Source organism: Lemur catta, chromosome 5, assembly GCF_020740605.2.
Source record: "Lemur catta isolate mLemCat1 chromosome 5, mLemCat1.pri, whole genome shotgun sequence".
NCBI classification, from domain to species: Eukaryota; Metazoa; Chordata; class Mammalia; order Primates; family Lemuridae; genus Lemur; species Lemur catta.
The window spans coordinates 1,029,466-1,139,424 of record NC_059132.1 but is presented as its reverse complement, the minus strand read 5'-3'; the positions used below and the strand labels follow the sequence as shown (position 1 = coordinate 1,139,424).

At 41.4% G+C, this 109,959-nt stretch overlaps 2 protein-coding genes across 4 annotated transcripts; one reads left to right on the top strand and one right to left on the bottom strand.

The window, feature by feature from the left end:
• Window positions 1–13,050: 13,050 nt before the first annotated feature.
• RAD50 (RAD50 double strand break repair protein) lies at window positions 13,051–85,216 on the bottom strand. 3 transcript variants are annotated; one of them, XM_045550743.1, is made up of 25 exons: window positions 84,814–85,192; window positions 81,499–81,582; window positions 70,089–70,240; window positions 66,600–66,785; window positions 66,074–66,278; window positions 58,745–58,873; window positions 58,352–58,517; window positions 57,032–57,225; window positions 56,004–56,210; window positions 54,601–54,783; window positions 53,983–54,140; window positions 51,723–51,898; window positions 50,961–51,198; window positions 42,645–42,834; window positions 41,821–41,947; window positions 41,212–41,405; window positions 39,140–39,250; window positions 38,652–38,744; window positions 38,464–38,577; window positions 32,936–33,063; window positions 30,840–31,064; window positions 18,093–18,178; window positions 17,440–17,582; window positions 15,093–15,226; window positions 13,051–13,601 (listed from the first exon to the last, which is right to left on the bottom strand). In XM_045550743.1, the coding sequence occupies exons 1-25, from the start codon at window positions 84,940–84,942 to the stop codon at window positions 13,415–13,417; spliced, it is 3,939 nt and encodes a 1,312-aa protein (XP_045406699.1). In that variant the 5' UTR covers window positions 84,943–85,192; the 3' UTR covers window positions 13,051–13,414. The 3 variants fall into 3 exon arrangements, with proteins under 3 accessions (XP_045406699.1, XP_045406700.1, XP_045406701.1); XM_045550744.1 differs by lacking the exons at window positions 81,499–81,582; window positions 84,814–85,192 and adding an exon at window positions 72,885–72,908; XM_045550745.1 differs by lacking the exons at window positions 13,051–13,601; window positions 15,093–15,226; window positions 17,440–17,582; window positions 18,093–18,178 and adding an exon at window positions 26,372–26,702 and having other exon boundaries at window positions 84,814–85,216.
• An 11,682-nt stretch (window positions 85,217–96,898) lies between these two features.
• Window positions 96,899–98,647, top strand: IL5 (interleukin 5). Its single transcript, XM_045550755.1, has 4 exons — window positions 96,899–97,042; window positions 97,253–97,285; window positions 98,318–98,446; window positions 98,549–98,647. Exons 1-4 carry the CDS (start codon window positions 96,899–96,901, stop codon window positions 98,645–98,647), a joined length of 405 nt encoding a protein of 134 aa, XP_045406711.1.
• Window positions 98,648–109,959: the final 11,312 nt, after the last annotated feature.

Sequence of the window (109,959 nt, the reverse complement as noted above, 5' to 3'; positions counted from 1 at the left end):
CGCGTCTGGTCTCCGCGAAGTTTCGGGAAAGCCGCGGTCGCTGTCCCGCGTCTCCTGGTCCGGGTCGCGGTCGGGAGGAGCCAGGCCCGGGCGGGCGCTAGTGAGTGGCACCGTGGGACCGCCCGGGTTTCATTCTCAGGGGAGCTGCTGTGCAGGTAATTGCAACGTTAGTCGAAGGAGGTCGGTTGGGACGAGCGGCGGCGCCGGGGACCGGCTCGGCCCGGCTCTGGCGAGCGAGGCTGCAGCCCCAGCGTGTGCCCGGTGCCCCCCGGCCCCTCCGCACCTCCCGTGAAAACTGGGGTTCAGGGACCAAAGCGCTGACACTGCTGCCACCGCGGTGCGTGACGCACCTTTGCCTCCGACCCGAATCCGGCATCCCCGAAACTTTAGCTTGTGAGCGGGTAAAACCCCTGCTCCTCGGCCGACTCGGCCTCTGTGTCCTCCTTGGCCGCTGCCCGGGGGAACCTCTGTCTTAACGATTTCTTTTGGCGTTTACCTCCCCCCTGCTTCTGAGTTAAACCTGGGTTGCTGTTTCCTGATTCTCAGGTGCACGCGTTACCTGCCGTCTCGATGCACGTTTAATTCTCTTTCCTCCCTCACTGCAACCTCCCTCTTTCCATCCCACCAGTGCAGGTAGATCGTCTCTTGGGTCAGTCAAAAGCCGTGTTTGCTATTTACACAATTATACTAATATAGTCACAGCTGAAACGTGGTTAACTGTGATTACTTTTATTTTGCCTCAAAACTTTCTTCCTCTGGAGTTAATTGTTTTTCCCTTTGCTTAGTTTTTTCTGTTCTTCTCAGTAATTGAACCCTAAAATCTAGGCTGCTTATGTAAATCCCCTCTCAAGAGATTCGGGTAAGTCAGTTATTTGCACAATTTCATCTTCCCGAGAGAGTCCCCGCCCCCCACCCGGGGCCCAGGGACCTGCTCCGATGTGCAGCTGCCCTCTGACCCTGCTGCGCAGCTGGGGGCCTGCGGTCTTCTGTCACCGTCGCCCTGGTGGCCCTTCTAGTCTTTGGTCTTTCCTGTTTCTTGGGGTAACGCATCCTCTGATGGCTTCTAATAAAGGGTGTGTAGGAGGTGAGTTTTTGGGAACTTGCCTGTCTAAATCTGTCTGTATCCTCAGGCTTAGTTTGACAGTTTGGCCAAGTATAGAATTTTAGGAAATAATTTTCTTTTAGAATTTGAAAGGCCTGTGCAGTCTCCGCTCTGTCAGAAGTTCCGAAGTCCAAAACCATTTTGAATCCAGATCTTTTCCCATCCTCTTTCTGGAAATTTGTAGGAAAATTTCTAGGTCCCCATGCTCCAGATTTCACAGTGATGTCCTTGTTGTAGTCCTGTTTTCATCTCCTGTGCCAGACACACAGTGGGCCCTTCCAAACTGGAAACATGTCTTTAAGTTCTGCTACATTGTCCTTCTTTAAAAAAAATTAAAATCTCTTATTTTATTTTCACTTATTTTTAAATAGGTATCCCATTCACATGGCCAGAAATCAAAACCATAGGGGTTAGGGGCACTGACCCCTTGCACACTTGAAAATCTGCTTATAACTTTTGACTGTCCAAAAACTTAACTACTAATAGCCTCCTGTTGACCAGAAGCCTTAATAACATAAACAGTCGATTAACACCTATTTTGTATATTGTATGTATTATACACTGTATTCTTACAGTAAAGCAAGATAGAGAAAAGAAACTGTTATTAAGAAAATCACAGGGAAGAGAAAATGTATTTACTATTCATTAAGTGGAAGTGGATCATTATAGGGGTCTCGGTGCCGAGTAGGCTGAGGGGGAGGAGGGGTTGGTCTTCCTGTCTCTGGGGTGTTGGAGGCAGATGACCGTCTGCGGGTAAGTGGGCCTGGGTGACTCAAACCCATGTAGTTCAAGGGTCAGCTGTACATGTAAAAAATTCACTGGAATGTCTCCACTTTGGTCACAAATAACTATTATTTTTTTTGTGTGTATCTTCTCAAAGTTTATGTACATACAAGCAACCATGAATATGTGGTCTCATTTTTGCCTGTCCCTACATAGGAAGTGGCATCATACACACCTCTTGCACCTTCTTTTTCTCACTTACAAAGAGAGATTTCTGTAACCACACTTAGCGAGCTCGGGACGTTCTATAACTTTGCCTTCTCCATTCTCTTCTCTCTTACTGGGACTGCTGGTTTCTGACTGTATACCTCTTGGACTGGCCCTTGAATTTTCTTTTCTTTCCTCTCCTATTATCCACTTAAAAAATTTCTCTCCTCTAGGATATTTCCATAGCTTTATCTTTCTTCCCAAGGACGTTTTATTCCTCCCTGAATGTGTGCGTGTGTTCCAGAAGCCCTGTGTTCTTGTTTCATCGAGATATCTTCTCTTAGCAATCTGAGGATTTTACTGAGAGTTGGTATATGTTTTTAAAGTTTCCTTCTGGATGGATAGGCTTTATTTTCTCCAAGTTTTAAAAAAAATTTTGATTTTTTTTGTTTCATGTTACGAGGTTTCCTTGGCTGTCCGGTGACCCTGGACCCTGCCCTGCGGGAGCAGGTGGGAGCCCTGCTGTAATTGGGTAGGGGGTTCACCGAGGCCAGTGGCTGACTGTTCCACTGGGGGACCCCCTTGCCGCTTTTTTAAAGTCACATTTTGGAAGGCAGGTCAGCCTGCCCAGAAAAGATTCTCCCTGTGTCCAGCCTGGTGCCAGCATTCTGGCATCCAAGGGTGGGGAGCGGGTGGGTGGGCGGGGGGTCTCAGCCCCTGCTGATGGTTCACTTACGTGCCTGATTTCCCGGTAGTTCGGCTGCCCTCAGCTGTGCCTGGTGTTTCTTGGTGCAGATGCCCAAGTCTCATCTGCTGGAGGGGCTGTCACTCGACTTTGGGGACTAGAAACAGGGATCTAACTGCTGCTTAAACCAGGTTCCAACTAATTTACCTTATTGTCACCCCTGTCCTTGCAGAGGCATCTGGGTTTCTGCCACATCCCTGAGCATGTTGGGGATTCTGTAAATGAGAGTTGGTCTCAGCTCCTGCGGCTGGTTTAGGATTCAGTTTTCTTGGTGGGCCCGATGGTCTGCCCGCGGCCGTCCCTCCCACCTTGCAGAGCTGTTGCCGTTGCCCTTTCTCCCGTTTTGGGGGTTAAAAACGTTAAAAAATTTGGTTACTGTCATTTTAGTGTGTTATGAGGTGGGAGTTTGTGTTCCTTCCATTGTTTCTACTTGGAATTTATGTTTTTAATGTAGAGAATTTATAAAAGATGCAGTAAGAGGCAAACACTCATCTTGCATCCCTTTGACCTGGTACTAGTGTTACCGCAGCAGCTGTTCCTAGTCCCTTTGCTGTGTACATTTATATTTTGTTACAAAAATGGGATAACATAGCATATAATTTTTACTTTTTTCACTTAAAATATATTAAGAACATTCTCCATTGTCAATTTTGTATTTTGAAAAAAGATTACACAGAAATGTTAGTGTGTAAAGTGCAGATATGCAAAGAAATGAGCTCCCATAATGCCCAGCACCCAGAGAGGGTGATCCCCGTGGTATTCTGGTATCTGTCATTCTAGTAGGTGGATGTGTACAGGATAAATAATTCATTCCTAAAATAAAAATGAAGTCTCTGCTTTTATAAATGTTCAGCTTGGCACGGGAATGATTGAACAAATAATTACTACCGATTCCCACAATTACGAGTTCATTCGTTCATTGAGTCGATGTTGATTGAGTGCTCACTGTGCGCGGAACAGCGCAGTTCTTGCCCTCCTGGAGGTCCGTTCCAGTGGGTGGGGACAGGCGGGTAACACGCAGCCTGTCAGACGGTGAGGGGCACCGTGGGGAGGGGAGCGGCAGGGGATGGGGAGGACGGCGAGGTCAGGCCTCGCTGAGAAGGGGCTGTGCGATCCGGACGGACGGGAGGAGGCGACCACGCACGTGTCTGGGGGAAGGAGCGCCAAGCTGAAGGCCCTTGTCTTAGTTTGTGTCGCTGCTGTCACAGAATACCTGAGACTAGGCCGTGCCTTACAAATAATAGAACTTTGTTTCTCCCAGCTCTCGAGGCCGCAAGTCCCAGGTGCAGGTGCCAGCAGGACAGGTGTCTGTGGCTTCTTGCTGTGTCCTCACGTGGGGAGGGGCCAAAGGGACGAACTCTGTCCCTCAAGCCCGTTTATAAGGCACGAATTCTGTCCCCTCAGTGGCCTAATCACCTTCTAAAGGCCCCACTTCTTACCGCCGTCCCCTTGGGGGTTAAAGTCCAGCATATACTGAGGGGACATGTGCCCTCAGACCATGGTGGCCCTGAGGCAGGGAGGCGGCACGGTGGGGGCGGCGGGGGAAGCGTGACGGGAACAGTGTCCGAGTCGTGAGCGGCTGTGGGCACCAGGGCTCCCACGGCCACTGGAGTCGGCAGCCACTGCAGTGCTGAGCGGAGGACGCTATGACGCGATTTACCTTTTTCTTTTAAAAAAACTTTTAGTTTTAATTAATTTTAGATTTATATGAAAGGTGCAACCGTAGTCCGGAGAGCTTCCGTATCCTGCCTTAGCCGGCGTCTCCCGAGGGTGGCACTGTGCACAATCAGTGCGGGGTCCCCGCTGCTGAGTAAGTGAGGGACTCTGGTCGCAGCCGGGTCTACACTGACGTCTTTTCTGTGTCAAGATCCCACGCGGATCTCACGGGCATTCAGCTGCTGGTTCCCCCGGTCCCCTCCAGTCTGTGATGGCTGCTCAGTTTCTTCGTGTCGTTCGCGACCCGCACACTTTCCAAGAATACGGAACACTTACGCTGTCGGACGTTGCTCAGTTTGGATCTGCCTGGTGTTTTGTCATAACGGGACTGAGGTGACACATTTTTGGCAAGACTATCATGGAAACGAAGTTGTGTCCCCCTCGGTGTGTGATGTCACAGGGTTCACAGTGTCAACATGTCTCATTATTGGTGGTTTTGACCCTGACCACTGGGTTAAGATGGTTTCTGTCAGGTTTCTCCACTTCAGAGTTACTATCTTTCCCTTTTCAGGTAATAACTATATAAAGAAGAGCTGTCCTTGTCCCTCACTTATTCATTAAGTACTTGTATCCATATGAGCTCATGAATATTTATTTTACTCTATGGGTTATAATTTAATACTGTCTTAATTTTGTTTCCCAAATTGTTCCATCTTTGTTCATTAGGCGTTATTAATAATTCAGGTCAGCTCCTGTATTCTTGAACAAACCCCATCTTTTTTGAATATTTTCTCTTAATTTCTGGCACCACAGAAATTCCAGGCTCATTGTATTTTCCCTGTCTCAGCCCTGAAATCAACCGTCTCTCCAAGGATCCAGAGTTCCTGTTATCGAAGAGGATGTTTTGAAATCAGGACCTGAGGTATCCTCATATTACCGGGGTGTTGCTGCGCTTCGGCCCTCTCAGGGGACAGAACTAGACTGTGTGTGTGCACACCGGCCCGTGCATGTGTACATAGCTCTATGTCTGTCTGTGTCTGTGTATACAAAATACATATTTAGCCTTTGAAAGTTTTTAATTGTGGTAAAATACACATAAGATTTACCATCTTAACCATTTGTAAGTGCACAGCTCAGGACTGTTAAGCACATTCACATTGTTGTGCAACAAATCTCCAGAATCTTCTCATCCTGCAACACAGAAACTCTGTGCCCAGCAAACAAGTCCCCGTCCCTCCCTGCCCTTCCCCCTGGCGACCACCTTTCTGCTTTTGGTCTCTATGAATTTGACTATTTCAGATACCACATGTAGGTGGAATCATACAGTATTTGTCCTTTTGTGACGGGCTTATTTCACTGAGAATGTCCTCAAGGTTCGTGCATGTCATAGCGTTGTGTTAGAATTTCCTTCCTTTTTTCATATTGATAAATGTTGCATCGTGTGAACATACTACGTTTTGTTGATCCATCCATCGTCAGTGGACATCTGGGTGCTTCCATCTCTGGGCTGTTGTAACTGATGCTCGGAATGTGGGTGCCCAGGTGTCTCGCCGGGGCCCTGCTTTGCCTCTCCTGATATGTGGCCAGCAGGGGCTTGCTGGATTGTGTCGTAATCCTATTCCAAAGATTTCTAAACTTAAACATTTTTTGAGGAACCGCTACAGTGGCTGCAGCATTTTACATTCCCACTAACAGTGCACAGGGGTTCTGGTTCTCCACATCCTCACTGACATTTCTCTTCCTCTTCCTCCTCTCTTCTTTCTTCTTCTTCAATAGTAGTCATCCTGATGGGTGTGTGGTGATATTTTATTGTGGTTTTGATTTGAGTTTTCCTAATGCTTAATGACGTTGAACATCTTTTCATGTACTTACTGGCCATTTTTATATCTTCTTTAATGAAATGTCTATTCAAGTCCTTTGCCCATTTTTAAATCAGATTTTTAAAAATTGTTGGAAAACTTCTTTATTCTGGATATTAAACCCTTATCAGACATATGATTTGCAAATATTCCCCCTGTGCCGCAGGCTGCCTTTCTACGCTGTTGTGTCCTTCAATGCACAGAATTTTAAATTCTGATGTAATCCAGTTTACCTGTGTTTTCTGTTGTTGCCTGTGCTTTCAGTATATAGTACTTTTTTATACATTGCTGGATTCACTTGCTAGTATTTTGTTGAGAATTTTAGCATCTGTTTTCGTAAGGAACCTGCTGTGTCGTTTCCTTTCCTGTGATATCTTTGGTTTTGTTATCAGGGTAATCTTGACCTTGTAGAGTGAACTGAATTGTTTCCTCCTTTTGTATTTTTGGAAGAGTTTGAAAAACTTTAGCATCATTCTTTAAATGTTTGACATAAATCACCAGGGAAGCCACTGGGCCTGAACTTTTCTTTGTAGGAAGTTTTTATTTTTTAATTACTAATTTAATATCTTTTCTTATTATAGGTCTATTCAGATTTTCTCTTCTTGAGCCAGTTTTAGTAGCTTGTATCTTTCTAGGAATTTGTTAATTTCATCTGGGTTGTCTCGTTGTTGGCGTACTGTTGCTCATAGCATCGTGTTTTCTAACCCTCTGTGAGGCTGGTAGTAACGTGCCCTCTCTGGCCCCATGATTTCCATCCATCACTGCAGGTGGGTGCCGGAGTCTCCCCGCTTGGCCGTCACTGGTGAATCGCCATTTCTTCCTTCAGTCCTGTCGGTTTGTGCTTCGTGTGTTTGTGTTCGTGCGTACATCTGTCGTTAGGTACGTGCATCTTCATAGCTGTTTTGTATTTGTGATGGATTCACCTTTTCATCATTATAAAATGTCCTTTTCTGTCTTTAGTAACAATTTTTGTCTTAAAATCTATTTGACTGACAGAGTGTAGACACAGCACAGCCACTCCAGCGTCTCGATGGATGCTGTTTCCACGCTTTCATTGTCAACTTATTCGTGTGTTTGAATTTACAGTGTGTCTCTTGCACACATACATATCTATGTCCATATAACACAGTTGGATGATGTTTGTTTTTTTTTAGAGACAGGGTCTCACTTTGTTGCCCAGGCTGGAGTGCAGTGGTGCAATCACAGCTCACTGCAACTTCAGACTCTTGGGCCCAAGCGATCCTCCTGCCTCAGACTCCTGAGTAATCAGGACTACAGGTGCACACCACCATGCCCTGCTGATTTTTAAATTTTTTGTAGAGATGGGGTCTCACTATGTTACCCACTCAGGTCTCAAACTCCTGGCTGCAAACAGTCCTCCCACCTTAGCCTCCCAAAGTGCTGGGATCTGACCAGCCACTGCACCTGGTCAGATGATGTTTTTTAATCCAATTTGCTGGTCTCTGCTTTTTGGTTAGCATGTTTAGTTCATTTACATTTAGTGAAATTACTGCTCATATAGGATTGATGTCTGCCATTTTGCCTCTTGTTTTCTGTCTTAGGCTTTTTTTTCCCGTCTTAGTCCCCCATTATGGCTTTCTTTTGTGTTAGATATTTTCTAGTATCCCATTTTAATCCCCTTATTTCTTTTACTGTAGGTTTTTTGAGTTATTTGCATAGTGGTTGCCCTAGGGATTACAAATTAACATCTTAGATGAATATCAATTTAATTTCTATTTCAAAAGCTCATACGTAGCTCTGTTCCCCTTCCCTTTATAGTATTGCCATATTACAACTTTATATACTGTAAGTCCATCAGCAATGTTAAAATTATTTCCTAATGCAGTTGTCCTTTATATCATATACGAAAAGAGTTACAAACCAAAATATGTATATCGTTTTGTATTATCTATGCATTTACCTTTACTGGTGCTCTGCGTTTCTTCATGTATATTTGAGTCTAGTTTCCTTCCATTTCATTCTAAAGGATTCTCCTTTTATATTTTTTGTAGGGCAAGTCTGCTGGAGACAAATTATCTCAATTTTGGTTTATTTGGTTTATAAAACAGAAACTGCCATAGTTTCTTATTTTTGAAGGATAGTTTTGCTGGACATAGGATTCTTGGTTGAGTCTTTCCCCTTCTGCACTTTTAATACATCATCTCACTGCCTTCGGGCCTTCACTGCTGCTTACGAGAAGTCAGCTCGTAGTTTTGTGGAGGGTCCTTTGCTGCTTTATGTTTTTCCTTTGAAGGTATCTGTTTTTCAACAATTTGACTCTGATGTATCTAAGTGTGAATCTCTTTGAGTTTATCCTACTTGGAGTTCATTTCCTTTTTTAGATATGAAGATTAATGTTTTAATATCATGTGGGAAATATATATGAAACGAATATATATATAGGCCAGGCATGGTGGCTCATGCCTGTAATCCTAGCACTCTGGGAGGCCGAGGCGGGAGGATCGCTGGAGGTCAGGAGTTCGAGACCAGCCTGAGCAAGAGTGAGACCCCGTCTCTACTAAAAAAAATACAAAGAAATTATCGGGCCAACTAAAAAATATATATAGAAAAAATTAGCCGGGCATGGTGGCACATGCCTGTAGTCCCAGCTACTCGGGAGGCTGAGGCAGGAGGATCGACTGAGCCCAGGAGTTTGAGGTTGCTGTGAGCTAGGCTGACGCCATGGCACTCACTCTAGCCCGGGTAACAGAGCGAGACTCTGTCTCTAAAAAAACCACAAAGAATCAAGGGCAATGCCATGGTTGTTGCCCAAGCAACTGAAAGAGAGCAGCTGCCATTAACTGAAAGCCTGTAGGAGATGCAGGTTCAGGAGCAAGATTGGTTTTGGTCATTTTACGTGTACGACATCTGCTAGATGTCTCAGTGCAGATCGGTGTGACTTGTCCACAGGCAGCTGGATGTCAGCTGCAGTTGAGAGGAGATCTGGACTGGAGACAAATCCCTGGGAGCCATCAGCATCGAGATGGTTGTTACAAGAGCCGTCAGTGCCCTGCCTGTATCCTAGGAACTGCGACGCGCTCCTGCATCTCTGCCGGACGGCTGCTGGTGCCACGGCAAACCGGTAACTAACATGTGCTGAACAGCCCTCAGATGGGAGCGCTGGGACGTTGGTGTGTAGATGCCCCATGTCTTTTACCCCTCAAGTGGGTAATTGTGAGGCTGCAGTTTGCCACATTCCCCAGAGTGTCCCAGCAGGACTAAGCTCCAGTTGCCCACGGTGGCAGCTGGCTTAACAGTAAACCCTTCACTGGCCGCCTTCTCCTTCCTACACAACGCCCCCGATTTCCGACCGATTACTTTCACTTGAAGCATTATTTCAGGTTCTGCTTCTGGGAGAACCCAAACTCAGACAGTGATCTGAGAGCTGAGAATCCGGATGAGATCATGTGATGAGTGAGGGTGGAGGAGGCGGTGCGGACTCAGGACTCGGTCTGAGCACTGGGCCCTGCGACACACTCAGTTCACAGTGAGGACGAAGCAGCCAGGAAGTGGCAGCTGCGGGGGACGCAGCGTCGCACTGGGCCGGGTTGGAGCTGCAGGGCAGTCTGGGGACAGAGAGGGCCGTGCAGTCCAGGGTGACACAGCCACGGGCATGGAATTTAAGCTGCATAAGGGGAGAAGCACAGGCACGAGGGAAACTGGTAGCATCCGTGGACTGAAACCTTGGTGAAGGTCACGGTATTGCTGGGGTTGACGACCCCAGGCGTGACCTGTAAAGATGCCAGGGGGTTGTTGGAGAGTGAGATGCTTAAGACCCAGAGTCTGCAGGGTTGCAGCTACTGTCATTGACGCGACTGGGCTCTAGAGTAGGACCGTGGGGCCAGCGTCTCCTCACTGGAGGAAAGAGCACGGAGCCCAGCGGCCAGGGAGTCGCATCAGACGGTCGCTTGCTACTGGAGTCACCAATGATTATGAAATCAGTGCTGAGTGACACTGAACAGGGAGCTGAGAGTTTCAACAAGTCAGGGCAGAGTGACCAGGCTGGGGGCAAAGAAACTCCCGGGAGAAAGAGTGAACTGAAGATAGGAATGTTCTGGAATGGACACATAGTCCTGACTTTGTACCCAGCAGTTCTAAGCAGTCTGTAAACAGTAAGCCATTTGATTTTCATAACAAACCCTACAAGCTTGATACCATTTTACCCACTTCTACAGAAAAGAAACAGAAGCAAAACAGGTTAAATATTAATAACTAACTTGCTCAGGGTCCCATAGCTAGTGAGCGGTGGTGTTGGGATTAAAGCCCAGGCAGTCCGGCTCATTCTGAACCTCCACACCGTGAGGTCCCCTCATCCCGAGTGGGGGGAGAAGGGAAGTCTAATGCAGGGTGACCTAGAAGCAGCACTGAGAGGGGAGACGGGCACCTCGCCCACCTCTGAGCCCACTGACCTCTCGGGGGTGAAAGCAGCCGCTCTCACCAGGGCTGCGAGGGAAGGCACATGCTTGGGGAAACCAGATTTAAAATCAGGAAGTCTGTTTTAACTTGTAAATGATAATTTTGTTCCACTGCCTGTATATTATCTTGTACTGGCTTGTTATTTGTTGCAATGACCAACACCTTTCAGAAACATGTTGATAGAAAGTGACTGGTTTTAATATTTAGTTTTATCTTTTCCTATTAAGATGACTGTTTCATTCTGATTTGATGACAGATAACATTAAGAAAGTATTCTTTGCAAAATTATGAGTTTGCTAAAGTTAGGAGATGTTGAATTTTATCCAGTGTAGTTGCTAGGTGTCTATCAGAATTTTTTCCCCTTTGGCTTTATGGTAGTGATTTAGGAACAGATCATTTTCTGAAACATTCTCACATTTTGGGGATAAAAATACCTTGGTTATTGTGTATGACTAGAATTGATTTGGTCTTAATTTAGGAATTCCTGATCTGTAACCTGAGACTGGTCTGCTGTTTTCTCTCTTGACACTTTTGTCAGGATTATGCTAATTTAGAAACTAGGTAATTTTAGTTTATCAAAGCTAAAAGGATGACTGATGCTTAAAACCTAATTACAGACGCCTGAACCCTGCTGTGAGGAGGGCCCTTGGCGTGGACGGGAACCAGGCGGCTGGACTGGTGTCTCCGCTGCTCGGCTCTGTCACACAGGGCACAGTGAGTCTTTCAGGACCAGGTTTCACGTGAGCCACAGAACACAGAGAAGGATTTAAGTAATCTTCTCAATTCTATCAAGAATAGCATGTAACTGGCATCATTTCAGATGCATGGAAATTGATTAGATACAAAGGATAGTGTATTCATTTCCTACTGCTGCTGTGATAAATTACCTCTAACTCAGCAGCTTACACCACCACGTATTTTTGGCCAGAGTCCAAAATCATTTTCAATGAACTGAAGCCAAGGTGTCAGCAGGGCTGGTTCTGCCTGGAGGCTGAGGGGAGAATCTGTTCCGTTGCCTTTTTCAGGTTTGAGAGGCTGCCTGTTCCCCTTGGCTTACGGCCCCCTCCTCCATCGTCCAAGCGCGTCATGCTCACTGGCACCCAGCTGCACGTGCTGCTGTCCCGCAGTCCAGCCTCCGTCTCCCTTGTGCTGTGATGACACTTGTGATGACATTCAGGACTCGCCAGGATGATCTCCCTGTCATCTCAAGATCCCTAGTTTTGATCACATCTACAAAGTCCCCTTTGCCATATAAGGTAACATTCATTCACAGGTTCCAGGAATTAGGACCTGGATGTTTTTGGGGCCGCTGTTTAGCCTAGTACAGATACCTGAGGGTCTCAGGGTTTAATTCTCTTCTGAGCCTTGGGTGAGGAAGGCTGTCTGGACAGTGTGCTCATCAGATCTGCAGATGGCACAAAAGTGTGCCACATGACTGAGTCTGGACTCAGTCTGATCCTGACTGAATGACAAAACTCACACGCGTGAGTTTGTTGCATCCCGTGTGGAATGCTTGCAGAAGGATTTGAGAGATCAGCTAGCGATTCCAGGAAAGAGTGTGATTGGACTTTTACTGGAAATGGCATCTGAGGTGAAATGACAGGCCTGTTCCTCCAGGTCTGGCTGGAGCCCCTGGGAGCAGGAATGTTCTTGAACATTCCTGAAGATAGGAATGTTCTTGAACAGGCACATAGTCCTGACTTTGTACCCAGCAGTTCTAAGCAGTCTGTAAACAGTAAGTCATTTGATTTTCATAACAAACCCTACAAGCTTGGTACCATTTTACCCACTTCTACAGAAAAGAAACAGAAGCAAAACAGGATAAATATTAATAACTAACTTGCTCAGGGTCTGAGCAAGCCTGGCGTGCACAGCTGGGAGCCACCAGGGCCGACGGGGAGGCCAGGATGGTGCCCAGGATGGACACAGAGGAGAGGTAGGTACAGACTTCTTCCTAATGGGCAGCTCAGGCCTCAACTGAAGAGAGGCCTTGTTCTTGGTCAGGGCTTTCCAAACGGGGATGGGGATGTGAACAGTGGGGAATTGCCTCTCGGTTGCGAGAGCCCCGATCTGAATGACTAACTGGCAGGGCTGTGCTGGGAGGCAGGACGGTGGGTACTGAATTACATGATTTATGGTTCTTGAGACCCCCGTCAACTACTTCAAATTTTAGTTGAGGAACCCAAAGCTCAGAGAGGTCATTTGCATGGATTTATAAAGTTAAGAGCAGAGTCAAATATTAAAACCTCATCATTTCTGGTCATCTTCAGATATTAGTACTCACTGAAAACTCAGTTTTTTTGAAGCACATGCAAGGAAATAAATTCAGAGGTAACATTTAATACTGATGTATTTTTTTAATACCCAAACCATAAATTTTCAAGGCTCTGAGGATCTCTTTCTCAACAGTGCTTTTCTAAGAAGGAATTTCATGTGTATGAGGGAAGGAAGCAGAGAAGTTGAGTCCAGCTGTGCTGCTGTTGAGCCCACAGGCCTGTCGGAGGCTGCAATTCAGGGACTCAGAAACAGCAACTCAGTCCAAATTTCATGTGAAACAATTTTCATGATTTCAGAGCCTCTCAAACATTCAAAATCCTAGACACAAAGTTACTTTTAAAGACTGTATTTTCTTACTGACTCAGTTGATAGCAGAAACAAGCACTTGTCTGAGGACCTGTTTCTGTGGCATTTAAATCTTGAAAATTTTTAGTGAACATAAGATCCCAGGGAGCTAACACTGCATTTCACAATCTCTGAGCACTGATCGATGTTCTTCTTAATCCTGTAGAATTTCTCCACATACTCAGAACGTCCTAAAAGCTCCACAAAATCTTCATCATGTGTGATTACCAGAAGCTGGAAGTTACGCTGCTGTGAGCGACTTTTTATTATCCTGAAACAATATATTTAGAACATTTATTACTAAAGAGCATAATGCCCCCCCCCCTTTTTTCTTTTGAGACAGAGTCCTGCGGCATCATCATAGCTCACAGCAACCTCAAACTCCTGGGCTCAAGGGATTCTTCTGCCTCAGCCTCCCGAGTAGCTGAGACTACAGGCATGCACCACCGTGCCCAGCTAATTTATATATATATTTTTAGCTATCCATATAATTTTTATTTTTAGTGGAGACGGGGGTCTTGCTCTTGCTCAGGTGGTCTCGAACTCCTGAGCTCAAACAATCCGCGTGTCTCAGCCTCCCAGAGTGCTAGGATTATAGGCGTGAGCCACCACACCTGGCCCCTAAAGAGCATAACCCTTTCTTTTATTTGGAAAAAAACCACTGTGAACCTTGTTAGACACATGAACTTACGCTGTGACAAGGAGGCTTTTCCTGTGCCAGGGCCTCCTGCAGCAGCGGGGGAGGGGTGGGGCAGCCCCAGGCCAGCCACGTGGGAGCCCCATCCCCTTGCGAGACAGTGGGGTTACAGGGCCTCCTTCCTCACCTAGGTCTGGCTCAGGGACTGCTAAGAATACAAGAACTAGTTTCTTTTAGATCAGAAGTTCTTACTAAAGCAGGTAGAAATGTTTTATGGAGTTTTCCTTAATACCTAAACTGCTCAGGGTTAGGAGTCTAACATTCCTTTGCCTGAATTCTGTTAAAATTTTCTTCAGGAGAAAACTGGTAAGAGCAATAGAGACCGACTACAGCTAAGGGGAATAACGCTGCCTTCTTAAGAGCTGGGTCTACTGAGAATTCTGCCACCACCAGTCACTAGATGTATCACTACTGTGACACTCGGGGCCTGAGTGGGTGTACTGGGAGCATTCTTGCTCATTATTTACATGCTGAGGTAACCAGCTATGAGACTGAGACCTGAAAGACTTTTTCTCTATCCCTTGCCTAGAGCTGGATGCACGACAGAGATGGCTGGAGCCAGGAGTGCCCGAAGCACCTCCTCCTCCCTCAGAGAAGGTGCCTTCCCTGTCAGCACAGTCCTTCAGCAAGGCCTGGCTCACCCGGAGTCTGCACCCACCACGGGGGACGTGGTAAGGAGGTGTGTGCACTGTTACCCTCCCTGGATCCTAATCACTCACGTGCTTTCTGAGTGAGAGCTCTGTCCCTCCTCACAGTGTCTGACACATGCGAAAAGCCGGGGAGACAGCACTGAACTCAGCCCCGCCGACGCCTGTGCACGGCATGTGGTTCCTCTGATGGTTTACAGGAAAACCAGACCCAGCCAGGAACCCTCACGGTGACTGTCCCTGTGAACACACTGGGGAGATGCAAGTGTGTCCGGGGCTGCTGGTCCCCACCTGGCTCCTTTTCAAGGGCTCTGAAAGGTAAAGCCTAGGGCCTGGCGCCAGCCGGCTTCTCCGAGGACACAGCTAGAGAGCCTATCACCAAACTAGCAGAACCTGTCCTCAAGCCTGAGACACTTACTCAACCAGAGCGTGTGCAAGAGATTCGATGTTTTCTCGGTCAAGGTTGGTTGTGGGTTCATCCAAGGCAAGGATGCCACAGTTGAGGCAGAAGGTCTCAGCCAGGGCCAGGCGAATGATGAGTGAGGCCAATACCTGGAGAAAAGCCCCTCGGTGAGACGCACAGCACAGCCCACCTTCTCAGCCCACTGCAGGCAGGTGAGCAGACCTGGCCTGAGCTCTTGAGAAGAGAAAGGTGGGGACATGTCACAGGATCACATGTTTGGTAAATCCCTGCTCTTTGGGAGAGCCTGGTGCTATGACCAAACCCTCAAGCCCGGCCAGAAGCTGAGCCACTGGGTGCGTTTTCCCAGCTCACCATTTCCAATGAAATAAAAAGCCCAAAACCACACTGATTCCCCACACACACAAATTCACATCAGCTGTAAAAAACTTGAAATCAACACATATTACCATTTATCTGACTAAAGGTATAAGGTTAACGACCTTAATTGTTGACCTGGCTATTTTATTTTCCTGATAATGAGATTTGTTAAAAGACTGACACATTTTCCAGAGCCTTACATCGACCTTTTCTCTCTTAGAGTCATCTGTAAATCTCCAAGTGTGGGTGTATAATTTTAAGGGGGTGGGGGGGGAGAAAAAAATCATGGGTCAAAGAATCGGGAGTACAGACGTGTGGTTTTAAGCTTACCTGTGGGAGATCAAGTCCCTGGAACTCTCGGGCACTTTCATAGTTACTAGAAACCTAATACTAAAACCCTCAGACACAACTGAAGCCATTTGAGGGGACGAGGAACATAGAATTAAGAGTGTAGGACTATTCTGGGAAGTAGAAACTCCGTATGAGCTGTAAATCCCTCTCCCTGAGTTTGCGAGTGGGAGGCATCAAGGAGTGAGCTGTTGATTTCAGAATCGTCCACACCTTCTCTCTGATGCCCAGGGCAGGCCAGCAGAATGTAGAAGCCCAAGCTACAGCCTGGCCCTTTGAGGGACATGCACTTCCTTCCTGTCTCTGCATCCCCGCTGCTGTCGGCCCCACCCCGCCCACTCGCAGGCGGCCTTCTAGGGCCTCAGCAGATGCCGGGGTGAGGCAGGGTGGAGGCCCACCTCCACCAAACCATTTATTTGTCCTACACCAAGGAAGCAATTATTGCTAATTAATTTTCATAAATTAGATTAGCTATAGGAAATCTACTTTTGCTCAGAAAGTATTTTTAATCCAAAGAGACCATGTTTCAATCTTTATATTTTCTCATTTCTAACTCCCATGAAAAATCACCAAAGTAGGGATACTGATTATACATGACAAGTTTGTCACTTTTGTAGACTAAGATTTAGATAGTAATCTGCAGAGCCTTAAAATTGGTATCAGCTGTTTTGAGCTGACAACATGCACATACAGGCATTTTGTGTGTTTAAGCAAAAATTGGAAACTATGAAAACAGATGATGTGGGTGTCCATTTTTAAGATTTTACAATGTTATTAAGAAAACCAGGGCTCCATAGGTGCTATCAAATGTAATAATCATCTGCTTTAGTCTGCAACGAGAAAGCTCTAGACTCTGCGTTCCCTTTGGCACAGACCTGTGCACTTGCTCCTCACAGATGCGGGGCCCACTTCCTGACTTTAACACTTGATTCCTCTCTCTGACTTGGCTCCATGCTTCACACCCAAGGCAGGTGTTGCCCCACAGCCTCACCGGGACCAGCTGGCCTGACCTGGCCGCTGAGTCCTTGTGAGAGGGTGGTGACGGGGACAGAGGCGCTGGGGGTGTCGAGGCCACTGGTTGCGGCAGACCCTTCCTGCAGCTGGGCTACAGGCCAGAGACCAGGCTAGGGTGGTGGTGGGGACTCTGCCCTCTGAGAGGGCTACTTTCTCAGTGAGATTCTCCTGGCGCAAGCTAGGCTTTGGCCTGCTAATGTTCTCACGTCACTCATTCTGAAACATATCCCTCCACCCCCATTTTTGACTTCTCTGAAATCAGAACGCATTTTTTCATTCCTCGTGGCACATAAAATAGTGGTGTGTTTTGTAACTGATGATACAGTGACCTTATTCTGATAAGGAGCACCATGAAACAACAAAGGGTCTTCAGCTCCTTATTCTGCATTTAGCCTGTGCTGTGAGAATGCTCCAGGCCCTCCTCTTTTGCAGGAAAGGGTGGTCAGCAGGAGAGTGGAATGGCAGTAGCTGAGCCTAATTCACTTTCCACGGCAACAGGACGCTTCCCACCCTTCAAGGGTGAGGAAAGCGACGGGAGAAGGGGCAGCCGTGGTGCCTCCACCGCACCCCTTGTCCTCTCCTCCAATTGTGTGTGAGTCACCCCCAGGCTCGAGGTACTTGCCTTCTGCCCCGCGCTGCACCGTCCTCGCATGTCCAAGGCTGTGTCTCCCTTCAGCATCACCACGCGGTAGTTATAATTCCTCCTTTTATCAGAAGCTGATACATTTTCATCGGCATCAGACCGAATTTCTATGTATTCAATATCTGACACAGAAAGAGTACATTTCAGAGGAACCTACACTCTGCACCCTTTTGTCATTTGCAAACACTGTCGAGTCAGCCTAGACACTACATGTGAGGCTGACACCACCAGGGGGACAATGGCGGGTTTGGAACCTGTCTCTCTGGCTGGGAAGATTCAGGAGCCCGCTGGTCTGGCCAGAAGCAACCCAGACGCCCCAACCCTGTCTTGGTTCCTCTATTAAGAGTTTCCTAAAAATGGTTTTCTTCTTACCACATTTCGGTTTATCCCTATCTGCACTTCAACAGAACCCGTTAAGTCATCAGCTAAACATAACGTCTACTGCAGCCAAATATGTAAGTCCTGTCAGGCTCTGGAATAGGAAATTTTATATTGTCTTCTTGCTACAAGATGTTGTCAAGATAAGAATTCTTAGAAATCTCAAAGATGTTCAGAAAGGGGTCCAGAGAGGTAATACTGGCAATGACGACAGGGATTTGGAAAGGGCGTTTGGGATACACCAGGTTAATTACCTTGTCCGCGATAGGTGCTTCGCCAAAGGTCACGAATAATTTTATTGATTTCTTCCATTTTCATACTGTGAAATTTCATTATTGCTCTGGAAGAGAAAACCATTGGTACTTTACATATATGTGAAACATACATATATTAAAATATACAACATATAAATAACATAATATCATAAAATAATGTCCCCAAATTGTCAATGATAAAAGTAGAATACAGTAAAAGCTGTAAAAAAATAAGCGGGACCAAAACGCTGCTGCGTAGCCAGTACTGAAACTGACAAGTGTGTTTTCTGTGCCCAGGGCCTTACCCTTCTCCATTTTCACTATGATACAAAAAATACCCATTTAAGTAAATACTTAAAAGCTGTGAGAACTTCAGAAAATGTAATTTTTTAGTAGACTTTTTCCTTAGCCCATGATAACTTACTAGAGGGGCTGCCTCGTCCGCTGCTCCTCACTGGTCACGGAGACTCGCGGAGTGGACGAGGGGGAGTTGGAGGGCAGGAGGGGCCCTCAGTCTATAGGGAGTAAGTGAATCTCTGGGATTGCCGCTGTGCCCCTTTTCTGTTGCTATTATGGTTTTACCAAAAGCCAGTCTCTCATGCTGCTTTTATTCCCAGATATGTGAGATTTTTTACCAGCCATAAGCTTGGGTTCAGAGAGGGTGATTAGGAGGCTTAAGCTGAGCTGCAGTTTCATTTTGCCTTCCTGGTCACAGATTCCAAGTATGTGCATTAACTTCCATTTGGGCCTGGCACGCCCCTGCCCACAACTCTCTTTTACAGTAGCATTTTCTAAACACTAAAAAGAAGAAATGTTTGTAAAAACAAAAGTAGCCTATCAAAATCTAACATTTTTCTACTACAGTCACCTTTCACCATAAAGTTCTTTCTTAGGTTCATTGGAAGCGAGTTTATGAACTAATAAATGTTGCACCAGAGATAAAAAGGCAACATCACTGCCATCACCAAACAAAGGATGTGAGGTGACTTAACTTCCATTTGCAAGCCTCTTATCTGATATGTACAAAAAAAGAAACTGAACGTAATGCGACTGCCTCTGTAGAATCATTTCATGATCTTCTGGTTCACCAGCAAAAGAGAAAGAAATGACTCAACATAAATACATTTTAAATATCAGATGAATGATTGTGAAGTAGCGAAGACTGGAAAAAACCATATTCTGCTAGTTGATGAGAATGCAACAAGTCTCCATTTTCCACTTTATACTTTTAAAGTATAAGCCCAACATTTTATGCTCCTTTCAAAAAGAGACAAGAACATCTAAGTATTTCATTTAAAAAACCCGAAAAAACAAAAAACCAAACCTCACAGAATGTTCTTGGGCCAATCATGTAAAGACTGCTATTCCATAGCTTTATATATTATGATCCTGATTTTTCAATGACTTTTTAGAAAAGCTATCTTTCCACTTAAGTTAAAAACCTCAATCAGTAACATAAACAAGCATTCCCACTGTGGAGAACAAGCTCCAGGTAGGACAGGGCTGTCCAAGGCGTGTGCACAGTCTCTGTCTCGGTTCCCTCGTATGAGAGGGGGCACATCCTGGCCCGTGGGAAGGTCTGCTGAGATGAGACACAACTACGCTAAATAATCTCATTTAATCCTCATGACAATACTGGGAGTTAGATTTTGTTATCTCCATTTACCATTAACAAAACAGATTTGATGAAATTAGTAATGATCAAGATCAGAGAAAAGTGGCTAGGATATTAACTTGAATGTGACTGTTAAAACTGAAAGGCAGTCAAGCCACCAGACTCGGATGTTACCAAATCTTCAAGGTACACCTAGCTCCCAAGTACAGGAGTATTACATAGCAAGGAGAAACAAAAAGATAAAAAGAAGTACACGCTATTTTGATTATGAATATAAACATTCTAGGTAAAAAACAAATTTAGTAAGAATATATCAAACCAAATAGTATTTATCCCAAGAAAGTAAGAATAGCAAAAGAGGAAGAAAAAAAAAAAAATCAAGATAATTTATTGCATTCATAAATCAAAAGAAAAAAATTATCTCAACAGACATCACAAAAGCATTTAATAAAAAATAATACTGAATTTTGATAAAAATCTTCAGTAAGTGAAAAAGATAATTTTTTTTCTTTTGAGACAGGGTCTTGCTCTGTTGCCTGGGCTAGAGTGTAACGGTGTGATCATTACTCACTGTTACCTTGAACTCCCGGGCACAAGCGATCCTTCTGCCTCAACCTCCCCAGTATCATGTGCCACTATACCTGGATAATTTTTAAAATTGTTTTGTAGAGACAAGTTCTCGCTGTGTTGACCATGCTGGTATCAAACTCCTGGCCTCAAGCAATCCTGCTGCCTTGGCCTTTTAAAAGTCCTGGCATTGCAGGTGTGAGCCACTGTGCCTGGCCTAGAAATTTTCTTAATCAGACAAAAATGGCTCTCTCAGACAACCACAGCGTCGAATTTAATTTAAAATATGTAAAGCTAAGAACAAAAGAAAGATGCCTCCTATTATGGTTACTCTAAAATAATGTCCTGGAAATTCCTAATTCAGTAGGGCAATAAAAAAAAAAAAAAAGAGAAAGAAAAATTTGTCATTGATTTTGTACAAAAATATAATTGTACACTTAGAAAATCTAAGAAAATCAGCTGAAAAATTGAGACTAATAAGGGGGTCAGAAATAAATATATAAAAATAGTTTTATTATCTAATAGCCAATCCCAGTAAGAAAGACAGTAGAAGAAAGGATCCTATTCACACAAGTGGCAGTAAAAATTATAAAATGTCTAAGAAGAAATCTAACAAAAAGGTACAGGATCTAGAGGAAAAAGCTACCAAACTTTATAATAGGAGAAAAAGAAATGATTAAATAGACACATTCTAAAAGGTCCAAAATGGTAGATTCACTATACTAAGATGTCCATTCTCCCCAAATAATCCATAAATCCAAATAAAAATCCCAACAGGATTTAAAAACATTTTTTAACGGAACCCACAAGCTGATTCTAAAGTTCATATAGAAGAGGTAATGCAAAATAATAAAATCATGGTACTGGGAAAAATAAATAAAAGAAAATTGGTATAAGAGGAAAATCCAGAAATAAATGTAAATACATATAGAACTTTAATTTATAATCATGGCATTTCAAATAAATTGGAAAAGTTTCAACAGAGTTGGAAAGGAGAAAAAAGTAAAATGGTATCGCTATCCTTTATCAAACTCCAAAATAAAATCTAAATGAATGAAAGGATTAAAAGTTAAAGTAAAATAAAACTATCAGAAGAAAACAGTTTTATAATTGTAAAATTGGGAAGGCCTTTCTAATTAAGGCACAGAATGCAGAAGCCATAAATAAAATGAAGATTTGCCTACTTAGAAATTGAGTCACAAATGATACTATAAAGAAAGTTAAAGGAAGAGTGATGAACTATGAATAGGGACTTGCAATGTACGTGAAAGGATTACTATCTAGACTCTATAAAAAAGTGATGTAAATCAAGAAAAAGACAACCTAGGAGAAAAATTGGCAAAAAGATATGAATAAGCAATTCTCAGTGAAGAGCTACAAATAGCCAACATATGAAAAGACACTGAACCTCACTGGTAAACGGAAATGGCAAAGTGAGAGCATTTTTGTGCAACTGATGGGCAGAACTTAAAATGGTCAGTAACTAAATGCAGACATGGAAATGGGTTGTTTCATATGCTATCAGTGGAAACATAATTTTATAAATGTTTTTGGAAGGCAACGTGGCACTAACAAGTTAAAAATGTACACAACCTCTGACACCTAGTAACTCGATTTCTAAGAGGCTATCTTCCGGATGTATCTGCATTAGTGTGCAAAGACATGTGGAAGCATTTGAAAGCTTCCTAACATATTCATCAGTAGTTAAATAAAGGAGGTAACATCCATTTTATAGAACATTATGGAGCCATTAAAAATAATGAGGTGCTTGCATATAGGAACGTAAAAAGATTTGCATCAAGTGAAAAAAAAAAAAAAAAAAAAACAACCAGAAAAACACCTACCTGTGATACCATTCACATAAAAATAAAGCTGCATTTATGTCCATTACGTGTAATGGCATTGTGAGGGAAATTAAAATACATCGTCAATGTAATAATTCTTAAGTGCTGAATAAGGAACTAAACCTAAGTCTACCTTGAAGTTTGTTCTGTGATTTGCATAGTCATGGAATATGGTGAAGCCCAAATATCTGTAATAAAAGGCTGAATGTGATTAGTTATATAAGTGTTACAAAATATTATGGAGTACAAAGGAAACAAAAATCACATCTGTTTGGGAAGGGCTTCATCAAGGTAACATTCCAGGGAGGAGAAATAGCACAGGAAAATATAAGTGTCTTAAAGGAATAAAATGGTTCCACTTGGTTAGAACATAGTATAATAAAAGAAGAAATGGGAGTTGGGCGCAGAGGCTCACGCCTGTAATCCAAGCACTTTTGTGGGAGGCTGAAGTGGGAGGATCGCTTGAGGCCAGGAGTTCAAGACCGGCCTGAGCAACATAGCAAGACTTGTCTCTACAAAAAAGAAAAATTAGCCAGGCATAGTGGCACCCACCTGTAGTCCCAGCTACTGGGGAGAGGTTGAGGCACAAGGATCGCTGAAGCCCAGGAGTTTGAGGTTGCAATAAGCTATGATGATGCCATTGCACTCTACCTGGACAACAGAGCAAGACCCTATCTCAAAAAAAAAAAAAAAAAGGCAATGAAATGGGAAGGCCAGATATGGAAATATTTCCTAAAACCAGAAGGGAAGAGACCACTATCTTTAGGAAGATTAACCTGGCGGAAGTATAATAGAGGTGGGGGGATGCGGAGTGGATGGGACAGTGACAGGTAAGTGGGGAAGCCACAACACTCACAGGTTGAGAGTTACCTGGGCTGGGGCCATGGAAGGAAACAGCACTGTGCAGGAACCCTGTGGCAGCTGCTGACTGACATATAGTGGCCCAATTAACATACCTTTAGCACTTGGACTTCAGAAGTATTTAACATTAAATGCCTTCAAGAATGACCCTGAAGGTCCATGACCTCCCACTGAGGGAAAGATTTAAAATTTCATGGGCTGGAAACTGTCGTGAGCAAGTGATCATCTCATTGGCGCCTCAGCCCCACCAGCTGCCTGGAGTGTACGTGTCTCTCAGCTGAAAGTGTTTACTGACTCATGCAAGGTGGTGTGCCTTTTTTGTGAAAAAATGGTTCCTAAAAGAAAGTCAGAAGCTCTAAGAAAATAATGGTTTATAAATTGCTTTTATCTTATATTTAAATACTCATTACGAGTCTGAAAGTTTTCCTTAAAAATTTCAGTGACAATCTGTTGTATTTTATGAGGACAAATGATGGCTTTAGTGGCATTTGTTTTTCTGGTGATCCATGGAAGTCTTAGGATGTGATCCTTAGTGAAACTTATTTCCTGCCTGAAGGGAGGCATCATAAGGCCGGAATGACACCAGACATGTGCCAGTGAAACTATTCTGTCTGATACTACAGTGGTAGACACATGTCATTAAACATTTGTGAAAACCCATAGAATGTACAACACCAAGAGTGAACTCCAATGCAAACTATGGGCTTTGGGGTGATGATTATGCCCGTGAAGGTTCATTTATTTTTCACACGTGTACTACTCTGCTAAAGGATGCTGACGGAGGGGGAGGCTGTGCATGTGTGGGGGCAAACGGTATATGGGAACCCCACGTATTTTCTACTCAATTTTACCACGAACCTAAAACTGCTCTAAAAATTAAACTGGGAAAAAAAAAAAAAAAAAAAAAGCCATGTGCCAGTGCAGTGCGTGGCGCTGCTTCTATCCATGTTCCTTCCTCTGCCTTCCTCACCTGGACACGTCCTCTAAACGCCAGGCTGACTGAACTGTCCTTCAGCACCTCCTCGCACCACAGCTTCTACCCAGCCATTAGATGACTTTCCTTTTGGTTCAAAGCAATCCAACTGCCTCCCGCACTTGGGCCTTTAATAAAAAGCTTCTGTAAGCCTCTGACTTACCTTCTTCCTGAGCACACACAGGTTCCAGCTTGATGCCACAAACGTGATAGCACCAGAACAGGAGTGCAGGATTCTTGCTGCTCTGAGGGCCATTTTTCTAACCTTTTCAGTCCTTAGTCACTAGCACAGAACTGAATGCCTACAACAGTCATCAGAGAGCGGGCCGAAGGCTGTAGTCCCCAACCCCCTGGCTGCAGACCGGTACCAGTCCATGACCTGTTAGGAGCCAGGCTGAGGAGCTCCACCGCCCTGCCCCCACCATCCGCAGAAAAAGAAAAATTAAAGGGCAGGGGGTGGGGGGTGAAGGTGGGGGGTGGCCGCACAGCAGCAGATGAGCAGTGGGAGAGGGAGCAAAGCTTCCTCTATATTCACAGCCGCTGCCCATCGCTGCCTCCCACCCCACCCTGACCCCATGGAAAAATTGTCTTCCATGAATCCGGTCCCTAATGCCAACAAGGTTGAGGACAAATGATCTAAGGGGTTGGAAAAATAACACCTAAATAAAGCAAAACCTCACCTTCTGGGAGAAGACCTTTCCAGCTCTTGCTTTTTTCCTCCTGTTTAAACCATCTCCAAGACTCAAGCTACTGAGGACGATTAGCTACCACTGCGTAAAATTTGAACTGATTCTCGAAATTAGAAAGAAGTGCACATAAAATGACAAATCTTGAACCGGTTTCCCCCATAGTCTCAAGCTATTTCGTTGAATAAAACATCAGCTGGAAGGGCCAAATACATATGTGCTTCCCTACTCCCCCATCCTGTGTGTTTTTTTTTTTTAAATAATACTTCCTAGTTCAGAAGTATGATAAAAACTATTCAAGTTAATGAAAACTAAGTTGGAAAAATGCAGTAAAGATAATATTAATACACACAAAAGACACCTGCTAACACTACAGTATCCCCACCCTTACATTAAGTTGTACTAAACTTCGAGATACACAGATTGCTGAACAACTGGCTGTGACCATTGCTGTCCATCATCACATGGCTACTCTTCCCCGCTGCCCTGGTGTAATACCACTGTGGGAACTTCCTGTCTCCCTTCCTTACGTCTGGGTTAGCAGAAGCCCTTTTGCGTAAGGAAAATTGTGTATTCCACTGAGTATCATTTTTCAAAGTAACAATGACTTTTAGTATGTAGCAAACCTCAAAATACCTAATTTGCCAAACTTACGTTGTACATTTAAAAGTGACCTCTTTTTCTAGATAAGACCCTTAAAACTATTAAACAAATTTCCTAAAATCCTTAAACATATTAAACTAATTTTCTTTAGCTAGACTCCCTAACATCAGCTTTTAAAATTCAGGCAATGGTTCAACCCCTACAGCAAGATAAACCTTTGGTTAAAGAAACCTGCAGTAGATGTAACGAGCCACTGGCTGTATTTTGGTTTTGTTATCTACCGTCTTGACGATACGGAAACTACTGATGTGAACTGTGCTGTGTCCGTGGTCAGGACGAGGACGCTGGCTGAAGAGGAGCCCTGCATGAAGCCCTCATCCAAAGTGCCCCTTGAATGCAGGGACCCCGCTCTGAACAGCCTCGCAGCAAGCTGGCTGCCTCAACCTGTTTCCACTGAGTCTCAGAAGCAGCATGACCTAATATGTAACATTTCACGTCTGGGAAAAAATGAGAGTAGAACATTTTGGGCATAGGATAGAACATTATACCTTGAGTGACATATTCCAAAATAATTTAATTTAAATTGATGTATTCTACCAGTATGGGGTAATATATTCTAAATGATGGATGTTTTCCCCCTTTTTCATCTGGTATGTCTCTGACCACTGCCAATGCTCTTACTTAGTGATGTTTGAGATGATTACTAATAACAGATGGTAATCAGCTTTTCTTGAAAATACACTGTTAATTTCCTGTGTTACCTTAAATAGACAGCTGAATGTAACAATTACACTGACTGCATGCTTTATTCTAAGAGGTGAAACAGTGAGGGAAATTTTGGACCTTACTTTGTTCTGGGTGAGAAGGCAAATTAAGGGCTCACAGTATACACCTTGAAAAGGCTACTGTTTGCAAGTATCAGCCCACAGAGACCCAATTTTGGGGAAATTTGTACCACTTCTTTTCTTCTCATTAAGAAGAATCCATCTGATTACCAGGTAACAGAACTCAGTAAACAGCCTGGCTTTGTTCCTTACTCGAGTCTAAATTGCTGGAAAGCACCCCTGCCCCTCCCCACCCCCACCCAGCCCTGGCTGGCTCCATCAGGCCTCCACTAGGTCCCTACCCCGCTCAGTGTGACGCCTCTGTGACTGAGGCACTTTCTCTGCTGAAATGCTCTTCCTTCCTTACTCAAGGCCCAGGCCCAATAAAGACTATGGAGCCAAGGCCCCCCCATCAGACCGCCACCAGTTTGGAAGAGGGACAGGGGCAATAATACTGTTTTCCCAGAGCCCGCCAAGAGAGGGACAAGGCAGCGATCACTGAATGAACATGTTCCTTACTGTGGGAGTTTCTCCTGTTCCTGTCGTCACTGGCTCCCAGGCTACGCAGGGGGGCTGGGAGGCTCCTCGTGTGGTTTTCGGTTAACACGTATGAAACCCCAGGTCTGCAGATCGAGCACTATAAGAGGAAGAGCCGACCTTGCAGCAGAATACTCGCAACTAAAATTTAAAACAAAACCAACCTACCTGCCTAACTTGGGCCCTTGGTCCCTTCTAGCTCTGACCCCATTTTTTGTTCCCCTTCACAGCAGAAGTTTTTGTAAGAATTGTCTACACCCGCTGTCTCCATTTCTTACCACCTATTCTCTCCTCACCCAACTTCAAGCAGGCGTCAGTGCCAAGTGTGCCACTAATTGCTCCTCAAAGTCATTAAAAACTTCTATTTTGTCAAATTCAAGGGTCACTTCTTAGTCCTCATTTTATTTGACCTCCCAATAGCATAAGATTTTTGAAATATTTTCTTCACTTCATTTTCAAGATACCACATCTTTTACATTTCTCACCCCATCAGCTGCCAGTTTACTGGATTTGTGAATGGGGTGAGTGCTGGGGGCCTTCCCTTCTCTGTCTACAGTCATCCCATACATAATCTCATCGCATGGTTTTAAATGCCACGTATACGCTGATGACTCCCAAATGTGTACTTCTCCCCTGAACGCTAGACTCTAGATTATACATCCAGCTGCCTGGCTGACATCTCTACTTACAAGTCTACAGGGACTTCAAACTTAAAGTGCCCCAAACAGAACTATCGATGTTCCCTCCCCAGTCCTGCCTCCTGCCCATTTCAAGGAACGGAAACTTCTTCCCTCAATATTCTGTTGCTCAAGTCAAAATATGTACGAGTAATCTTTGATTCCTTCTTTCCTTTTCCTCCCTACACTCAATTCAGAAGCAAGGCCTGTCAACTTTATCTCCAGGACAAATCCCAAGTCATCGGCTTCTCTCCATTTCCACTGCTACCACCCTAGGCCACTTCACCCCCAGCTCCTGGGTGACTACAACAGTCTCCTCACTGATTCCTTGCCGCCTCTCCTGCCCTTTACAGGCCATTCTCCACACAGCAGCCAGTGCAATTTCTCCAAACTGTAACTCAGATTATATTACTTCCCCACTTCAAAACCTCCACTGACTGCCCACTGCAGTTAGAATAGAAGCAAACTGTTGACCAAGGCTACAGGGCATGACATACTCTGGGAGCCATCTATCTGTGTTCCAGCCACGCATGCCTTCCGCCTGTTCCCCGAACACCTGTTCATGCTGGCCTTGGGGCTGCTGCGTGAACTCTCTCCCCAGCCAAGTGCCTGCACCCCTGGTTTTTGCGTATCTTGCTCCCTTTCACCAATCAGACGTCAGCTTACATGTCACATGCTCAGGAAAAGTCTTGCCTTCAGGTATTCACACTTAATTTTCACTGTAGTAGCTACCATTACTTGCTATTTTCTTACTTTTTTTTTTTTTTTTTTGAGACAGAGTCTCACTCTGTTGCCTGGGCTAGAATGAGTGCTGTGGCATCAGCCTAGCTCACAGCAACCTCAAACTCCTGGGCTCAAGTGATCCTCTTGCTTTAGCCTCCCGAGTAGCTGGGACTACAGGCATGCACCACCATGCCTGGCTAATTTTTTTAATATATATTTTTAGCTGTCCATATAATTTCTTTCTATTTTTTTAGTAGAGACGGGGTCTTGCTCTTGCTCAGGCTGGTCTCGAACTCCTGAGCTCAATCTGCCCGCCTTGGCCTCCCAGAGTGCTAGGATTACAGGTGTGAGCCACCGCGCCTGGCCTATTTTCTTACTTTTAATTTATTTCTAAATTTTCTGTTTCTTCATCCTTGTATGCTTACTATCTAGAACAGTATCAAGCACATAAGCACTCAAATCTTCACTGAACAAAATCCTAACATATCTGACAATATATATTATGTACACACACACATATATGACCTTTAAAAACCTTTAGTTTTTTAAAGGTTAAAAAAAGGGCCACTATAGTAGCAGCATGTCACAGTGGGAAAAGAAAGGCCTTTTGGTTCTGAGATCTATAATCATTTTATCTCTACCGTTTAACTGGGTAATCGTGGGCAGGCTGCTTAATCTCTAATAGAAATACTTGCCGTTTACAGCAGTGGTCCCCAGTCTTTGGCACCAGGGACCAGTTTCATGGAAGACAATTTTTCCACAGAAGGGGGGGTGGGGAGGAAGAGCAGGGGCAGGGGCAGGGGAGGCAGTACCTGCCATGCAGCCTGGTTTCTAAGTTTCATGGAAGACGGGTTTTCCACAGACAGGGCAAGGGGAAGAGGCAGAGCTCGGTGGCTGGTTCCTAACAGGTGCAGACCAGCGGCGGCCGGCAGCCTGGGGCTTGGGGACCACAGCTTTCCAGGGTTAGATGCAAGAATTACATTAGATTATGGCCACCTCATAGTAAGTATTCAATTAACATTAGTGTCTCCTCTGCACAGCCCCAAGCTTGGGAAATTTAATCTCTAAATTTAAATGAGAACAACAGAAGCCTATATTTTCTTAATAAAGTTAGTTCCTTAGTGCTATTAAAAAATAGCAAGGTTAAGAACTTACACTGAAGAAGAGAAATGACAAAGTTGAACTAAATCACTTGGGTTTTCCTTATAACTGGACTCTATATTGGATACAAATATGGGTTTTTTAAAATTCCATTTTATAGATGAGGAAACTGAAGCTCGGGGTATTTAAATAATTCGCTAAATATTATCAGTTAAGATTTAAATTGGGCAGTTTCCAAAGACCATAATTTTAACTACATATTATGGATTTCTGAGGCCTTTTTAAAAAGGTAAAATGTATCAACTTTTACACAAAGTCCAATGTCCTGCTTTGTAATACCTATTTTTATTTTTTCATCACAACCAACTTATCTTATTCCATATTGTAGGCTTTTGTTGATAAAAATCTGTTTTGATTCAGGTCTCTTCAAATAAACCTGTAACGAATGTCCTTGTCTCCAAATACAAGGATATATACAAAGATACACTTACTTTTTTTTTTTTTTTTTTTCAAGACAGGGTCTTGCTCTGTTGCCCTGGCTAAAGTGTAGTGAGGTCGTCATAGCACACAGCAACCTCAAGCTCCTGGGCTCAAGCAATCCTCTTGCCTCAGTCTTCCAAGTAGCTGGGACTACAGACGTGTACTACCACGCCCAGCTAATTTTTTGATTTTTTATAGAGATGGGGTCTTGATCTTTCTCTGGCTGTCTCGCCTCTACCGATCTTCTTGCCTCAGCCTCCCAAAGTGCTAGAATTATAGGGATGAGCCACCATCCTTTTAAATTCTCTGGGTTTTGATTTGTTGCTTTTTCTATTTTCTTGGGATAAAAATTAAGGAAGCTAAGCATTTAATATTTTCAGTCCCCATATAAAATGCATATAAAGTTAAAAGTTTGTATCTAAATTCTGATTTAGCTATGTCCCACAAATTTTTGATAGTTACTATTTTGTCATTTATTTTCCTCAAGTATTTTCTTTTCTTTTTTTTTTTTTGAGACAGAGTGTCACTTTGTTGCCCTGGCTAGAGTGAGTGCCGTGGCATCAGCCTAGCTCACAGCAACTTCAAACTCCTGGGCTCAAGTGATCCTCCTGCCTCAGCCTCCCGAGTAGCTAGGACTACAGGCATGCGCTACCATGCCTGGCTAATTTTTTCTATATATATTTTAGTTGGCCAGATAATTTCTTTCTATTTTTAGTAGAGACGGGGTCTCGCTCTTGCTCAGGCTGGTCTTGAACTCCTGACCTCGAGCGATCCACCCGCCTCGGCCTCCCAGAGTGCTAGGATTACAGGCATGAGCCACCGCGCCCGGCCTCCCCAAGTATTTTCTTAATTTCCTTTATAGTTTCCTCTTTAACCCAGAGAGTTAGTAATATGTCATTTAGTTTATTTAGAATTTTAAGCTAGTCTTTTGTTATTAATGTTAATTTTATTTCATTATGGCCAAAGAATATTGTCTATTATGATACTGAGCATTTGGAATTTATTATAATCATATATGGTCTATTTTCATAAATGTTTCATGTTTTCTCTAAAAAATAGTGGATATCATTTGTTTCATAACTTAAGTTAGTGTGTGTGTGTGTGTGTGTGTGTGTATGTGTATATATACACACATATTTTTCCAGTCTATGGTATATATGAAATATCACATTTAAAAAGAAAAACCAGGGGAAAAGATGACTTAAATATGCTAGTTGATATTGCAATGGGAACAAAATCCCCTATTTAGTACTTACTGGTCAAGGGTCTTATAATAAATGTCCAGATCCTTGTTCACAAGCTCTGTTGTTCTCATAACAATCATCATTTCTCTATACTTTTCCTCAGCATCACGAAATTGAGGTTCTCGAAGTTCTCTCTTAAAATGAATAATTTCTTCCTCATAACCTTTCTGTCGCCCTAATGCCAAACTGAGATTTCTTTTTATATTTTCTATGTTCTCTTCCAACTTCTCATGTTCACTGTAAAAGGGAAAAATGACAAATGAGGACCATTTTTTAACTTTTAGCAACTGAAGTGGAAAAATCATACATCTCTTTAGATAGGTGTCATTCTCTGCAGCAATCAGTATATGAGAACAGAGTCTCTTCTTGCTTTTTATTTAAGGCTTCAGTACTAAAGAAAATTCTCCTCCTTCTGAATCTCTGCAGCACATAGGTTTTTGAACAGCTAATTTTTATGGGCTAAATAGGAAAACTTCACAACATGTGAGCACTGAGAAAGTACCTGATTTTTAGACACTGACTAAGCTTTGCACAATTATCAACCCTGAGAAGTTATTGGATAAGAGGCTTCATATTTTGCTTATAATATGTCAAAGACACAATACAATTTTATCCAAATTAAATTATTAATTTTCTGCAGTAAAACTTACTAAAAATTTTGACTCCTCTATGAAAACAAAATTTCTATTCCACAAATATAAAAACCATAATACTGACCAAAAAGAACTACAATACCTAAACTTTTCTGGTACTTTGGCAGAGTACACCAATTTCAACGTATGCTCTAAAATTTTTCATTTATTTAACCATCACTTATTAACCACCCTCTTTATATGCAAACCCTGCTCTCAAGTTTACGGACATCCTTGCAGAGTTGGTCTGATATTTCTGTTGTGTCCTGGCTGACGAAAGGTTTGAAAAAAGATCAGTTGTACTTAGTAATCTGAATTAATGTAAAAAGCATTGTTATGTACCTATCACAGAAGGAATTTTAAAAATATCTGGTTTGGTCCTTAGTAGCAAAGAATAAATTATTTCATTGAAAAGCTTCTTCTAAAAGCTTTACTTTTCCAGCCTGTCACAGAATGCACTAACACTGCACAGTGTTAAAGAACTGAGGATTGGGAGCTAAGGTAGTAGGGTCACATCTCCGGCTTTCATCGTCATTCCCTCCGGAATTTCTCTGTGCCTCAGCACCCTGATGCATGAAAATGAAGAGGCTGAAGATGACGAGCTTTTCCAGTTACAAAGTCTGGTCTCCTTGATACATGAGAGAGATTTTAAATAGCTAAACCAAAAGTGCTCACAATAACACAGGATTAACCATTTGTTAGGTTTTACCAATTAACTTAAAACTTCACCTTACTACGTCCTTTAGAAAAACCTAAGCATTCTTTGATTCAGATTTCTGTGTAAATTCAAGATGACAAATGAAAAATCTACAAGGAAGAGTTCAATGAATGAGAAGCCTAGATTTTACCAGCTGCAGTGATTCAAAATCTAAGTGTTTGGCTAGTACAACCTTTTATGCCAGACTAGTCCCTTAGCATCAACCAGGTTCTTACAAAATTCCTAACCCCAAGGCCGACAGGGCAGAACAAAATCTCTTCTGCTGTACGAGAAAGGCAGCACTACAGTAAATACCGGTAAGACCAGATAAAGGAAGCATCGGGTTCATTTAAAAAAAAAAGTGCTCTGGTGGGCACGTAATTACAACTGGGAGAATCTAGGATGCGTTTCCACTGACAGATCATGCTGGCAGTGACTCCACTGGCAACAGGACACACTGCACAGGCTCCGACCCGGGCAGGGTCTGTGACCACTATTCTGTGCAGCGGGCAAGCAACACGTCTGGGGACTTCGCATGTTTAATACTGAAGAACTACTGCCCATCACCATGGTGATTATCAATTCTACATCACTTCTTCAGTAATTCAACTCTTAAGGCCATGAAATATATTTCTATCAAAACCTTGTTCATCTTCCTATAAGTCTCAAGGGATGCTAGACTGAGGCTTAAATTCTTTTTAAAAACAGGTATTTAATATTCTTCACATTTCAATAATAAAAACTTTTAGTTAAACTAAAGACTATTTTTTAAAACATACTTTTTCATTTGTAAAACCTGCATTTGACCCATTTCCTTCAAATGTTGTTTCCTTTCTTCTTCAACTTCTTTTAGTTCCTCATTTCTTTTTCTTAAAGTAAGGTTATCCTGTAGCCACCTTTCCTGTATCTAAATGTAAATATTAAATCAGTTAACAAAAACAACCAAGTTACTACATGAGATCCATAACAGGCAACTGCTGATAGGCAGTGCTAACTGTGCCTCATTCAGAATCATATCAAGTTCAACAAAGGAGAACAAGCCACTGAGAAATCCCCAGGTCTGGACGAACCTGAACGCTCCCCACCCCCATTCACAGTCACAAGTGTGACATCTCTTGTGGAGTAGCTTTTGCTGCTCTTTACTGACCACGATCTAGAAAACAGGTCTCACGCCTGATGGGGAGTCCCGTAATAAATGATTGGAGCATATACCTTAGTATACTTATTTACTTATAAAGTATTAAAATACCTAGTAAAAATGCTATTAAATAGTATTCATTATAAAACATACAAAATAGAAATTTAAGATGAAATAAAAAATATGACTAGACATTTTAATATTTAATACTGACACCATCTTGCATAGGAACCCCATAATGGAGCCTACTGATCTAAAAGATCACAAGAGGTTAATACTATCAAAGTCTCCCCCAAATTTTTCTTCCATTTGTCTCCTAACAGGTATCAAGACTGTTAGATACCGTATGTCAGATACAACCTCTACCTTCGGGTTGACAATGATCACAAAAGGCAGTAAAAAGTGCCACAAAAGTAGTATTTATCTATGAACTTCTTCATACTTTCTTGGCTACTGAACTGAAATATTAAAAAATTAGCTGTTTTTGTTGAGTGGCTTTGTCCTTGAAAAGAGACCCCATCACTTAGCAGTACCATAATTATTTCAGTGGTTTTCCTGGTGACTATCATGGACTGTGTTGTCAAGAGACAAACATTAGAAAACAATTTATAAGTTGACTTTTTGGAATTTAGAAAAAAACCTTATTCTGCAGAAACAATGGTGGTCTGGCCCACAAAAGCCTGTATGTAGAAAACGTATCTGTCCCAAGTTCAGAGTCAGGACTTCCCAAAGATGGAGCTGGAACCCTCATGCAATAGCCCTTGCAGCCAAGATAAACTTGGCAGTGTGGAAAGTGGGCAGAGGGCAGATCTCTGGCAATATCTTGCCGCCAACAGTAAAGGCCAGGGGGTAGTTGGGAGTGAGAAGGGAAGTCAAGAACTTCTCTCACATGCTTAATGTTCACATCCAATCTTGCCCATGTATGAATCACTATTTTTAGAGTTGGTTTTTTTTAATAGTCAGAAAGTAAGGCTACTTTCATTTTCCCTGGAAGTAATAACATAAATGTACAGTCAGCCCTCCACATCCACAGGGCCACAACCACAGATTCAACCAACTATGGATTGAAAATATTTGGGGGAAAAAAATAATGAAATAATGCAAATTTTAAAAATACAGTATAAAATCTACATAGCATTATGTTGTATTAGGTATCATAAGTAATCTAGAGATGATTTAAAGCATATGAGAGGATATGGGTATGTTATACGCAAATATTATATATGCTATTTTATATAAGGGACTTGTGCATCCCAGATTTTGGTATCTGTGGGGGTCCTGGAGCTAATCCCTTCAGATACCAAGGGAGGACTGTATTTATCTAGTAAAGGCATTATTATAAGCAGTTAAAGGTGACTAAAATGACATGATTGTAAGTGTCCTTTATTGCTAAGACGATCTAACATACCAGTGTTGCTGCTATGACTCTCCAAAGTTTTTCCATAGGGGACTGTGCTTGTACTTTTTCCTCATTAGGAACACGGGAATGTGTCATTGCTTGCTTTCATCTGATACTAGGTAACACCTGAATCTGCTTTCATGAATACATGAAAGGACTCTATCACATTTTTAGGCGAGACTGATTTTTGGCATGAAATATTGTTCCTGGTCTGTTTGCCTGCATGATTACCAGAAAGCTAGGCATTTCTTTCGTTTGGGTCAGCTTCTATTATTCTTACTTTAGTTTTGAAGGACAGTATATAGCACAGTAGTTAAAGCGCATAGTCTTTGAAGTTAGACACATCTAACTTCAGTGCTATAATTTTTAAACTAGAAAACAGGCAAATTAATTTAAATTCTGTGAGCCTCAGTTCGCCAGTAACATGGTGATAACAATACCCCCCATCATAAAGAGCTATTGTGAAAATTAAATAAATTACTGTATATAATCAGTAGAGTGTCTGGTTCCATAATTGCTAATAAAATGCCTTTTGGGTCAAATTTGTGCTTTGTACTTTAAGTAGTGAGAGTTCCAATTATAGTCCACAAAATCTAAAGTTATCAGAGAAAGGAAGGAAAGAAAACCAGATGCAGTTATAGTACACTAGAACCATTTTTCCACTTTACTAGAAATTTAACAATGTAGAGTCAAGTTACTACTTTTGTGACCTTGGGCAAGTCAAGTCACCTTCAGTTCCCTTCATATCCTTCATCTGAAAAATGAGGGACTCAGATTATTAAATTCCCAAATTATTTTATACTGTGGACTAAGTTAAATAGGGCTGCAGCATGTGAACAAGCTCCCTGGCTCTTAAATATTAACCCCAATTACCAGCTCAGATGACAGTGAATGCATGCAGGTGGCCACCTAATGGAAACATAAAAACTGGTTGTGTTCTAGATATCTGTGATGGAGTGGCATACTGAACAGATGACAGTCCAAACTCCATGAAAAGTCTGGTTGGAATAATGCCATTTATAGAAGATTGCCTGGAAACTGCAGTCCATCTAGTACTCTGGCTCTGTGGTTGATAGTTGGAGGGGATACATGAGAACCCCTAGGGAACTTCAACAAAGCATACCTGCCTCTGACCAAACGGCAGAGATTCTCATTTATTGGTCTGGACTGGAGAAACAGACGTGTGTTTTTAATAACCTAAGTGATTTTTTAGAAGTTGAGCTATAATTCATAAACCACGAACCTCACCATTTAAAAGTGTGCAATTCAGTGGTTTTAGTTTATTTACAAAATTGTACAACCATTATCACTATTCAATTCCAGAGCATTTGATCACGGCAAAAGGAAATCCCATATTCCTTTGCAGATTAACAGTCACTTTCTATTCCGTCCTCACTGCTTCCCCCCAGTCTCTGAAAACATGTCTGCTTTCTGTCTCTGGGTTTGCCTATTCTGTACATTTCACATACATGGAATCATACAATATACGGTCTTTTGTGACTGGCATCTTTTGCTTAGCATGTTTTCAAGGTTCATCCATGTTGTAGAATGTATCGATATTTCATTCCTTTTTATGGCTGAAGAATTTCGCATCATACAAATATGCTACATTTGGTTTATCTACTCATCAGTTGATAGCCATTTGGGAGTTTCCATGTGTTGACTATTATGAATAATGCTGCTATGAACATTCTTTTACAAGTTGTTTTGTGAACATGTGTTTTCAATTTTCTTAGTTCTATACCTAGGAATGAAAAAACCAGAGGATTTTGATGGGTGTCCCTAGCTAAGAACCTTTGCTCTCTAAACACTCTAACATTTATTTTAGGCTTCAATCTCATCACCTTCTACAGAACCTCATCAAGGGATAATTATGCTGAGATACATTGTAACAACAACAAAAAAAAGGCCTATGAAGTTTGTTGAAGACTACAGGGAGTCCTCCCTTCTGTGAATAGAAACATTTTTCTCTGGTCTCAGTACAGGGAACTGATTTCCTTTTAGTTTTCACACAATGTGAATCTCAACTAACTTCCTTTCTTCGTTTGACTACTAGAGCCTTTAAGAAGCACGTCAGAGTTCATGGCACTCCTTTTATACACTTACTTTTCTCCTGGTTTCATTACCTTCTTGCCCTTATTTCTACACTGCCTTGTTTTCCCATTATTTAAAATGTATTTACTGTTGCTCTATTGTATGTAATTTAGCAAATTTCTGGAATACAGTAGATTACAAAATAAACTAGTACCATCAACTCCACTAAGTTTAGAATATCACCTTGAAAGGGGTCAGAAATTGGTAAATCTTAACAATCTTTGTATATGTATATAGAGAGCTACTACTGATTTATAGATTGTGATTTTATGGGCAAACCACATATAAGCTAGTGATAAGTACTTTGTTATATATGCATCATAAATTTACACAGTTATTCAGCATTTATTAAGTCAGGCAAATATTTGATTTACCTCTGACTGATATTTTATATATTTGAAATTCCTGGTGCTACAGACAGACCCAACAGAAAGTGATCTAGCTAATCTTCAAACCACTACTTATAACCAAGTGATAATAGCATCCAGATAGCAAATTTTGTTTAAAACAGCAAGAACAGAACAGAAAAATGGTATAGTTTTTTAATCTGTTAACTACAATGCTTGTATAAGGCATGTTGGAGATAACTTCTCAATGTGATTTGAATTATGCTGTGGAAATTAAGTTCTTTAATAGAGAAAATAAATGATATAAAAATCAACTGGAAAATGCCTTAACATACTTTCCTTATAGGTAACTTTTAAGAATTAGACCTCAATCCCTCTTTTGTGAATTTATCCTATATAAAGACATAAGAAAAAATACAGAAATATGGAGGATATTCATTGCCACACACTTTCCAACAAGGAAAAAAAAATAACCTACATTATGGCATACACAAAATGGACTATTTTATAATCATTAAAAAGAATGTGACATATCTGTGAGTTGATATGTAAGATTGAGTTACATTAAGTAAAAAAAGGTACAGAATAATATATGGTATTGGTATGATGCCATCTGTAAAAGTAAATTTAAATACACACACACACACACATTTTTTTTTTCTTGAGACAGAGTCTCACTCTGCTGCCCAGGCTAGAGTGCTGTGGCGTCAGCCTAGCTCACAGCAACCTTAAACTCCTGGGCTCAAGTGATCCTCTTGCCTCAGCCTCCCAAGTAGCTGGGACTACAGACATGTGCCACCATGCCCGGCTAATTTTTTCTACATATATTTTTAGTTGTCCATATAATTTCTATTTTTAGTAGAGACAGGGTCTCGCTCTTGCTCAGGCTGGTCTCAAACTCCTGAGCTCAAATGATGCCCCCGCCTTGGCCTCCCAGAGTGCTAGGATTACAGGAGTGAGCCACCGTGCCTGGCCCACAAATACTCTTAAATCAATCATCAACCTATCTATATCTGATGGCATATAAATAAAAAACTTTAAGAACAAACAAGAAACTGTAACAGTAAAGACATTTAGGAGTGCGACTGGAAATTAGGAGCAGGGGAAGGAACACTTTTAATATTTTATGCCTTTATGTTTAAAATTTTATCATGAGTCTTTTATTGAAAATTAAAATGAAAAATGAAGAAATAAGAAAAGAATGTGTTACTGAAATTGCTTTTTTCTACTGTTTGCATTTCTATTTAATGGATCTTCTATTGAAAAGAAAACTAAATACAGAAAAGAATGTTATAGGCATAAGTAATACCATAAACAAGAAAGACCTACCTTCTGAGTATCAATATCTTGTCTCATGATTCCCATTTCTTTATTTATCTTTTCTTTGTGTTTCTCGCATTCACTTAGTTGAGCTATTACTTTATTAAGTTCAGTTTCTTTTTGCTACAAAAAAGAAAATTCTTTAAGCACGTGAAATAAAAATATAACCAAATACTTAATTTTAAGTTTTAAATTACCTGCTTATAGTCGTCTTTCCCATCTTGAATATAATTCTCAATGTCTTTCACATAACTATGAATATTTTTAACCTTCTCTTTAATATCGTTCAGCTGTAGAAAAATATTAAATTTACATTGGTTGGGACCAGGGCACTTAATAGAAGAGCATAATACAACATTGGTTTGGAAGTTATGAACCTTGGGTTCCAGTTTCCACCACTACCAAACTGTATGATCTCAGACAAGCCCCTTTATCACCTATGAGAATGGATTAAACAGTATCAATCTTCATTTCTATTTTTAGCTCAAGAAGCAAAATAATTTAAATCCTTAATCTTAAAAAAAATCCTTATTCTTATAAAAATTTCTAATGTCAAAATTATGTCACGAATCTGAAAATACTATTTATTTTAAGCTATTAATTTCATGTGAAATAAAAGTGTCCAACACAGTGCTGTAAGTGTAAGTTTAATATAGATATTGGTAAGTTATAAATGAAATCTTACTTTATCCTGTGCTATTTTATTGCTTGTATTTTTTTTGTTGATTAATTCTTCTTTTTCCTGCTGGAACTTTTCCAATGTTGTTTCCAAAGGGCTCACCTGCTCTTTAGCATCCTAAAAATATTAAGAACATGAAGTCTTATGTAATATTCCATTACCTTTTTTTAGGTGTCAGACTTTACAGTCTTAATAAAAGCATTTTTATGTGCCAGGTTTTTAAAATCAACTCATTTGCTCCTTTCAATGACCCTGCAAGGAAGGCACATTTATTTTCATCCCCACATTTCCAACGAACAAACAGGCAAAGGGAATGAATTATCTAGGGTCACAATAGCCAGTAAATGAAGCACCTAGGACTCTAACCCAGTGCAGCTCGAGTTCACTCTCCTAACCATGATGCATGCGCTACTGCCTCAGTCACGGACTTGACTCTTAATCTAAGCCATGTGCTTCCAATTATATTAGCACATGTCTTCAGGCATGAGTCTTCATGATTTTATAGGGGCCCATGTCAGCTCTGTGTGATCAAAGAATAGGAAAGCTCACTTAGTCCAGGCATCTCTTTTACAGACAGGCGTATGATGATAAAAGCACTTCTGTCCTTAAACTTAGTCTGCTAAGACTAAGCAGGTATTTGATGGTAACAAAAGCAGACTGTTACACTGATGTTGGTGTGTCCACACCTATTCTGGAAGGAAGGGGACTTTTAAGGAATAAACTATCTTACGAATCAGAAGTCCCCGCTATTTAGCCTTTATAGCATCTCTACAACATAATTATGTGATAACCACTGTTGAAAACAGTGATCCTCAAGCACTTTAACATCCTGAAATATCGACTGAATCTATAAAGGTAGATATAATTATTTAGTATTACTTCAACGGAGGTAAGTGGTGTGGTGTGGTAGGAAGTCAAATGTCTTTAGTGTCAGAAGATTTATCTGAAAATCAACCCTGCCTATTAGCTGCATGAACTTAGGCAACTCATCGTACATCTGTAAATCTCAATTTCTTTTTCTATAAAAATGAGATTTAGTCATCTATCTCAACAGGGTTGCTGAGACACTAAATAGTTTAATGTCAAAGTGCTTTTTTTTTTCTGAGACAGAGTCTCACCCTGTTGCCCTGGGTAGAGTGCAGTGGCATCATCGTAGCTCACTGCAACCTCAAACTCCAGGGCTCAAGCGATCCTCCTGCCTCAGCCTCCCGAGTAGCTGGGAGTACAGGCACGCACCACAAAGCCTGGCTAAGTTTTCTACTTTTAAGTAGGGACAAGGTTTTGCTCTTGGTTAGGCTGGTCTCAAACTCCTGAGCTTAAGCAATCATTCCACCTTGGCTTCCCAGAGTCCTAGGATCACAGGTATGATCCACCATGCCCAGCTCAAAGTGCTTCATAAACAGTAAAAAAATTATACAAATGCAAGGTAGTATTATTTTACATCATATTCTAAGCCTATGATATTTTATAATCCAAAATTATTTAAGAAATCAAGAAACATTTGTAGTAACGATTAATAGATTCAGTAATATATTTAGTGCTTAATGAATGTGTGTAATTATGGAAATCTAGGTAAGACTATTGTTTCTAAAACTGTTCATAAACTTAATTAGTTGAGTCTTAGATTTGATTTATCTAGACAAGGGATGGCAAATACATTCTAGTGGCAACTCAGTGCCTGCTCACTGTATCGGTAAGAATGCCAAGACTACATCTAGAATCCAATGGACAGAGTGCTATGACTCAGTGTCTGCCATGGATATAGGACTTTTAGATAAAACAAACCTCCCATACAAACAGGAATCCCTATCTGGAGTTACACAACCACCACCTGACCACCTCCAATAACATAAAGTTGACTACTTAACCAGGCAGGCAGTTCTTCCCTATCACGGCCAAACTCCTTCTTGCAGAAATCTTTACTTATTAGTAAAGTTCTGACATTCAAGAACCACATAAAGAATTGTTATACCATTTTCATTTGATCCTCACAATAGTCATAGTTCTAGCCTCTACACCAATAAAAAGTATTTTGTATGTATGAACTAATTTAAAAACCAATGTATAAATGTTCTTACCTTTATCTCTCTGTATAAAGACTGAACTTCAGTGGATAATTCCACAGTCTGCTCCTCCAGCTGCTGACGACGTTGCAAATTAGTGGATATCTGAAGTTTCTCTGATTTTAGTTCATTTGCAGTACTTTTGAGGTGTTGAATCTGTTCCTGCTGGTCCTGTATAAGCTTACGATTTAATTCAATCTTACTGGAAACTGTAAGAAAACATATTGACACGGTGATCAACGTAAGGGGACAGAAAACACTATTAGTATCATCCTCCTCGTCTATGGAACCCACCAAGGCTGAGTTTCTGCAGGCCCCACCCAGGCAACAGAAGTGTAACAAGGACCCCGCCACCCCCCAAGGTGCCTGATGTCCCCTCCTGGTAAAGCTCACAGGGCAGGTATGACTGAGAAAGCACAACTCACCTGATACTATGCTGCCATTCAAAATCTATTGTGCAAAGCAAGGAAACAAAGAGAAGTGGTGCTTTTGAGAAAAGCGTGAACATACTGTGAGTTGGAAAGAAGTTCCTTGTCCATGTCATAGGTATAATATTTACCATAAAAAGCACGTGCTGGTAATATCAAAGTCTTTATGGGTACATGAGGAAACAGACTGTATTACCTGTATCTAATTTGTGTTGTTTTTCTTGTTTTTCCTGGTTTACTTGTTGAACAGTTCGATCCAAGTCTATTCCTTGTAGCTTAGCTGCTTGTTGTGCAATTTTTCTTTCAACATCTTTAAGTTCCATCTGAAAAACAGAACAAAATTATTTCCTTTAAGAAACTCACTACATTATCATTATTCAAAATCTTTAAGAATTAATTGCTATTATCAATTATTTTTTAAAATCTAAACTTATAGGCCAGGCACGGTAATCCCAGCACCTTGGGAGGCCAAGGCAGGAGGATCACTTGAGGTCAGGAGTTTGAGACCAGCCTGAGCAACATAGCGAGACCCTGTCTCCAGAAAAATTAGCTGGGTGTGGTGGCACACCCCTACAGTCCCAACTACAGAGGAGGCTGAGGCAGGAGGATCACTTGAGCCCACCCAGGAATTTGAGGTTGCAGTGAGCTGTGATGATACCACTGCTCTCATGCCTGGGCAAGACCCTGTCTCAAAACAAACAAAACTGAACTTGTAAACCACTTACAGATATGATTTTAGCAAAGTTTAATAGGATAAAAGTGAAATTAAATTTTAGCAATTCAAATGATGTAAACAAAAGGAAGCTGACTAAAAATGAAAAACAACCAGAATTATATCTTAATTTGCATAAATTATAAACAAAAAAATTTAAACACAGTAATGTAAACTAAGCAGTTGCTCCCTGAGACTATCTGAAATTCAGGATGTGGAACTCTAAAAACAATCTGTACCTACATACTGTTTTTAACACTCATTCAAGCCACCACAGAACAAGTTTTATACAACTACAATAAACTTACCTGGAACCTCTCCATAATTGTAACATCTGTGAGACATACTTTAGCACTTTCTTCTTCAGGCATTATTGTACCCAAGAGTGTTTCCTGTTCTTCTATGTCATTCTTTAGGCGTTGTATGTCTCTATTAACGTTCTGCAGTTTGTTTCTTAATTCTGGTATTTCCTTTTCCTTCAAATCAATTATGCTTTGCCTTAACAGAACACATACAATTAAAAATAATCTATCTGAAGTTTCTCATAATTAGACTGAGGTTATGTATTTTGGGGAAGAATACCATTAAAAGTGACACTGTATGCTTTATAGGGCATCATATCTGTGGGCACATGATGTCAATATGTCTTATTTTACTGGTGATGTTAACCCTGAATCGCTTAGTTAAGGTGGTGTCAGCCAAGTTTCTCCATTGTAAAGTTACTATTTTGCTCTTTGTAATTAATAAATATCTTAGGAGAGATACATTTAGACTATGTAAATACCCTGCTTCCCCTCCAACTTCTGCCCACTGATTTTAGTATTGATTAGATCTTGCTTGCAATAGTAATTACTGTGGTGTTTTGCCAAATTGAGAGATATTCTATAAATTAACTGGTCATATTCATCAAAAGTGTCAAGGTCATGAAAAACAAAGAAGGACTGATGAACTGTTATAGACTGCAGGAGCCTAAGGAGAAATAACAACAAGATGCAATGTGGGATCCTGGATTGGATCCTGAAACAGAAAAAGGACACTAATGGAACAACTGCTGAAATTCGAAAAAGGCTGGTAATTTAGTTAGTAGCATTATACCAATATTAATTTCCTGGTTTTGATAACTGTATTATGCTTACATAAACTGTTAACATCATCTGCCGGGTGAAGGACACAGGTGAAGTCTCTACTATTTTTGCATTTTTTCTGTAAGTTATTTCAAAATAAAATAAAATTTACATTACACAGAAAAAGGAAGGAAGCCAACCACTCAGCTAAACGCTACATGGATTTAAGGTACAGAAACGGTGAACCCATTTTACTAGTGCCACTCTAGCCAAGGAATTACTGTCTCTATAGCAGATACTGGCTCCACACCTATTTTTGCTGATACTTCTGAAGCAGTAAAACTTGTATTTAATCCTTTAGGCCAGGTGCAGTGGCTCATGCCTGTAATCCTAGCCCTCTGGGAGGCCGAGGCAGGAGGATTGCTTGAGCTTGGGATTCGAGACCAGCCTGAGCAAGAGCGAAACCCCGCCTCTACTATAAATAGAAGGAAATTAGCCAAACAACTAAAAATAGAAAAAATTAGCCAGGCATGGTGGTGCGTGCCTGTAGTTCCAGCTACCCGGGAGGCTGAGGCAGGAGGATCGCTTGAGCCCAGGAGTTTGAGGTTGCTGTGAGCAAGGCTGACGCCACGGCACTCTAGCCCAGGCAACAGAGTGAGACTCTTTCTCAAAAAATAAAAAAATAATCTTTTAAAAACATCAAATTTACTTCACAAAAATTCCAGATTCTTATTTAAAATTAAATTAGTACAGAAAGTCAAAGTGGTGTAAAAAATTAGTCTATAATGGGAGTCTTATAATAAAGTAAAAGGAAAACCAGAAATTCAAGGGTTAGTGCTTGCATACTGGTATTACTTAATGACCAAAAAAACTGCACACCATGACCAAGAAATGCCAACCTGAAATGATCTGTGGCAACAGACCTATAATTTTTATGCCACGAAATATGAAGTATTCTTATTTCATATATGAGTAAATATGAAGGTATGCAGACTATGAGTAATCCCATGCTTCTGTTACTTCCTGAATACTATACTCATAGACCAGTAGCTGGTCTTCAATTATGTGCCCACTACCTAAAAAGTGACCCAGCTACGATAGCCTAATGACGGTCTGGGGACATCTCTGTGGAGAACTACCAGCACATATACAATTTTAACCCTATTTTTATATATTCATACATGCAAAAAACCTTTCAGCAATATGGCCCTGGTTTTGGTGTCTTCTTTTTTGATGATTACCTAAGACGCTAAAATAAGTGTTCTAATAGAAAGTAAAGAAACTTCCCTAGAGAATGAGCTACTGAGATTAGGGTTCTCTAGGTTCATTTTTTTTTTTCTTTCCCAGTTTTATGACATGTTATTGATTTTCATAAGTTTATTTTTCTTATGGTTCACAAGGTTTTTTAAAAATTAGTATTATTTTCAATGGACAAATCAGAACTGTATACATTTATGAGGTACGATGTAATGTTTTGATGTACGTACACACTGTGGAATGATTAAATCAATCTAAGTAGGCCAGGTGCCATGGCTCATGCCTGTAATCTTAGCACTCTGGGAGGCCAAAGCAGGAGGATTGCTTGAAGCCAGGACTTTGAGGTTGCAGTGAGCTATGATGATGCCATTGCACTCGAGCCCAGGAAAAAAAAAAGGCAAGCTAATTAACTTATCTGTTACCCTGCTTACCTATTGTTCTTTATGATGAGATATTTGAAATTTACTCTTTGGGATTTTTGTTTAGTTTTTTCAGAAATTCAATTCACCTATATTTTGACAGCATCCCTCTTCCGAAGGGACTGCATGTAAAAGGGCTCACACCTACATGGTGCTGGAAAACCCTTTGGAAGAAATGGGAGGAAATACTAATTGAGTTTTTATTTAAATGAGACACTATAATAAATGAACCCGAGTCAGAACTAGACAAAATGATAAACAGGCATACTTTCAGATGACATTTCATTCATAATGTTGGTCCCCTATTAGGTGTTGATGAGTTTGGGGTTTTAAGTGAAAATATTATTTTCCCCAAAGAGGGTAAGATCTGGCTCTCTATTACCTCTCTGAGCTCATCTTCTGCCACTTTTCCCTCTGGCCATCAGGTTAACATGCCTGAGAGACTCTGGACTGCCTAGAATGCTGCTCCTCTAGTGCATGGCTGGCTACCTCACTCTCTCAGATGCCACCTTCATCAGCAACTCCCCTCCTACGGCCCTTCAGCTACTCCCTGTTCCCTTACCCTGCTGGTTTTTCCTCCATGCCAATGATCATTATCTGGCATATCACACATTTACTTATTTGTTTGTTATTCATCTCCCACTAGGATATAAACTGCACGAGGGCAGGGACGTTGGCTACTTTGTTTACGCTGTATTTCTAGCGCCCCAGCGGAGCGCCTGTAAAGTAAGTACTGGCTGCATGGATAGACAGTTCTCATGACGGTACTGGCATCAAGGGCACATTCTGTAGATGCAAAGACAAATGCCACACTGATAAATGTAACCTTCTTGTTACTTTATCCCTCTTCACCAATAATATTAATAACTCTCCACCTAGGTGACTGTCATAAATAGACCTCCACAATGTCTTTGAAAGTGACCCCAGGGAATGTCCGACAGTAGTGTCCTATACTATAACCAGAGCTGGAAAGCAGCCTAGTGATCATCTAAGTCAACCCTCTCACTTTACATGGGGGAAACTAAGGCCCAGATGGGTTAATTAACATCCCTAAGGCCACCCAGCAAAGCTAGAATTATTAATAGAAATCAGTCTGACTGCACTCCTAGGCCATTGCTTTTCCACATTTAAAAAAAAGTCCTCTTAATTCATTATTGATCTTTCGTTCATCAATTTATTTAAACTTAAAAAAATATAATGTATTTTATAATGTTATTGCCCACTGTTGGAAAGAGGACTTCCTATTTCATTTGTCATAAACTCATCTTTCTCCAGTCCCCCGGGATGTCTCACTGGCATTCTACTAGAGCTTGGTGAACTAACTGGGGTTCATCACTTGCCTGTTCCGGTTTTCACGTTTTGGTGCCTTATGGAAACGGTTTCACCACATGTGTCTTTACTTAGCAGCCCTGCCAGTATCTTGGTCCATTTTTAGTGCTTCCTCTGGACCTTTTCTAGCTTTATAGGTTCTCTTACTTAACATGTGATAACTAGAATGGCACGCAGATGCTGCTGCAGATATAGGGTTACTACACATATTATTATCTTCCCATCAAGAGGTAAATACTTGGAATATGTTTAATGAAAGAGATGAGAGACATATACAGAGAGAACTAAGAAAAGAAATTGTAGAAGATGTAAACAGATGGAAAAATCTACCTTGTTCATGGATTGTGATAGAATCAACATTGTTAAAATGTCCATACTACCTAAAGTGATCTACAGAATTAGTGCAATCCCTATCAAAGTCCCATCATCATTCTTTACAGATCTAGAAAAAATAATTCCGCACTTCGTACAACACCAGAGAAGACCTTGTATAGCCAAAGCAATCTTAAGCAAAAAGAACAAACTGGGAGGTATCAGTCTACCAGACTTCAAGCTGTACTACAAGGCTACAGTAACTAAAACAGCATGGTACTGGCAAAGGGACAGAGAGATAGACCTTTGGAACAGGACTGAGAATCCAGAGATGAAACCATCCACATATTGTCATCTAATCTTTGACAAAGCAGACAAAAATATACACTGGTGGAAAGAATCTCTTTTCAAAAAATGGTGCTGGGAAAAGTGGATAACTACATGCAGAAGATTGAAACTGGATCCCCACCTCTCACCTCTTACAAAAATCAATTCAAGATGGATAACAGACAAGATTTAAACCTAAGGCACGAAACCTTAAGAATTCTAGAAGATGCTGGGAAGACCCTTTCAGACATCAGCCTAGGCAAAGAATTTTTGAAGAAGACCCCCAAAGCAATCACAGCAGCAACAAAAATAAATAAATGGGATCTGATCAAATTAAAAAGCTTTTGCACAGCCAAGGAAACTATCATTAGAGCGAATAGGCAGCCTACAGACAGGGAGAAAATATTTGCTCTCTACACATCCGATAAAGGCCTGATAACAAGAATCTATCTAGAACTAAAAAAAAAAAAAAAAAAAAAAAAAAAATCAACAAAAAATCAAACAACCCCATCAATAAATGGGCAAAGGACACGAACAGAAACTTTTCAAAAGAAGAATAATGGCCAGCAAACATAAAAAATGCTCAACATCTCTAATCATTAGGGAAATGCAGATCAAAACTACAATGAGGTATTACCTAACTCCAGTGAGATTGGCCTTTATCAAAAAATCCCAAAGCAACAAATGCAGGCAAGGATGTAGAGAGAAAGGAACACTCTTACACTGCTGGTGGGACTGAAAATTAGTGCAACCTCTGTGGAAAAGAATTTGGAAATACCTCAAAGAGCTAAAAATAGAAATACCATTTGATCCAGCAATAGCACTATTAGGCATCTACCCAAAGGAACAAAAGACATTCTATAATAAAGACATCTGCACTCGAATGTTTATGGCAGCACAATTCACTATAGCAAGGATGTGGAAACAACGCAAGTGCCCGTCAATCCAGGAGTGGATTAATAAAATTTGGTATATGTATACAATAGAATACTACTCAATTATAAAAAACAATGGTGATCTGGTACCTCTTACATTATCCTGGATAGAGCTTGAGCCCATCCTCCAAAGTGAGGTATCACAAGAATGGAAGAATAGGCTCCACACGTACTCGCCATCAAACTGGCACTGACTGATCAACACTAAGGTGCTGACATGGTAGTAATATTCTTTGGGGGTTGGAGGGTTGGGGGTGGGTAAACTCACAACTAATGGATGCAGTGAGCATTGTAGGGAGGGAAAGGGCACGCCTCTAATCATGGTTTAGGTGTGGCAAAGTCATAACATGTAACCAAAATGTTTGTACCCCCACAACATCCTGGGAAAAAAAAAAAAAGAGGCCGGGCACAGTGGCTCACGCCTATAATCCTAGCACTCTGGGAGGCCGAGGCGGGTGGATTGTTTGAGCCCAGGAGACTGAGGTTGCTGTGAGCCTGGCTGACGCCACGGTACTCTAGCCCAGGCAACAGAGCAAGACTCTGTCTCAAAAAAAAGAGAGAGAGGTAGAGTGTCCTCTTGAATCCTGGTAGGCTCTGTGACTACTCTGACCAATAGAAAATGAAGTGTCACTGTGCCAGTTTCTAGGCCTAGGCCTCAAGAGACTTGCTGCTTCCACTTCCTGTCTCTTAGAACACTTGCTCTTGGGATACTTCATTGGGTAACCCAGGTGCCATGCTGCCAAAGCCCGAGACACACGTGGAGGCCCTTGTGACTGAGCTCCCAGCCAACAGTTAGCATCACTACCAGTCATGTGAACCACGCTGAACATCCAGCCCAGCTGAGCCTTCAGATGACTGCAGCCAACATGTGACTGCAGCAACGTGAGAGGGCCCAGTGAGAACCACCAGCTGAGCCCAGTCATCCCGCAGAACCATGAAAAATTAATAAATTGTTGTTGTCAGGCACTATGTTTTAAGGAGGTTTGTTACATAGTAATAAATAACGGGAACGGATACGATAGTCTCATTCATTCAGCAAATAGTCATCAAAGTTATAACATACAAGGAAGTACTGGAGGTACAACAACGAGTAAGTGGAAGGGGAACTGTGACAGCCAGTGTCCTAAAGTACAATACAAAGTAAATTTCTGCCATTTATTATATAGCAGCATGACACAGGACCAAGCTCATATATATTTCCCCTACATGCACTTTCTACCAACTTTAAGTTTTATCTTTTATTTGATCTTTTTCTTTTCAAGATACTACTTAATTCCTCTCCTTCCTTTTTATTTTCAAACTACTGCATCTGTCTCCTTATCACATTCTCTTTGTGGACCCAATAATCTCGTTTTCAACCTTGATACTTATCTTAGTCATCTATTGTCACATAACAAAATACCCCAAAACTCAGCAGCTTCAAACAGCAGCACTCACTATTTCTCACAGATACGAGTACCAGGAGACATGCTTCTGACTAGGGGTCTTGCAAAAACTCGCAGTCAGGCTGTCAGCCAGGGCTGCAGTCGGCTCGAGGCCTGACTACTGGGAAGTCTGCGTCCAGACTCACTGTTTGAAGGCCTCAGGTCCCTGTCACATGGGACTCTCCACAGGGCTGCTCACACCATGGCAGCTAGCTTCCCGCAGATCAGAGAGAGAGAGAACACACGTGCACACACACGTGAAGGAAGCCCCGGCAGCTTGCATAACCTAATCATGGAAGGGACGTGCTATCACTTCTGTCCTATTTTATCAGTTACACAGACCAATCCTGCGGCAACATGAGAGAAGACTACATGAGAGTGTGAACACCAGGACGCAGAGATCACTGGGGACATCTCAGAAGTTGGCCGCCACAAAGCACATCTTCTTAGACTTTTCCTTTTCCTGAAACTCCTCCTTGGTTTTCCAGGGCAATATACTCTATTCGTTTTTCTGCTTCCAAAGTTTTTCTCAGCCTAATCCCTTCAATATACCAACATCGGATTAATTTTCCTAAACCAAGTCTTATTAATATTAAACCCCTTAGGTTGGCTCATCACCTATCAGAGTTATAACTAGGACTGAACACAAGGTAGCCCTATCTTCCCAACTTATGGGAATCAATACCTACAAATAATTCCCCAAATTCCAGATAAGATTTCTACTGCAGCACAGGTCATACCTCTTCCCTTTGCACACAGCTCTGAAGTCCCTCTCCTCTCAAATGAGATGAGCCAACTTCTCTAAGCTTTACCTCCTGCCTCATTCGCAAAGTACTTTTCTCGTTTTGTATCCACTAGCTGCTCTCTCTTCTTAACTAACGCTTTTGTTTGAAACATTTTTTAAGCATTTTATTAAGATCAACTTTATAAATGTCTGATTTTAAGAGCCTGTCTCCTTAATTAGATCATTAGTTCCTTGGAGGTAATGTCTTATTGATAGGGTCTCTGTGACCAGCTTTGTTCTCTACGTTCTGGGAGACACCAAGGTAATCATCACATACTTCCTGATTTAAGTTTGTTTATAAACAACCATCACGTGAATTTCTTACACAAGCAAGGGAAAATCTAAACAAAAATAATCGATGATTTATTCTTTCTGAAAGTGGAAAAGACACAAAAATATAGTTTGAATTTATCTTTTGGGAGAACTTTTCAGTACTTAAATTCCTTTGCTGGGTTTAGAAAGCACCATATGAACAAATGCTTCTAAATCTGTCAAAATCTATGCCCTCAAGCCAAGTCTCAGGCATTAAACCACAAAAACGTAAAGACTATGTCTATTCTATGATTAAATAAACAGAAATAAGCTTACCTTTAAACAAAATAATTGATTCCTCCTACCATATAAATGAAATGGGGCATAATGGCTCAAAATCTTGACTTTAATTTTTGTCACTCAACACATCCTTACCAAGTCCCTATCACATGCCAGGCCCTGGATGGGGACTGTTCGCAGTCTCTGCCGCACGTACAGCAACAGTAAATCCCTCTTCTTACCTCACGGGTGCAAGTCCCAGCATTTCGTCCCGTCGTTTTTCCTTCTTCTTGAGCTCTGATTCTGTTGACTTGAGTTTATCTGGAGCAAGCCGCAGCTTAGACTGCAAATCACTGATAACTTCTTGTAACTCAGCCTCTGTCTGAAAAACTCTCTGACAGACAGGGCAACACGACTGGTTTTCATCTGTTAGCTGAGTGATGAATTGGGAGTAAACTGCCGTGGCTCCTGCCAGCATGGCTATTTAAAAAAAAATAAATGTATCTCCAATGAGAAATAAATATATATATATAGTTTTGTCAATATGATTACATCTTTTTCTATAAATACATGATTATTCCTCATGCTTTAGAAACAAAAAAGAAATAAAAATTCTGATATTTAAATCTTCTTCCAAAGGGCATGATATATTTAGATTGTAAAAATTACTTCTTGGCAACTTACAATAAGTTAAACGTAACTTTTATTGAGAGCTTTCTATATGCCACGCACTATTCTAAGGGCTTTACAACAATAATCTCATTTACTCCTCAATACCCTAGGTGGTAGGTAGTTGTGTCCTCATTTTACAGTTGATTAATGTAAAACACAGGAAAGTTTTAATAAGTTGCTTAAAGTCACATAGTAAGTTGTAAAGCCAGGACTAAAACTCAAGCCATTTGGCTCCATAACCAGGTTTTTAAATCTCCCATCCTTAATAGTTATCTCTGAATGAAAATTCAAACATGTCAAAGTGCCTTGATAAAATAAAGTAGGTAACTTACCTCGCTGTTTTGAGGATTTTTCAATTTCTTCTTTAAGCCTGTCTAAATCACTTTCAAAGTCCTGGCTACCACAAACATCAAACAGCTTGTCTTCATAACTGGACAACTGCTCTTCTTTTCTTTTTAGCTCATTGTTTATATGATTTTTATTTTGCTCAGCTGAAGCTAGTTCCTTGCTAAAATAAGAAAAATGTGGATTACAATTCTAAAACATGAGTAAAGAGTCTGAAAAGTTTGAGTAGGCATACCTAAGACAAATGCTGTCAACAAACCATTACGAGGGTTTGGTGTAACAACATACTATTTTTTTTAGAAGTCAAGGCAACAGTCCACCTTCCACCATAGCTCTCTCCCTAGGGCACGGACTCACTTGCCAATCCTAGTCTTGGGCCTCCTCCCAGAAAAACGTACACAGGCAGAATTCTGCCTGGTTTCTGGAGGTTCTTGTCTCAGATCTCAGGTTAAGAGACTCAGGAAGAAGATGCTTGCTGGGTCTACCGCCAGGAAAGAAGAGAGGAGGAAAACATTTTCCAAATTCCCTTTAGTGCCTTTCACAATATTACTTCCCTTCTCTCCTGTAAAAACCTTTTCTTTTCCTCTCCTTGTTGCTGTCATCTTAGCTACTCATCACTCGTTCCCTCTCATTCATCAAAGATTTTGCTTACTAGTACAATTTATCTCCACTCCAACTCTTAAACATCATCCCAACCAACCTCAATACTCACACATATCAGAGTTTTTCAATTTACAGGTTATGATACGAGTCATGTCATCAATTTGATGCATTGTACTCAGCATATTTTTAAAAAGTGAAACAGAATGTAATATATTGGAGTAGACTATATGTAGAAGTACTACTTTGAGAAATTTGTTTCAGATCAATGTATGTGATCACACACACACTTCATCATGACACTACCTGTTTTGAGTTGCAGTAAAAATATGGAGAAAAAATAACCGATCGAGATGATACTTCCACATCCCAGCTTCCGCTGAGCAATTCTCATCAGGGTCGCCCACAACTCAAGCACCGAGTGCAGTCTTCCTCTTCCTCGACCTCTAGGCAGCACCAAACACTGTTGACCCTTTCCTTGAAGGCCTGTCATTCCAAGGCACCCCCGACACCACTCCTATCTGGCTCTCACCCTGGTTTCCTGGGCGCATCCTAGTTTCCTTCACTTGCTCCTCTTCCTTTGCCTGCCAACATTTTAAATGTTGGTGTTTCCCTGGAATCTAACTGTAACACCCCTCTTCTTTTTGCATAACTCTGTCCAGGTGATACGGCCTATGCTAACTTCGATCTTCCCTTGTATCACAGTAACTGCCAATCTCCTGAACTTCAAACTCCAATTTTCTACTCCCTAACAGACACTTCCATGAGAAACACAAATTTAACATAGCCAAAGGCAAATCCACTATTTTTGTCAAAAATCTCTGTGGAATTCTTGACCCTCTTATCCAACCACCATCCAAAGTAATACCTGAGAAACATGATCACTTTTTATAATGGACTACTCACAGAAATGGAAAGGAAATTTTAAAATTTTAATCCTCTTACTTAAGTCTACAAATTTCAAGGGAAAGGGGCCCAAATTGCTACCCGTTTCCATTTTGCTTAATTTGTAAAATATGAGGAGTTTTCAAAAAGTTCATGGGAAATGTGCACTATGAAAAAATTTGACCAAATCCAAACTTCACAGAACAAAGCCCTTTACAAAAGGGATTTGTTCTGTAAAATTTGGAGTCAGTCCAAAGCCCAGACTCAAGGATCCGGAAGGCCACGTGTGGCCTCAAGGCCACAGGTTCCCCACCCTGTGCAGGGGGCAATTCTGTGCGAGTTTCAGTGGGAAAGCATTAAGTATCCACTGCACAGTCCTGATTTGGGTTCCTTCTTATTTTTGTTTCCTAATCTTAAAAAATCTTTAAAGGTCACCCATTTTTCTTTAGTTCATAATGTAAAAAAGATTACATTGACATGAATAAATTCTCGGGACCCATAGTTCTTTAAATGGACTATATGGCTGGTATTATTGCTTACAAAAGTGTCTTCAACTTGACGGAGCTTATGTTCAGAAATAAAGTTTATATATTTTACTTTAATCTTTTAATTCCATTTATCCACAAACTTTCTGAAGTCCCCTCATATAGGAGAATTAAATACAACATACCATTTCATGACAACAAATTATTTTAAAACAATTAAAATGAAAGCATGAAATAAGAAATTTCTATTACATCTACAAATATTACAACCACTTACTTCAATTTGGCAAGTCTGTCCCTGGTCTGATTAATTTCTTTTGATTTACTATGAAGCCAGTCTTCAAGCTGTTTTTTGTTGGGAAAATACCCCAACAGTGAAGTTAATTCATCACTGTGTCTAGATTTTATTTTTCTGATTTGTTCATCTTTGTCAGCCTAAGGGAAAAAAAAATCTTTTAAAAATAAAATCCAATGTCTTTACGTTCTATCAAGAACAAAAAATAAATTCTAGACTGACTGAAGTTCTAGGCTTAAAAAATTAATCTATAAAAACGTAAGAAAATATGAAATTTCTTAAAAATCTTGGAGTGGACATGGTCCTTCTAAGCCACAAGAAGAGAGTAACAAGTTTAATGCTATAAAAATTAAAAACTTCTGTATGGTAACAGTTAACAGCAATGTCCATGGGTGTGTGTATACACTTCTATGTAAACTGTTTGTAATTAAACAATGACTTTTAAGCTTGACAGTCTGTTTTATAGAGTGGTAAGCTCACTTAATCTCTAAAATATAAAGTCGATACCAACTCAACACTTCACAGTGTGTCAATGATGAATGCAAGATAAGCTATTGTAAATACCAGACAGTACAGTTAGTACGAAAAGCAAAACCGTGCTTTGTCTCTGGTGAGCATCTCCATCTGGGTGCGGGCTGTCGCATGGTGGTTCAACTGCTCCATCTCCTGGTCCAATTTACGCAGGGTCCTGTCTAGGTCCACTTTCTCATTCTGAAGGCTTATAACTTCCGTTTTTAGGGTTTCTACATTGCTGCTTTTCTCAGCCTTGCTCAGCTCACGTTCCTAATCAATAATTCAAACAAATGCGTAGGTTTATGTACTTTGTGTAAGAATTAAAATAATGACAGTGCATTAGAAATTAACTACTCCTCAGAATGGTTAAAATATTATTGTTTGCTTATAACCAACAAGAGAAAAAACAAGGCACCATATATGCTTTCAGGGAAATCTTATTAAAGTTACCTTACTACGTTATAATACGTAAATAAACTAGGAAGGGCAAAGCAGGAGGGAAAAATTGAGAATCAGAGAAAAATTAGGAGAAATATGTCTAAGTATACAGATTAGTGACTCTTCAGTAAACAGTTAAGTATTTATTAAGTCCTCATGTAACTCACTTTATTGCCTGGTATGTAGAAACTATAAAAATAGTGTGATGTGGGCCTCAACTGGTGTCTCCCCACCCCAAGAAGACAATATTGTAACAAAGTGCTAAAGACAAATGTATGCTGCAATGGTAAGTTAGGGAGTACAAATCAATGCTTACTTCAAATATCAAGACGGGATTTCAGAGAGGATTTGCCAAGCTCTATCTAGGATGCTTACACTCTGACGATGGAGATATGAAGGAAGGGGACAGATGAGAAGTGAGGAAGAAAACTTAGAAATTCTTGAAGAGATTGGCTAAAAAAATTTTACCACAGAAAATGTGATAACACAGCAAAAATCTCATAAAATTACAGTGTGTGAAACCTAGAGGGCAAATACTTGCTTTTTTACTTAGGTAAGTGGATCTTAAGCAGGGTGTTCATAAGAATCACCTAATTTTGTTGTGTGTGTGTTTTTTTAAGAGATAGGGTCTCACTGTGTTGCCCAGGCTGGAGTGCCCAGGCATGATCACAGCTCACTGCAGCCTCAAACTCCTGGGGCTCAAGCAATCCTCCTGCCTCAGCCTCTCGAGCAGCTGGGACTATAGGTGCCTGCCACCATGCCCGGCTATGTTTTGAACATATATTTCCATGCCGCACTCTCAGAGGTTTTGATTGGGAAAGTCTGAGGTGTTAAGGTCTAAGAATAGGCAACCTGAAAAAGCTTATTGGGTGATTCTAATTTTTAACCCACCAGTTACTAGAACCAAAGAGTTGGGGGACCATGATATCCAGGTAAGTTCATTTTACCTTAGGACAGACAACGTTGACATTTTTATTAAAATGCCATAATCTCCAGAATGCAAGATTCTATATGTCTTACACTTTAAAATTATTATTCAAATAATATCTTACAGCTTTTGTGAGCTCCTGGTCCAGTTCAAGAATCCTGTCTGAAGATCCTTCCAGCTGCTGTAATTCATACTTCACGTTTTTCAGCTCATGCTGCTTCTTACTTAGGATTTCTGATTTTAGCTCAATTATTCTTCCCAGTCCAGTTTTCTTATCCCTTATCTCATCTATCTGCTTTTGTTTCAGATTCTCTTTTTCTGCAAAGTCATTCTAAATACAAATGTGAAGACTGAGCATTAATAATTTTTTCACTTAATTATTAAGAAAGTTTCTTCATTGCAAAAGTAATACATGTACAATGAAAAAAATACAGAAAAGTACAGTCACACATCACTAAACCACAGGGATATATTCTGAGAAATGCATCATTAGACAATTTTGTCACAGTGCAAACATCACAGAGTACACTTACACAAACCTAGATGGTATAACCTGCCACACACCTAGGCTATACTATAGCCTATTGCTGCTCCTAGGCTATGAACCTGTACAGCATTTTACTGTACTGAATACTGCAGGCAACAGTAACACAATAAATATTTGTATATTTAAACACAGAAAAGATACAGTAAAAATATGGCATTATAATCTTATGGGACCACCGCTGTATATGTGGTCTGCCATAACCGAAATGGCATCACGTGGTGCATGACTATATTTTAAAAAATGTAAAAACCATCATCCAGAGATAATCATTATTAACTGTGAGCAAATGTTTTCTTTGCAATTAGCTCTAAAACTTTTTTTACTTAACTGGGAGTGACAGTAAGAAGAGAGGGAAAAAAAACAAATTTTTTTTTTACTGAAAACCAAAAAAAACATAGGCCTACATTTTTTCTTCGAATTTTTATCCTTATAAGCTTTTAAAACTTAGCTTCTATGTGGGTTTTTTCTACCTTGTAGCAGCTTCCATACTAACACTAATCTAAACATGTGCCAAAATAGGGTCTATCCAAAAATTAAAACAATTCAAGTAGAGAATCTGACACAGATAAAAGATAATAACAAGCACTATATTTCAAAATATTTACCATCAGCTGGTTGGCAGTTTCTGTTTCCCTTTCTTGTCTCTCTCTCACAAGTTTGTGAAAATTTTTAATTTGTCTTTCATTGAATGGTCCACGCTCAAAGCCATCCAATTCTAGCTGTGTTGCCAAAGACTGAATTAATGAATCTCTCGCTCGGATATGTTCTTGATGGCGATCTGCTTGTAGCTGTAGGCGACCTGTAAAAAAGCCAATCTAATAATTTTTTTTTCCAAGCTGGTTTTTAAAAAGTTGAGTAACTGTAAATTCACATACAGTTGCAAAAAAATAATACAGCATAATCTCTCCAATACTGAAAGGACAGCACTGCTAATAAACTAACGGAGAAAAATAAACTAATAGGAAAAAAAAAGATCACAGATTACAAGTGCCCCTTTGTTTGATTAACCACCTGTGACTTAACTCACTGTCTTTAAGATTAATCACCCGTGGTTTAACTTGTGGTCTTTAAGAGTCTGTTTTTACAGCACCTGAAAAGAACTGAACAGACAGAAGGAGTGTGACCCCTCCCCCAGTTCATGCCAGCCCACCTTCCAGGGAGACTGATAAACCAGGCTCACTGAGGGGGAAAAAAAGGAAAAACAAATGCAGCCACTTCACAGCTGTCTTCTGCTATCAGTTGGCGGCAGTAACTATCCTTTTTTTATTTTTCCCTTTATCCCAATAAAAATCCCAAACCCCTTACCCTCAGGGCTGGCACTTCGTTTCCTTTTTTCCTGCCATGCTCTTTCCTCCTTTGGAAAATAAAATAAACTTTTTCTCTAAACCTGTCCTATCATTCCATTGAGATTCCTTCTCATCCCACGCTACAAGTTCCCACCCTAATATATACTTTGCCCAGTTTCCCCCAATGGCAACTTTTGCAAAACTATCGTATAGTATCACAACCAGGATGCTGACATTGATACGATTCCTCAATCTTAGTCAAATTTCCCCAATTTCACTTGCACCCATTCGTATATGTGTTAAGTTCTATATAATTTTATTACCTGTGTGGGTTCATATAATCTCCTACAACAGTCAAGATACTGAACAATTCCAACATCCCAAGAACTCTCTTGTTCTTTTATGACCATAACCACATCCCCTTGCCCTTTCTCCTACCCAATATCCCTAGCAATCACTAATTTGCCCACCATTTCTAAAATAAATTTTGACATTTCAAAAATATTATATAAATGAAAACATACTGTATATAACCTTTTGAGATTTGTTTTTCACTCAGCATAATTCCCAGGAGATACTTCATCCATGTCGAAAACACATAATACTATAGAAGGAAAAAAGACCAACACTTTGCCCTACCCTGCTCAATAAGTAGTTCTGATTTTTCTTGATTGAGAAGCCTAGATTCTTTATTTAATTTTTCCAATTCACGCTGGCAGTCTACCAATCTCCTTTCTTTATCTCTTACTGTTCTCTGGTGATTGTGATATAAGTCATTTAGTTGCTCATCAGTCCCTTGAAAAACCTAGGTAACATCAAAATAAAAAGTTTAATGTATAAATATAAGAAGATATGATCACTTTGAGGTACCAAATCTTATTCAACTCCCTTCATTTTAACATATAGAGAGGTAGCACAAACATCAAGATTTGTACTTGTTTTTTTCCAAAATGTGGGTGGCAAAACTGATTCAAATAAAGTTCACAATAATCCCAAAATTTTAAAGTAGAACAAAATTCTACTATTACAAACCTTTTCCATTTTCTGTTCCAGTTCACTATTATCTTTCTCCATTTGCTTCTTTCGGCTATCCAAGGCTTTAATTTCATTGTCAAGTCTCATTATTTTAGAGAGATTGTGTTCAATTTCTTTTAGACGATTCTAAAAATAAAGAAACACTCTAAATAAATAAAATTCACTATATCTTACACTGCTGTTGGATGCAGAAAAATAAGATGTTCCAAGGGCCAGGCACTTAGTAAAGGTGATCTCATTTAATGTCAACAATGACACCGTAAAGAGGGCATGGAGGAACTGAAGAGCAGAGACAGTAAGTAACTTTCCCAAGTTACTTCCAAGTTACTCTTCACAGCTAGCAGACAAAAGCAAGAATTAAATTCCACTTCTAACTCCAAAGCCTATACCCTGCCCTCAATACCTCCCATAAATGTTTCTCATTCATTAAGCCCTTAGAGCTATAATACGTAGAGTAGTACACTTTAAGAACTCAATCCTTAAAAGGCTAACTATTTAATGTACTTTTTAAAAATCAGAACTACTAAGGGGGCTGGAAACTCATGGCGAGTCACCACTACATTCTTAGACTCATCTCTTAGGAGTGCGTATAATCCGGTTCAGGGCATTCTCTCCTTGCACGATGCTGGGAATCCTCTTCCACTGTTTATCTCTGTGACTCCAGAGCTCACCAACTCCTCTTCCAAGACATTTTTAGAACCTCATTTTTATTTTTTATTATTACTTTTTATTTAGAGACAGGGTCTTCTTATGTTGCCCCGGCTGATGTGCAGCAGCTATTCACAGGCAAGATCATAGAGCACTACAACCTGGAATTCCTAGGCTCAAGTGATCCTCCCACCTCAGCCTGCCTTGTAGCTGGGACTACAGGTGTGTACCACCATGCCCAGCAGAGCCTAATTTTCAAACATATTATACTTAAGTTACTAAACTGCTTAGATGTATCACAACTGCAAACTTTCACAGCTCCACCAAAATGCATGCTCAACGTTAATATCATTTATTAAAATTATATTAATAGTATTACCCTGTGATTTGTATATGAATAGACAGCATATAATCACCATAAAAATAGGAACTTTGTTTACTTTGTTCCCTAATGTATCCTCAGAACATATAAAAGATGTTCAATATGTTAGCAAAATGAAAGAACGAGAGATCTGAAAAAAGTAATTTTACCAATAATAATAGTCACAGGTATCATTCATTGAATGCCTACTATGTTCCAGACATTGTACTAGGTGCTGCTATAAATTCTTTCTAATCCTTCAGGAGGCCAAGGCAGGAAGACCTCTTGAGGCCAAGAGTTCGAGTCCAGCCTGGGCAACACAGTAAGACCCCCATCTCTACAAAAAAATTTGAAAATAAAACAAAACAAAACAAAAAAACCCCCAAAACTTTCTAGGCAAAAACAACAACAACAAAAGACCTCTCTAATCCTCACAAGATTACACACTAAGCAGGAGACCCAGAGGACTTAACTGACTTGTACAAAACCACACAGCTCAGATTGGGGTATGAGGTTAGGAGGCAGGGTATCATAATGGTTAAGACTAGAAGCTCCGGGTGCTGGAACAACTGGACATCTGTATGCAAAAATGTAAACTTCAACCCTTACCTCATACTATATTAAAAAATTAACTTGAAGTGGAGCATATACTTAAATGTAAGAACTCAAAAACTATGAAACTTCTAGAAGAAAATATTGAAGAAAATTTTTATGACACTAGGTGAGGCAAAGATTTCCTAGATATGAAATAAAAAGTATAAACCCTAAGGGAACAAATTTGAAAAGCTCTACCTCATCAAAATTTAAAACTCCTGCCCTCTGAAAAACAGTTAAGAAAATAAAATATTTGCATAACAAACATCTGATAAAGGGCTTATATCCAGAATACATAAAGAACTCTCACAACTCAATAATAAAAGGACCAAAAAAAAAAAAACCCACTGAAAATAGGGAAAAGATTTTTCTACTTTACCGAAGAATATATTCAGATGGCAAATAAACACATGAAAAGATCCTCAAAATCAAGTCAATCAACTGACTATCAATCAGGAAAATGCAAAATTAAACCACAAAGAAATAAAATCTCTCAATGAGATACTACCACACAGATACTGTAATGGTTAAAACAAAAAAGACGGACAATACTAAATGCAGAAGAGGGTGCAGAGGAACTGCACTTTCATACATTGTTGGTAGGAATACAAAATGCTACAGCCACTTTGGAGAATAGTCTGGAGCCTATAAAGTTAAACATACACTTACCATATAATGTAGCAACCCCAAAGAAAGAAAAACATGTGCCCAAAGACCTGTACACCAAAGTTTAGAGCAATTTTATCTGTAACAGCCAAAAGCTGGAAACAACTTAATGTTCATCAACCAGGGAATGGATGAACAAAAAAAAAATTGCTATATATCCACAGAGTGGAATACTCCTCAGCCATAAAAAGGAATGAACTATTCACACATGCAGCAACAAATTAAAAATCGTTATGCTAAGGAAAGAAGCCAGACACAAAAGTCTATATACATGATTCCATTTTATGTGCCATTCTGAAAAAGGCAAAACTATAATGACAGAAAACAAGTCAGTGATTGCCAGGAGCTGGGAGTAGGGGGGAAGACTGACTGCAAGGACTTTGAGAGAACTTTTCCAAGTGATGGAAATATTCCACATATTCGATATTCCACACGGTTCTATACATATTTGTCCAAACTCATAGAAATATACACTTTAAAAAGGGTGGATTTTCGGGTGGGGCAAGGGCAATGTACGTAACCTAAACATTTGTACCCCTGTAATATGCTGAAATAAAAAAAAGGAGGGGGGTAGACTTTACCATATGTAAATTATACCTCAATAAATCTGACTTAAAAAGAAAAAAACAAGTATGAACTTAGGAATCATAGGCCTGGACGCTAATCCTAACTGTACCCCTTTCTAGCAATGCGAACAGCTATGCCTTGGTTTTCTTGCCTGGAAAACCTCACAGAGTTCTTCTATGGGGCTTACATAAAACATTTTAAAGCACCTGAACACAGTAAGCATTCAATGCATTGGACCATTCACAGTACTTGTGAAAAAAATTCTGTATTCAGAAAATACCTTTTGAGCACAGTCTAACAAAGAGAACTGGATTGATACTGAAGAACACTAAATATTAACACTCCAGCTATGGTATTCTATAAACTTCTCTCCATCAGTGTTTTCACTGCCTCTTGGTAACACAAAATGATCAACTGGGCTTAGCTCTTTTGTGACATCTCTAGCTGCTTCATTCCTTAATCCAGCCAGTCACCAGCTCCTCTGGATTCTTTCTTTGATATCTGTGTTTTGATTCTAGCCCCAAGGCATACGACATAGTAAAAAGAGCTAAGACAAGCATGCAAACAACAAAAACATACAGCAGAGTGTTTACAGCTTAGGTGCCAGTGTGAAACGATACCAAAAATGGAGTAGCTGGGCTATCAGGTGTAAAAGGCTCATGAACTTACACATAGAAAAAGTATTAAAGTTGGTGGAAAAATAATTGTGGATTTGGATTGTGAATTTTTTTTTTTTTGAGACAGAGTCTCACTTTGTTGCCCGGGCTGGAGTGAGTGCCGTGGCGTCAGCCTAGCTCACAGCACCCTCAAACTCCTGGGCTTAAGCAATCCTCCTGCCTCAGCCTCCTGAGTAGCTGGGACTACAGGCATGCGCCACCATGCCCAGCTAATTTTTTTCTATATATATTTTTAGTTGGCCAGATAATTTCTTTCTGTTTTTAGTAGAGACGGGGTCTCGCTCTTGCTCAGGATAGTCTTGAACTCCTGACCTTGAGCGATCCACCCGCCTCGGCCTCCCACAGTGCTAGGATTACAGGCGTGAGCCACCGCGCCCAGCCCGGATTGTGAATTTTAAATCATCATAACTAGGCTCAAACACATCATTATTAATCAAAATACGAACCAATACAATCAACACATTTTTGCCAATGAGAAGTAAGCTTGTTTATTCCTATAGTGTAAAAATCCGTGCTTCAGGATTCCACAAACTCTTGGCAAGCATTTTCTGCATCCTGCAGGTTGGGGAAGTGTTTTCCCTGCAAAAAGTTATTGAGATGCTTGAAGAAGTGGTAGTCAGCTGGCGAGAGGTCAGCTGAATACGGTGGATGAGGCAAAACTTCGTAGCTCAATTCATTCAACTTCCGAAGCACTGGCTGGGCAACGTGTAGTCGGGCGTCGTCATGGAGAACTGGGCTCTTTCTGTTGACCAACGCCAGCTGCAGGTATTGCAGTTTTCATGCATCTCATCGATTTGCTGAGCACACCTCTTAGATGTAAGGGTTTCGCCAGGATTCATAAAGCTGTACTGGTTCAGACCGGCAGCAGAACACCAAACAGTGACCACAACCTTTTTTTGGTGCAAGTGTGGCTCTGGGAAGTGCTTTGGAGCTGCTTCTTGGTCCAGCCATTGAGCTGGTCATCGCTGGTTGTCATATAAAATCCACTTTTCATTGCAAGTCACACTCCGATCAAGAAATGGTTCATTGTCACGTACAAGAAGAGAAGATGATACTTCAAAACGACTATTTTTTTCATTTCTAGTCAGCTCACGAGGCACCCACTTATCAAGCTTCTTCACCTTTCCGATTTGCTTCAAATACCGAAAGTCTGTAGAATGGTCAACCTTGAGTTCTTCGGCAACTTCTCAGGTAGTTGTAAGGGGATCAGCTTCCATGATTGCTCTCAATTGGTCACTGTCAACTTCCTATTGCCAGCCACTGCGCTCCTCATCTTCAAGGTTCTTGTTTCCTTTGGAAAACTTCTTGAACCACCCCTACACTGTACATTCGTTAGCAGTTCCTGGGCCAAATGCGTTGTTGATGTTGCGAGTTGTTTCCACTGCTTTATGACCCATTTTGAACTCGAATAAGAAAATCACTTGAGGCTGGCCCACTAGAAAGTTGGATATAAGGGTCTAGAATAGAGCTCAAGAGAAAGATCTGAGGCCAGCGCTGGTGGCTCACGCCTGTAATCCTAGCACTCTGGGAGGCTGAGGCAGGAGGATCGCTTGAGGTCAGGAGTTCGATACCAGCCTGAGCAAGAGCGAGACCCCCATCTCTACTAAAAAAAATAGAAAGAAATTAGCAGGCCAACTAAAAATATTTAGAAAAAATTAGCCGGGCATGGTGGCACATGCCTGTAGTCCCAGCTACTAGGGAGGCTGAGGCAGTAGGATTGCTTGAGCCCAGGAGTTTGAGGTTGCTGTGAGCTAGGCTGACACCACGGCACTCCAGCCTGGGCAACACAGTGAGACTTTGTCTCAAAAAAAAAAAAAAGAAAAAGAAAAAGAAAAAAATCACTCGAATTTGCTTTTTGTCTAACATCATTTCCATACTCTAAAATAAATATAAAATAAACAGCAATTAATAAGTCATTAGCAAAAAAATAAGGTGAGAAATGTGTATTAAAATGATGCATAACATAACATTTAAGAATGTATTCCAACATTAAACAGCAAATTTCAATGCTAAAACCGCAATTACTTTTGCACCAACCTGATAATTAGAAACAAATTTCTCAAACAATTCCCATTTAAGGCAAGAAAGGAAAATAGATCTAAGTGGGCCAAGAAAAGAGGACAGGATATGGTGGGATGGAAGTAGTTTATGCGAGAGTTCCTGAAGATGGAAATAATCTTAAAAATGGGAAACGATGCATAGTACAGTGTTGAAATGAAGCAATCTCTTCTGGGAAACTTTACATTGAGTTCTGTGGCGGGAAAAATCCTCGTATGTCAGAGCTAACAAAGGACTACAAAAGTCATCCACTTGCTATGTGAACGACTTGCTACGTGCCAGGCACTGGACTGGGCTCTGAAGATACAGAGAAGAATAAGATTAAACTCTTAAAGAGAATTAGTCACGATTAAACATAAATAAACAAGTATATAAATACCTCAACCTTGGCTACAGCACTGGTTAGAATCCTGGCACCACTCAACGCTAGGCACTATCACTTAGTCCTACGGCGACATCATTTACTACACACAAACGCGCCATTTCAACAGTATGGATTTCCCTGTTGGTGTTCAAACACAGCTTGTGTTTTACTGCCCCTACGTCTCTAATGACCTACATATTTATGATCAAAAAAGTCATACCCCCAAAAGCAGTCCTATGAAATCCTCTCCAGCCACCTCAGACAGAAATTCTCTTCCTTCCTCCTCAGATCTCCTACAGCTCTTGTCTTTTCCCTGCCTCACCATGACGTGTGCTTGTCCCTCTCTCCAACCAGGCTGCTCCTCAAGAAAAGACAACATGTCCCCCATCATGGTCATTACCACAACACCCACACAGTGATCAGGACAACTCATCCAAAAATGTGACATGCCACTCTTCTGTCCACTGAACCAAATTCTAATCCAGTAACTCCCTATAATCTGACCCCAGTTTGTATTTCTCACTCCTTTTATCCTGATTTACTTAAGACTCTTCCTCTTACAATCTTGTTCTGATAAGCTTGTATGTGTGAATATATACATATACACACATGCAAATATTTGCATATGCATATGTATTGTATATATGCAACCCAAAAAAGCTGCTGGTAGAATATACTCTGGGAGATACATTTTTTATATATATCTATTCCATATATATCTGTGGAACAGAAAAGTACCTTTTACTTTTCACCTACTATCCCTTTTCTTTTTCACTATGAGCATTTTTAAAACAAAAAAAACCCCAAGATTATTATATAAACATACATAAAATGTCTTCTAGTTTGTCAATTTGATTCCTCCCCATTCTTCAAGGCCCACCTCAGCCCTGCTTTCTCTCTGAAGCCCTTGTGATACATTTCTATGCGCAGCCTTCATTTCTAAAAAAATACTTTCTACTTCACAATTCAAAGATCTCTACACCAGTATTCACAGGTGAGTTTCAAAAAAACGAATCAATACATTTTTAAAAAATTAAAAAAACTTCTATCTGAAACCTACAAAATGGCCATTTTAAAGAATACTCTTATTTACTTAAACTAGGAATACCTTAAGGGCAAGGACATTGCTATAGTCCTTCTTGTACTTATAGCCCCAGGGACAGTATACTCTGTCATAATGTTCACTACAGTTAATAACAATATATTACACACTTGAAAATTGCTAAGAGAGTAGGTTTTAAGTGTTCTCAGCAAAAAAAATGGTATGTGAGGAAATGCACGTTATTTACCTTGATTTAGCCATTCCACAATGTATACCGATGTCAAAACATCACACTGTATACCATAAAGATGTATCATTTTTGCCAATTAAAAAAAAGAAATCAAATTACCTTCAGTGGATCAAGTTCATTCTCATAGGATTTGACAATTTCCTTTGAAGATGTTAACTGGGCTTCCTTACTAGTAATCTGATCACGAATCTCACAAGCTTTTTCCTTATTTTGCTTCAGATATTTCAGTTCTGTTTGACATTCTTTTACTTTCTGACCTTGTGTCTGACGTACCTGCCGAAGTGTTTCCAAGGCTTTAATGTATCTTTGAAGATATGAAATAAAAATCAAATTTCCAGCTAAGTGAATTATGGTATATATTCATACAGTGGACTATTATGCAGTGATTAAGACTATACTTACAACGAGTTTTTAATAACTTGGAAAATGCTTATGACATAATCGTAAGCGAAAAAATTACATTTAGACTGTCAATCAGGTAAACAAACATCTGCACAGAAAGAAAACTAAAAGAAAATATGCCCAATGGTTGTCACTGTCTGAGAAGTAATAACTGATGACCTTTTTGCTTTTTAAGCTTTTTCCATTAAAAAAAGCAGCATACAAATTCTGAAGGGTTACCAACCTTGTTGCTGAAAAAATCTCATCAAACTTTTGCTTCAGAGCCTTTCCTTCACTTAAAGGCCAATTAGAGTCTTCTTGGTGACAGAAAATGACATTATTTAGCACAGACTTGGAAACCCCAAGAGAACTTATCATTTCACGGTCAATTTCAGCACACTTAGAGCTTAGACTGACCTTTTCCCCATGCCTGTAGAAAATGAAAATCAAGAGTATACGTAAAATAAACTTCAGTTGTACCTATTTTTTGCCTAATCAATTCTTCATGATGTACTTCTCTTAAAAAAAAAAAGGGTCCCTTCAGCTGTCTGGTGTTAGAATAGCTTCCTTATGCTTAAAATGTGTAACTCTTAAATGATCTGGCAGTTCACTGATAAAGAGATATATAAAACATGGTGGTACAGGAAACAATGCCACAATTTCTTTTTACATATTGGGACTTCTAAATACAATAATTTTCCTCTATCTATTATGATAAATATCCTAAATTAACTGTCTTCCCATCTCCAGAACTTAATCAGAAATTTAAATGAATGAAACAAAACATTATGATCAATACAAGACAGGCAAAGGTAACTTAAAACCATCTAAGAATAGAACAACAGTTTAGGAAGGGTTTCTTCAGTAACAGACTGATTTGGCGGGCAAGAAGCAGTGTCTGTCTTTACTGTTTTTTATACATTCCAATTTTTATTTTGAAAATACTACACCGAATGTATTGAGAATGTTTTGTAGGGGGCTACAACGGACACAGACCAAGTGGTTATCACATTAGAACAGGGAAAGATTTTGGTAGCTTGCACTAGAGTGGTCGCTGTAGAGATGGAAACAGATTCAAGAGACATTTTGATTAAATCCGTAGGACTTGGTGATAGGTTGGACATGGAAGGCAAGGAAGGTATCAAGACAAGTTCTTGGCCAGCGTCACTGGATGGAGAGTAGTGTCATTCACTGCGGCGATGAAGCATACTGCAAGAGGACCAGGTTGTTGGCGGTTATTTAAGGAGAGTCAAGGAGAAGGAATCATGAGTTTGAGTTTGGTTTTGGACACAATGAATCTGAGTTGTCTTTGAAACAACTGGTAGAAAATGAGAGAGGCAGTTGGATACTTGAGTCTGAAAACAGAGGTCTGGTTTGGAGATATAGATTTGTGAGTCACCTTTGAACACAGAGTAACTACAGCAATGGATGTGAATGAGATTATCTAGGAAGAAAATGTAGAGCAAAAACAAGAAAAGATATAGGACTGAGCCTATGGGACTCCAACATTTACTGGCTGGGTAAATGAAGTAGGATGTGGCTGTGATGGAAAGAGGAAACAATGTTGTATCATGGAGGTCTAGAAAAAGCAATTTTCAAATAAGAAGTGATTAACAAGTACCATTTACAGAGCCACGGTATATAGACCAACGGTCCTCCAAAGATGTCCACATTCTAATCCCTTGAATTTGTGAATGTCAGATTCCATGGCAAAGGGGAATTAAGATTACAGATGGAATTAAACTGCCACTCATCTGATTTTTTTTTTTTTTTTTTGAGACAGAGTCTTGCTCTGTTGCCCAGGCTAGAGTGCTGTGACCTCAGCCTAGCTCATGGCAACCTCAAACTTCTGGGCTCAAGTGATCCTCCTGCCACAGCCTCCTGAGTAGCTGGGGTTACAAGTGTGTGCCACCACTCCTGGCTAATTTTTTCTATTTTTAGTAGAGATGGAGTCTCCCTCTTGCTCAGGCTGGTCTCAGACTCCTGACCTCAAGAGATCCTCCTGCCTCGGCCTCCCAGAGTGCTGGGATTACAGGCATGAGCCACCGTGCCTGGCCCATCTGATCTTAAAATAGAGAGATTTGGATGGGGCCAGTGTAATCACATGGGTCCTTAAATGTGAGAGAGGGAGGCAGAAGGAGAGGTCAGAGAGATTTGATACAAGAACTATGCCCACTGTTTCTGGCTTTGAAGATGGAAGAAGATGAAGATGAGCCAAGAAACGTGGGTGGCCTTTAAAAGACCTAAAGGGCAAGGAAACAGATTCTCCCTTACAGCCCCCAGAAAGGAACACAGCCCTGCTAACACCTTGATTTTAGCTCAGTGAGACCCAATTCATACTTCTAAACTATAGAGCTACAAGACAATAAATTTGTGTTATATCATTAAGCTTGTGGTTTGTTATAGCTGCCATAGAAAACCAATCCATGGATTATTAGTACACATTAATCATTTTTTGTATGCATCAGGTCAATCTTTACAACATCTTTCTAAGGTATGAATAGTGATGATGAGCACCTATTTTACAATGAAAAAACAGGCTCATTATGCTACTTTGTACAGCAGTAGCATTATCCTAACTAAATACAGAGGTTATGGGTGGGCATGGTGGCTCATGCCTGTAATCCCGGCACTTTGGGAGGCTGAGGGGGAAGCCCTGCTTCAGGCCAGCCTGGGCAACACAGCGAGATCCAGTCTCTACAACAATTTTTTTGAAAATTAGCCAGGCATGGAGGCTCATGCCTGTAGTCCCAGCTACTCAGGAGGCTGAGGACAGGAAGATCGCGTGAGCCCAGGAGTTTGAGGTTGCTGTGAGCTATGATCGGGGCTCTGCATTCCAGCCTGGGTAACAGAGTGAGAACCTATCTCCAAAAAAAAAAAAATACAGAGGTTATTATAGTGACTTTAGATGGAGCTGTTTCAGTGGAAGAATGAGGCTGGAGCAGGAGTGAGCAGGAGGTGAAGAAATGTATCAACTCTTTTGAGAAGATTGACTGTAAAGAAGAGTAACTGGAATGGAATAAAATCTGAGTGTATGAGACATGCCTGAGTATGTTTACATGCCTATGAAAGGAACGTGCTTGAGAAGCCAGTTGCTAGTATAGTGCCTCTAGCCCATAGCAGGTGCTAAACATTATTGGTTAAATAACGGAATCATTTAATTAGTTAAACAGATATATAAAAGGGAAGGGAAGAAGGTGAATAGTTAACTCATTTGCTCATGAAGGACAGAACCTTGAGTCCAAGGTAGCCCCATTCCAAAACCCACACCCATCAGATGGTACCTGCCTCTGGCAGTGATGGCTGGAAGAGAAGAATGATTCCTCTCTCCTGCTTGTCTGCTTCTCAATCACCCACCCCCATACGTGACACAAGCGTGTTTTTATTCATTCAACCTATATTTGAGTGATTATGCACTTTCAATTCAGCAATTGTTCATAACTTACCCAAGGGAATAAAACATTATCACTAAATCTTTAACAGGGTCATCCTATTTGACTGATAAACAGTATCAACAAAAAATTAAATGCTGATAGCGGGGGAGACTGTGTGTGCAGGAGTAGGCAGCATATTCTCTGCTTAATTCTGCTGTAAACTCCAAACTGCTCTAAATATTAAAGTCTGTTGAAAACAAAGTAATATGCTCCTCTGAAATAAATAGGAAAACACTATAGTCCTATAGACCTAAAAGACAAAAATGAACCAGACATTCAAATGCAATAAAAACACTTACTTTGTTCTAGTAATGACTCCTTCCAGTGTTTTAAATTCTGTCTTTCTGCTTTTCTGAGTACACACCATAGATCTTTGCACTGCTACAAGCTCTCCATTGACATCACGAAACTGCAGACGAATCTGGGCTCTCACATCGGTTTCCTGAGCAACCTTTGAAGGTTAAATAGAGAGAAATTATGCTTCCTTAACAAGCACCAGAATGTTAGTTCTGAAAGAAAAGGCATAAGCAATCTTACTTACCCAAAATGAGAAAACAAAAAAAAGGTAAACATCCAAAATGAGTGATTTTTTACATGCTATTCAAAATATGAGAGAAAAAGAACACTGTTTAATTGATTTACTAAAATGATATTATCTACCTTCTTTATACAGCACTATTAGGAGATCAAGTATGTGGATTTTTCAAATAAATCCATTTTGTCTAAGCACCAAAAATGTTTTTAAAAACTAAAAAAAATCACGTTTATAGAAAAGTGGAAATACAGTACACATAACTTCCTCATCCCCCAAACCATATGAGCACAGGTGCTGACCTGATGTCCCATCACCAGTATTTCCTACAAAACAAGGACATTTTCAACCATAAAAATCAGGAAATTGATACTAATATATTACTACCATGTAGTCCACAGATCCCATTCAAGTTTTGTCACTTGTTCCAGTTCAGAATTATACATTGTATTTGGTGGTCCTGTCTCTTTAGTTTCTTTCAGTCTGGAAGAGTTGCTCAGATTTTCCTTGACTTTCACGATTGATTTTGAAAATTATAGGCCATTATTTTGTAGAATGTCTCCCAACATTCGGGTCTGTGTAATTTCCTCATGACTACAATTAGGTTACACATCTTAGGCTGGAATATTATAGAAGTGATGATGAGTTTCTTTCATTGCATCTCATCAGATGGGGCATAACTTCAATTTATCTCATTACTGGGGATATTAACTTCAGTCTCTTGACAAATACGTATCTGACGGCTTTCCCAGAAAAACTTTTCTTACTTTACAACTAATAAGCATTTGGGGGAGAGATGTATTGAGACCATGTAATTCTCCCAACTTCATCAAATTCTCTCCACTAGTTTTAGCATCTAGTGCTTCTTACCTGAATTATTATTGTGACAGCTATCAAATACAGGCATACCTTGCTTTACTGTGCTACGCAGATACTAAATTTTTTTTTTTTTTTTTTTACAAACTGAAGGTTTGTGGCAATCCTGCATTCAGCAAGTGGTCTATCAGTGCCATTTTACCAACAGCATGTGCTCACTTTACATCTGTGTCATTTTAGTAATTCTCACAATATTTTAAACTTTTTCATTATTATATGTTACAGTGATCTGTGATCAGTGATCTTTGATGTTACCATTGTAATATTTTGGGGGGCCACAAACCATACCCAGTGAGTGAACTTAATCGATAAATGTGATATAGGTTCTAACTGTTTCCCCATCTCTCTCCACCTCCTTGAGCCTCCCTATTCCCTGAGACACAACAATATTAAAATTAGGCCAATTAATAACGCTATTTTTTTGATCCATGGAATATTTAGATACCTACTTAATTTTCCAGTATGTACGGATTTTCCAGACATTTTTCTGCTATAGATTTCTAGCTTAATTCTGGTATGGTTAGAGAATACACTCTGTATGACTTTAATTCTTGTAAATTTACTGACACTTGTTTTATGGTCCAGAATATGGGTCTATCTTAATGAATGTTCCACACGGATATGAAAATAATGTGTATTCTGCTGTTCAATGGAATGCCCTATAAATGTCAATGATGGTAATTTGGTTAATAGTATTACAATTTTCCATATCTTTACTGATATTTTGTCTACTTCTGTTTCTCTACTGAGAGAGGAGTTGTGTTCTCCAACTTAAATTGTATATTTGTCTATTTCTCCTTTCAGTTCCATAGGTTTTTGTTTTGTTAAGACCGAGTCTTGCACTGTCTCCCAGGCTAGAATGCAATGGTGGTGTCATAGCCTCCTGTGGCCTCGAACTCCTGGTCTCAAGCGATCCTCCCACCTCTGCCTCCCAAAGCGCTAGGATCACAGACATGAGCCACCATTCCCAGCCTCAGTTCCGTATGTTTTTGCCCACGTTGATTGCTGTGTCCTCTTGGTGAACTGACCCCTTTGTCATCATGTTTACTTTTACTCTAGTGATACTCTTGGTTCTGATGTCTACTGTCTGATATTAATATGGTTACTTCATTTATTAGTTGCCACAGTATATTTTTTCCATTCTTTTACTTTTAATCTGTCTCTACCATTATACATAAAAAGTTATTCCTTTTGTTTTTTTTTTGTCGTATCTTCAATTTTTCTCACTATGCTTATGCTTTCTTGATATCCACAAGCATATTTATAAGATTTATAATAATGTTTTAAGGTTCCTAATTATGAATTCTATCATCTCTTTCATTTTGGGTGTGTTCATATGACTGATTTTTCTCCTGGTTATGGGTCGTATTTCCCTGCTTCTTTGCATGTCTGGTAACTTTTTTTTTTTGAGACAGGGTCTCACTCTGTTACCCAGGTCAGAATGCAGTGTCAACATCATAGCTGACTGCAGCCTTGAACTCCTGGGCTCCAGCGATCCTCCTACCTCAGCCTCCTGAGTAGCTGGGACTACAGGTATGTACCACCATGCTTGACTAATTTTTTTATTTTTATATTTGTAAATACAAGATCTTGCTGTTGCCCAGGCTGGTCTTGAACTCCTGGCCTCAAGCAATCCTCCCACCTTGGCCTCTCAAAATGCTGGGATTACAGGCATGAGCCATCTCACCTGACACATGGTAACTTTTGGTTGTGAATTTTACATTATTGGGTGAAGTATTTTGTTTTATTCTTTTAATGAGTGTTGAACTTTGTTTTGGCATGCAGTTAAGCTTCTTGAGTCTGTGGTCTCCATCTCCGGGGCTACAGACTGGTACCGATCAGTGGCCTGTTAGGAACCAGGCCACACAGCAGAAGGTAAGCAGCCAACAAGCGAGCAAAACGTCATCACCGCATAAGCTCCGCCTTCTTTCACATCAGTGGTGGCAGATCCTCATAGGAGAACCCTACTGTAAACTGCACATGGGAGGGATCTAGGTTGCGGCTCCTTAGGAGAATCTGACGCCTGATGAGCTGAGGTGGAGCTGAGGTGGAGCTGAGGTGGTGATGCTAGTGCCGGGGAGCGGCTGCAAATACAGATTATCATTAGCAGAGAGGTCTGACTGCACAATAAATGTAATGCCCTTGGATCACCCCAAAACCATCTCCCTGACTCCTTGCATGGAAAAATTGTCTTCCATGAAACTGGTCCCTGGTGCCAAAAAGCTTGAGAACCCACTGTGTTGAGTAAGAGTTTGATCCTTCCCAATCTTTGCTTTTAAGGTTTATAAAAGGGGAGGTCTCGAGCAACTTTTACTCTAGGACTAATTTAGGATCATTTTCCCTCAAGCCTCAAAAACTTCCTTTAATAATTATTGTAGTGTAAGCCTGTTTGTGACAAATCACCTCTACCTTTTTTTTAAATCCCAAAATGTTCTCTATTTTGTCTTTCATTTTTTTTTCTTTTTTAAGAGACAAGGTATCACTCTGTCATCCAGGCTGAAGTGCAGCTGCATGATCTCAGCTCACTGCAGCCTCGAACTCCTGGGCTCAAGCGGTCCTCCTGTCTCAGCCTCCCAAGCTGGGACTACATGCATGTACCACCATGCCCACTTTATCTTCAATTTTTGAAAGGTAGTTTTACAGGATACAGAAGTTTAGGTTGACTTACATTCCCCAAGATTTTAAAGATCTTGTACCACTCTTTTCTGGCTTGGATGGTTTTTGATAAGAAATCAGCAATCATCTTTAGTTCTGAGCAACCTGAATATAATATGCAACAGAGGTGTGTTTGTGCTGCTTGTGGTGCACTGAGCTCCTTGGGTCTTTTTTATGGTTTTTATTTCTGTTTAAATCTTTTCTCACACATTATGTCCATCTTTTCCTTTAAATCCTTGAACCTATCATAACTTTTAAAATCCTTGTCTGGCCGGGCGAGGTGGCTCACGCCTGTAATCCTAGCACTGTGGGAGGCCGAGGTGGGAGGACCGCTCGAGGTCAGGAGTTTGAGACCAGCCTGAGCAAGAGTGAGACCCCGTCTTTACTAAAAATAGAAAGAAATTAACCAGACAACTAAAAATATATAGAAAAAATTAGCTGGGCATGGTGGCGCATGCCTGTAGTCCCAGCTACTCGGGAGGCTGAAGCAGGAGGATGGCTTGAGTCCAGGAGTTTGAAGTTGCCGTGAGCTAGGCTCATGCCATGGCACTCTCGCCCAGGCAACAGAGTAAGACTCTGTCTCAGGAAAAAAAAAAAATCCTTGTCTGCTGATTCCAATATCTCTGTCATCTCTGGGTCTGTTTTTATTCACTTTTTTCCGTCCTAGGTACAGATCACATTTTCTTCTGCACATATCCATTAATTTTTTATTATATCCTGGACATTGTGGATATTACATTGAGAGTCTGGACTGTACAGACTTCCTTTAAAATGTGTTGACTTCTGTTCCAGCAGGCAGTTAATTTTGACAGTTCAGCTTGATTCTATCAAAGCTGCCAATACCCACCAACAGTTGCTTCAAATATTTTTTCCAGTTTTAATTGTTCATCTTCAAGGTCTAAGTGTGATACTCATTATTCTGTTGCAATCAAAATCAGAAGTCCTGGGTTCTGCTTTTGTCTAAATCATAAAATATCCTTTGTTGACTTTTTAGTGACTTTTTGGCATAAATTTAACTTTGCTATTAAGTAAATTAATCATTCAACAAATATTTATTAAGCACCTTGTACCTTTTTTTTTTTTTGAGACAGGGTCTTGTTGCGTTGCCCAGGCTAGAGTGCAGTGGCACCATCATAGCTTACTGCAACCTCAAACTCTTGGGACTACAGACCTGTGCCACCAAATCCAGCTAATTTTTTTTATTTTTTGTAGAGCTGGGGTCTCGCTATTGCCCAGGCTGGTCTTGAACTCCTGGCCTCAACTGATCCTCCTGCCTCAGCCTCCCAAAGTGCTAGGATTACAGGTGTGAGCCACTGTGCCCAGCCTGTAGCTTTCATATGTTGTTTTGGTTTGAAGTAACAGACTTTTTTCCTTTGGAGTATGGAAGAGAGATAGGTTAAACAAAAGAGTAGAGAAGGTACATTAAACACCATCATAAGTGAGGTATAGAGTGATTTGGGAGTACAAAGTAGGGGCATCTAATCTATCTAGGAGAGGTCAGGGAAGGTATTCTAAAGGAAGTGAATGTTTAATCGAGACTTGACAGATGAGTAAGAGTTAGCCAGATGAAAAGATCTGAGTCAATGAGCAACTACAGTAATTTCATAATGTTTGGTGCAGAAAGTAGGAAAAAGAGGAGTACAGTCATAAAATGTTCCAGAAATTAAGGGCCTTCTGAAATATGTCAAGGGTTTTGGACTTAAGGTGATGGAAAGCCACTAAAAGGTTTGAACCAGGGGAATCCTATGCAATAGATATCCATTTTAGAAGAATTATTTTGTCTTCAGGGTGAACAGATTGAGCTGAGGCAAGACAAAAAGCAGGGAATAATCCAGGAGAGACAGGAAGGCAGCCTGGACAAGGATTTTAGCATTGAAGACAGAGGTAAAGAGGGAGAACTCACGGGACTGGCTGCTCGGAAACAGCCTCTTAGGATATAGATATTTCAGTAAAGAGATGGCCAGAGGTCATTATAAAGCTTTGAAAGCCCAGGGACTTGACTCTGTCATTTCATCCCAAAGAGAGCAGCTAATGAGGGCTAATCCACAATAGTTAAACTAAGGAGCTATGCATATATGCATCAAAAATTAATTTGTTTACAATGTTCCTGACTAGCAAGCCAAATATACATAATCACTCTCCATGGCATCTAGCTATCTGGCAAATACCAAATTACTAAATGGAATTCAAGTAAGGACTATCTTATAGCATTTCTATCACAATACTCTTGTGTACATTCTTACTGAAGAAGAATCACTTCAAAAAGAGTAACTTAGATTTAGTTAATCTATTAAGGCAAAGAAATCTGTATTACACTTCCAAATGATTTCTATCCAAATGAGTAAAATTAAAAGTAAAATAAGCCCTTCCCCTTTCCAAACAATCTAGTCCTAGGTGCCATTAGGTGGGGCAGAAGCAGGTACGTGTGTTCATGCTGGCGGAAGGTAGAGGACATAGTAACTCAGCCTAGAGTGGGGTAAATGAGCTGGAGTAGGCTGAGAAGTGTATCCTCACGGGAAACGGCTGGGGACAGACATGGTTTAAGGAGTCCAAGGATACTAAAGTTCAAGCAGGACGAAAGGGGAATTCATGAGTAGGGATGACCCAGCTCAAGAGGAGAGTGTCCACACTGGGAGGAGGAACAGTGTGGAGATTCGGAGCCCGATAACAAGGAGGGGGTCGACATGAGGGTTAAGTCTGCTGGGGGGATTCAGATCACAGCATAGAGATGGCATCCCTGCAAGAAGCCAGCTGCTGTAAAATATCAGACTGGGAAGAGCCACAGTGACTCAGATCTGGGGGGATTCAGATCACAAAGGAGAGAGAGCATGGCTGCAAGAGGCCACCTGGTATGGAGTGTCAGACTAAGAAGGGCAGGGAGGTGAGCCAGCATGGGAAGTCAGAGCCTGAGCAGAACGGGAGAGCATGGTGCGAGGGAGCCAGAATGAGGAGCAGAGTCTAAGCAGGGCAAGGAAGGCTGGCGTATGGGCGCAGAGTCCGCCCCGTGCGGGGTGCTGGAGCCCTGGTGCAGTGATGGAAGATTCATCACATACAAGGGGACTCATCAAATAAGTAAGTCTATTAAGAACATAGTCAATTCCTTGCTTTTCACTCCCTTTATTGTATTTACCAGGCAAATTCCCAACTTTGCTTAAATCCAACTTTTCAGCTTATTTAGTACTTGCCATTGAGCAGCTGAACAAGACTGAAAACACACACACAACCATCACGACCAGTCTCTCTTTACATTTTCACACACAAACCTCAAGGGAACCCCTGACGCTGTCATGTAAGCCTAAAACACTTCCCTTAATCAATTTACTCTCTGGGGTAAAAACTACTCATATCTTTTCTAGGCTCAATCAACCCCTTTTCCCACTCTCAGCCAATAACCTCACTTCTTTTTTTCACTGAGAATACAGAAGCAATCAAAAGAGAATTTACTCATTTTTTCACCACTGAAGTTACCAATCACCTACTCTGGCTGCCATCCTGTTACACTGAATAAACGGTACATGTTCCTGTTAACCCCTCCAGTTGGGCAACGGATCCTGTCTCTTGCCTACTCAAGCATTTTGCTCTTCAATTATCCTCTCTCCTGAATCAATTTTTCCCTCCAGAGTCATTCCCATCAGTCTATAAATGTTCTACCAACAGCCGCCAACCCGGGGCCATAGCCTGTTAGGAACAGGGGCCACGCCTGAGCTCTGTGTCCCGCCCCCCTCATCCCCCCACCCCCGTCCACGGAAAAATTGTCTTCCATGAAACCAGTCCCTGGTGCTGAAAAGGTTGGGGACTGCTGCTCTAGTGCATCCCAATTTTAAAAGCACAAAAAAACAAGAACAATAACCAACAAAACTCTCCTTTATCCTGCAAACCTCTTCCGCTATTGTCCTATATTTGCCTCCACTTACAGCAAAACTCATAAAATAACTGTGTTTCACTTCCTTATGTTCCCTTTTCTGATTACTGAAACAGGTTTTGTCAAGAGCAACAAAGGACTCCATATATCCAAACATTCCTCTTGCTTGAGCCACCAACAAATGTGACACAGTCAATGACTCCCAGTTTTCCTCTTACTTTATTAGTTGCTCTTTTAGTGTCTTTTGCTGGTGTCTCCTCCTCTTCCCAATTTTGAAAATTCATTAGCTCTAGTGCTCCAGGTTCAGGTTTTGGATATCTTTTCCAAATTCACACCTTATTTGATCTCATCAGGCTTTAAAAATTAACTATATAGAACCAATTGTATATGCCAATGATTCCTAATTTTCTTTTTCTAGTGCTAACCTCTTCCCTGAACAGACTTCTATTTGCCAGCTAGACATCTCCTTTGGATATTTAACACACATCCTTAATTTACTTATTTAAACCAGATCCACCCAAATCTCTTTTTCCAGAGAGCCCCTATTCCAATACAGGGCAAAAAAAAAAAAAAAAAAACCCTTGGAGTTATGCTTGATGTTTCTACTTCTCAAACATCATTATCCAAGCCATTAGCTAATTCGTTGGTTGCTTCAAAATTTAAATCTAAACATTTCTCACCACTTCTACCACTACCTTAACCAAGCCACCAATATTTCTTAACTGCATTATCACAAAATCCCCTTATCTCTGACCTCCTACCTTTGCTACCTACAGGTAAGTTTTCTCAGCAGCCAGATTGATAACTTTTAAACATAAATCAGATCATGTCCTTTCCCTGCTCAAAACCTTCCAGTAGGTTTCTATTTAAATAAGAATAGAAAGACCCATCTGCATTTCTAACTTAATTTTCTACCTTTCTCCCTTTCACCACTTTGTTCCTCCTGTGATTCCTTGAACACATCAAGCATGCTTCTGCCTCGGGGGCTTTGCAGTGAGCATAAACAAGGAACAGAATGTTCTTCTCCCAGATCTTAACTCCCTTCTCTCAAATGAATGAAAACTTAAAAGATAACTCTGATTACTGTGTGAAAAATAGACAACCTCAAAAATCAGGGCAGGAGGACAAGTTAGGAGACTACTGTAATAGTTCAAAGGGAAGAGGACAGTGGCTTAAAACAGGAAAGCAGTGGTGACGGACTGAACAAATTCTGGACATATTTTAGAAGGGTAGCTAAGAATTGCCTATGAGTTGGAAACAGGGTGAGATGAAGGAATCGGCCAAGGATGACACACAGGCTTTGGTTATATGTAAACGTGCGGATGACATCATTTACTAAATCAGAGAGTACTGAGGTGGCAGCAGGCTCAGAGGATGGATGGATGAACAGGTAACCAAGAGTTCTGTTTTGAACTTGTTAAATTTGAGATGCCCATTAAATATGCAAACAGCTGGACATATGTGTCTAGAGTCTAGGAAAGAAGTCAGGGCTAAATATATAAATGTGGGAGTCATCAGCACATAACCAGATCTTAAAGCCATGAGATGGAGATCACCCAAGAGAGGAGACAGAGAAGAGAATTAGTACATAGAAGACTGACCCCTATGGCCAGGTGCGGTGGCTCACACCTGTAATCCTAGCACCCTGGGAGGCCGAGGCGGGTGGATCGCTAGAGGTCAGGAGTTCAAGACCAGCCTGAGCAAGAGCGAGACCCCGTCTCTACTAAAAATAGAAAGAAATTATCTGGCCAACTAAAATATATATAGAAAAAAAAAAAATTAGCCGGGCATGGTGGCGCATGCCTGTAGTCCCAGCTACTCGGGAGGCTGAGGCAGGAGGATCGCTTAAGCCCAGGAGTTTGAGGTTGCTGTGAGCTAGGCTGACACCACGGCACTCACTCTAGCCAGGGCAACAAAGCGACACTCTGTCTCAAAAAAAAAAAAAAGAAGACTGACCCCTGTGGCACACTGGCATTTGGAAATCAAGACAAAGGGAGACCTAGCAAAGACTAAGGTATGGCCAGCGGATAAGGAGGAAACCATGAGATTATGGTGTCATGAAAGCCAAGAGGGAAATGCTTTTAAAAAAGGAATAACCAATGGTATCAAATCTGATGAGATACTAAGTGGAATTAGAAACTGACCGCTCTACCTGGCAACATAGAGATTACTGGTGATGTCATAAGAGCACATTTAGTGGAAAAAAATAAGAAGAAAATCTGAATGGAGCAGACTGAGGAGAAAATCGGAGGTGATGAAGTGAAGACAATGAGCACAGACAAATCTTGTGAATTTTGCTATACACTGCAACAGACACAGAGTAATACCTAGAAAGCGACTGGAATGAAGGGAGTGTTTTATTTGAAGACTAGAGCCATCAGAGCATGCCCACAGCTGATGTGACCGACCCTGCAAAGGGGAACCTGCTGATGCAGGAAAGGGCAGGAACAACCAAACAGCAAAATCCTTGAGTTGACAAGAGGGATCGATGAGATCTAGTTTCCAAGGGATTGGTTGATGTTTAGATAAAATAAATAATTTGCCCATACTCGATGAGAGAAAACAGTATGGGCACATATGTAGGGTAGTTTGGTAGATTTTTTTGATTGGAATATGAGGGAATTTACATTTGATTCCTATTTCTCAATAAAGTACAAGGCAAGATCGACGAGTGAGGAAAACAGATTGTAGGTTTAAGGAGAGAGGTGTGAAACAGTCATTGTATTTTTTTTTTTTTTTGAGACAGAGTCTTGCTCTGTTGCCTGGGCTAGAGTGCCGTGGCGTCAGCCTAGCTCACAGCAACCTCAAACTCCTGGGCTCAAGCGATCCTCCTGCCTCAGCCTCCCAAGTAGCTGGGACTACAGGACCACGCCACCATGCACAGCTAATTTTTTCTATTTTTAGTTGCCCAACTAATTTTTTTTTTCTATTTTTTAGTAGAGACAGGGTCTTGCTCTTGTTCAGGCTGGTCTTGAACTCCTGACCTCAAGCAATCCTTCCGCCTCAGCCTCCTAGAGTCCTAGGATTACAGGCATGAGCCACCATGCCTGGCCTATATATATATTCATTTCATATATATTGCAAAAACAAAAACCTATAGGCCAAATACTATGTCCTTGACAAACACTAATAATATAAACACCATAATTCAAACAAAGATTTATACACAAGGATTTTTATCATGGTACTTTTTTTTCTCCCAAGAGACTGGGTATTGCCATGTTGCCCAGGCTGGCCTTGAACTCCTGGGCTCATACGATCCTCCCACCTCAGCCTCCAGGGTAGCTGAGACTATGGGCATGTGCCACCTTGCTCAGCTCTATCATGGTACATTTCATTGAAAAACTAAAAGTAATCTGAATTTAAGAATATTATCTAACTATCAAAATGTTCATAAAACATTATGTCTTTTAAGTAGAAAATATTTCAGACATGCAAAACAACATAAAGATTAAAAGCAGCACTCACATACTAAGCAACAGATTAAGAATTTACTATCATTTGTTAATGACATAGGACTTTACGATAACGTTAAGTAGTGGGGGAAAAACCCCAGAAAACAAGATTAGAGTATGACCTTAGCTATGCAAAACAGTATTCAAAGGAGAATAAAAATATATGAAGATGTCAACAATGATTATCACTGGGCACTAAGACTATGCATGGCTGACTTTCATCTCTCTTTATACATTTCCACTGCCAGGTTTTCTACAATAAGCTATTATCGCTTTTAAGATTATAAAAATTTTATCTTAAAAATATAAAATTTTACTAGCACCATTACCTTGGGATCATGAACAAATGTATTTCCTTTGGTTCCAGGAGGGAAATCTCCAGTACAAATATACTTTAAACATTCAATGATGGTCTAAACAAATAGAAAAGCATATTATTTAGTTATAAGAGAACTGCAGAAGTATATACAAAATATTAATTCATTATAGAAATATCATGGAAACTACAAAAGATACAATCAGATGTGATTTGGCATTATAAAACCTATAATAAAGATTTGATTGTTTAAAGAATCATTGCTGGCCGGGCGAGGTGGCTCATGCCTGTAATTCTAGCACTCTGGGAGGCCGAGGCGGGTGTTCGAGACCAGCCTGAGCGAGACCCCGTCTCTACTAAAAATAGAAATAAAAATTATCTGGACACCTAAAAATATATATAGAAAAAATTAGCTGGGCATGGTGGCACATGCCTGTAGTCCCAGCTACTTGGGAGGCTGAGGCAGTAGAATCGCTTAAGCCCAGGAGTTTGAGGTTGCTGTGAGCTAGGCTGATGCCACGGCACTCACTCTAGCCCGGGCAACAAAGTGAGACTCTGTCTCAAAAAAAAAAAAAGAATCATGGCTGTAAGTTCACAGAAAAGCTATATAATTAAGAAGATGTCCTAAAATAAAGATTTGGAAAAAATAATTCTCTATTTTCAATTAAAATCCTTTAAATTAACTTAGTAACAATGGCTAACAGTTACATACAGCTTCCTATGTGTCAAGTATTGTACCAAACACTTTGACATACATTAACCATTTAACTTTCATATTAACTCTAGGCTATAGAAACTTTTTTTTTCTTTTAGAGACAGTGTCTTCTCTGTCACTGTCAGGCTGGAGTGCAGCAGCACAATCAGAGCTCACTGTAATCTCGAATTCTTGGGCTCAAGTGATCCCCCTGCCTCAGCCTCCCAAGTAGCTGCAGGCAAGTGCCCCCATGCCTAGCTAATTTTTAAAAAATTTTTGTAGAGACAGAGGTTTTGCTACGTTGCCTAGGCTGGTCTCAAACTCCTGGCCTCAAGTGATCCTCCTTGCCTTGGCCTTGCAAAGCACCTGGATTACAGGCGTGAAGCCAACACACCTGGCCTATAGAAACTATATTTATCCCCACTGTCTTAGGTCATTAAGTACGAAATGTCTGATTTTGAATCAAAAGTATAGTTCATTAAATCTCAAACAAGAAGCAGGGAATTAATCAAAGTGTGCTCCTAAACTATCAACACAGTTTTGCCATCTTAATGGTAGCTTGTGTATGCCACCAGCAAAGAAGCCTGGAGAGCCATTCATGACGAAATCTCCAAAGTCGTTTTCTACAGCTTGTTGAGAACTGAGTACTTTTCCTTGCAAGAAGTGGCCCAAAGCCTGGAAGTGGTAGTCAGTTGGTGAAAGGTCTGGTGAATATGGTGGAAGATAGAGGGTTTCCAAGTCCAGCTGCTGTAGTTTGACCAGCAGAGGACTGGCCTATCTCTATTGACCAATCTCAGCTGCTTAATTTGCAATCATCTCTATTGACCAATCTCAGCTGCTTAATTTGCAATCATCCTCATCACTTCATCCAACTGGTTGTAGTACACACCTGCTGTAATTGACAGACCAGGTTTCAAGAAGCTGTAGTGGATAATACCAGCCCTAGACCATCAAACAGACACGATTAGCTTTTTCTGATGAATACTCAGTTTTGGACAGTGTTTCAGAACTTCATTTTTATCCAACTATCGTGCCAAATGCTTGCTATTATCAAAAAGAAACCCATTTTTCATCACACGTAACAATACAGTATAGAAATGGTTCACCTTTATGTTGTGACAGCAAAGAAAGGCAAACTTCGAGACAATTTCTCTTCTGAAGCTCGCTTAGTTCACGTGGAACTCATCTATCCAGCTTCTTTACCTTGCCCATTTGTTTCAAATGGTCCAACATTGCTGGAATAGTAATGCCAAACCTTGCTGCGAATTCACATGTACACTGAGATGGATTCGCTTCCACTACAGCTTTCGGCTCGTCGTTATCCACCTTAGTCTCATGTTGCCCACGTGGCTCACTCTCAAGATTAAAATCACCAGAATGGAACTTCTCAAACCATTGACGTACTGTGCATTCATTAGCCACATCCTTCCCAAACACTTCATTGATATTTCAAGCTGCCTGCGTTGCATCGGTTCCACGACGGAACTCATATTCAAAAATAACACCAATTTTCTACTTGCCCATGGTTTCACACAAATTGCTCTAAAAAAAATTTGAAAGATAATCACAAGCCAAACCATGTGTTTGAAAGACTGAGGATGTATGTTCACAAAAAAAATGAGAAGTGTCAGGGGGAAATGTCAGAGATATCAACTGTCAAACTTAGTACTTACAGAAATCAGACATTTCATACTTAATAACCTACATGAGTGAGAAGAAAAAGGCACAGAGCAGTTAGGTCACTTGCCATTGTTAATAAGTGATGAAGTAAAAAAAATTTGTATTCAGGCAGCCAGTTCTCATCAACACCGTACAGTGCCAGCACCCCTTCCAGGAGCACACTTAGCACTGTGCTAGATCCACACCAGACATTCCATAAATAACATTTTTACATAAACAAATAAAAGCAGACAAGTCTGGCATTCACCTCCCAACCTTACCTTTCTACACTCTTCACAAATCCTTCCTGCCACACTGATACTGCCTTGCTTCCTCCCAAGCCACAATTCCTGACTAGAACTCTCTTAGCTATGCTTTCCATGCAAATTTCTGAAGATTCCCAGGGCTTTCTAAAAAAAAACCACAGCAAATAAGTTGTGCTCCAATTTTTCACCGGGTAAGAGCATCCTAACGAAAAAATAGTTTTCCAGTTCAAGCCCCACGACATCTGTTTCATCTTAAAGTTGAGCCATGCATTTGCCACTCATGACGTTTAGACAGCACACTCACGGACTCTTCTTAGTCACATATTCACCGCGTGTGACATAACGTTTTAAGGAATTTCCGTGGGGGACAACTACCGGGGGCGGACGCCGTGCCCGAGGGCAGGCGGACCGCGCCGGAGACACAACGCGGACCGAGGGGCTTCCTGCGGGCCCCGAGCGCCCCGGGGCGCGGCCGCAGCCCGGCGTGGGGCTCCCGCGCGAACCTCGCCCGCAGGACAGGCCGGACCCCTGACTGGCGGGTCGCCGCGACCCGCAGGCCACGCCCCGAGGCACTTCCTGGGCCGCCGCGAGCACCGCCGTGGGGACACTTCCCTTCCTCAAGAGAGCTCGCAAGGCCCCGGACACTTTATTCTCGGGCTTCGTGAAACGTGGCGACCCCGTAAGCTGCAGGTGGCTCCTCAGGACTTACCGTCTTCCCCGCCCCATTGGGTCCAACCAAAATTGTGAGGGGGCTGAAGAAAGTGATAATTTGCTTATCTTTGTCCTCTATTCCAAAACTCCGCACGCCCAGAATGCTCATCTTTTCAATCCGGGACATGTTTGCAAACGTTTCGAGTCTCAACACCGGGGACCTGGAGCCCGGGGCCCAGCAAGGTTTAACAGTGAGGCCGACGCAGGCCGAGCGCCGACGCGGGGACCCGCGGATCCAGCGCCCGGAGGCTCCGGGCGGGGACTCGGCTACCGGAGGCCGCAGGGTCCGAGCCGCGAGAGCGAGGGGCGGGGGCTCCGGCTGGAATCCCAGCCCGCTTCCTTCCCGGCCGGCCGGCGAGAGCGGGGGCGGGGGCCTGAACGCCGCAGAGCCCGAGCCGAGCAGACGGCGCGCACTCACGGCTTCCCGCCTCCGCGGCCCCGCGGGTCACGTGGGCCCTTACAACCCGCGTGCGTCCTCGCTCCACGCCCGGGGCACGCTGGGAAGCTGGAGGCCCGCGGTGCGCACGCAGCTCCGGCTTCCGGGTGGGGCAGCTCCGGCTTCCGGGTGCCGCACCGCGGAGCTTCCGGGCTGCGCGCTGTTGCGGGCGGCCGCGGACTTCCGGTCCGTGCCGGGGCCGGGCAGGGCGGGGACTTGCGGCGGACGGCGCGTCTGAGCGCCCGAGTCTGCGACTCCCGAACGGGCTGGGGGCAGAGGGGCGGCGGAGACCCGGCACGGGGGTTAATATCAAAACGGCTTCCTCTCCCTGACGCACGCGCAGTGTGTTCCAGTGATCTCAACGTGTGACGCCATCGCAGTGGTGACTAATGGAATGTGTCTTGTAGATTCATGTAGTTAGAAAAAAAAAAATCTCAATTTGTAGTTGAGTACATACTGATAGTTAGAACTCACATAAACGCTCTTTGAGGTCCTCGGTAATTGTTAAGAGTGTAAAGGGTGTTTTAAGACTAAGACCAAAAGTTTGGAAACTGCTGTTGTAGACCAAAAACCACACGCTGTTAGGAAACTAAAAGCGTTCTGCAAATATGAAGAATGTAAACGAAATCTATTAGGATCAGAGCCGCCCCAGGATAGGAATAGATAGATACCTTTAAAATAAGGAAAGAGAAATCACCTTTCTCAAAAGTGAGAATCTTGTTTTCTTGGAAACAAACTTAATGGAGGGATATCATATACAAGGATCTATACGAAAATTTATAAAACTTACAGAAACAATAGACGTTAAAATCAAACAAAAACTTTGGATTACCGTAGTGGTATAATTTGCCTCTGCCTGAGATGGAAACACGTACTAAATATTTCTTCAATCATACAATCCCAAGAATGTAATTTACAACACCTAATACATAAACTAAAACAATGTGTCAAAGGATACAAGTGGGGAAATGAAATAGTCTCTGGCTGTATCAGGTAAAAAAAAAACAAAAAACCATGAAAACTTCAGTTATTACAACAGGTACTTAAAATTACCAATGGAGACCTGGGGCGGTGGCTTATGCCTGTAATGGCAGCACTTCGGGAGGCCCAGGCAGGAGGATCCCTTGAGGCCAGGAGTTTGAGACCAGCCTGGACAACATAGTGAGACTCTATCTCTACAAAAATAAAAATAAAAAAAGTAGCCCGGCAGCGTGGTTGCCTGTGTCTTTAATCTCAGCTATTCTGGAGCCTGAGGCGGGAGGATCCCTGGAGCCCAGGAGTTCCAGGCTGCAGTGATCTGTGATTCTGTCAGATTCTGCCACTGCACTCCAGCCTGGGGGACAGAAGGAGACCCTGTGTCTAAAAAAAAATTTAATTAAATCACTAAAGGACAAAACAGATTGTAATTATATTAGTAATGTCTTATTTGACAAACCAAATGTAATTAACCAATGGGAAACGATTAAAGACCTTTTTTTCCAATTTTTAAAATTGTTATAAAATACACGTAACAAAATTTACCATCTTAACTATTTTTAAGTGTACAGTTCAGTGGCATTAAGTATATTCACATTGTTGTGCATCCATCACCATCTTCTATCCCTACAAATCTTCTCATTTTGCCAAACTGAAACTCTGTAATCATTAAATAACTTCCCATTTCCCCACCCACCCACCTTCCAGGCCTTGGTAACCAACATTCTACCTTCTGTCTCTGGGATTTTTGACTAGGTATATTAGTGGACTCATACAGTATTTGTCTTTTTGTGACTGGATTATTTCACTTAGTATAATGTCCTCAAGGTTCATCTATGTTACAGCATATGTCAGAATTTCGGTCCTTTTAGAGGCTGAATAAGATTCCATTTTATACACCACATTTTGCTTATTCATTCATCTGGCAATGGACACTTCAGTTGCTTCCACATTTTAGCTATTATGAATAATGCCACTGTGTAATGGGTGTAAAAATATCTCTTGGGGACCCTGTTTTCAATTATTTGGGATATATACCCAGAAATGGAATTGTTGGATCATATGGTAATTCTATTTTTAATTTTTTGAGGCACCACCATACTGTTTTCCACAGTGGCTACACCATTTTACATTCCCACCAGCAGTACACAAGGGTTCCAATTTCTCCACATGCTTGCCAACACTTGTTATTTTGTTTTTTTGATAGTAGCTATCCTAATGAGGAGGTATCTCAGTGTAGTTTTGATTTGCATTTCAATAATTACTGAGTGCTTATTGGCCATTGGTATATCTTCTTTGAAGAAATGTCTATTTTTTTCTTTTTTGGCAACAGCATCACTTGCCAGGAAAAGACCATTTTTTTAAAGTTGGGTTTATTGAACTCTAATTTACATACAGCAAAATTAACCTTTTTCCAGGGCACAGTTCCATGAGTTTTGACAAACACAGTTGGGTAACCACCAAAAGCATTGAAATAAATGCTGTGGATATGAGTAGGAAGAAAAAAGCTAATCTACACCTTATTTTACTTACCACTATAGGTTCTGGGTGGACGAAAATCAAGATATTTCTGAAAGCAGTAAAAGAAAAGGCCAGAAATGTAATTACCCCACTTTTAAAAGAGAATTTTATGACTCAAACAAACATAAGAAATTAACGATGACTGAGACAAGACATTGTGTATCTCTGATCTCAGTATGAAGTACCTAACATCATAAGAGATTAAAAAAAAAAGGAAAAAAAAAGTTTAACTTGAATCCAATCACACCTTTAGATTTAACTTCCAATTCACAGGAATTATGAGGATTAAGCTAACAGCACCACAGGGTAGAAATGGCAAGTCCAGAAGGTGGGACATAGTATAAGACACTGGCCTGACTCTCAGGAGGTCAGTATCACTAAAGCAAGGACTGTTTAAGATTTTAAAAGACTTTTAAAAAATTATTGCAAATTTAAAGAGATCGAGGTATATATCACCCAGGTGTAATGCATGGTCCATGGGATGCTGGTTTGGACATAATGTGAAGGAAATTTGGGTGACGCATCGGGAAATTTGAATGTAGATCAGAAATTAGATGATAAAGAATTATCAATAATTTTATTACATTTAGATGTGATAATATTTTGCTATGTAAGAAAATGACCTTTTTTGAGATGTATTTGGAAGTATTAGTGATAGAGTGTCATGCTGTCTGTGCTTTACTTTAAAATACTTCAGAAAAAATAGTGAGTTGAATGAAAAAACTGGACATGACTAGGTAGTCATATTCCATTACAAAAAATTTCAACTTTGTAATAGTGGGAAACTATAAAACTAAAACATAAGCTCTAAGATTGGAAGGGAAAAAGATTTGCAATCAAAATGATTAATCTGTAAAATAAAAAGAGCTAGAAAAGAAAATTAGCCTTAAGTCCCCACTTCTCAGTAAACTACTACTTCCGAAAAATGTTTGGTTTCACTGCTACCAAAATTAGTGAAATAAAAAAACTACTGTGAGATACTATCTTATACCTAATAATGAACCTCTTTATTCTTTTTTTTTTTTTTTTTTTTTTTTTTGAGACAGGGTCTTGCTCTGTTTCCCAGTCTGGAGTGCAGTGGTATCATCATCTTTATTCTTATAATACTTTCTGACATAAATTCTGCCTTTTTCTGTTATTGATATTGGTACACGAGCTTTCTTTTGACTAGTATTTGTCCAGTACAGTAGTAAGTTCTCACTTAACTCCTGGGTAAGTTCTTGGAAATTGTAACTTTCATGGAAGCAATGTATAAGGAAACCAATTTTACCATAGGCTAATTGATATAAACAAGAGTTAAGTTCCTATGGCATATTTCTGGTCACAAAAACAACACTGAACTTTTAAATAAAGGCCAAACACTTCTAATATTAAACATTGAAATAAATGTGAGCTATGTATACATTTGAGAACAATTCCTAAAAACAAGATAATTATTTACCCTCTTACTGCAGTTTAGGGTTGAGGGTGGACAGAGCCTCTGACGGCAACTCGGGGTGCAGGGTGAGCCCAGCCCTGGGCAGGACATCGTTCCGTCTCAGGCCATCAACACACACTCACACTGTGCCTCACAGACACAGCAATTCACCTAACAAGCACATCCTTGGGATGTGGGAGGACACTGGAGTACCAGGAAAAATCCACACAGACGTAGGGAGAATGTGCAAACTCCACACAAACAGTGGCCCAGCTGGGAATTTATTTTTTTCTCATAAACAATATAATGAAACGAGGTTATTTGAGGACCTGCTGTATATCTTTTTATTCGATGATTTTCAAACTTTCCAATGTCATTTTGCATCCAGTGTATCTCTTGAAAATAGTTGATAGATTATTTTAATGCAATTTTATAGGATTTGCCTTTTAATAGATGAGACTAATCTGTTTTCAATTACTGTGATTCCTGATAAATTTGGACTGACTTCTCCTATCTTCTTCTGTGCTTTTTCTTTGCTTCTTTTCCTTGCCTGCTTTCTTGATTGATTGAGCTTTCTTTATTCCCTTGTTTTACTCTACAGGTTTGGAAGACATATACTCTATTTCTATTCTTTTAGTGAGTGAGTACTCTTCAATTGTTCACAATCCTGTTTTGAGGCCTATCTTTAGCATCCTTCTGAACAGTACAAGAACCGTAAAATGTGCCAACTCTGATCATCCCTTCCACTTCCCACATTATCACTGTTCAGTGTTTTTGTTCCTCATTGTCTTGAAATAAGGAGCAAAATAAGTTAAATGTTATTTCTTAACAGCATAAGTTATTTAAGTCAACGTATGTAATCAAGCTCTTGATTCCCACTGCCCCCTACACATCACTCCTCCTCTCAGGGTTCCTTCACGCATTACATTGGCAAAACCGCTAAAGCCTAGTGCCAGTGGACCTTCAGGGAAAGAAATCTCCCTCTCAGTGCTGATGTCAGGATTAAACAAAGTTAGAAAGTGCTTTACAGGCCGGGTGCGGTGGCTCACGCCTGTAATCCCAGCACTCTGGGAGGCCGAGGCGGGCGGATCGTTGGAGCTCAGGAGTTCGAGACCAGCCTGAGCAAGAGCGAGACCCCGTCTCTACTAAAAATAGAAAGAAATTATATGGACAGCTAAAAATATATATAGAAAAAATTAGCCAGGCATGGTGGCACGTGCCTGTACTCCCAGCTACTCGGGAGGCTGAGGCAGGAGGATCGCTTAAGCCCAGGAGTCTGAGGTTGCTGTGAGCTAGGCTGACGCCACGGCACTTCCTCTAGCCCGGGCAACAGAGCGAGACTCTGTCTCAAAAAAAAAAAAAAAAAAAAAAAGTGCTTTACAAATCGTAAAGCACTGTGAAAATACAAAGGAATTCTTTTTGGTGCATTGAATATTTTCAGAGGGTGATCTGGCAAGATGTAACAAAAACTATAAAAATAATCACACAAGTTCCTTTCTAGAAGGAAATATATTTTTTTATATATAGAGAGGTTTCTAGTAGCATTGTTTAAAATTCTGGAATGCTAGAAGCAACCTTAATGCCTACAAGTTTGGAAATGGTGAAGTAAACTGTGTACATCAGTGTCATCTAATAGCAGGTAACTGTTAAAATAATAAATAGGAAAACTGTAGATATATGAAAGAGAAATATTAATAAGCAAGAAAATACAAATCGCATATATTCATTGAGTACAACTCTGTAAAACTGTCTATGCGTTAGTAAAGTGTGGAAAATATCAAAAAACTGATAATTGCTATGTCAAGGGAAACAAGTTCTGTGTTTATTTTCCTATAATGTTATTTATCAGTTAAAAAATAATATTAAAGAAATGCTTGGGGATTGAAAGGATGGAAGTTAGAATACAGTGAAGAAGAGAAAGAGATGCTATCAATTTACATTTAGTCACCACAAAAAATGTGAGGCATTGTGCTCAGTTGATTGATTAGAATCAGTTCATGGAAAAGCCATTTGACCTTAAAGGACTACACGGTTAGTAAAAACCACAGTTATCAGTTTCTAAAAACATGTTGCCAATGTGTAACCCACTCATAGAAATAAATGTTTTAAGGCAAAAGGATGAATGTTACCCACTAATATAACTTTTCAATATTAAAGTCCTTTTTCGAAATTATGTAATTACCAAAAAGTATTTAAAAAACAGGTAGCTAATTTCTTTCTATTCCCCTAAAATAATGTGGATTTTTAAAAATCTCGTGGCAGTTCACATTGGCTTGGTCTCTCTACCTGAATCTTAAACTTTGCTCCGAGAAGCCCTGCCAAAGACGCTTCAGTTACTGCAGACTCCCAGCTTCAGGGAAGAGACTGCTTGAGTTTCCACAGTGCAGCAAATCTTCTCTTAACTTTGTCTATAGGTTTTTGGAATCTACGACTTTAAGTAAAATGGCATATAATTAAACCAATTTTGCCACAAGCTAATTGGTATAAATGAGAGTTAAGTTCCTACAGCGTATTTCTTCTCACAAAAATATCATCAAACTTCTAAATAAGACCAAAACACTTCTAATGTTATAATTGTGAGCTATACATACATTTAAGAAAGATTCATAAAAACAAGTAAGATAGCCAGGCGTGGTGACACCTGCCTGTAGTCCCAGCTACTTGGGAGGCTGAGGCAGGAGGGTCGCTGGAGCCCAGGAGTTTGGGGCTGCAGTGAGCTATGACTGTGCCACTCCATCCAGCCTGGATGACAGAGTGAGACCTTGTCTCAAAGAATGAAACAAACACAAACCCCACTAACAAACAAAAAACAAGTAAGATAATTATTTACCCAGTTATTCCAGTTCAGGGTCTCTAGTGGCTGGGTCTTCTACAGGCAGCTCAGGGTGCCAGGCGGGCGCCGAGCCTGGACAGGGCGCCATTCCATCACTGGGCACAGCCACGGGCACTCACACCGGGACCGTGCAGACATGCCAGTTCACCTACTGTGCACATCTTTGGGATGTGGGAAGAAACCAATATACGCGAAGAAAACCTACTCAGACGTGAAGAGAACATGCAGACTCCACACAGACAGGGGTCCCCCCAAGAATCAGTTGTTTCTCATCAATGATAGAATAAAACAGCATTGAACTAAACAATGTTATTTGGGGACCTGCTGTATTGACATTAATTTGTTCAAAGAATACAACCAAATGCACGCTTGTTCATTCAGTTACGTGTTCAACAAACATTGACTGCCTACAATAGGATAGTCCTCGAGGACCAAGAGATCAATTAAATAAAAACGTTATTCTCAAGGAGCTCACAGTCTAGTGGTGCAGTAAAAAGGTCAAGTGCATGACATGCATGGAATACAAAGTCTTTTTTGCGGAGGGAAGGGGACAAGGTCTCACACTCTTGCCCAGGTTGGTCCTGAATTCTTGGGCTCAGTCTCTCCTCCCACCTCAGCCTCCTAAGCAAAATCTTTTTAATATTAATAATAATGGTAAAAACAATCATTAACTTTTTTCAACTTTCAGTGTCATTTTTTTTTTTTTTTTTTTTTTGAGACAGAGTCTCACTTTGTTGCCCGGGCTAGAGTGAGTGCTGTGGCGTCAGCCTAGCTCACAGCAACCTCAGACTCCTGGGCTTAAGCGATCCTCCTGCCTCAGCCTCCCGAGTAGCTGGGACTACAGGCAAGCGCCACCATGCCCGGCTAATTTTTTCCATATATATTTTTAGTTGTCCATATAATTTCTTTCTATTTTTAGTAGAGACAGGGTCTCGCTCAGGCTGGTCTCGAACTCCTGACCTCAAGCGATCCACCCGCCTCGGCCTCCCAGAGGGCTAGGATTACAGGCGTGAGCCACCGCGCCCGGCCTCAGTGTCATTTTTTTAATAAACTTTTTATTTTAAATAATTGTAGCTTTACAGAGAACTTTCAAGAATATCACAAAGAGTTCTGGTGACCCTTGCCCCCGGTTCCCCCTGTTGTTGACATCACTGTGGCACATTTGTCACAACTAAGGAACCAACGTTGGCACATTATTAAACTCCAGGTTTTTTTCGAATTTCCTTAGTTTTATTAGCACCTGTTGCCTTTTTTCTGTTCCTGGATCTCATCCAAGATGCCACATCACAGTTCGTCACCATGTCTCTTGGAGGCCTCTGGGCTGTGACAATTTCTCAGACTCTAGTTTTTCCTGAGCTGAACAGTCCTAAGGAGCACCGTGCAGGCATTTTGTCCTCCCATCTGGGTATGTATAGTGTGTTTCTCGTGGTTAGATGGAGGTTACAGGTTTAGGGGAGGAAGATGACAAGGACAAAGTGCCATTCTTATTGCGTCATATCAAAGGTACACGCGATTAACATGACATCGTTGTTGACCTTGCTTGCCTAGCGGAGGCAGTGTTCGTCGGGTTTCTCCACTGTTAAGTTACTCCTGTTATTCTTCCCTCTTCATACTGTTCTCTTTTAAAAGAAGTTACTCTGTGAATTCCACCCCTAAGGAAAGGGGGATTAGCTTCGCCTCCTAGGGTGAAGTATCTACGCATATTATTTGGAATTCTTTTGCAGAGGAGATTAAAACCATTAACTTTTGTTTGGAGCTTTACACGAATAAAGCTCTTTCAAATACATTATTTTACAGTCCCTACTCTGAGAAAGTTTGCAGTCAGGTAGGAGTGATCAGACTTACAGAGGAAAAGTTAATGGCTATGACAACTTTATAAGAAATATGATTTTGCACACTCATATTCACAGCAGCCTTTTCACAATAGGCAAAAGATGGAAGCAACCCAAGTGTCCACCAGGAGACCAATGGATAACTAAAACATGGCATATCCTGCAGCGGAATATTATTCAGTCTCAGACAGGAAGGAAATTCTGACACATGCTACAACATGGATAAACCTTAAGGACAGACATTATGCAAACTGAAATAAGCCAGTAGCTACAGTAGTCAAATTCATAAAGATAAGGCCGGGCACAGTGGTTCATACCTATAATCCTAGCACTTTGGGAGGCTGAGGCCAGAGAATTGCTTGAAGCCAGGAGTTGAAGACCAGCCTGCACAACTTAGCAAGACCACATCTCTACAAAAAGTAACAAAAGTTAGCCAGCCGTGGGGATACATACCTACTAGTCCCCGCTACTTGGGAGACTGAGGCAGGAGGATCACTTGAGCCCAGGAGTTGGAGGCTGCAGTGAGCTATGATAATGCCACTGCACTCCAGCCTGGGCAACAGAATGAGACCTTGTCTCAAAAAAAAAAAAAAAATTCATAAAGACAAAGTAGAAAGGTAGTTGGAAGGTGCTGGCAGGAGGGGAGAATTGAGACTGTGCTTAATGGGCATAGAGTTTCAGTTTTGCAAGATGAAAAGCGTTGTGGTGATCTGTTGCACAACATTATGAGTGTACTTAACACTGAACTGTACACTTAAAATGGCTAGGGTAGTAACTTTTATGTGTATTTTACCACAATTAAAAAATGTTTTAAAAAATACAGTTTTGATTAAGAAGTATTTTTTATAACCAGCCCTCCAACGGGAACCTGCAGCAGTGCTGTCAAGCAGAGGCTGCACACTGGTGCACTGCACAGTTGCCAACCCTTGAAAGTTAGGAGCTCACACATGATAATCAGGATCACAGGCTTCTTTGGGAACTGGATGATCTGGCAACATAAGCCCAAGGGTGTCACAGCAGCTGCCACCTTTAGACAGATCATGCGTGCTGTGGTTTGCCATGGCTCCCACCACCTTTGTCGTGTTACACCTTGCTCATTTCACTCATTTATTACTCCACTAAAAGTAGCGAGTGGTTGGTGAGTTTTCTCCTACTTAGGGAAGGCTAACACCGTGGTATCTCACCTAGGTCGCCTGTGCAGTGCTATGATGGAATTTAAACACTCATAACCTTGTGTATTTAAGGTGCTAAAATAACAAGTTATTTGGCAATTCCTCTGAAACCTTCTTCTAAGCCCACACGTCCTCAGTGTAGACGAAAGGCGACAAGGGTGAACCAGAGAGAACTCACACATCATCTGGGCAGAGGAGGCTCCTGCCAGAACTCAGCTTCGGTTTTGAGAGCACCGTTTTAAGGGGACCGTGATCCAAGCCTATTTGCGATTCCTACCTCACTCCTGATAGATTCACTAAAGTGAGCCACTGTCTGTCTGGCAGTCTCAAGGAAAACACTTCTCAAGTGCTCAAGTAGACACCTCTACCCGGGAGCCCAGCACTTCAGCACAAACAAAACAACCAGACACGACACGAGGCTGCCCGTGGAATCCTACGCTGCTTTGGTCCTGTCGGCGCAGAGCTGGGTTCCGTGTGTAATAAGACGTGTCTGCCTCCCAGCCGCCTCTGCCTCTCATACAGAACTGCACCCGGCTCTGTAAAAGCGTCCCGAGTGACAATGTGTGTTTGGTACCATCTTGCCTAGGTGCTCAAGATGGGCCTAAAGCCAGGCTTCCAGGGCGCCAACACAGAGCCACCCTGGGTGCTCACTGAAACCCTCCATTAAAAACAATGGCCTCCACCTCCACCACGTGTGCCCAGGCCAGAGAAGAAGAAAGGGTGTGGCCTAGAAGGGGCCTCATTTGCTCCCTTCTGGGATCACAGGTCTGATCCCAAGGAATGAAGGCTGATTCCCCTAATTACATGTACTCACACATGGTCCACCCGAGGTGTGAAAGGACACCTCCACCCTGGTGGGACATAAAGTGTTGCCATGCCGTGTGTCGTGTCTGTGACAGACTTTTACTGGTGGACTTCCCAGCATCTGTGTCCCTCTCACTCCTGCCCAGGGCCCCATATTCCTCAGCTACGCGGTCGAGGTGGGATGAGGTCCACCCTAGCTCCACGGAGAGCCGATCAGCGTATCCCGCATCCTGGCAGCAGTTCAAGGGTGACACTTGTCAGAAAGAGAGCAAATTCTAGGGCTTTTGATTGAACAACCAGAAAAACACAGCTTGCTTTTCCCTGCTGCTCATGAACAGAATACACAGAGATCCAGGAATTCTGACATTGTCCTGGGACCTCAGTGGCAGAGCTGCCCAAGAATGAAGTCAAGGGAAAGTTACTGACGCAAAATAGAAAGAAACCTCCATTTCTGCACTGTTTGGTTATACAAGCCAATAAATTCCCTGTTTATCTTCCACCACTTTGGGTTAGGTTTTTGGTCACGGACAACAGAAGATCCTAACAAAGACCCTGCTGAACACAACCTGACCCTGCTGAGTTAGTCTCAGTTTTAGTCACTGTCTTCCTACCAGGCTCTCCAGCTTCATTCAAGCAGATCAACCTAGCTGCAACCGTGGTAGAACTTAGTCAAACAGAAAAAACATTCCCAATTTTTATGTATTTTGGCATAAAATTTGGTTTAGTGGTTTACATCACACTTCTCCTTTTTACACATATCTTTTAAGAGGAAATTCAATCTTCTGATTTTAAGAAATGCAAATGTAGGGCAATGCTGTATCAACCCAAAGATTTTCTTCTGTAACAGAAAATGTTTTTGAAGGGGGGAAAATAGGGATTTTTATTATTAACAGATAAAAGTAAATTTATTATTTTTTTTTAAGATACAAAGCACTGGAAACATTTGGTTTCATGACTTGCCATTATTAGGTGTTCTCTATCTGATTGTTAGAAATTATTCATTTCCTCAGAGAGAGAGAATAAATGGGTTGGGGACGCAATCTTGTACTATGCACTTGCTTTGCCAAAGGCAAACGCTGAACGTTTCAGAGCCATGAGAACGCTCCTGCAGCTGAGCTTGCTGGCGCTCGGAGCCGCCTGCGTCTGGACCCTTCCCGTCGAAAGCCCCATGAGCACGGTGGTGAAAGAGACCCTGACACTGCTCTCCACTCACCGAGCCCTGCTGACAGGCAACGAGGTAACCTTCATCTTCGTTCCTACAGTCCTAACATGCGCAGGTAGCCATTTGTGACGGTCCATTTGCTGTGTAGAAAGATCCAGTATAAATAATAAAATTCTGAGTATACTAGTAATGCCCAGGCGATAACCACATTACCAGCAAGCACTATGGTAAAAGTTATGAATGCTGGAGTGCTTTAAAGATGATTCTATTTCTTTTCCTTTTCAGAGCCTGAGGATTCCTGTTCCTGTACATAAAAATGTAAGTTAAATTATGATATAATAAAACGATCACTTGCATAAGTAAATTTCATATTTTAAGCTACAAATCATTAGCTGTTATTGGAACTATTTACCTTTCTGTACTGTGTTTTCATTTGGGTGGATGTGAGTGTATGTACTTATAAGTATTAGGAATGACTTTTTAATAAGCAGAATCCATTAAACAAGTGGATCTTGCCCTTCAGTGATGTCGTCAGTTCTCCATCCCAAAGAGCCTCATGTCAGGGATTCTTTCCGGAAAGAATCCCACACTGGGTGAGAGGTGCCTGCTAGTCTCCGTATATTTCTGACTGTCTTCGGCCTTCCTCACTCTAATGTCTTTCTGAAAGTATTAGTAACTTAGAGTTATATTTTTAGAATTATGATCGGTAGACATAAAAATATACAACAAATGCCCTATATTAATAATGTCCACATATTTAAGTGATATGACTATATAATGGTATTGTATACATTTAGAATATGTCCTGGTCATATTAAAATGTAAAATATATAATTTCATTAGTCTACATGGAACAAAATTACCAGCTGTAACTGTAAAAGGAAACACTGATGTGAGTTCAATGAATAATGTCATAGTATTACACTTCCTAAACACTTTATTTCTGGGTAAGCAGTTAATTTATATCATTTATAGAACTCCTCAATAATTTTATAAACTTCATCTACTTTTTGAAATTTTTAAAATGTTTAAGATTTTTGAAAATTTTATCTCAGTATGAGGTGGTGTACCACCTGGAAAAGGAACAAACAAAAAACTCTTTGGAAAAAGGAACTCATGTAAACACTACAAAACAAAGTCTAACTTTTAGACAAAAAATTTTTTTCTAATTTATTTTTAATGGACAAATTTAAAAATGTATATATTTATCATGTACAACCTGACATTTTGAAATATGTATACATTGTGGAATAACTAATAGACAAGATTTTTATACCTTGTTTTGATTACTTGCATTTTAAAAAGCTTTAAAAATTTATATTTTGAATTTTAAAACTCTTCCTCATTTAGCACCAACTTTGTACTGAAGAAATCTTTCAGGGACTAGACACACTGAAGAATCAAACTGGACAAGAGAATGGTGTGGAAAAACTATTCCAAAACTTGTCTTTAATTAAAAAATATATTGACATCCAAAAAGTAAGTTGCAAACATTCAGTGGAAACTATATTTGTCTGGCTGTGCCGATTTCTACAGGAATTGACTGTTTCCTACAATGCCCATTGTCCTTTCTTTTTACAGAAAAAGTGTGGGGAAGAAAGACGGAGAGCAAAGCAGTTCCTGGACTACCTGCAAGAGTTTCTTGGTGTAATAAACACCGAGTGGACAATAGATAGTTGAGACTAAGCTGGTTTATTGTAGCCAAAGATTTTGGAAGAGGAGAAGAACATTTTATCGCAACGAAAATGAGAACCAGTGAAGGGTGGGGCCTTGATTTTCCGTGCATCTAAACTTCAGAGGCAAAGTCCATATTTCAGGCACACTGCTGCTTCTCCACCTCACACAAGCAGAAAGCATAAAATATTTGAGATATATTTTAGATATCAGAGTCATTGAAGTATTTTCCTCCAGTTTGCTCCGGGAAAAATTGATGTATACTTTATCTTATTTAACTTAACATTCTGTAAAATGTCTGTTAACTTAATATTATTTATGCAGTGATTAAGAATGTGGTAAATTAATATTTATTTCATATTATGTCATGTTTCAATAAAACAAACAATAGACTACTCTATTGTTCAATTTGCCGCTGGCCTCTGTCTTAACACTTGAAATTGGCACAGCACGTGTGGGTATGTGCTGAGGCCTGAGCTCTTGCTGGCTCAGCACCTGCTTCTCCCTGGAGAAGTCTCAGGGCTGCAAGGCATGCCCAGGGCGGAAGTGATCGAGCAGGACTGAATGGGGCTGTGGGGAGCAGGGACGTGGGCAGGAGCTGAACCTGGTTTCCTCCTCACAGTGTACCCAGAGCCTCGGATGGTGCAGGGTAAATGGTAGAAAATGAATGGATAGGCTGGGTGCAGTGTCTCACGCCTGTAATCCCAGCACTCTGGGAGGCCGAGGCGGGAGGATTGTTTGAGCTCAGGAGTTGGAGACCAGCCTGAGCAAGAGCAAGACCTCATCTCTACTAAAAAAAAAAAAAAAAAAAAATAGAAAGAAATCAGCTGGACAACTAAAAATATATAGAAAAAAGTAGCCAGGTGTGGTGGCGCATGCCTGTAGTCCCAGCTACTTGGGAGGCTGAGGCAGGAGGATTGCTTGAGTCCAGGAGTTTGAGGTTGCTGTGAGCTAGGCTGATGCCACAGCACTCTAGCCCAGGCAATAGAGTGAGACCCTGTCTCAAAAAAATAAACTAAAATAAATAAGAAAATAAATAAATGAATGGGCTTTCCAGGACTGGCTGTAGAATTAAAATGAGTTGTAAGGCTTCCCCTGGGACGGGAACAGTGCAGGTACCTGTAACTAGGCTTCTTCCCGGTCTATGAGAGGAATTTGGCAAACCAATCCCACTGCCAGTCCAGGGAGGAAGCCAGAAACCCTCTCTGCAGAGGCCAGCCAGGCCGGGGCTGGGCCAGGGCCCACGGCCAGAGGGAGTCCTTCCTCACCCCGTCTGACATTAGGCGTAACAAAGGGAGCGGAGAAGTGCTGGCAGGGCCATCCTATCAGCCAGGCTGGGTCCTGGCGGGGCCCACTGCCCTGCATTCCCCTGGCCAGAGCCGGCACCGGCAGAACACCACTCTACTCTGCCTGCTTACGACTATCAGTAGCATGACTGGGGATTCTTCTGTTTGAGAAAACTTCTCAAGGATCCAGAAAATATTTTTAAAACCGAGCTGGACCTGGAGGAGAGACCCAGTAACAATATTCAGCTATCCCATTAATTCTTTCATTCAACAAATATTTATGGTCACAGGCCCTATTCTGGGTGTGGGACACAGCTGTGGGCCGGCACTGGAGGCCCTTAGAGACCAGTGCCATTACCCTGGGCATTATCTGGATTGCAGCCGTTCTTGGGCTCAACTGCTGCGTGAGGCAATCGCTCCTCCTATTTCCGAGCACAGGACAGGGCCCAGAGCAGCCGGACACAGATTCCCAGGCAGGGATGTGCAAGTCCTTTTGTGCACGGAGGCGTGTGTTCCTTCCAGCACACACCAGGCATGGTGGTCGGGACTGCACCAGGGCACAGGCCCCAGCCTTGCACACACCAAGCCCCGGGGTCAGCAGCTGAACGGCGAGGGAGGAGGATGGATGGGCACAGCACCGCCACGCTGACTGCTCTAGCGTCCGACAGGAAACAGGAAACTCAGCTTGCAGAAAGACTGACTCTCAATTCAATTCGGCAATTGTTTACTGAGCTCCAGTATGTTCCAGGACTATTTTAGGGACTAGGATTCATCAGTGAATAAAACAGATAAAATTTCCTACCCTTGTAGACTTACATTCTTTCTTCAAAAAGCTCATTTTCCCACTTCTTTATCAGGATCCACTATAGTTAATGTGGATTTGAGACTGGAATATCACATCTGAAGCTCCTCTAACGGACCTCACCAATCTGCCTGGTCCCAGAGAAGCTAGAAGCAGCCGGGGCTGTTTGTAACTAACCGAAATAGAACTTCTCAGATGTTCCAAGGCCTTTTAAAGCAGAAACCATGATTCGTTCTCCAGCTGACGCTACTGTCCCTGTAGAAACAAGCATCATGATGGCCCCTGACCAGAGGGAGGAGGTTCCTGCCAAGTCACATGACAGCCCCTCCCGCAGGCCTGACCACTGCGGGGCTCCGGAACGCGGGGCGTCAGGGAGAGGGACCCGGCAGGCTCCAGGTTATGAGGAATGCTTCCACGAGTCTTGCTTTTCCTCTTAAAAGTTTATCCCGGCCGGGCGTGGTGGCTCACACCTGTAATCCTAGCTCTGGGAGGCCGAGGCGGGTGGATCGCTCGAGGTCAGGAGTTCGAGACCAGCCTGAGCAAGAGCGAGACCCCGTCTCTACTAAAAAAATAGAAAGAAATTATCTGGCCAACTAAAAATATATATAGAAAAAATTAGCCGGGCATGGTGGCGCATGCCTGTAGTCCCAGCTACTCAGGAGGCTGAGGCAGGAGGATCGCTTAAGCCCAGGAGTTTGAGGTTGCTGTGAGCTAGGCTGACGCCACGGCACTCACTCTAGCCTGGGCAACAAAGCAAGACTCTGTCTCAAAAAAAAAAAAAAAGTTTATCCCAACAATAGAGTCTATCTTCACTTTATCTGATTGATGCCACTGTTGTGGTCCAGTGGGAGGAGCCAAAATAAGACCAGAAAACTACCTTTATAAATAAGGATGAACTAAAAATAGTTTTAAAAAGAAACTTTAGGCCTGCCACAGTGGCTCACATTTGTAATCCTAGCACTTTGGGAGGCTGAGGGGGGAGGATCACTTGAGGCCAGGAGTTCAAGACCAGCCTGGGCAAGAGCGAGACCCCGTCTCTACTAAAAATAGAAAGAAATGATCTGGACAACTAAAAAATATATATAGAAAAAATTAGCCAGGTATGGTGGCGCATGCCTGTAGTCCCAGCTACGTGGGAGGCTGAGGCAGGAGGATCGCTTAAGCCCAGGAGTTTGAGGTTGCTGTGAGCTAGGCTAATGCCACGGCACTCTAGCCTGGGCTACAGAGTGAGACTCTGTCTCAAAAAAAAAAGAAAAAAAAAAGTCAGGGCATTCTGATTGCCACTGTGGCCTTGCCACTGTGTAGGAATTATGCCCACCTTGCCTTTAATGGTTCAGGGCCCCCAACCTGGCCCCTGACGGTCCAGGGAGCCTGTCTTGCTCGCTGATGTCAGGGAGTCCATGTCACTGGCAGCATCCCTCACCTTCGACCCAGCTTGCAAAGGACATCACTGCCAGCCTCTGCAGTGGTGCCCGCTTCTCCGCACTAGTGCATCCGTTGCTGCGTTAGGAAAAGGCGGGTACTCCGTGCCCTCCAGGAAAAATATAAGACAGTGGTTCTCAGGCCAGACACAAGGAATCCATTTCAGTATTCCTATCTCCCTGAGCCCCCTGCTGTCTTCTGCGCTGTGGAAGGAAGTTCTGCATCTCCACTTCATAGGTGTGCACACCGCCAGGGCCAGGCTTCCAGGAGCTATTGCAGCAAACTGTCAGGACCAGCTGGGTGCTGCTGGAGAGTGTTCGATCCTGAGTCACAGCGAGCAGGCCCACGGCAGTGACTTCAGTCCTGTCCACCTCTGCGCGGGGGTGAACAGCCCCAGGAGCCACTCCGTCCTGGATTCCCACAGTACAGAGGGGTGACCTCCGGCACACCTGACACTGCCCCGCCAAGATTGTTTGTCAGCTGTGAAGCTGTTGTCTCTCACGTCAAACTCAGTACTGCGCTGCAGCATGCAGAGCTGGGATTCTGAGAACCAATTTCTCCTTTGCCAGCCGAATCTCTGTTAGCATCTGTCAGTGGGGGCTGCTAGACTGGGAGGCTGGAGGCAGAAAAAGGAACTTCTTGTTTCCTGTTTTCGTCCTCATCCTTGTGTTTGTTTCCTATTCTTGTCCTTTTGTAGTCCTAATCCTACTCCTAATCCTAACTTTTTTTTTTTTTTTTTTTGGGACAGAGTCTCGCTGTGTTGCCCGGGCTAGAGTGAGTGCCGTGGCGTCAGCCTTGCTCACAGCAACCTCAAACTCCTGGGGTCGAGCAATCCTCCTGCCTCAGCCTCCCGAGTAGCTGGGACTACAGGCATGTGCCACCATGCCTGGCTAATTTTTTTCTATGTATATAATTTTAGCTGTCCAGATAATTTCTTTCTATTTTTAGTAGAGATGGGGTCTCGCTCAGGCTGGTCTCGAACTCCTGACCTCGAACGATCTTCCCGCCTCGGCCTCCCAGAGTGCTGGGATTACAGGCGTGAGCCACCGCGCCCGGCCCTCATCCTAACATTAGCCCTGGCAGCAGCAGTTCATGCTAGTGGCTACACTTGGTTGCAGAGGGCAGTTTTTCCAGCCTTCACAGAACCAACCTTAGCATAGCGCACTCCCCTCCGAGACCCCAGCACCGGCCAACCAGCACCCGCCAGAGCTGTGGGTCCCCCCTCCCTAGGACCTCTTTTCTGCGCGTGGGAACCCCACGTGCCTGCAGAGCCATTTCCTCCCACAGGTGTCTGAGTCTCAGGTCCACGAGCCCCTCCGCCAAAGCTATGTTTTCATCATTCCAACCTCTCCCCTTTGCTTCCCAGCCACGGGGGCGGGAGCTGCGCCCCACAGTTGCTGCCTCCTCAGTACCTCACTGCTCCCTTCATGCCTGCCTGGTTTCCAGTCCCTGGTTGACAAGCCTTTAGGTTCAATTCTATTAAAATAACTGGCATAGTTTCTGTCTACTGATTTGTCCCTAATTAACACAGATGTTCTCAGATCTAACTCTGATTACTGGTCTGGGGGCAATGAGGGGTGTGGAGGTAGGATGGGGGGAGAACATATGTCATCGTGTGAAGAACATATGTCACATGCCTCAAGCGAATAGTTATTCTGTATCCAGGGAAGGGGAAGTTAGTCTACTCTGGCAAGGGGTGAACGGCTCCTTCTGCCAGTTAAGGGGGGCTCAGCAGAATGTGGGGGTTCAATAGTCTTAGGTTTGTCCACCCAAATCTTATCTCAGGTCTCGTGGTCCCACCCTTTTCCCACAAAAGCCCTGACTTTGACACAGAAGAACGCCAAAGGCATACTGTGCTTTGAAGCTCTACAGAGACCTGCAGATGATGAGACTCTCAGCCTAACCTTCAGCTCTGTCTGTTCTGCGGCTAAGTTGCCATAGAGGTCTTCCAGTACTCAGAGCGTACATTAAGTTGGAATTAAATTGCCCTGAGCCTATCACTCTCTTTTGGTAAGGCCTCCAGTACTGTCGGAAGAGTCATTGTACTCTGCAGTCCTTATAATTAACGTGGTTCCCATAGATCCCCTATTAGCTCCCATTGCCTTGCTCTCCGCCTGGCCTTCATCAGCCGGAGTGAAAAACTTAGGAAAAGTTCTGTGAAGGGGCAAATGCGTGAAGAGAGGGGGTGGGGGATTTAACAAATTGCAAAGCCACTGCATGCCCGAGATTATTGCCAACATACTTATTCTCAGCAATAGTTTCCTGTTATTTTAAAGAGGTGAACAATCCAACTTCAACTTTCCAGTCCAAGGGTTACATCTGATACCAACAGACATAGCCCGGGACTCCTCCGAAAGCCAAGCCTGAGGCAAGGGTTAAAGTGTGGCTGATACGTCGCTGCACTGGCCACAGCTTCACACTGCAGCACGAAGAGACAGGCAGTCTCTCGGCAGGTGTGTCTGCTCGGCAGGTGGATTTCCTGCAGGAGGGTTGAAAAGACAAAGCAGACTTTGCAACAGTGCCGAGGACGGATAAAGCAGGGGGAAATCTATGTGCCAGGCTGCCTTTCTCTCCCGTGTCCCACTGGCCACGGTTCAGGCCACTGGAGCTTACTTCCCTGCACTTCCAAACGCACCATCCAGTCAGTGGCAGCCACGTGACCAGCCAGGGCCCATTCTGTGCAATGTGACATTTCACCTGTTCCCGGAAGTGAAGGGGTAACTTGGTACAGGTGGGGTGCTGACAAAGACAGAAAGGAGACAGCAAAGGCAATCTGAGAAGCCACACAAATACGTGTCCAATGCAGATATAAATGTCCACAACTGATGTGAGAAGACACAGGAACTCTGAATGAATCTATAACCATTAAAGACATGGAAACTGTCATTTTCACTCTTCCCTCAAAGAACACACAAAGTCCAGTTTTACAGATGAGTCCTTCTAAACTTCCAAGTCACATTTAATTCCAAACATATATAAACTCCTATAGAAAATAAACTAAACGGAATATTTCCCAGCTCAGTTTGTGAAGCTAACATATATCATACTAAAATCAGAGGAGGACAATATAAGAAAAGAAAATTAAGATGTGAACATTGTAAACAAAGTGTTATCAATCCAAATTCAGTTTGTATGAAAATATATTACGTAACAACTAAATTGGGTTTATTGCAGGAATTTAAGCTTCAACATCAGAAAATCTATTAATGTAATTTACCACATTTGTCTTTTTTCTTTAGAGAGAAGAATCATATGCTATCAATGCACAAAAAGCCCTACTGAAATTTAATATCCATTTATGATAACTACTTTTCACACAGCCAAAATAGAAGAGAACTTCTTTAACCTGATAAACTTGCAGCCAATACTGTACTCACTGGTAATACATTCAAAACATCCCATTAAAAGTGGAAATAATGCAAGAAGGCCTGTAGGACCACTCTGTGTGCACTGCATAATCCCAGGAAACACCATTTGCATCACAGATACTGGAGATTGGAATATGAGCAACAATTTTACACCAGCTAGAAGTAAAGTGTCTTGAGGAAAGGGCTCCTTTTCCTAATTTGCATAGAGGCTTTATATAAACTAGTGGTAGCCCTGGATACTGCTAATTGCATTTTGATTAAAAAACTGACTGAAGATCCTGGCCTTTGCAATAAGACTATAAATAGAACTAATAAACATAAGGATTGTAAAGGAAGAAACAAAATTCATATATATATATATAATTGCAGATGATATACTATGACAAAGACAAAACTCAAAAAAAGGTAGAGCCAGTCAAATGATTATAAGGAATAAGAGAGTTTAGCAAGTTACTGGATCAATATACAAAATCAATTACATTGTTATGTATCACCAACAAATAGAAAATGTAATTTTAAAGAAGACATCATTACAAGTAAGTATTATAATTAAAAGAATACAAAGTGCCAAAGAATAAATCCAACAAAATATGAAAAAATTTTAAAACTTTGCTGAAGGATATTAATAAGGACAAATATAGAGACCTACTGTGTCTATGGATAGAAGACTTCATACTGTAACTTGGAACTGATCTATAAATTTAATACAACTCCTATCAAAATCCCAACAACTTTTCCATGTTCCATACTAAAATGACTCTAAAATGTACGTGGAAGAATGAGGGTCCAAGAACAACCAACACAATCCTAAAGAAGAGATCAAAGTGGGAAAACTTACCCTGCTTGATATCAAACTTTGATAATGACGTCAATGTAGTAACAGCAATGTGGATATAACAGTAGTTCCCGACAGAGGGTGATTTTCTCCTTCGGGGGCATTTGGCAATTTTTGATTATTACAATTGGAGAGGAGGGACGGGGGAGGGGATGCTACTGGCATGTGGTGGGTGGAGGCCAGGGAGGCTGCCAAACACCCCACAATGCACACGGCAGCCTCCACAGCAAAGACTTACCCTATCCAAAATGTCAGTAGTGCCAAGGCTGAGAAATCCTGAGCGGATAGAGAGAGACCAATAAAAAGCGAATTTTTTCTTTTTAAAAAATGTCAGACACAGTGACTCATGCCTATAATCCTAGCACTTTGGGAAGCTGAAGCAGGAGAATAGCTTGAGGCCAGGAGTTCAAGACTAGCCTGGGCAACATAGCGAGACTCTGTCTCTAAAAAAAAAAAAAAATTAGCTGAGCACAGTGGCACGTGCCTGCAGCACCAGGTACGAGCCCAAGAGGCTGTGGTGGGAGGATCACTTGAACCCAGTAGTTCAAGGTTACAGTGAGCTATGATCATGCCATTGTACTCCAGCCGGGGTGACAAAGTGAGACTCTGTCTCCTAAAAAATAAATAAATAAATAATTTTAAAAAATAATTTTTTAAAGAAAAGAAAATATTACTTTGGGGTGGGCATGTCCAGCCAAAAACAGCTAGAATACTCACACTGGGTAATTTAAGGAGAGTTGATTTAATAAAGAGACCATTATAAAAGTGAGAACAGGGCATAGGGAAGACAAAGCTCTCTGAGGCTAGTGACCATGGGAACTGTAATGGAAGAGGGACTAGTCACTGAAACTCAGAGACACAGGGAGCTCTGTGCAGAGGGCCACTGGGTAGGAGCTGGGACCTTCACTCAGGGGACACAGCCGGCCTGCAGCAACCTTGCCAGGGGGAGCTGGAAGACAAACACCCTGACTTCACTCACTCCCCACCCTTTGACTGCCTGTCAGTGCCCCCCACGGCCGAACCCAGCGGGGAACCTGTGGGCAAAAGAAGTCATTAATGCCATCCACACGTCCACACCAGTCAGCCTCCCAGCACACAGTGGACTAAAGGGCAGATGGGAGTGGATCTGGAGGGGCAATGGGAGCTTTCCAGTGTGGAGTGGATGGGTTCATTAACTAAAACACCCAGGCCGGGTGCGGTGGCTCATACCCACCTGTAATCCTAGCACTTTGAAAAGCCAAGATGGGAGGATCCCTGAACCCAGGAGTTTGAGGTTGCAGGGAGCTATAATGACACCCCTGCACTCCAGCCTGGGCAACAGAGTGAGACCCTGTCTCAAAAAAATTAAATAAATAAATCTCCCAAAGAGCAGATCATCAAGAAAAAGATCCACACATTTTACATTCATCAAATTTACCACAAGGAGAGTAAAAAGACAAGCCACAAGCTGGGACAAACATTTGTACCACGTATAAATGACTAAGGATTAGTTTCCAGAATGCATAACGAAGTCCTCTTAATCAGTAAGAAAAAGGCAAATAACCCACTAGGGAAAAAAAAAGGTAAATGACATGAGTAAGCATTTCTCAGAACAGGAAACACAAATGTCCAATAAACATGTAAAGAGATGTTCAACCTTGTTAGTAGTCAGGAAAATACAAAATTAAACCACAATGAGATAACATTTCACACCCACTAGACAGGCAGAAATTAAAAAGTCAGTACAATTCTTGCCCAGGATGTAAAGTAAAAGGAATTCTTACACATTGCCTGCAAAGGAGTCAAAAGGTACTTCTGAGATGCAGTTCCTAGTAAAATTGAGGTACATGTACCCTATGACCCAGAATTTCAACCTAGTGCCTATTCTAGAGAACTTCTTGCCCATGAGCATCAGGAGAGATAAGCAAATATATTCATAGAAGGACCATTTTTTTAAAATAAACTTTTTATTTTACAAAAATTTTATATTGGCTGGGCTGATGGCTCATGCCTATAATCCTAGCACTCTGGGAGGCCGAGGTGGGAGGATCACTTGAGGTCAGGAGCTGGAGACCAGCCTGAGTGAGAGCAAGACCCTGTCTCACAAAAAATAAGAAAAATTAGCTGAGTATGGTGGTGCACACCTGTAGTCCCAGCTACTCAGGAAGCTGAGGCAGGAGGATCGCTTGAGCCTAGGAGTTTGAGGTTGCAATGAGCTATGATGACACCACTGCATTATACCCAGGGCAACAGAGTGAGACTCTGTTCAAAAAAAAAAAAAAAAAAAGAAGAAGAAGAAACAAAAAAATTATATTTACAGAAAAATTGTGAAGATAATACAGAGAATTCCTATGTATTCCACACAAAATTCCCCTGATCATCAACACCTTACACTAGTATGGTACATTCGTCACGTCGATGAACCAATAACTGATACATTATTATCAACTAAAGTCCACACCTAATTCAGATTTCTTTAGTTTGCCTAATGATGCCTTTTTTTGCAGGACTGTTTTTAACAACTAAAACTAGGAAAACCCAAAACGTCCATCAGTGGTAAAAGAGATAAATGAATTGTGGTTTGCTCATTCAGGGGTGAAGTAAATAGAGTAAAGGAATGAACTACAGTGATGTTATTCAACATGATGGGTCTGAAAACATTTCGTTGAGGAGTAAAAGCAAGTCTTAAAGCATCTCATACTATTCTGTCTACATAAAGGTCAAAGATAGGCAAAATGAAATCATGTATAATTTGAGGATATTTATATATGTGATAAAACTAAAAAGAAGAGCAAAGAAATGATTAACCAAAAAATCCAGACAGTGGTGACCTCTGACGAGGTGGAACAGCTTCATGGGGAGAGGGGATGTTCTCTCACGTTGGGCGATGCGTGTGTGCGTGCGTGGAGTTTTGTTAATATTTAAAACTGTGTATGTAGATTACATTTTCTTTTGTATATATGATCTGCTTCATAATAATAAATTTTAAGGGCTCTGATGCCCTGCTCTTTCCCCCGGCAAAAGCATATTTTGTTTTTCTTTTTTTTTTTTTTTTTAAGAGACAAAGGTCTCACTCTGTAGCCCAGGCTGGAAAGCAGTGGCATGATTATAGCTCACTGAAGCCTGGAACTCCTGGGCTCAAGCGATCCTCCCACCTCAGCCTCCTGAGTAGCTGGGATTACAAGCACTACCCAGCACGCCTGGCTAATTTTACTTATTTTGGGTAGAGATGGGGGTTTCACTATGTTACCCAGGCTGGTCTTGAACTCGTGGCCTCAAGCGATCCTCCCAGCTTGGCCTCCCAAAATGCGGGGATTACAGGCACAAGCCACCATGCCAGGCCTCAAAAGCATGTTCTCTACATAGCCATCGTCCGCCAGCATCTGGCTTAAGGAAGGGAAAAGGTGATGTTTTAAGTCAGAGCGAACAGGAACCCCAGCTCTCCATGCCCAAACCAAAGAAATGTGATATGTCGCTTATCATCCTCGTCAAACCCCACCACACATCGCGGTGCTTCCTGTTTCTCAGAAGCTGAAAAGGTGCTGACATGAGGTGAAGAGTGGAAATGAGGCGGTGTACACAGATCTACCCAGAGCCCTGAGTGTCACTGGATGGGCAGGCTGGAC

Bases quoted from the DNA above. Each gene is read 5' to 3' on its own strand.
- RAD50 (XM_045550743.1), bottom strand. From the start codon at position 84,942: ATGTCCCGGATTGAAAAGATGAGCATTCTGGGCGTGCGGAGTTTTGGA. The intron at 42,835-50,960 runs GTAAGAAGAGGG...TGTTCTGTTAAG, and splicing joins CTGGGACTTGCACCCGTGAG to GCAAAGCATAATTGATTTGA. The intron at 33,064-38,463 runs GTAGGTCTTTCT...ATTTACATTTAG, and splicing joins AAGATATTGATACTCAGAAG to ATACAGGAAAGGTGGCTACA.
- IL5 (XM_045550755.1), top strand. From the start codon at position 96,899: ATGAGAACGCTCCTGCAGCTGAGCTTGCTGGCGCTCGGAGCCGCCTGC. The intron at 97,286-98,317 runs GTAAGTTAAATT...TTCCTCATTTAG, and splicing joins CTGTTCCTGTACATAAAAAT to CACCAACTTTGTACTGAAGA. The intron at 98,447-98,548 runs GTAAGTTGCAAA...TTCTTTTTACAG, and splicing joins AATATATTGACATCCAAAAA to AAAAAGTGTGGGGAAGAAAG.